Here is a 144,179-nt window from a genome sequence, read left to right on the forward strand (position 1 = left end):
CATCAATCAAATGAAATAATTTTTTCTGCTACGCACGGTTTCTTCGCAGTTACCTCCTTTACACCTATGTTTTTTCTTTCCATATTCTGTGATTGTCCGTTTTAGAGAAGTCCATTCCTCTTCAGCTGTACTCCCTACTGAGCTATTTCTTATTGCTGTATCTATAACCGTAGAGAACTTCAAGCGTATATTGTCATTTTTTAGTACTTGTCACTCCTTTATGTATTGATTCTTCCTGATTAATGTCTTAAACTTCAGCCTGCTCTTCATCACTAGTATATCTGCTCCTGCGTAGGCCTTAAAATCCAGTGTCTGCTTTCGGAATCTCTGTCTGACCATGATGTAATCTAACTGAAATCTTCCCGTATCATGGGACCTTTTCCAAGTATACCTCCTCCTCTTGTGATTCTTGAACAGAGTATTCACTATTACTAGCTGAAACTCGTTACAGAACTCAATTAGTCTTCTCCAGTTTCAATCATTCTCCCAAGCCTATATTCTCCTTTAACCTTTTCTTCTACTACTTCCCCTACAACTGCATTACAGTCTCCCATACCTATCACATTTTCGTCCTCCTTTACGTACTGGATTACCCTTTGAGTATCCTCATATGCTTTCTCTACCCCTTCATCTTCAGCTTGCGACGTCGGCATATATACCTGAACAACCGCTGTCGGTGTTGATATGCTGCCGATTCTGATAAGAACAACCATATCAATCAAAAAGATTTGGCCCGTCGAAATATCGTGGATGGAAGCTAACGACGACCGGCTGCAAGCCCAAAATCTTTTTGATTATTCAGTTCGCCGGGAAAATTTTAAATTTCACATCAGACGCCTATACGGGGAGGAGATGGCCTCACACGTAATAAAAGGATGGCTGGCAGTTGTCCAGTAGAAATATCGTGGAGGGAAGCTTACGACGACCGGCTGCAAGCCCGATATCTTTTTAATTATTCAGTTCGCCGGCAAAATTTTAAATTTCACAACAACCCTATCATTGAACTGTTCACTTTAACACAGTCTCTGCCTATCTTCCTATTCATAACGAATCCTATTGCTGTTATACCATTTACTGCTTCTGTTTTAGTTATCCTTTACTCATATGACCAGATATCCTTGTCTTCTTTCCATTTCATTTCACTGACCCCTACTATATCTAGATTTAGCCTTTGCATTTGCCTTTTCAGATCTAGTTTCCCTACTATGTTCAAGTTTATGACATTCCACGCTCCGATTCGTAGAACGTTATCCTTTAGTTGATTATTCAGTCTTTTTCCCATGGTAACCTCCCTCTTGGCAGTCCCCTCCCGGATATCTGAATTGTGGGATTTTCCGGAATCTTTTGCCAATGGATAAATCGTCATGACACTTTTTAATTACAGGCCACATGTCCTGTGGATCTACATTGCGTGTCTTTGATGTACTGGTGTCCACTGCTTATGCATCCTCATCCACTGCTGATTCTTCCGCCCTAGGAACAGTTTCCCACTACTAGGACAAGAGAGGGCCCTAAACCTCTGTCCACTCTTCCGCCCCTTCTGACAACGCCGTTGGCACAACGAGGGTGACTTCCGATGCCGGAATGCCGCCAATGGTGATTATTAATCAAAATTTTAGCAGTGGCTTATTTTTTACCCGCGACCGAGGACGTTCTGATTATTAATCAAAGACGCTAACCCTAGACCACGGGTACCATTATGCCATTATCACCCTTCAAATTCGAAAGACACACAAGATTTGAGATGAATCTCAAAATAACAGAGACATCATGTGGCAAGTATTCTGAAGGAAATTTAGCTTTAAAATTTCATAAATGGAGTATTCTGAAAACGTATAGCCCTAAAAAAGCTCTCTAGAATCCAGTTTACCATTGAAGAAAAAAATTTTAACACTGCCTGCAAGCCCTATTTTTATTCCAGAGATTGACTTTATTCATGTGATAAATCGTGGGCAAAATTAATAATTAATATCAAATTCTTACTTTTGTTTTAATAGGATTTCACTGGAAAATACTCAAGCATAAGTAAACTCCAATTTCATTCAATTTATTCTCGTCGACGAGGACTAACCCACAATAACAGTTTACACACCATGTAACAGCTAATCAACCTCTAGTTACCCGTCACTAAATGACAACACAACACATAACTACTAGTGCCCAATGCACAGCGTTACACACTATGCTCTCCACACGCCAAAGCATCAGCCGAAAGTAGCTATTTCTCATGTTGCAGAACTTAAATATCCCATCTCGGCTTAAGATAGACATATTCTGAAGTAGGCCAGCTTAATTTGTGTATACACCACGTATACTAGATAACCAATCACTATACTACCTTATGTGGGCGTGGTGCACCATGTCTAACTCTGAAATAGGGGGCAGCCCTATTGAGCGCAAGAAGCTTTTTGATCCTGACACTTTTCATTTAATTAACTACAACAGTGGCAACCGATGTCAAAAGACAGCGTCGACTGCGCTTCATGGTAAATGAAAAAGCATAAGTTCTTTGCTCACAATGAATACATTTATAGGCACTTTTCACAAGGATATATAAGGTGCGTAATATTTTCACTGTCGGTAACGAAGCAGCGCATCGCTTTTATCGCGCTTGTGGCGCCGGAAAAAAAGAAGTCTGAACGAGAATCACAAATAAAATGATGCGCGACCAACACACACGCGTAAAATCTGTAATCACGTTCTGCCACAGGATTGTGAAGCCTCACTGTAAAGACACTTATATCACTTATATCACTTTAGCGCTAGCACGTGGCGTCGGTCACAGATAATACTGACTTTGCTCCGCGCCTGTTGATGGTCCACATGACCAACCTTACAAAGCCCGCTAGTTAATTGTTAATTCGTAGCGTCTGCTGTACGGACGCTTCCACAAAATTCCGCTCCTGGTCGCTGCACAAGTTCCAGAAGTGAACACTCCCCAAAACATATAATCCAAGGAACCGGCAGTAAAAGCAACTACGGAAAAAAATCAGAAATTCGCCTAAAAGAATGTGTCTACAAAGAGCCATCTCCAACTACGGCGACGACGCTGAACTAAAACATTTAATAGTAGACCTGAAGTACGACACAAAACCAACATAACTCACCACAAATTAACGGTCTCCATACTCTAATAGGTTATCTGCATATACATCAATGATCTCGCACATTATTGTAATACCCTCTTGTCAAACCGATAATTCAAACAAATTCAAGCGGAACTCACAGTGCAAAAAACTGCAGATAACGATGTGGCTACAGACACCAGCCGTTAAGTATTTATAATTTTATATAACATTGTTGAATAGCAGAGATCTTTAATGTCATAAAATTAATTAAAAAGAGTCTTGAGCGTAGCCGATGTTAACAGTGACTGAGGCCTCCACAGCGGGTCAGGCGCCATCGACGTCCTCCAGATGAGCAAAGTCTGATGATAGGCCATAATTAAAGGGTCGAAACCGGTCAGAAGTTAACATCGGCTGCGATCAAGACTGTTTTTAAATTATTTAATTAAGAATTTGTTGTCTGGCGGCCAAGGACTTCAACAACGCAACAGAAACGGGTGTCGGCAGCTTCACGGCCTGTGTGCGGACAGAACCGCTCTGCCATATTCATTAGAGCAATATCTTGAGAGAGATCGAGCAATGTGTGGCCAGTTAGCTCAGTGTATGATGTCAGTAGAGCTCCGCATCAGAATTTTTTCGTGAATATTATGGCTAGGTATTTTGCAGCCCACTGCTGGCTCATGAACGACAAGCTACAGAAAATTGCTGTAGTTACTGGCGATATGAAGATTGTGAATGGAGGGACTGAGATTAATCCGATGAGAGTTGTTGTTTCACGAAAACTTCTCAGGCGTCTGAATAACGCTAAAAGTGAATCGTGTCGCATAGGATACAGGCGTACTGCGTCTTGTACTTTTTCTCAACAGCAGTAGTCAATACCAGTAATATTTTTTTGAATTTTGGACAGGTCAGTATTATCCCATCTGTTTTTCTGAAAAATTTCATCTGATTTTATACATAATATCTTATATGTCATTCTAAAGTTTATGAAAAGGAATCACTTCATTTTCGTTGTTGCAATCGATAGCTACTAGCTCCGAATGTACAATTAAAATAGATTTTTTCTTAGAATCAATTCAAATTACGAATTATTTGGCACACTTAAAATTTCTATTATTAACTCGATACTCTAGTTCTGTTTATTATGTTTATTTCTGGATTAATTTATGAAATAATAATTGTACCTAATAGAAACTCATTTCTCAAGAAAAATTCTAAACCCTTTAGAGCACTGTTATTACCATAGACTGAGGGACACGTAAGCATGTCTCTGATGTGAACGGACGTATTTTTGGATTTTGGGCGAACAATGTAATTTCGGTTTTGTTAATGTGAAAATCAAAAACACAGTGTCATATTGTAAAATGTGACACAGTAAATTAACGTAAAAACCAAAATTATTTAGATCAATTGAACCGTGAGAACCTAAAATGTGAGAATTTCTTCTTCAAGAATCATACCCCAAGAACTGGAGCCAACTGAGCTAGAAAAACTATGTAAAAAGTTTATTGTAAATCTTACACCTCTTGAATCTTCAGAAAAGAATTTACCATAGTGGGCAGTAGCAACAACAAAGAAGGAGGGGTAGATTACACACTGGAGATATAGTTTACCCACCGTATCAGTTAAGTGTGAAAAATCCATAAGCGAAGAACTGCAGCATCTACAGTGAAATCTAAGCTCTTGCGGATGGGTTCATTCGAATGTCAAATGCGAGCACAGACGTAGAAGTGACACAAAAGGTGACTGTTATGTAATGCTTAAACTTTCAGTTTTGAGAATTGCGTATCAGTTACCATTATTAATTAAATGAGTCTTCAATAGATCCTTACAGGTCAAAAAGCAGAAATAGAAGGCTGAACTATAACAAACAGAAAATCAGCAGAAAATGTACACATTTACGGAAAGTGATCTTGATCAGCTGGAGTTATTGCTATAGCCGTATTCACAGCGACAGGGCGATGTTAATGGGAGAAAACTGTTCATCGTAGCGGAGGAAATGTTAATCCCCACGTCAAAGCGCGATCCAAGCCGAGCCTGAAGCTCTGGCCTTCATGCACGCCTGCTTCAGATAATAAAGCGTCGAATCCCTCGCTGTACTTCAAAGTAAACGTAAATTGCGTTTCTGTAGCCTTGCCCGTCCTGTTAGAAATATGACTGAGGACGGCACTTTGTCTACACATCGTCAGAGCAATAACTTCATGCTCGTCAGAAGCTAATTCAGAACACGGGAACGCTTTAATGACAGTTTCGGCGCTAATAGAACGTTCCTAAAGTGGATGGATTCCGAAGGGCTATTGCCATATGTTATCCAAATGTAGGTAATAAATGATGAACGAGCCAGCAGCTGTGATCCAATGGGAAACTACCTGTATGAAACACAGGAAATTTCGTCATGTACTGGATTAGACGAGAACATTAAAACATTCACTTCTGTGTCTGGCTACACGTAGGAGAAGAGTTCGTAAAAATCTATCTTGAACCCACAGGAAATACATTGCATGAAAGGAAAAAAAAAAATTAAAATCGAAAGTACTTCGACAGAGATCTTTCTTTTAAGCTAGAGCGTCATGACAAAAATTTCATATTTTAGTTCTTGACCTTTTTGCTTAGAAATTACTTAATATCTTTAGAAAGATACATGAAATTCCAGCGTAGTGTGGAACAGCATGCTTTTGTCGAGCCAGCACTTCGATGATGATAGTAAGAAACAAATTTTTCTTTAGATTTCATATTACAGGATATAGCTCTGTATTAGGCGAAAACTGGCTAGTAACGTAAACAGACAAATTAAAACCATACTCCTCCACCTTGGTAAAACTTCTCTACTCAGCTATAATGTGAAATTAATTTAAAGTAAATTTTAGTTATTACGAGTTTCAATGAGGAAGTTCTGCGCAGAAACCGAGAGGAAAGGAATATGTGGAAAACACTGACCAGGAGAAGGGAGAGGATGTGAGGACATCAGGGACTGACCTCCATGGCAATAGAATGAGCAGTAGAGGTCAAAATCTGTAGAAGAAGACACAGATTGGAATACATCCAGCAGATAATTGGGGACGTTGGTCGCAAGTGCTACTTTGAGATAAAGAGGTCGGCTCAGGTGAGAAGCACGTGGGTGGCAGCATCAAACCAGACAGAAGACTGATGAATCACAGGAAAAATAATGGAGTTTCTAATATTTTAGGTAATTTTCTGACAGGATTAGTCATAATGGTGGAGAATATTAGTAATACGTCATGTTACGTCAGTCGAATGGTTGTTTAACTTTTGATAAAGTAAATATATCGTCACTCATGTATTGTAACATTCGTCGAAATCCAAACTAATCTGTATACCAGTACTCTTGCAGTTTAAATCTTAAGCATGTGGTACCAACGAGGGTGATTCGAAAAGTTCTCAGAATCACCACGAGAGGTCAGTGCTGGCGAAACGAGCTGCTCAGATGATATTCATTCATTGGTCTGTTGTCTGTAAACACGTGCCACGTCAGTGCTCTTGGAAGAGAGATGTGGCGGTTACTTGGTACTGTTGTTCCCACGTAGTGATTTGTGAAGATGTCGCCTTGAGATGCAAATGAAGTTTCACCACAGATCATATGTCAGAACAATACCGGAACTACTTAGGTTACAGTTGCTTTTAGATATAGCTTAACAATGTGGTTAAGAGTCCCCTTGTTAAAACTGGCAGAGACGAATATAGCAAAGTTCTGCTAAAGTCTCTTCCCCTCCTTCTCCCTCTTTATCTCATGTGTTGCATTCCCTAACTCTTTCAGCCATAATGTAAGAGTAGGAACCTGTGCTATAAATTAAAAGTTCAAGGACTAGAAGATTAAAATATTAATTCAGGTTAATCACTAACAAAAAAAGGAAAGTGGATGACCTACCATACGTGGAAACATACACCCTAAGCTAGAAAACGACGCACCAAGAAGGAATTACCCGCGAGCAGTAGGTACACAGTGAAACAAATTACTACAATTGCAGACAAATTATATGAGTTACTCAAGAGATCGAGCTTCGCACACTGAGCCAGTCAGTAACTCATTGTCCACCTCTGGGCCTTATGCAAGCAGTTATTCCGCTTGATACTGACTGACAGAATTCTGGATATTCCCCTGAGAGTTATCGTGCCTAATTCTGTCCATTTGCCCGCATCTCGTGGTCGTGCGGTAGCGTTCTCGCTTCACACGCCCGGGTTCCCGGGTTCGATTCCCGGCGGGGTCAGGGATTTTCTCTGCCTCGTGATGGCTGGGTGTTGTGTGATGTCCTTAGGTTAGTTAGGTTTAAGTAGTTCTAAGTTCTAGGGGACTGATGACCGTAGCTGTTAAGTCCCATAGTGATCAGAGCCATTTTTTTCTGTCCATTTGGCGCGTTATATCACAAGAATCCGTCTCCATAAACGTATTCGGCTTGGAATCTCATTGCCTGCCGTAGCAGTGGTAATTACCACTTCGTAATTGGCCCCGATGACCAGCTAAGACTGTTTGGAGAATCCCTAAACAGCGTTTAGCTACCAACACGACTCTCGCCCGCCATACGACCCTCAAATCACAAGTGATGATCAGCGGTGCCATTTCTTTCATAGCAGGACGCCTTTGATTATTATCCACGACACCTTCACTGGACAGCGATACATCGACGATATTATACCCCCCCCCCCCCCCCCTCCCTGGTTTGGTTTTCTTCATGCCAAGCAATCTTGGGCTTACATTTCAGCAAGATAATGCCCAGCTGCAAATGGCGAGAGTTTCTACAGCATGGCTTCTTGCTTGGTCAGAGGTCACGGGTTTTCACCCAGTTGATATCTTTGGATTCCGGCGATCTAATGCGCGAAATGTACATAATTTGGCACAGTAATCGTGGTATTGTTAAAGGGGGATGCATCAACTTGCGTGGGCATATCAGTCAGAAACTCTCACTGCACGATATTCAGTGAAATAAGAAATTAAATCCTCAAAGGGAAACGTTGACAGAAAACAAGGAGAAAGTGACGGACTAAACAAGAGCGGCAACCGATACCGATAATCGCCTGAAGCGCTATGTCAGAACAATAATGTGCGGACCCTCTTTTCCATGCACAACTCTTACATGCCGTGTGAATAGGGAACCGATTTTCGTGGAACGGGGACTACTATAGAATCGTCAGTGAAACACTAAGGGCTTTAAAATAATATAAACAAAAAGTTACGCAAGAAATTTTTGTCAACCTTAATCAAACACAAGAAAATTACAGTACGTTGTACAAGAACAGAAGTAAAGTAAAGCGAAAAGGAAACTGGAAAGGCAGAGGGAAAGCGAAATCGTGACGGATCAGAATGAAGCCATCAGTGTGGGAAGAAATGAAGAATATATGGGTCCTTTGTGAAGTTGGGATGAGGGGAAGTACTTGGTCATTCAGTATTAAATCAGGATTGTGTGCCAGGTGTTAGTTGAACTCCAGGGTTTTAGACACACTGAGTTTTTGTCCTTTGTGCGGTAAGTGGGCGATGTGAGACTCAGGCCAGCAGCTGCGCCCCTCATTCAGCCCAAGCTCAGCAAATGTGGTGTGTGAACTCTGCAAACTCCATCTGATGATTGAGTTTCGGTTACCTATGAAACTGAATTCAGTGCATACGGGCATATAAAATTCAACATGTCGTTATTTATCAGTCACTGTCACATATTTTTTGGAGCAGCACAAGGGAGTGTAATAAGGCCATTACTGCACTCGATTTTCTATATTAATGAAGTAGCGGATTACGTCGAAAGTTCCGTGAGGCTGTTGGCTGGTTGAGAATGTTGTCTACAGGAAGACTGCAATCCCAAGAAACTGCAATAAAATGCAGGAAGAATTGGTGATGAACGACTATTGCTTCTGGGGTTGACGGTTGACTCTCAATGGAATCTTTAGCGTACCATTCATAAACAGGAGGGAGGGACCCCTAATCCCCAATTACATTGTTGGCCACAAATCACTGCAGATATTAACAATCATAACACACCTACTAGTAAGATTTCAGAGCGACCTATATTGGAGCTGTCACAAGAAAAGCAGTTGCCAGACTGGGATTCACTGAAAGAACCCAAAGGAGCTGTACTTGGCATCGATACAGAGTATGGCTTGTTAGTCTGACACTATTTCTAGATTCATCTACATCTACGTGATTACTCTGCAATTGACAATTAAGTGCCTGGCAGAGGATTCATCGAACCACCTTCAAGGTATTTCTCCACCTTCCACTCCCGGACAACGCACGGGGAAAACGAACAATTAAATATCTCCGTTCGAGTTGTGAATTCCCTTATGATGATCATTTTTACCCCACTCTGAGAAGAAAAGGGGGTGATTGAAATTTCATGAGACGATCCTACCGCAACGAAAAGCACTTTTGTATTAATGAATGCCACCCCAACTCGCGCATCATATCCGTGACACACTCTCCCATACTTCGCGTACTTTCTCCATGTCGTCCGTCTGTACTATCCAGTGTGAATCCCACACCGCATTACAACACTCCAGAAGCGGGCAGATAATCGCATTGTAAGCGTTCTCTTCAGTAGACCTCTCGCGCTTTCTAAGAGTTCTGCTAATAAATAGCAGTCTTGGGTTCGCTTTCCCCACACGACATTATCTATGTGATCGTTCTACTTTAAGTTTTTCATAATAACTGTATCCGTAAATATTTAGATGAATTTACAGCCTTTGGATTTGTGGGATTTACCGTGTAACCGAAATCTATCAGATTCATTTTAGAAATCATGTGGATGATTTCACAATTTTCGTTACTTGCAACCAAGTGCCACTTTTTGCACAACCCACATAACTTATCTAAATCTTTTTTGGTTATATTTTGATCGTCTGAAGACTTTACAAGGCCATAAATGGGAGCATCTTCTGCTAACAGTCACAGGAGGTTGGTCATATTGTCTCCAAATCGTTTGTGTAGATCAGGAAGAGCTAAAGGCCTCAGACACTAGTTTTGGGAACGGCAGATTTCACTTCTGATTTGCTGCATAACTTCTCGTATTTTACAACGGAAGGTGAACATTCTGTCAGGAAATCACGAATATAGTCGCGCACCTGAGACTATATCATACCCACATAATTTGATTAGAAGACGCTTGTAATGAATGTTGTCCAAAGCCTTCTGGAAACCTAAAAATAGGGAATCAATTTGCGATCCCCTATCGAAAGCTCTCTTCGAGAAAATAAGGACCTACTGGCGTTTCAGAAGAGATGGTTCAAATGGCTCTGAGCACTATGGGACTTAACATCTGAGGTCATCAGTCCCCTAGAACTTAGAACTACTTAAACCTAACTAACCTAAGGACATTACACACATCAATGCAGGATTCGAACCTGCGACCGTAGCAGTCTGCGCGGTTCCTGACTGAAGCGCCTAGAACCTCTCGGCCACCGCGGCCGGCTTTCAGAAGAGATATTTTCAAAATCAGTGTGGGCTGTTTGTAGTTCAAATGGTTCAAATGGCTCTGAGCACTATGGGACTCAACTGCTGAGGTCATTAGTCCCCTAGAACTTAGAACTAGTTAAACCTAACTAACCTAAGGACATCACAAACATCCATGCCCGAGGCAGGATTCGAACCTGCGACCGTAGCGGTCTTGCGGTTCCAGACTGCAGCGCCTTTAACCGCACGGCCACTTCGGCCGGCGGCTGTTTGTGAAAGAATCGTTTTCTCCGAAGTAATTCTTAACGTTCGGACACAGTATATGTATATTTATGATTAACAGAAATTGTAGAAAGCATCAAAGACGAGGGGGGTGTTTCGTCACGGGTTCATTGAAGGAGGCGTTCAACAAACTCAATTGAGCAGTTCAGCATGACGCTGAGGTTTTGGTGTTAAAACCGCTTGAGTCTCCTCTCATGTAATTCTCAGCATAAAAATATCAAAAAATGGTTCAAATGGCTCTGAGCACTATGGGACTTAACTTCTCTGGTCATCAGTCCCCTAGAACCTAGAACTACTTAAACCTAACTAACCTAAGGACATCACACACATCCATACCCGAGGCAGGATTCGAACCTGCGACCGTAGTGGTCTCGCGGTTCCTGACTGAGCGCCTATAACCGCTAGACCACCGCGGCCGGCTAAAAATATCAGACTAATGAGAACGTGTGTAGAGGCCAACAACATTCGTTTGTCAGACGAAATGATAATAACTTGCTTTGTGGAGTATGGCTGTAGTAGTAGATTAATTGTGAATAACGCCCATTGTGATTAGCTAATGATTTTCCTGCAAATGATGTATAATAAGCGAAATTAAGTAAATTGTACACATTCTGGATGCCACAAAGTACACAGCAGAGTGTCGAACAGTTTTAGTCATAAAAATTCATTGAAATACCAAATTACGTGTTCGGCAATGTCCATGTTCATGGTAATGTTTTTATTCAGTTAATTTTCGATGAACCGTAATATGCTTTGAGATTTTATTTTTCTCAAATTTGCAATTATAGGTACATTTCTTTCTTTAGGGTTACTTTGGACCTACTTTCCACGAGTAAAATTTTTCGCCTTTGAATATCTACTGTTTACTCAGTCGCCCATAATTTGTTTACACATTAAAACATTCCTCTTTCCAAACACATTTTTATTGTTTCAGTGTCTCCCAGTAAAGTCAGCTATTTCTTAAAGGAAATTCGACTAACAGTTCTCTCTTTGTTGAGAGACTTTGAGGCAATCCGTTTTATGCCTCTTCTTCAAGTACTTCTTTCTACAAATACGCTGGCCAATCTCATTACTGTGACGACCTCTCAAAAGGCTGGACAACCACCTTTTGCAGCGCAGAGCGCTGTGGGAGAGCAGGGAGAGAGTCACTGGTGAGCTTGGAGGTACCGACAGGGATGTGGTGCCAGTACTGATGTGAGCATGTGGGGCTACTATTCTGTCATTCTGCGCAACGGATTAATCTGAGATTTACCCTTTACCATGTGGCTCCTGCAAGATGCAATTTCCACCCCCCCCCCCGCCCCCCACTACTACAGAAGTCAGACAGACGCTCCTAACGTTCTAAGGAGAAATACCTGAAAAACTTTCAGCAATAAATACCTTCTGGAGTCGTCCGCTGTAAGGAAATGACACAAAAATTCACAAAATTTCTTACGTAACTAGTGGGATACTTGGGTACTGGAGTAGTGCTAGTTAGTGTAAGAAAAACAGGAAACTAACGAAATTATTATTTATTTTGCTAAAATTCTGAGAAATCACAATGGCTCTTTTAGTTATGAACTGAACGCATTATTTCCTGGTTCTTTTCGGAATGTGAGGTTACCTCTCAAGGATAGGATTCGCTAATGAAATTTCTATACAAAGTTTAAGATGGTTATTGACTTGGCAGAATGGCTGAGAGCCGCGCCAACTCAACTTGAATAATTATCCGTTAGAATGTTGCTAGGTACGGTCGAGGTTGTCGCGTGTGAAATGCAGTGAAGTGTACTGTTGTGGAGGAAATATGGGGCTCGCAAGAGCTGTAGCGCACAATACCGTAAGCTGCGATGACTGCTGTCTGCGCCGCTCGCTGCTGACAAATAAGATAACGTTCTATCTGGATTGACCGTCGCCAATCAAACTCTCCCTACACCTTTATGAAGTCAAGGACTCCTATTAGCCCCTGGTCTAACTACTGGCGTGGTACACCGGCCAGATAACCAGTCCACAGCGATACCACACAAAATTCGCTTCTAGGCGTTTAACTATAACTCTGTCCGTTCACACCGCACAATAAGTGTGGCGGCCAACACAGTGAACAACACTTAATCGAAAGGACTCAATATAGAGTTGCACTCCGATTTACTCTCGACAGAGGTGCTCTCCCAGTGAAGTACTGAGGAGATACTTGTTCCTCGCACTTTGAGTACACACACGATCTCGTTACGTGTTCTCGCTCCAAGAGCGACAAAGGACCGGCCCCTCTCCACGCCAGACGTGAAGGGGTCAATCTTTCGGTCTCTTCCATTACTCCTTCAGCTCAAGGCGTCAGAAATATCGTCCGCCAATCAGCATTGCTCTTCTATAACTGGAGAATGACGTTTCGTTTAAGGCGACCAATCCGGAAATCTGCAGCATCGGCGTTCGGCGTTTGCTGTCTCCCTGTGAAAATCTCTGAAAGTGCGTGCTATGTGTAAAGAATGCGTAGGCTGGCCGCTCCCACAAAATGTTGCGGAATTTGCTTTTAAGCCGAACATGGGGTCGTCCTTTCACTCTGGCACACGCTGTCCGCTCTACGGGCGGTCACTGGCCCATGTAGAAGGGTTGAGACCGGCCTCCTGGCGTGCAGTTGCCTCTCTCGAACTAAAAGCTCCTGTGACCATCGCGTCTGGAATGTATGTGTGTATGCCAGCCGCGAGTATTTCAACCACGGTGTGCACTAGCAATTTATTAGTTACACTCCTGGAAATGGAAAAAAGAACACATTGACACCGGTGTGTCAGACCCACCATACTTGCTCCGGACACTGCGAGAGGGCTGTACAAGCAATGATCACACGCACGGCACAGCGGACACACCAGGAACCGCGGTGTTGGCCGTCGAATGGCGCTAGCTGCGCAGCATTTGTGCACCGCCGCCGTCAGTGTCAGCCAGTTTGCCGTGGCATACGGAGCTCCATCGCAGGCTTTAACACTGGTAGCATGCCACGACAGCGTGGACGTGAACCGTATGTGCAGTTGACGGACTTTGAGCGAGAGCGTATAGTGGGCATGCGGGAGGCCGGGTGGATGTACCGCCGAATTGCTCAACACGTGGGGCGTGAGGTCTCCACAGTACATCGATGTTGTCGCCAGTGGTCGGCGGAAGGTGCACGTGCCCGTCGACCTGGGACCGGACCGCAGCGACGCACCGATGCACGCCAAGACCGTAGGATCCTACGCAGTGCCGTAGGGGACCGCACCGCCACTTCCCAGCAAATTAGGGACACTGTTGCTCCTGGGGTATCGGCGAGGACCATTCGCAACCGTCTCCATGAAGCTGGGCTACGGTCCCGCACACCGTTAGGCCGTCTTCCGCTCACGCCCCAACATCGTGCAGCCCGCCTCCAGTGGTGTCGCGACAGGCGTGAATGGAGGGACGAATGGAGACGTGTCGTCTTCAGCGATGAGAGTCGCTTCTGCCTTGGTGCCAATGATGGTCGTATGCGTGTTTGGCGCCGTGCAGGTGAGCGCCACAATCAGGACTGCATACGACCGAGGCACACAGGGCCAACACCCGGCATCATGGTGTGGGTAGCGATCTCCTACACTGGCCGTACACCACTGGTGATCGTCGAGGGGACACTGAATAGTGCACGGTACATCCAAACCGTCATCGAACCAATCGTTCTACCATTCCTAGACCGGCAAGGGAACTTGCTGTTCCAACAGGACAATGCACGTCCGCATGTATCCCGTGCCACCCAACGTGCTCTAGAAGGTGTAAGTCAACTACCCTTGCCAGCAAGATCTCCGGATCTGTCCCCCATTGAGCATGTTTGGGACTGGATGAAGCGTCGTCTCACGCGGTCTGCACGTCCAGCACGAACGCTGGTCCAACTGAGGCGCCAGGTGGAAATGGCATGGCAAGCCGTTCCACAGGACTACATCCAGCATCTCTACGATCGTCTCCATGGGAGAATAGCAGCCTGCATTGCTGCGAAAGGTGGATATACACTGTACTAGTGCCGACATTGTGCATGCTCTGTTGCCTGTGTCTATGTGCCTGTGGTTCTGTCAGTGTGATCATGTGATGTATCTGACCCCAGGAATGTGTCAATAAAGTTTCCCCTTCCTGGGACAATGAATTCACGGTGTTATTATTTCAATTTCCAGGAGTGTATTTGCATATCGTTTACATGAATTCATTCGACATTGACTTTATGTTATCGAGTTTGGGTTCGAATGAAGCGTTTTGATGTGCGAAATATGATTCTGAGGGCGGAATATGTAAGCAATGAAGGACAGTACGACGTCTTACACTGACTACAGTGACATGGCCAGCTGTGATACGTTTCCCGGTTGACCATCCATGGAGCGAATAGCCTGTTCGAGATGGTCTCACAAATTCTCAGTTGGGTTAAATCTGCTGTGTCTGGCGGCAAGGAGATAGCGGTAAACTTATCATGTTGCTGTTCGAAGCATTTTCGAGAGAAAATAAACTCCATAAAGGTGTGAACGTGGTCGACATGGATGAGGGCATCCCTGTTTTGATCCATTGTGCCTTCCAGACTGACGAGGTGACCCAGAGGATGGCATGACAACATTCCACAGACCCTGCTTGCTCTTAGACATTTAGCGCCATACACGACCATAGCCGTCTCCGATGGAGCATAAAACATTATTCATTTGGAAAGGCCACCTTTTGCTACTCAGTGGACATCTGGTTCCAGTACTGGCGTGCGAATTCCAACCTTCGTCGTCGATATAGGGCAGTTAGCATGGGTGCATGAACCAGGCGCTCTGCTGAGGATGCCTATACACAGCAACAATTCCTGAACGGTCACTGAGGAGACACGGTTGGTAGTCCTTTGCTTTGTCTGAGCAGACAGTTGTTCAACAGTCAGTCATATGTCTATTTGCCCGTATGCATCTCCGCATCCGTCATCCAAACATGTCATTTACGGCCTGTGGTACATCACAGTTGCCTTGGCGCTGGTTTTGGATAGCACCATTTTGCCACGCATGGTGCACTTTAACCATGGCGACACGCGAACGATCTACAGACTTAGGCATTTCTGAAATGCTGCTGCCCTTGTAGCAAAAGCAATGGTCGTCCCCAGAAAAATCGTTCCGTTTCCGCATTACCACAGTGGTCGCACTGTGATGGCTCCAGACACAGTTTATAATCTCTCGACTACTAGCCCTGCCACCAGCCATCTATGGGTGGTTATTGCACAATGGCATCGAACACTGGCAGTGGTCACACTAATGTGACTGGACAGTGTGTGATCCATTGAAGAAATTCCCCATCTGACAGAAGCAGTGAATCACCAGAAGGGAAGGAGCAAACGATGTGAAAGAACATTTTTCAGTGCTTATAAAATCGAATACCGTCTACGAAAACGTTAGCAGAATGATCTCACTCATCAGTACGACTTTGTGCCCCCTCTGGCCTGGAGGTATGGAGTGATTCGGATGTGCATTCTCCTGTGGCAAGGTGGTTCATCTAATGTGTAAGGTGTCTGGATTTTATGGCCCTTACATGAGCTTGATCGATAATGACAGTACAATACAGTATGTGATCCTCAGTAAATAATAAATATATTATATCAACAAAAGACAACTGCTGTAATCTCATATACCGAAAACCAACTAAACAATATCTACCAATATGGACAGGGGCTCGAATAAATAAGTTTGGCCGGCCGGAGTGGCCGAGCGGTTAAAGGCGCTAGAGTCTGGAACCGCACGACCGCTACGGTCGCAGGTTCGAATCCTGCCTCGGGCATGGGTGTGTGTGATGTCCTTAGGTTAGTTAGGTTTAAGTAGTTCTAAGTTCTAGGGGACTTATGACCACATCAGTTGAGTCCCATAGTGCTCAGAGCCATTTTTGAATAAATAAGTTAAAGTGAAACATATTTTGGAGACGAACTTAGCAGCTGGTTAATGGCATTGGAAAACCGCACTTAACAATAGAACGGCGAGCTTCAGTGCAGAAAGGGATAAGGTCAGAACAATACATTATTCCGTTTAACGTAAATATGGCCGGGACCGAGGGTATGTGACTGGACAGCTTTATCTGTGCTAGGCTGCAACCTGGCAAGAAAATAAAATTGACCTGTAACCAGACGGCGATTGGCTGAAGCCATACTGGAGTACGGTGTTGAGATTCCTATTACATAAAAACTTTTTGAGAACTAATATTTCTAGATATCTCTCTCGTGTTGCGGTGGACAGCACAAGTGTGTGCAAATAGGGGGGGGGGGGGGGGGGGGGCATTGAGAGCTTTGCTTTCTGTGAAGTGTGGATGATGTGCTTCACATGGCGACAGATAGCAATGAGGTAGTTAATTATTCCTGTGGGAATATCTGCAGGCAAAGAAATTGTGCACGTCACTCCAAACCTTAGAGAGTGTGCAATAGCAATTATTTCGTCTAGGGGAAAAGTAACGTTCTATAGAAGGCAGGAAAGTTGAGACTGAGTGAATTGAGTGAAGGCCAGCACAGACACAACGCCTTTGCAGATGTCGCTTGGTAAAATACCATCAAGCATTAGACCACACTAAATGTTGAGATTTTGCTCACCACAAATTGCATACGCTTTGACCATTGAATCTCAAAAGTTAACATACTAACCAACCCTCACATGAGAGTTGTTTCATTCGTTTAAAAAAATTTATTCTCCACCAACTCAGTGCATTGACTAGCTACGACACTGTAGATGTAAATGAGCTAATGAAGATTTTAATCATTGTTTCCTGTGATAAAAAATTTTTCACATATAGAGATAACGATTTTAATAATCGTCAATTCAGTATGTCCAAGAGTTAAATATTTTGTTATTGAGTGTTGAAAGTAACCGAATATGATTGTTGTCTATAACTTGACCCCTGAAAGCACAGTTGATAAATTATATATGTAGAATAATAAAGGGAATAGCTGTTCTATCTTCCTCAAATAGACCTCAAACTTCACTTTTCTTAATTCATGCATTCTACTTAAGTAAATGCGGCATTTCTAATGTTTTTTGTTACGATCTGCACATGATATTAACTGAACTACAAGGCAGGTTCATATTTATGACCGAGCGGGGTGGCGCAGTGGTTAGACACTGGACTCGCATTCGGGAGGACGACGGTTCAATCCCGCGTCCGGCCATCCTGATTTAGGTTTTCCGTGATTTCCCTAAATCACTCCGGGCAAATGCCGGGATGGTTCCTCTGAAAGGGCACGGCCGACTTCCTTCCCCATCCTTCCCTAATCCGATGAGACCGATGACCACGCTGTCTGGTCTCCTTCCCCAAACCAACCCACCAACTCATATTTATGTAGATTGTCTGTTTACCACCCTGGACTTGAGAAGACAGTTCTGATGTTTTCTCCATTTGTGCGCTAAGTTGTAAGGTAAATCTGCACATATTCGTCCACTCGCTGTGCAGATACAAAGTGCGGCCAATCTCACAAATGCAGCAAAATTTGTTTTGCGTTAAATCGGCGCTACTAGTAGATGTCGCCTCATCTATCAAAATTTACTGTTATGAAAAGAAACGAGAGATGAATTAGTTTTTAGGAAAGCGTCCTGATATGTACTTTTGTAAAGTGTTATAGGGACTGTCGCCTGAAGATATCTGAGCAGTTGAATTTGGTCAAAGTCAGCGAGTTTACCACTTACATTCAACTGCATATTTGCGGCTTGCAACAAAGATAACATCTAGGCCACACCTGGCCACCGCAGGATTCCAGCTATAGCCGTAAGGAAAAGCCAGTTAGCGTTCCATGTTTGGCCATCATTAATGGTACTTGTCACATGAGAAATTCAGTTCGTCGATGTTTGTTGATAGCCGGACTAAGACCAGTCTGAATCGGGGTTAGACTCAGAATGTTTGAGTCAGATGTTACAGTCGATTATTACTGTTCCGAGAGGCTGTTATCAGCTTGTCTGAAACATTTTTACGCCGGTCTGTAATAAGTCTGATCTCACCCTGTGGTGTGCAAAGCGTCAAGTGATACAATTTTATGTGAGGAAGTAGTAGTGGCTACGTTATATTGTAGTTTAGGACTGGTTTCTCGAGGTTGGTGATTTTATGCCAAAACAGTTACTGATCGAAGTTTAGCTTGAAAACAATTCGTTTGTAGGCGGTCCGTACGTCGGTTAGATTGGTGATTTCTTATTTTGTAGTGGGAGATAAGTGACGTTATTACGAGAATTCTTCAACTTGTTACTTGAATTTGAAGGTCAAGGAAACACGCACTAAAGGAAATAGTGCCTCCACGTTGTTTTGTTAGTGGTTCTGAAGATGAAAGGAAGCATGTAAGAGGTCCATGTTTAATGAATTTGTTGCTAGCGCACTCGAGCAGATGTAATTTCGATGGATTGCTCACGCGCTGCCTGCGATATGTAAGCTATAAGAGAATCTGAGACCAAAGAGCAGTGTTGACTGCAGTAGGAACTGTGTTGCTGTAGCAGTAAGTTGTTGCTTGCGAGCAGTCTGGTGTATCGTGTTGGCTGGGCCGGTCGTGGTGCAGCGATGCCGGAGCCTGATCTTTATTGTATAAGGTAAAAGCAGCCTCGCGCATATGTAGTATTGTTATATCAAGTCCCAAGTAAATGTTAAAAAAAATCTCTTAATAATAATCTTTCTCATAAAAAGTAACTTTTGACGATCATTGATTTCAATTTAAAGAATTTACTAATTTCTCCAATCCTTGGTCATCCCTATTATTGAAAAGAAAAATCAGTTGTTTCCTTTTATAAATGACAAATCTATCGGCCAGCATTGCACAGGGCTGTGCCCGAAAAATTTATTGTAAGAGCAGATATATATGCGTTATCCGGCGACCTAATTGAGGTAAGAATTTTAAATTTTTTCAGAATGATCTTTCAGGGCCATGACGCAGCACTGCTGACGTCCAAAATATACCAGTTTAAATTCACAGTCAGTTATTGAAAGGTTATATGTAAGCCACAATAATTTAATTGAGAGGTTACTCACATTGTATTATTACCAGGTTACTGCATTTATTTTTTGGGAGAATACACTAAATGAGGATATTATTCATAATAATATTATTTTTATTTTGTGGGGAGGTTACAAGCACTTAGGGAATAGTGGCTTTGCAGGATTGTGTTAGGGCATATTTTGCGACCTCAGGGTGAGCGTAAATGTATTTCAGTTAATGTTCGGAAATATGTATATAGATACACCTACTCTGTTATCTTTTAAATTAGGTGGACGTCCTACAGTTGTATGTGGCATAGTGAGAACCAATCTACGTTAGTAGGAGATACGAATGCGCGGCCTCTAATATAGTAATTTTTCCTATTAGAGCCTGAACGACAAAATCATTGTTATTGGGCGCACGCTAATTGTGTCTTCTGTCGTGTGAGTGCTGTGATTTAAATTATTTCAGTAAAAACAGTGGGTCCTAAGAAAGTCTGCGCCAAAAGTGGGATTAATTTTGTGTCTATTCTGAGGTATCAGTTTAAAAGTAGCGATGACACGCAGTTTCTTTTCCACTTACAGACATTTATGTCACTGGCCAGCACCCGTAAAATTATAGCTGACCTGTACCTGCTTATGAGAGAAAACAGGCAATAAAGTCTGGAGAGTGTGTGCCTTAAAAAGTATTAATGGTGTCCCGTGTTATATTTGCTCGATAGTTAATATACAGAGATATTTTAAAGTAAAGTTCAGTTTTATAGCAAACGAAGATTTGGCAAATATCGTAAAGTGGCAAAAAGAATCCAAAGATTATATAAAGAAAAGTCTGCAATGTTACAAAAACCAAAGCTATTAATTCCTAAGGAATTAGGAATATTAGTTCAGATTTGTTAACTTCTGTACAGGAAATTTATTTAAAAAAAATGGTTCAAATGGCTCTGAGCACTATGGGACTTAACAGCTATGGTCATCAGTCCCCTAGAACTTAGAACTACTTAAACCTAACTAACCTAAGGACATCACACAACCCCCAGTCATCACGAGGCAGAGAAAATCCCTGACCCCGCCGGCAATCGAACCCGGTTTATTTCATATTTCGTATGTTAAAAAGGAGAAATATTATCTCCAGGATTTTATTTAAAGGGGAAGATGATAAATTCTTGAAAGAAAGATAATTTATTTATTGCTGAGTGGGTGAGGAGTTTAAAACGAATAAATACTTTGGTATGTAAGTTGTGCAAGAATAATGTGCGTTGTTGCTATGTACAGAAGCTATCTCTGATTAATGTTGTCCATTAAAGAAGGAATTACATTATACCTATAAAAGTGCGACGTATGTTTTTGATATTATTTAAAGTGGAGACAAGCACACTGCAATTAGCTGGTTCTACACAGCTTACTTGTAGTTTGGAACTGGAAAGGTATATGTACGGTATTTTTGAGCACGACATTTCCAATCTTACGTATGTGAAAGAGTTGAACATTTCTGTTACGCCACTGCTTAGCGAGGTACGCTGTCGTGTAGTGGTGTAGCATTCTGGAAGAAATAATTTATGGTTTTGGCTGGTGAGGTCGAGTATCAGCGTTTCCAAGAAACGTATACTGTATTCCATAGCGATTTCCATAAACCTGAGGTCGTCTTTGGTAGTAATTATTCGTATAAACCTTATACATCGTTTGACAGATACGTTATTAATGTCATTATTGGCACATTTCGGTAGCTACCAGTCGCCCGTCAAACCATAAATAGTATATGTGGCAGTTCTGTAGTGTACATCTTCGTAGTGGTACGTAGTGTGGGCTGTATCTAGATAATTTCAACATCCTGGCAAAAGTGTCTACGTTGTGATCTGGACAGACGATATTTCCAATACAGAAGTTAAGGCCCGCTGGGTATCTTAGGCATAGTCTTACCTGTGAAATCGAGTGACTTACTTCTACAATAGAACTAACATAGCAGGTTCTTTATTGGGCACCTTGAATAAAACTAAGCTACTGTTTTCTGCTTGACGACGCTGCTCTCCTATTACGTACCACGTTGTTTCTACGAGGATGGTAGTGTCCACAAGGTGGTGCAGTATACCGAATAGTGTTTTAGATGGTTCTTGATATGCTGGGTACTGGCGCTTCGGCCCATATGACGTCTACGGTGGTACCACACATGTTCTACATGTACATGTACATCTACATCTACATGGTAGCTCCGCACTTCACACTGAAGTGCCTGGCAGAGGATACATCGAACCATTTTCATACCACTTCTCTATTATTCCACTCTTGAATGGCGTGTGGAAAAAGGAACACTTAAATCTTTCCGTTCGAGCTCTGATTTCTCTTATTTTATTACAATGAGCATTGCTCCCTACGTAGGCAGGTGTCAACAAAATATTTTCGCCTTCGGAAGAGAAAGTTGGTGACTGAAATTCCGTAAATAGATCTGGCCGCAAAGAAAATCGCCTTTGTTTCAGTGACTGCCACCCCAACTCGCGTATCATGTCAGTGACACTCTCACGAATATTGTGTGATAACACGAAACGAACTCACCTTCTTTGCACTTTTTCGATGTCCTCCGTCAATTCTACCTGGTAAGGATCCCACAGCGTGCAGCAATATTCCATCAGTGGACGGACAAGTGTAATGTAGGCTGTCCCTTTCGTGGGTTTGTCGCATCTTCTAAGTGTTCTACCAACAAAGCGCAGTCCTTGTTTCGCTTCCTCACAATAATATTTATGTGGTCTTTCCAATTTAAGTGGCTCGTAATTGTAATTCCTAGTTATTTAGTCGAATTGACAGCACGTAGATTTGTGCGATTTATCGTATCACCAAAATTTATAGGATTTCTTTTAGTACCAATGTGGATGACCTTTCACTTCTCTTTGTTGTGTCCCAATTGACACTTTTCGCACCATACAGAAATTCCCTCTAAATCATTTAGTAATGGGAATTGATCGTCCAATGCTCCATATGCACACAATTTGAGTAATAGTCGCTTGTGAGGAAGCCTTCAGGAGATCTAAGAATGTGGAATAGATCTGAGATCCCTTGTCGACAGCACTAATTACTTCATGGGAACAAAGAGCTAGCTGCGTTGCACGATATTTACTGAATAAATGTTGGTTATGTATCAGTAAGTCGTTTTTTCAAGGCGAAACTGTTGGTTATATATCAATAAGTCATTTTTTCAAGGCGATTCATAACGTTCGAGTATAGTATATGCTCCAAAATCCAACTGCAAGTTGAGGTCAGTGATATGGATCTGTAATTCAATGGGCTACTCTTATTTCCTTTCTTGAATGTTGGTGTGTCCTGGTGACCTGTGCTACTTTCCAGTCTTTAGGAACAGACCTTTCGTCAAGTGAGCCGTTGTATATGATTACTAAGAAAGGCGCTATTGCCGGCCGCGGTGGTCTCGCGGTTCTAGGCGCGCAGTCCGGAACCGTGCGACTGCTACGGTCGCAGGTTCGAATCCTGCCACGGGCATGGATGTGTGTGATGTCCTTTGGTTAGTTAGGTTTAAGTAGTTCTAAGTTCTAGGGGACTGATGACCACAGCAGTTGAGTCCCATAGTGCTCAGAGCCAAAGGCGCTATTGTGTCTGCATATTCTGAAAGGAACCTGATTGGTTTACCATCTGGACCGGAAGACTTACCTTTCTTACGTGATATATTTCGGAACACCGAAGATATCTACTTTTATGACACTCATGCTAACAGCTGTTCTGACTTCGAATTCAGCCACGCGGGATCAGCCGAGTGGTCTCAGGCGCTGCAGTCATGGACTATGCGGCTGGTCCCGGCGGAGGTTCGAGTCCTCCCTGGGGAATGAGTGTGTGTGTTTGTTCTTAGGATAATTTAGGTTAGGTAGTGTGTAAGCTTAGGGACCGATGACCTTAGCAGTTAAGTCACATAAGATTTCACACAGATTTGAACATTTTTGATTTCGAATTCTGGAATATTTACTTCGTCTTCTTTCGTGAAGGAATTACTTTAAACCGTATTTAGTAACTCCGCTTTAGTGGAACCATCATCGGCACCATTTCCATCGTTATCACGCAGTGACTGTATTGACTGTTTTTTGCCACTGGTGTACTTTACATACAACCAGAATCTCTTTGGGTTTTCTACCATATTTTGAGACAATGTTTCATAGTGGAAACTATTAAAAGCATCTCGCATTGACGTCCGCACTAAATTCGAGCTTCCGTGAAACTTAGCCAGTCTTGAGGATTTTGCGTTCTTCTGAATTTGACATTTGATATTGTTCTGACGTGTTTTGTGTACCGTGGTGGATCAGTCCCGTCTCTGTTTAACTTGTGCGGTATGAATCTATCTATTGCTGTCGATCTGTGTCTTGGAATTTGACCCATATCTGGTCTACACTCACATAATTAGCTTGGAAGGAATGGAGACTCTCTCTTAGGAAGCCATCAAGCAAATTTTTATCTGCTGTTTTAAATAGATATATTTTGCGTTTATTTTTAGTGGTTTATGTTGAGAAACACTGAAGAACAGCCTTTGTTCGTCTTAATTCCTTAATTCATTCTCTTACGTTCGTAGCTACAGTAACCTGGTCAGGATTCTGCAGAATGGTTTCCCAAGGGTCAGGAACACATCGGCAGAAACACCGGGAAGAGTTGTAGCTGCCACCAGTGTGCGCCGCCACAGATTCAACTCCTCGGTATCGATACAAAGCTCGTGTTCCATACGTTGAGCGCTAAGTCTGAGAAGTCGTTAAGATAGCGCAGCGGCCATAAAACAGAGTAAAACCGACGAGTCGGGGCGGGGCGTTCCCCTCTGGTGAGTCGCCGGGCCAGGGCTCGCCTGCGGCCTTTCCGCAAACGCTCAGAACTTTATTCATCAGTCTGAAGGAGCGTGCTCTAGTGCGCTTTTAGCGGCACCGAGACCTGCAAAGTTTCCGCGTATAATAGCCACGGTGGTTAGCCGCAGTCATCTGGCAGCCGACATAGTTTCGTGAGGCCAGCAACCACTTTGCACTTCTACATGAGACGATGAGTAGGAAAGAATCTTGTTTTGTGTGCCCTCCTACTGCGACGACAGATCGATGGAAGTAAACCTATCCCGAACTCGAAGTTTGGTCTGATCCTCACAGTGTGAAAGCGGCCACTACCTTGTAACTACAACTATGAATAAATGCCATATTCTGTCTGCAGTCTTAATGTAGTGACAATATTCGCCTCTGCATGGGATTTGACACTTTGGTGAATTACATCGTGATATGACAGCTTCTAGTGAAATATCCTGTTCTTCGTCAACATTTACATTTACATCTACATCTACATGATTACTCCGATTCAGAATTAATTACGTGGAAGAGCGTTCATCGAACCACCTTCACGCTATTTCTCTAGAGTTCCACTCTCTACATCTGCATCTACATGATTACTCTGCAATTCACATTTAAGTGCTTGGCAGAGGGTTCATCGAACCACAATCATACTGTCTCTCTACCATTCCATTCCCGAACAGCGCGCGGGAAAAACGAACACCTAAACCTTTCTGTTCGAGCTCTGATTTCTCTTATTTTATTTTGGTGATCATTCCTACCTATGTAGATTGGGCTCAACAAAATATTTTCGCATTCGGAAGAGAAAGTTGGTGACTGAAATTTCGTAAATAGATCTCGCCGCGACGAAAAACGTCTTTGTTTTAATGACTTCCATCCCAACTCGCGTATCATATCTGCCTCACTCTCTACCCTATTATCTGATAATACAAAACGAGCTGCCCTTTTTTGCACCCTTTTGATGGTCCTCCGTCAATCCCACCTGGTAAGGATCCCACACTACGCAGCAATATTCTAACAGAGGACGAACGAGTGTAGTGTAAGCTGTCTTTTTAGTGGACTTGTTGCATCTTCTAAGTGTGCTGCCAATGAAACGCAACCTTTGACTCGTCTTCCCCACAATATTATCTATGTGGTCTTTCCAACTGAAGTTGTCCGTAATTTTAACACCCAGGTACTTAGTTGAATTGACAACCTTGAGAATTGTGCTATTTGTCGAGTAATCGAATTCCAACGGATTTCTTTAGGAACTAATGTGGATCACCTCACACTTTTCGTTATTTAGCGTCAACTGCCACCTGCCACACCATACAGCAACCTTTTCTAAATCGCTTTGCAACTGATACTGGTCTTCAGATGACCTTACTAGACGGTAAATTACAGCATCATCTGCGAACAACCTAAGAGAACTGCTCAGATTGACACCCAGGCCATTTATATAGATCAGGAACAGCAGAGGTCCCAGGACGCTTCCCTGGGGAATACCTGATATCACTTTAGTTTTACTCGATGATTTGCCGTCTATTACTACGAACTGCGACCTTCCTGACAGGAAATCACGAATCCAGTTGCACAACTGAGCGCGCGGGAAAAACGAGCAGCTAATTCTTTCTGTGCGAGCTTTGATATCTCTTATTTTATCATGATGATAGTTTATCGTCAGGTAGGTAGGAGCGAAAAGAATATTTTCGCCTTCGGAGGAGCAAGCTGGTGATTGAAATTTCAAGAGAAGATTCTGCCACAACGAAAAACGCCTTTCTTTTAATGACTGCTACCCTAATTCACGCATCATGCCCGTTGCCCTCTCTCCCCTATTTCGCGATCATACACAGAAAGCTACTTTCTTTGAACTTTTTCGATGTCCTCCGCCAGTCCAATCTGTAGCAGATCCTACTCAGCACAGCAGTTCTCTAGGAGAGGGGAACAAACGTGGTGTACGCCGTCTCTTTAGTCGATCTGTTGCATGTTTTAAGTGTTCTACCGATAAATAGCAGACTGTGGTTTGCTTTACCCCCAAAATAATCTATGTGATCATTCTAAATGAAGTTATTTGTTATTGCAATGCCAAAGTATTTACTTGAATATACACTCTTTACATTTGTGTGATTTATCGTGTAACCGAAATTTATTGGATTTCTTTTTAGTCCCCATGTGGGTAACTTCACACTTCTCACTATTTACTGTCAGTTGTCACTTTTTTCACCATATAGACCTCTAATGTAAATCATTTTTCAGTTAGTTTTGATCATCTCATGACTTTACGAGACGGTAAATGACAGCATCATCTGCAAACAATCTAAGAGGGCTGCTCATATTGTCTTCTGTGTCGTTTGTGTTCTGAATCAACTTTTGAAGAGCAACAGAACAATCAAGGGTTGTGTAACATACGTTAAATCAAGATAAATTGCGACCAGATACTTCTATTATTGTAATGCAACACTTCAGCGTTAATGTATCAAACCTTTAAGACTATTTAGTACCTTACGATGCAACTGTACGCTTCATTTTCTGACACTCGACGAATGGAAAATGACTCATTTGGAAGCAAAGTCTCGAATCATTCTTCGCTGGATAAAAAAAAAAAAAAAACGACATGTAGACAGTGCAACTGCCGAAGGCAGTTTAAGAGATGTTACCCATGCTGGCGAGAGTGCACGTGAACGGGTGCGTTCACAAACTAATTTTGAAGAGGTCATGTGCGGACGAACTTCAAATATCGGAGGACTGGAAAATGAGTAAGTGAGAAAAATAATTTGTGAGAAAGTTGAGTTCAAACTCAGTTTTTATTGAGAAAGTAGACACAAGAACTCACAAATAGCATTTACGAATCTCCTTCGATAAATCGCGTTGGTGTACAGAACCATACAATTACAAAAGATGGAAAATTGCCCTGTATTTCATTAATATCCCTAATTTTGTTTAATACACTTAGTTTATTAATTAAAAATATAAATTACTATTCTTTGTTGAGTAAGTTACGTCGAATTTTATTCCCAGACTGTCTCCTAACTTGTCTTACAATTCAAAACGCAGAACCCAATAGTCATTTCAAGTCAAATCACTAATGTTGCATGAGAACTGCAACCTGTGTTCAGTACTGCACATAATTACATTTCTAATTATTGCTGTATCTCCTTTACTCTCGGTATAGAGAGGGTGTTTTGTTATTTCGACAGCCTTGGGGAATTTAGCTGGCTCGCGAAAGGGAAGTTCACTTAGAGGCAGGAATTGTCGTAAAGCGATTTCCTTCTGAAATCCGTTTCCCACACAGGTAAAGCACAGTGAACGGTATACTGCCATCCCCGTCCACCAGGAGTCTCGAGGATGCCAGGCAGCATTCCATAAAATTGCGTTGTTCTAGACGCATAAGAAATCGTTTTAGCTAAGGTAAGATTCCGAAAGCCAGGACAAAACACTAGCCTATGAAGCTTGAAAGCATCTGTTAAACCCGGGCGGGATCTGCTGAAATATTTCTTCCAATCCCGGTAAGGGTTTCTCTCGTTGGCTAATAATAGTAATTTTTTTGGTAGTAGGGGAGTTCACGGTCATCATAAGTGCATGGCTTTTGATTGGCCATGAGTATACAGGGTGTTACAAAAAGGTACGGCCAAACTTTCAGGAAACATTCTTCACACACAAAGAAAGAAAATGTGTTATGTGGACATGTGTCCGGAAACGCTTACTTTCCATGTTAGAGCTCATTTTATTACTTCTCTTCAAAGCACATTAATCATGGAATGGAAACACACAGCAACAGAACGTACCGGCGTGACTTCAAACACTTTTTTTACAGGAAATGTTCAAAATGTCCTCCGTTAGCGAAGATACATGCATCCACCCTCCGTTGCATGGAATCCCTGACGCGCTGATGCAGCCCTGGAGAATGGCATATTGTATCACAGCCGTCCACAATACGAGCACGAAGAGTCTCTACATTTGGTACCGGGGTTGCGTAGACAAGAGCTTTCAAATGCCCCCATAAATGAAAGTCAAGAGGGTTGAGGTCAGGAGAGCGTGGAGGCCATGGAATCGGTCCGCCTCTACCAATCCATCGGTCACCGAATCTGTTGTTGAGAAGCGTACGAACACTTCGACTCAAATGTGCAGGAGCTCCATCGTGCATGAACCACATGTTGTGTCGTACTTGTAAAGGCACATGTTCTAGCAACACAGGTAGAGTATCCCGTATGAAATCATGGCGGTGAATCGAGGAAGTACAGTACATACTGAAGAAACTAAAATGAGGTCAAACATGGAAATTAAGCGTTTCCGGACACATGGCCACATAACATCTTTTCTTTATTTGTGTGTGAGGAATGTTTCCTGGAAGTCTGGCCGTACCTTTTTGTAACACCCTGTATATAGGTAATGAGACAGATTTTCAGCCTTCTTCCCTATGCCAAGGGAGAAATACGCTCTACAGCTTAGCCATGATAGTATCTGGAAGAGTAGGAAACTTCCAGTCTTGTTTATTAAATTATTGTGTCCTGAGACTTGTAAGATCTACTGCAATTCACTTTCCATAGAGAAATGTTACGATGCTCTTGCTTCACGGATGTCTTCCAGATCGCGCTTCCTCTGAAGCAGCCGTAGAGGATACTTGCCCCAGGCTGTTGCAGAGAGCTGCAGAGGAATATGTGTCCGACTTAAAGCAGAGCACAGGGGCTGGGCAGAACGTAAAATTTTCAGCTACTACAGCAGTTATAATGTGCCCTCGCACAGCTTAGAAGTGGTGAGCATTTGACGTCGTTGCAGACAACGAGAAGAGGTGAGAGTAAATTAATTTAATTTGCATCAGTGACTGATTTCGTAGACTTACTCTCCACAGACAGTTATATGGACCCATCATATTGTTAGGCGAGAGTAATGATGTTTGTTTACGGTGTTTCATGGATATTTCCTTAAATCAGTAACCTCTGTCCCAATCATTGGATGTACTCACGACAAAACTTTATATCGTTCTTTCATGTACCTTCCCACATGTGCCAAGGCTGTAGTTCATACTTGCTGTACATTGACCAGTTGTTTAAAATTGTGTATTCTTCATCCAGTGAGTAAATCATTTTTTATGTCTGTAGAAAATAAACGAGTGTGTGATAGCTTCCTTTCATTGTTAGGAGGATCACTCCATTAATATTTCTGCGTGAAGTGTGGCACCCATACTTTCGTACCTAATTGGGCCACTCCTTGTAACTTTCACTTAATAATTACCAGTTGACTGATTTTGTTTCCATTAAATCAGAATGGTTTATGGGGAGCTCCCATGCCTGTAGTTCCCTGGAGTAATATCTATAGCATTTTACAGATGTGCTAAAGAGGTGAACCACCACCTTGAAAATGGATTTGGTGACTCCTGTCAAAGATTTATTTTCGAAATCCTATGTTCCTCTTATTTTTGCAAGTCTTTTTATAGTTCATTACGTAAGATTGCGTACCTACAATTTGAATCACTTGTTCATCGATCATGTGTGATCAGAAACGTGTATACAGTCACTACAACAATAAAAAAAGTCTCAAGCAATTATGTTAAAGGTAAGTTGCATGATCTGTACTTAGTTATTCTTCTCTTACATCAAGAAGGCAGGTGAGTACAGTAAGGTGTAATTTGGGTTTCCATGTTCTACTTTTGGGGGAACAGTTTTATGTGTTTGTGTTTTTGGTAGGCTTTTTTTATTGTGTTTCATATGCGTGTTTTGGTTATTAATTTCGTAATTATGGGAATGTGTATTATTTGTATCAGTATTTGCGTGTGGTAAGGCTAACCCGTGCTCATGCATGCAGTGCGGAAAATATGAGTGAAACTGAAATGGAGCCAGTGTGTCCGTCTACCATTACAGTGAATTTACTATAGAAGTCGAGCACAATGGTTCACAACGTGTTGGAATTAGGGATAGTCATAACAGTACTTTGCACAAATCAGTAGCGATAGATGAATCAGATAACATACACGTTAGTTGGGGAGAGTCTGAAATTGAGTTTTTCAGTGAGGAGAGCGTGACGCTTTCACAGGAAGTGAAAAACCTCGCGGTCATTGGGTGTGAGGAAGTGACCAAGAGTGTTACCAGTCACGCGATGTCTACGCCATAATTGGCGTCATTTGATCTTCAATTCTTTTAATAGAGATAACCTTTGGAAAACATGCACCACTATGGGATAATCGACCAGTGTCACAAAATTTAGACGAGCGTTACGAACAGTCAGTAGAGCAACAGAAAAAATGAGATTCTAAAAGGGCGGTAGAGCAGCACAAGATGGCAGAATCATTACAAAAAGTGGAAGGAAATTTCGTGGCACTCGTGTTGATCAATAAACAACAAGACGAGAAGAACGATGCAGAGTTCAAAAAGATAGAGGAACATTTCAAGAATCATAGAGAACATTTGGAGAAGACAGAAAAGCAGCTAACAGATCAATTACAAGGGCTTCACTAAAAGACTAGAAATGGCCAAAAGGGTCGAGGAAGAAATCAAGTGATCCAAAGATACGGTGAAGCAAATAATTGACAAACAAGTTAGTGCTGGTCTTAGTAAGCTGGATGCATTATATCTAAAAGTGATAGGCATGAGAGACGAATTGCGCAAGGATTTAGGTGTTATTAAACAATGGAAGAATGTAGTCTGAATGATGTAATGCAAGTGAAGAAACAAACATAACCATTGTCATTACTGAGTGATCCATGTGAACTTCGTAAATCTGGGAGCAATGCGGCGTTGTTTCGATTTAAGAGAATACAAACAGACATAAAACGTCATAATCAAGAAGATCCAGCAGAATTGTTGAAGGAGAAAGAATGTAATAGTGGTTCTAGTCTCAACCTGGCACAGTTTTAATCTGGCGGGAAGTTTCTTTACGTGTAACATACACTCCTGGAAATGGAAAAAAGAACACATTGACACCGGTGTGTCAGACCCACCATACTTGCTCCGGACACTGCGAGAGGGCTGTACAAGCAATGATCACACGCACGGCACAGCGGACACACCAGGAACCGCGGTGTTGGCCGTCGAATGGCGCTAGCTGCGCAGCATTTGTGCACCGCCGCCGTCAGTGTCAGCCAGTTTGCCGTGGCATACGGAGCTCCATCGCAGTCTTTAACACTGGTAGCATGCCGCGACAGCGTGGACGTGAACCGTATGTGCAGTTGACGGACTTTGAGCGAGGGCGTATAGTGGGCATGCGGGAGGCCGGGTGGACGTACCGCCGAATTGCTCAACACGTGGGGCATGAGGTCTCCACAGTACATCGATGTTGTCGCCAGTGGTCGGCGGAAGGTGCACGTGCCCGTCGACCTGGGACCGGACCGCAGCGACGCACGGATGCACGCCAAGACCGTAGGATCCTACGCAGTGCCGTAGGGGACCGCACCGCCACTTCCCAGCAAATTAGGGACACTGTTGCTCCTGGGGTATCGGCGAGGACCATTCGCAACCGTCTCCATGAAGCTGGGCTACGGTCCCGCACACCGTTAGGCCGTCTTCCGCTCACGCCCCAACATCGTGCAGCCCACCTCCAGTGGTGTCGCGACAGGCGTGAATGGAGGGACAAATGGAGACGTGTCGTCTTCAGCGATGAGAGTCGCTTCTGCCTTGGTGCCAATGATGGTCGTATGCGTGTTTGGCGCCGTGCAGGTGAGCGCCACAATCAGGACTGCATACGACCGAGGCACACAGGGCCAACACCCGGCATCATGGTGTGGGTAGCGATCTCCTACACTGGCCGTACACCACTGGTGATCGTCGAGGGGACACTGAATAGTGCACGGTACATCCAAACCAACCCATCGTTCTACCATTCCTAGACCGGCAAGGGAACTTGCTGTTCCAACAGGACAATGCACGTCCGCACGTATCCCGTGCCACCCAACGTGCTCTAGAAGGTGTAAGTCAACTACCCTGGCCAGCAAGATCTCCGGATCTGTCCCCCATTGAGCATGTTTGGGACAGGATGAAGCGTCGTCTCACGCGGTCTGCACGTCCAGCACGAACGCTGGTCCAACTGAGGCGCCAGGTGGAAATGGCATGGCAAGCCGTTCCACAGGACTACATCCAGCATCTCTACGATCGTCTCCATGGGAGAATAGCAGCCTGCATTGCTGCGAAAGGTGGATATACACTGTACTAGTGCCGACATTGTGCATGCTCTGTTGCCTGTGTCTATGTGCCTGTGGTTCTGTCAGTGTGATCATGTGATGTATCTGACCCCAGGAATGTGTCAATAAAGTTTCCCCTTCCTGGGACAATGAATTCACGGTGTTCTTATTTCAATTTCCAGGAGTGTATTTCCTTTCAGCCAATTAGTTGTTTTTATAGACAAGGACATTTGATGTTATGGATATCATGTAAGGTCTACTTCTTTGCCTAACGTATCTTTGAAACGCTATCTAAAGGCAAAAAGTCAGTATGGTCGATGTTATGAGCGTGAGGAGACCGGGCTGACCATCGACGCAGCTGCCAGGAGAGTGTGAGGTGTCCTTGACACACTGGTGCCGAACGAGGGCGAGTGTCCCGTTGAGGTGCACCCGCCAAGGAGTGCCGCCACCCTCACACCAGCTAGGCTCTCCGCTTCACGGCATTTACCTGCTGCTGCCTGTGGCTCCTGCCACACAGGACTAGAGCGGTCTGTCCCACACACATACCAGAGGACTAGTTTCTGCTGCCGGCCAGCACACGTCCATTCACCAGGGCCACGACGACAACAGATTACTGTTGGCTTATCTGGCTTAGGGCATTCAGGATGATGACCAATGGTCTGATCAAGAAGCTACACTTCGAAGGTCAACATATCGTCATCGTTATTGCTGCGCGGGATTAGCCGAGCGGTCTGGGGCGCTGCTGTCATGAACTGTGCGGTTGGTCCTGGTGGAGGTTCGAGTCCTCCCTCGGGCATGGGTGTGTGCGTTTGTCCTTAGGATCAATTAGGTTAAGTAGTGTGTAAGCTTAGGGACTCATGACCTTAGCAGTCAAGTCCCATAAGCATTCACAAACAAACATTTTCGTTACTTGTGTGTGTCAACACTACTATGCCATTCATTTCAGTATCGCGTTGTTTGTGAGTCAGGTACACGAAATATTAGTGTTGCTCACTAAAGCTACCTGGTCACATGATGGAGTAGGATGATAGACACTGTATGTTGTACAAGAGTGAATCAGTTGTTGTTCTAGAGCTAGTTACCTACATGAATAATTATGATAAAGGTGTGTCACACGTTATGCCATGGAACTATTGATTTCAACCTATAAATCGTACCATGACTCTATGAGAAGAACTACACTAAAACTAGATATACATTCTCTCTTCCACTTACATGGACAGGACAGTTCCTGTGATGAAACATGTGTTTGCTGAGAACAGTGAAGTGTATTAATTTTTTTTCTATTTTTACTTACACATTTTCAGGGACAAAACAGCTAATTTTATTTGTTGTCAGAAAACTCCCTGTGTGCCCATTTAGATGTATCACTTAATGAAACGCACATATACACACCATCAGTAATGTTACATCTTGGATATATTAGTAAGCTTATGGTCTTGTTTTATTAATGATTACCATAATCCTGTTTTGTCTGATACTGTCATGTCTAATGTCACAATTACGACATTTTTTTTACACATACGTACGGACTTGAATATGTTTACAAACTGACACAAGAGTCATTATATTAGTATTTTTCTGATGTTATAAGGTCAATGATGTATCTTTGTATATGCATATGGAAAGGTAGCAATGATTACATGTTTTAATGATTTACAAACTTGTACTTGCATCTGATCATACAGCAACATTTGTTGTACAATTTTATCTTCTTATGTGTTGAAAGTCAATTATACGTGAGTTTATGTATGTCAGTGTGCTTATATGTGTAAATTTGTATTTGTTATAAACCTAAAAGAATTAATAATTTACTAATGGGATACAGTAATGGTGAATGTGTAATAAGTAATTGTCAAACTGACTTTAAATATGTGTCTAATTTAACACAAGCTATCTATGTGAATGTGAGGTCCATAAGTCATTGCTTTCCTCGTAGATAATGTAAAAACTATTACTAAGTATGACTGGTATCTTCTCTGTTGTGTTTTCCTGTACTTAACGTTATTCCAGATAAATCTACCCTTATGCCAACTTACGTGAATGACTGCAAAAAGGCTTGTAAGTACGTTTGTACATGTAGTTCCATTTTTGTTACCATGGAACCTGGTTAAGGTTTTCCTAGCCTTGTTACAGGTTTGAAACTCATCAATCGAAGATCATGCTAAACAAAAATAAAAAATAGAACATACAACCCAACTTAAATATCTTTGATGTGCTTATGCTAAATGCTAATCTGAGCACAACTACATCAGCATCCACTTTGAAAACTATAAAAAGGAGTTATTATGTGGCAGATTATTTCCAGACTTTCCTGCAAGCAGTTCTATAGTTTAATACACTGATCACAACAGCCATTCAAGACAAATCAGTAACTTTCATGGAGGTATATTCTGCCTATGCAGTTAATTGAAGGCAGTTTGTATATTGCCATCCGCATTTCTCTTCTTTTATTTGTGAAGCTCCTTCAGTGGTTGTAATACATGTTTCCTCTTATACATGTAATAAATATACTATGTAGTAGCTACAATATTTTACTGTATTACAATCTGAGATATGACAAACACAAATAACTGATAACACAAGTAAATGACATACACATACCACAAACAACAGAATTCATCTTTTCCGACATAGAAAACATGTACTCCTCAATACCCACTGCAAACATAATAAAACTAATTGAAGGAAACCTACTGATACACAGAAAACTTCCTGCAGACTATATTAATGAAATAACCAAAACTTTCAAAGCAATCACATCCCAAAATTACCTCCAGTGTGAAAAGAAATTTTACTTACAAGAGGATTGGCTTTCAGTGGCATCCCCAATATCAGGAACACTGGCAAACGTATTCATCAAAGATACAAAATTGTGTACTGGTATACATATGTGGATGACACAATCTTTTCGGTAGATGAACCAACAAACTTTACAAAGAAATATACAATACACGTAAAAACACTCAGTTCACCAGGAAAAAAGAAAAAAGCAAATACATATCTTGGATATTACAGTAAAGAGAGACAAGAATAAATACACATCTGACATCTTCATAGACCCAACAGCCAGAGACAATATTATACATACTTCATCCAACCAGTCACAAAATCAAACATTAATGGCCATTCGACGCATGTCACAGAGAGTAAATAATATACCACCCGGCAAAGAAAACCATGAAAAAGAACTACATAGACTACAACTCATAGTCACAAACAATGCTTACAACAACCATATAGTACATAAACTCGACCAAAAAATTAAAACAACTAAAGAAAAATGAAAACAAGCAGAGAACACAAACACCAATAAACCCCATAGACTCTACAGCACACAAAGAAACACAAAAACACAAAACAGTAACACTCATGACGCCACTAACAGAAAAACATCGTGCCTTTTAACACACAAACACAAAGAAATACACAAGAAGCAAATATATTAAATAAACAGGAATTACACAATGCCTACAAAACAGGAAACATTCTCCAGTCACACTTATAAACAACAGACTAACCAGACAGATACCAAGGAGTAGGTATATACTAGATACAGTGCCAAGAATGTCAATCAGTATATCTGGGGATGATAGGTACGAACTTCAAAGCTAGATATAAAGAACATATAAGAAGTTCGAAATATGAGGATAGCTGTTCTACCTTCGCCAAACACATGGACATGAACCTCCAACGTAGAACAATAAATGAGAATTATTACAGTTATTAAAGCGAATAATTAAAACAAAAAGTTCCTGACATTGCTAGAAAACTTTCACACAGAAAGACCACTTTCAATGAAAAAGGAGGTACTTAGTGACCAAATCCATATAAGAAATATATCTATGATCTACTTAGCCACTAAAACAATAACAAACAGAGATCTGAAACACGATCAGAATAAACAACTAATGAATCTTCTCTCTCCAGTTCTCTCTCTGTGTCTCTCTCTCACACAAACATACACACACGCACACACACACACACACACACACACACACACACACAAAATATTAGCAAAAAAAATCACACTCTGAGGAAGGACAATCTATTTATACACTGCCAAATACACACACACACACACACACACACACACACACACACACACACATACACAAATTCATTTAATTAAAGAAAAGGAAAAGAGAAACATCACACTATCACAAATAATGACACAGTTGCACACACACACACACACACACACACACACACACACACACACACACACTCACAAAACAAGTGGGAATATTAAACTACACACGCAACACAAACAAAAGACGAAAAATAAACACACCACAGCTGTTGACAATATCACATATCGAAAACACACACATGTTGAACACAAAATGTAAAGTGCAAGTTATGTACGAAATTTGTTGAAACAAGTGTGGCAGAAAGAAGACCAGAAATCGGCCAAACGGTGCGTGGAGACTAATGAACACATGTCCAGTACCACAGACATGGTGTAACAGTACTGCAAACCGCAAGTAACACCACATCACGAAATTGGTGCTACAAAAACTGTAAACACGAGAAAAACATCATAAAATATAACTTAGTAACATATTGTAACTACAACATAATACATTTATTGTATGTATAAAAAGAAACATGTATTACAGGTCACCGAAGATGCTTTTCAAATAGAAGAAGCGAAACGCCCATGGCAATAAACAAACTGCCCTCAGTCAGTTGCATAGACGGAACATAGCTCCATGAATTTTGAAACAACTAGGGAACGACGGAAAGAGGAAAAATGGCAAATCTGTAACGTTATGTGAAAACTACAAGCTATTTTCACTCCTGCCCATGCTTGTATTTCTAATTGTTTCTGTATCTTCTATCCTCTTATTATAATGAGGGAGCCTTGGTGCTTTTATCTGACACATAGAAAGGAAGCTCACTTAGGGAGAGAATAGATGTTAAGTTATTTTCTGGTGAACACAGACTTCCATGCTGGCACAGAACACTAGACGACCGTCTTTCATCCCAGCCCAGCAGGAATCTCGAGGAGGCTCGGTAACGTAGCATAAAAAAATGGCTCTTAGCACTAAGGGACTTAACTTTTGAGGTCATCAGTCCCCCAGAACTTAGAACTACTTAAACCTAACTAACCTAAGGACATGACACACATCCATGCCCTAGGCAGGATTCGAACCTGCGATCGTAGCGGTCGCGCAGCTCCAGACTGTAGCGCCTAGAACCGATCGGCCACTCCGGCCTGCGGTAACGTGGCATAGAACTACATTGTTCTTGAAGCGCAAGGATTTTAGTTAAAACAAAAATCTGAAAGGCCGGAGACAACATGAGACTACAAAGCGTTAGGTCAGGTGTTAATCCCAAGCGCAGGCTGCTGGAATGTTTGTTCACATTCTAGTAAGGAGTTCTCCGGTTGGCTCATAGTAATTATTTCTTTAGCAACGGAAAGAGTCCATTCGGGCATGGCTTTTGGTTGGCCCTGACTAAAGATCTGTCTTATAGTGAGAGAGATTCTGTCCCCTCTTCCCCACAATGTGGGAGGAACAAATGATAGTGGTTAGCCACAACAAAATTAGCAAGTTGAAGAAAGGGTTAGACTCGTTTATCAAATTTCTGTTGATAGTAACTCACAAGGTCTGTTGTAACTGGGCGTCAAGATTCAAATGCTGGCAGAACCAGCTAAGTTTTGTAAACAAAAGTTAGAACACATTTGCTTGAGGGAGGCCGTTGAGAATACATTTGGATCGAGGCAGCCATAGAAGATACCTGCTGCAGCCCACCGGAGACATCAGCATAAGAAGAGGTCGCCAACTTAGAGCTGAGTACAGAGGCTAAGCAGAACTTAGAATTTTCAGCCACTACGGCAGCTGTCTTCTGGCCTCGCACAGCTTAAGAGTGATAAACACACCCGGTCATCGCCGCTACTGGGAAGAGATGAGTGCGAAGACAGTTAACCTGCATCAAGATTTCAGACATCTTACTTTCACAGACGGCTATGTGCACCCATAATGTGCTTATGCGAGAGTACTAGTGCCCGTCAATGCTTTTCTGAGTTTTTTTGTTTAGTCACTAACGTTTTTCGCAATCGCAGTTCGTGTTTCTCATATAATTTTATACCGTTCTTTTATGTAACCATCCACCCATGCCAATGCTACCGTTCTTGTTTACAGTCCCTTGCCCACTTGTTAATTGTCTGTATTCTTGATCCAGTGGCTGAATCATTTTTGTTGGCCAGTGGGAATGAACCAGACTGTTATAGTATAGCATTATTTCCATTAGTTTCCTTATATGGTTTGACGGATATCTTCATCAATATGTGTGTGTGCGGTGTGGTACCAGTCTAAGGCCCCTCATTATATTTTTCACTTAATAACCCCTTATTCATTGTGTGACCTTGTTTCCTTTATATTTACATGATGTCGAGTCCCCCATCCGTGCTTGACATCGGAGATAGCAAAGGTTGCAAAATAGCGCTTCAGTTGTAAAGTTATTTTATTATCACACGACCGGTTTTGGGCTCTCATATGCCCATCTTCAGGTGTTACGTCTACCGCGGCGCTCGGAGGTCACTGCATATTTCTGTGTCTGAACACAAGCTAATTACGAAACACTGGGAATTTATGGAACACACACACACACACACACACACACAAACACACACACTCGTACCTTTGTTATATCATAAAATTGTTTAAATGGAAGGGTAGGGCTCAGTATGCCGTAAATGTTCGAAGGCGAAATTAAATGCTTACAATGGTGTTGCACTGTTGCTGGAGCCTTCATCGGCTGTAGGAATTTATTGAAATACTCGTCGTGTTGGTAACCATACAAGACATCACTTTGTCTTTAGGAAAGAATTATAACAGGCTTCTTCTAATACGTCGCCAGATCCGTTCTTCAGCACACCACAACATATATCTTGTGACACCAAGCTGCAGGAGATTATTATTGGGTAAGTGATAATACCAGTTTTCTTCCCAGTGTCTCTTCTTCGGCTGCTACAACTCTTTTTCTCAAAGTTTTGAGAAGACGTCATCCTTGAGGCGAAGTAGATTTGGGAGTGCCTTGTGACATCATTCAAATTATATGGCACCCAAGAGTTTAAAGGAATAATTCTGGATCTGTACAATAGTTGCGATGGTTGGAATGATTTTGGAAATATTCTTCCCTCACGTTTTCCTCCTTGATGGCACTTCGCTGCTGCATCCAAATGATTCACCGGGAGCAAGTGGAGCGGTGGTCGAAGTCGTTACTCCTTTGCTAGCATGACATGAGTGCCTGCAATTTGTTCCACAATATTATTTAGAGCTGCGTAGAGAGACGTGCCGTTGCAGTCACTATTTACTGTTCATCGTGTGACTCATAGGAACAGTCGGGCCTCTTGGGCGCCTCATTATCCTAGATGCTGCGGGCGGGTGGCCCCCTTTGTCGTACCGCTTTCCGGTACGTTCCACGCATTTGTCGTTGTAGAATAAATTTCTTTATTTCCGTCTCTGGCCACAAACCTGTTAGGTCCTAATATTACATGTTTTGGTCAGCAGTGACAATCTTCAGATCTGTTGCAACAACGCGTCCTAATATAATGGAGCCACAGCGGCTTCGTCAAAATATAAACACAAAATCAGCTCAGTATCTTTTCACAATATCACTACGGCCTCATTACATTAAGACATATTCTTAAAACAAATCTGATGATGGTCATTGCTGATCTAAACCGGTAGTTTGAGGAGCTAGCAGCATATCTATGCAGACTAACAAAACCTCTCTGTGTTACATGTTATAAACAATGTCCCAAACATGTAACTATACACCTGTGACAAATCTGTAGAATGCCTATTAATAAAAATCCTACCATAAATAAGACTTATCTTTATCAAAAAGAAATTAATTTACAGGACTGTGACCTTTTACAGGTGGTTTATCACATAAACAAAGAATTATAATAAAACTCTGTCAAACAAGACAGAAAATAATCTATAATACTTATAAGCACTTCATGTGGCCAAAACTACATTCTTAAATACTAACTTTATTATTACACAGACGAAGAAGGTTTTATAAAAATAATGATTGAATTACTTATACTTTTATTTTCTGTCCTGAGTCCTATAATTCGTATACGTCAGATAAAGTATGGGCATTGGGGCGAGAGACAAGTAGGTTGTAATTACAAGTTCTATTTGTAGCGGCACTACTTCATGCAACTTAATGCTACCTAAAACCACTCATCTAATTCTCTAAATTAGGCTGCACGATCTGTCAGATAACAGATGCTTGTAACACCTTCTCATTAGTACTGTCTTCTTCTGTTAATCCGTGGTCCTTTTTTGTATCAATGTTCCTCCTATTCATATTCACTCTCTTTCTCATGTTATTCTCCTGAGATCCTTCGTCTGAAAAATCTTTCTTTCATTATTCCTTATTTGTGAACAACATTATAAACGGAAATAAATGAGTAAAAACACAGCACAAATCATCATCTTGTGGTGCAGTTCTTCTTGTTGTCTCCGTGCTTGCTAAGAAAATGGGATGAGAAGTTCCGCCTTATGCAAGACACCTTTTTTCTCTTGTTTCACCCATACATGTTTCAGCACTTTTGTGCTATCATCAGTGGGTTCATTTTTATTTTAACTGTAAATTTGTTGTTATCATATTAACATTTTCGTCGTTTACAACATTATGTAAAAGTTGCATTTATAACTTAATTGGCATTGGCGAAAAATAACATACCTTACATTATATTATTGTCCTCTTATTTTGGTAGCTGTTATGCTACACAATATACAACATGTCATCTGCAAACAGCAAATCATAATTTATTTTCTATTTGCTATGTATTTACGAATGGAAATAAGACTATCATGTTTTCTTTCTGTAACTTACAGTTTTGAGGTTGTGGTATGTTTTCCTGTTTTGTTGGCGAAGTAAATGGGCTTACTTCTTTGCCTGTGTTCGTGTGGTAATGCAGTTTTTCGAATACTCAAAACATAAGCAGAGTTTTCGCTGCCATTACGTGTTGTTGTGGCTGTGTGGCGTTCATTTGTTTCGCAGCGTGTTCTGCTAGCTGAGGCGCGCGAGTTTGAATTGTATTTGGTGTTAGTTGTGTGTGGTTTATGTGGGTTTGCTTGTGTGTGATGAGTACTGGGGCAGAGAGAGAGAGAGAGAGAGAGAGAGAGAGAGAGAGAGAGAGAGAGATTGTGTGTGTGTGTGTGTGTGTGTGAGAGAGAGAGAGAGAGAGAGAGAGAGAGAGAGACTGAAAGAATGAAATAAAGAAAGAAAGAAAAGAGAGAGGATTTGTGTGTGTGTGTGTGTGTGTGTGTGTGTGTGTGTGTGTGTTTTGCTTGTATAGTTCTTCTATTGTGGCGAAGAGAGTTTTGTTGCACAGTGATGTGTATTCATTGAGTACTTTCTTTCCTTGGGCTATTGATTTTTGGATGTGGTAGTTTTCTTCTATAGTTAATTTTTGGTATAGGCTGCTGCTAGTTTTTAGGATGTGAAGGTCAGTTTCAATGTTTGTTGGGTGGTGGTTGTGTGCTACCAGGTGGTCTGCAAATGTTGAGTGTGTGCTATTGCTTTTCAGTGCTCTGAGGTGTTCATTATATCTGGTTTTGAAGGTCCTGCATGTTTGGCCCACATATACAGATTGACAGCAGTTGCAGGTAAGTTGGTAGATGCCAGACTGGCTGTATTTGTCAGTGTTGGAGGTAATTCTTCCAAGTCTGCTCTGTATTGTGTTGTTGGTTCTGTATGCTATGTTGAGTCCTTGTTTCTTTAGTATATTACCCACCCTGTGTGTGGCTTTGTTGTTGTAAGTCATTATGTGCCATTTGTTGCTTACTGTCTGCCGATTTGTTGTGTGATGAGTTGTGTTTGTATGTGTGTGTGTTTCATGGTTATGTGCTGTTTGTTTTTGTATTTTGTGGTTTATTTTGTCTACTCTCTTTGCATCATATCCATTCTCCTGTGCAATTTGTTTTATTGTGTTCAGTTCTTGTGTGTAGTCATGCCTATTCATGGGTATTTTGTTCAGCCTGTGAAGTAAATATCTGAAGCTGGCTTCTTTGTGGGTTATGGGGTGATTGGATTGGTTATGAATAATGGTGCTGGTGAGTGTGGGTTTTCTGTAGATTGTGAATTCATGTTTGTTGTTTCTCTTGTGTATAGTGAGATCTAAGAAATTAAGTTTTTCATCTGTTTGTGTTTCTATGGTGAATTGTATTTGTGGGTGGATGGAGTTTATGTTATCATGAAGTTCTTTTATGCGGGACAGTGGTTCATCTATTAAGCAAATTATGTCATCTACGTATCTGTACCAATATATTATTTTGTACTGTTTTGGTATTACTATTTTGTCAAAGATTTGTTTTTCTATCTGGTTGAGGAAAATGTCAGCTAGGAGGCCACTGATTGGGGATCCCATGGGTAGTCCATCTTGTTGAAGGTAAAATCTGTTGTTGAATGTGAAGTAGTTCTGCTCTGTGATGAGCCTAAGTATGGCTAATATTTCTTGTATGTGTGTTGTGGGTATGTTTCTTTGCAATTGGAGGTTTCTTTCTATTATGTTGATGGTTTCTTCTGTTGGGATGTGTGTGTACATTGAAATTATATCAAATGAAACCAATGTTGCTGTGTTTGGTATGTTTTCATTTTTTATTTTTTCTATTAAGTCACTTGAGTTCTTTAGACTTCTGTTGTCAGTGTATTTGTATATTGTCTGTAGCAGAGTGTGTGTGTGTTTGGCTAAGTGGTATGTTGGTGCTTTGGTGAAGTTGATTAATGGACGTATGGGTATTCCGGGTTTGTGAACTTTAGGCAATGATTTTAGGGTGGGGGCCTTGGGATTTTTCTGTATCATTTTTTTAATCTGTGTTTCTGTGAAAATTGTTTCTATGTTTCTCAGGGTCTTCTGTAACTTACTTTGGTATCGGTTTGTTGGGTCACTTGTCAATTCTGTGATGTTGTTGCTTTGGATGAAGTCTAATGTTTTGTTAATGTATTCCTGTTTGTTTATGACTACTATTGAATTACCTTTGTCACATTTTGTGATGATGGCATTTACTTGTGTTAATTTATTTTGTAGTTTTATGTAGGTTTTTTCTTCGGGAGTCCTAGTGTTTTCTTTTATGGTGGTTTTGTTCTCTTTGATTATATTTCTTATTTCCTCAGCAACTAGTTCTCTTGTTAGGTTTGCATTAAATTCAGGTGTGTTTAGTGTTTCTTGTTGCTTTATGATGTTTTCAGTTTCTGTTATGATATTTTCTATTGTCCTATGTGACACCATTGTGTTAATGTTATGTTTGGGACCCTTTTCGAGTAGGCTGCTTTCTTGTTCAGATATTTTTTGTCTGTTAGATTAATCACTCTTTTGTGAAGGTTGTGTTGGCTGTATTGGTGGTGGGATTGGTGGGTGTTTGTGTGATTTAGCATTTTTCTGAGTTTCTTTTGTTGGATTGTCTGTTTTCTGCCTATTATGGTCTCAGTGTATGTTCTAATCCTGTATATTAGTTCGTCAAAAAATGGTGGGTATGTTATGTGATTAGCTAATTCTAAATGCAATCTGTATAATTCAATATTCAGAGTCTGCTTTTTGGAATGCAAAGACCGGATTTCTTGCTTTATCCACATGATTTCTGCCTTACGTTTTGTCTGCTGTGCTGCTGGTGACATGTTGTTTACAGTTATTTTTACATAGTTAGGTACAATTTTATATGCCAAACATAGTTTATTGAACTTAATGTTGAGTATGGTTTTATGAAGTCTGATGGTTGTGTTCTGATATTTGTTGAAGAGCTGCGATGGGAATACCTGGCTTGGTGTAGAAATAATCATCTTGTGGTGCAGTTCTTCTTGTTGTCTCCGTGCTTGCTAAGAAAATGGGATGAGAAATTCCGCCTTATGCAAGACACCTTTTTTCTCTTGTTTCACCCATACATGTTTCAGCACTTTTGTGCTATCATCAGTGGGTTCATTTTTATTTTAACTGTAAATTTGTTGTTATCATATTAACATTTTCGTCGTTTACAACATTATGTAAAAGTTGCATTTATAACTTAATTGGCATTGGCGAAAAATAACATACCTTACATTATATTATTGTCCTCTTATTTTGGTAGCTGTTATGCTACACAATATACAACATGTCATCTGCAAACAGCAAATCATAATTTATTTTCTATTTGCTATGTATTTACGAATGGAAATAAGACTATCATGTTTTCTTTCTGTAACTTACAGTTTTGAGGTTGTGGTATGTTTTCCTGTTTTGTTGGCGAAGTAAATGGGCTTACTTCTTTGCCTGTGTTCGTGTGGTAATGCAGTTTTTCGAATACTCAAAACATAAGCAGAGTTTTCGCTGCCATTACGTGTTGTTGTGGCTGTGTGGCGTTCATTTGTTTCGCAGCGTGTTCTGCTAGCTGAGGCGCGCGAGTTTGAATTGTATTTGGTGTTAGTTGTGTATGGTTTATGTGGGTTTGCTTGTGTGTGATGAGTACTGGGGCAGAGAGAGAGAGAGAGAGAGAGAGAGAGAGAGAGAGAGAGAGAGATTGTGTGTGTGTGTGTGTGTGTGTGTGTGTGTGAGAGAGAGAGAGAGAGAGAGACTGAAAGAATGAAATAAAGAAAGAAAGAAAAGAGAGAGGATTTGTGTGTGTGTGTGTGTGTGTGTGTGTGTGTGTGTGTGTGTTTTACTTGTATAGTTCTTCTATTGTGGCGAAGAGAGTTTTGTTGCACAGTGATGTGTATTCATTGAGTACTTTCTTTCCTTGGGCTATTGATTTTTGGATAGAAAAACAAATCTTTGACAAAATAGTAATACCAAAACAGTACAAAATAATATATTGGTACAGATACGTAGATGACATAATTTGCTTAATAGATGAACCACTGTCCCGCATAAAAGAACTTCATGATAACATAAACTCCATCCACCCACAAATACAATTCACCATAGAAACACAAACAGATGAAAAACTTAATTTCTTAGATCTCACTATACACAAGAGAAACAACAAACATGAATTCACAATCTACAGAAAACCCACACTCACCAGCACCATTATTCATAACCAATCCAATCACCCCATAACCCACAAAGAAGCCAGCTTCAGATATTTACTTCACAGGCTGAACAAAATACCCATGAATAGGCATGACTACACACAAGAACTGAACACAATAAAACAAATTGCACAGGAGAATGGATATGATGCAAAGAGAGTAGACAAAATAAACCACAAAATACAAAAACAAACAGCACATAACCATGAAACACACACACATACAAACACAACTCATCACACAACAAATCGGCAGACAGTAAGCAACAAATGGCACATAATGACTTACAACAACAAAGCCACACACAGGGTGGGTAATATACTAAAGAAACAAGGACTCAACATAGCATACAGAACCAACAACACAATACAGAGCAGACTTGGAAGAATTACCTCCAACACTGACAAATACAGCCAGTCTGGCATCTACCAACTTACCTGCAACTGCTGTCAATCTGTATATGTGGGCCAAACATGCAGGACCTTCAAAACCAGATATAATGAACACCTCAGAGCACTGAAAAACAATAGCACACACTCAACATTTGCAGACCACCTGGTAGCACACAACCACCACCCAACAAACATTGAAACTGACCTTCACATCCTAAAAACTAGCAGCAGCCTATACCAAAAATTAACTATAGAAGAAAACTACCACATCCAAAAATCAATAGCCCAAGGAAAGAAAGTACTCAATGAATACACATCACTGTGCAACAAAACTCTCTTCGCCACAATAGAAGAACTATACAAGTAAAACACACACACACACACACACACACACACACACACACAAATCCTCTCTCTTTTCTTTCTTTCTTTATTTCATTCTTTCAGTCTCTCTCTCTCTCTCTCTCTCTCTCTCTCTCTCTCTCTCACACACACACACACACACACAATCTCTCTCTCTCTCTCTCTCTCTCTGCCCCAGTACTCATCACACACAAGCAAACCCACATAAACCACACACAACTAACACCAAATACAATTCAAACTCGCGCGCCTCAGCTAGCAGAACACGCTGCGAAACAAATGAACGCCACACAGCCACAACAACACGTAATGGCAGCGAAAACTCTGCTTATGTTTTGAGTATTCGAAAAACTGCATTACCACACGAACACAGGCAAAGAAGTAAGCCCATTTACTTCGCCAACAAAACAGGAAAACATACCACAACCTCAAAACTGTAAGTTACAGAAAGAAAACATGATAGTCTTATTTCCATTCGTAAATACATAGCAAATAGAAAATAAATTATGATTTGCTGTTTGCAGATGACAAGTTGTATATTGTGTAGCATAACAGCTACCAAAATAAGAGGACAATAATATAATGTAAGGTATGTTATTTTTCGCCAATGCCAATTAAGTTATAAATGCAACTTTTACATAATGTTGTAAACGACGAAAATGTTAATATGATAACAACAAATTTACAGTTAAAATAAAAATGAACCCACTGATGATAGCACAAAAGTGCTGAAACATGTATGGGTGAAACAAGAGAAAAAAGGTGTCTTGCATAAGGCGGAACTTCTCATCCCACAGCACAAATCGCTACATCCTTAGGTTCAAGATAAGATTAAAAATTTTGTATCACTGCCCTCACTTCAATTTTGTTCTGGCGTTTGATATTTATGACGTTAATGAATTTTACGTCTCCTTTTTATGTACTGTTTTGTAGACTTTCCTTCTTGCTTTTCTTATGAATTTATTTTTGTCTATAATTTCCACACTCACTTATTATCCTTCTAAATTATTTTAGGATAACCCCATAGCTTGTTTCATTTCCTGTACAAGTTATAATTTGTAGTTTTACTTACTGGTATTCAGGAAATCAAATTTTGCTTATCTGTCACACGTACGTCACCTAAAATATTTTTAAAATGGCTGTCGCACCATGACTGAAAGTCATCATTTTCCGGGATGCTAAATTTCACTTTACAGAATGCTAGTAAACCTCGCTACATGCCGCCTTACCTCAATACAAATCTCACATTTTTATCGTATACTTTACTTCCTTATCATACAGAAACAACGGACTACACTTTCCTTGTGTACCCCAAGACATTAATTCTTCTACTACACTTAGACGCGAGGACAAGTAAAGAGACACACAAAACATACAGACACACGAAAACAAATACAAACCATATTACATGGCAGCCAGCCAACTTCTGCTTTTCCCGTTGTTCTACTATTGAAACATAGTTCCCCATTGTTGCATTAATCAAAGAATGGTTTAATATGACTCTGTGAGGGACGCCACTTGATTTCTTGTTCTTCAGTGATTCCACTTGAAAAGCATTGGCGTGCATGGTTTCCTGACTTCCGAATGGACCATTGTAAATCGAGAAGGCCTTATGGCACAGTGACTTCCGCTTTTTCGAGGTGCAGCGTGATTTGGCAAGAACCTTTTGTCCGACATAGAAGTGTCTCAGTTTCACTGCCCTGTACACCAATAGTTTCCCTTTTGCTGCCGCTGTTTTGATATTACTCGGCGCGACATCGACTATTGCTCCACACTGGGTCCGATTACGCAGTGGGGGTTCCACTAACTGCCTTAACCTGTCCTTAGGTTATCTATTTCTTAATATTGGAATTAGTGGGAACTTGATTGTGCCATTCTGGAAATAGATAGAAAAATGTACCACTCAATGTAATGCTTTTCACAATACACCGTTCGCGCATTGCCTAGATTTTTCATAACCCGTCCGCGGGATTCGACGTGGGATTAAATAAGAAAATCAGGACAGATTTAACCATATGTCTCTCCAAAGAGGCTAGCCATCTCCCAGGGCAGAGCTACAGACTCTTGTCAGTAATTATACTTTCTATATATCTGTAGTTGTTATGTCGGAAATGTCCATATGTATATATACAAGTCGACGATGGCCAACGGCCTCTTCAGTGCGGATGCACACTGGGCTCGAATTCGTACGGAAATCGACGTAATGCTGCGAGTAATGAGGATAATGTGAAAAGTGCACTACGCTTTTAGTGTGTGGATAAGTTGAGAATTTGGATCTGACGAGAGTGTGCTAGGGTAGACCGTGCACTTTGCAACGACCCTTATACCTCGATGGCTTAGTAGTGAGCAGAGCATCTGCCTAGTAAGCACAAGGCCTGGGTTCGAGTACTGGTCCGGCACAGACATTCGACTTTCCCAATTGATTTACATCAATCCCCACTCGCCACCAATGCCTGTAACTACTTTTTTTCTTAATTATACTTGCAGTACCTCTTATTTGGGCCCAAAAGTCCTTGTAGAGTACCTCGGATACACTCACTACTGTAGTTTTTCGCAACAGTGATAATGTCACGAATTTAGATGCTAGTTCTATAGTTACGAAAACATAGCAGTCCTTGGAATAGGACCTAGGAGGTCTGCGGCCCCTAACTGTTTCAATTTACACGGGATGATCGGATAAAGAGGTGCCTGATAGTTTTGATTGTCGTGTATCGGCTTTTGGCAAGTCTTGCAAATGGAAAAAACCTTCCTCATACATCTCTCCGCATTTTCAAAGTGGCACACTGTTTTTAATTTTAACCAACACTTTCGCAGAGCAAAATACACACAACTCAAATGAGTGTACCATACGAGTTTGTTTACCAGGTGTTCAGGTATGCAGAAGGCCCATAAGGAGTCGTCCATGTTCCTTCTGCAGAAAAAAATTTTTTTCATATTAAATCAATTGTCGAATCATCACCTGACTTTCGTCTTTCAACTATTCCTTCAGTAATCATAAGATGGATCTTGGTCCTCTTCTTTTGCTATGTCCCACATAGAGGCTGTTATATAATTTTCAAATGCCACTATCTGCAGATAGAAGATACTGAAATTGTTTTCTTCCAGATCCTTCTCACCGTATGTATCAATCAACCAGTGGATCTGAATAAGGCGTCAGCCATTATATTCGTTGAGCCTGGTATACACGTTGTGGTAAAGTCGTACTGTTGTAGGTACAGTAGCCATCTCCCTAGTGTACTGTGGAATAGTTTTGATGTCAACAGAAACTGAAGTGGTTTTTGGTCAGTATAAACCATTGTTTTGTATTTCAAATAGAAAATAAAGAAGTTTTTTGGACGCCCAGATTACCGAAAGCCCTTTCAGCTCCATGACTGACTAATTCGTTTCAGGTTTAGACAACACCCGGTTCCCTCGATACCTCCTTTCGATACCGCCTTCGGTCTCACACTCTTGAAAAATCAGAACACCTGATTCCTTTCTAGCTGAGCCGGTAGCCGTACAGAAACCTTGCTGAGTTCAGAGCGCGGCAGAAGTGGCGCAATCAGCAAGGCTGCTTTGAAAGGGTGGAATTCTCTTTTTGCTACTTCGTACCATACACAAGGTATTTTCTTCGCAGTTAGCACACATAGAAAGGGAGAAACGAGGCTATTTACGTGACTGAATTTTTTGAACAGTTGATTAACTGTAGAAATCGTTTCGGCTGTTTCCTAAAGATTGGGAGAGTGTTCAATGGGTTCTACTTTCCTTGGATCAGGTGAGACTCCTTTCTCTGAACTTAGTTGCCCCTGAAAGTTGACCTGCGATCTGACGAAACACGATTTTACTGTGATACTGTGTTCTTTAAAATGTACTTGACAAACCATTTAGGACACTGCTGTGTTCAACCCACCTTTCGGCGATCATGATGTTAAAGACGTATGTTTTGATTCGCTGTTTTCAGTTTTCGTCTAGGATTGTATACAGACTGCCAGTAAACGTTGCTGATCAGACGTTTACACTAAAGTGTAACCTTTTACACTGGTAGAATCGTCTGAAGGCTAGGAATGCTGCATACTGATGACAATACGGGTGGAGTTCAATCTGTAGCAAACTAGAGCGCAGGCGATAGAAGAAAAGACTGACTCACTTTGAAACTTCCCTGTAGGTTTCCTAGCTTTTTATGTCTCTGGGGCAACGATGGTATTCTTTTGGTTATAATCTAGTGCAAGCCGAAAAATCTTTAATGGACTACTATAAGATGACGAAGTGTGCTCAGTTAAGCTGTAATTTCAGTTAGTAAAGTCACGAAACGTGCACTGTAATAGCATCAATAGTAGCTACGATCTCCTACTAAGGTTTCGAAACTAACTGATATTAAAATTCTACAAGCTTTCTTTCCAGACATGTGATATAAAAGGTAATTATCTTATTCTCTTCTCTATTGTTTCTTTACACTCTATTTCATGGTGGTTGTACTAAATGCTGTTTCATATTAAAGTTTCTCACCTGTATCCTTAAGAACGTATATTACAATTACTACAGCATAGAGTACGAACAATAAAAATAGCCAATTTTTTGTCAACCATTACATCTATATTATTTGTTTTGTACAAAAAGCACACTACAAATGCATCATTTTCTAAGCATACTGAGTTCCTGATGTAGCCTTTGAGCCTCTGACTTGTTTATTCTACCACTGGTCGTAGTATCTCAGTAAAAGACTGAGCAGTGCTCCGTGAGTTTTATTTTGTGCATCAACTACAGCATGAGTGCAGTGGTTAGTTGTCCCGTTACATGTGCTCTCGTAATGTTGTGTCTAATCTACAATGTGAGGCAAGAAGTAAATTAGAACAGTTGTACTGTGGAGGCTTCACGTGCGGGAAGAGGAGTGTAAGTGCGTAGAATGGTATTTCAAGAAGATAACTTGCATTGAAGTACGCAGTATATATTACATGCAACCATATCAATGAGTAGCCAAAAACTGAGCACGTACCACGTCGACCAAGAGCAACAAAGGCAAAATCTAAAACTTTGGTACGTTACTTATGGAAAAGGGTGCAAATAAATACCTTTAGCTAATATGAACAATACAAAGGATAAAAGTAGTTAGTGTTTATCATTGAACTAACATTTTCCTGTTAATCCTTTCACTTTACGCAGCTTCACTTGTGATGTGAATCAGCTTTGTTCGTTCAAATAATAAAAAATATGTAGTACCGCTTTACAGTAGTAGAAAGAGTGCGCCGTTTCAACGAGACTACCTTAACATGTTTTCTGCAAACTGGTCCTTATACCAGTAAACAAGCGTAGTAATTAGTGTTATGTTGAAAGTAGCCGCGAAACAGAGTTTTCCATTGCGTTTCTGTTGTTATAATAAAAGTGGTTATTCTACTGTTTGTTAAACCTCATATGTGTAATAATGGACGCACACCAATGATATGCCTGCTAATGGTTTTTGGGCATCTTAGAATTAGTGTACATACAAGTGTTATTTACTGTATGACAGTTTCTTTTCCTTATGCAAGACCTGTGCAATGCTTTTAAGTATTACAACGAAATTCAATCACTTCTGGTGCCTCACATTCTTAGCGTTGCCTGTAAATACCACTGGCAGTAGTTCACTAAATTCATGATGCACAGGAAGAACTTTGAAATATTAACTTTATCTTAAATGACGCAGTACTGGCTTTACTGCTGACTACAGTAACTATTCTCTTGTGCTTTAAGGCAACATTACAGCCTCCCAAGTTAGTCAGAATCTATGTCTGTGTACGCAGGATTTGCGTTATCTTTCAAAATTAAAAGTCAGTTTCTACAATCAGTATCTTACTTAGTCAAGCTTTCAAGTCAAAGACTTTCAGAATGTCATGAGCATCAATAAACTTTCAGGTGGATGGTTTAGTAGTAAGAATTGGCTTCTGCCTTACCTGTGTGTACTGTCCCCCCCTCCCCCCACAAAAATACTAAAGAAGAAACGGTAAAAGCAAGCAGCAGTTCGTCGTGTTTATCAACGACCAATCTGCAGTGAGTTATAGTGTATATGTACAACACACAAGTCTCATGTATTTAACTCTCTTCATAACAAGAAGTTAGCATTTATTTTCTTTTATAAAAGAAATTGGCTTCTTCGAGACTACTTCGTAAAGGCAACATCAATTGAAACAGATGAGAGTAATAACTCCAATGCACAACACTAGTTGCTTATCGGTGATTTGCAGAAATTACGTTCAGTATCAAAGTGAACAACAGAAATCGAGTAGAGACTATTAGTTTCTCGGAGAGAAGACTTTTCATAATTAACGCAAGTCTTGTTAGAATTTTCACCTCTTCAATAGACGAAAATAATTCTTAAATTGTGTTGTTGATTTGTGGGTATTCGTTTAATACGACACATCGATAGGCGCATTACAAACTACCCGTGATATAAGTCCAGAATCTTGTTACAGTGGTTTGATCATGATATTGAACTTACGTTGATATCTTGCAATCCAAACTGGCTTGATCTAAACGGGACGGAATGCATTTGGGCCGCCATCGGGGCAACAAATCGCCTGAAAAACCACCGGCGTCACCCATGCTTAGATTTGGTTTGTTTGGGGGAAGAGACCAAACAGCGAGGTCATCGGTCTCAACGGATTAGGGAAGGATGGGGAAGGAAGTCGGCCGTGCCCTTTCAAAGGAACCATTCCAGCATTTGCCTGGAGCGATTTAGGGAAATCACGGAAAACCTAAATCAGGATGGCCGGACGCGGGATTGAACCGTCGTCCTCCCGAATGCGAGTCCAGTGTGTTACCACTGCGCCACCTCGCTCGCTCCCATGCTTAGACGTCCGGTGCCGCGTAGTCACTCCAGCTACCTGTCGAATGCACGTCAGGCAAAACTGCTCATTAATTTAGCCATCTCAGTTTTCATCTAAGTTCCACAAAATATTCAAAGAACTGTGACTGACGCCGAACAACAGGGAAGTAACGTGCATCGAGATTAAAAATGGAGAATTGATAATGGCTAGGCATTAGCCGAAATCCGGATTTGCGTAATAAAACATGCATAAAAAGGACGACTGATTACTGCACTCTATCATTTATAAATTACATAACAGTCACTGAGTGCCCCCACTTTTGTAATGGAAGGTAACCTGATAAACCTTGTGGAATTTAACTTATTTTCCTGTGGCTGACTACGCTATTTAAACTATAGTTGAGTTTCGTGGCACCGCTTTTCCGTTGAGCTCCATAAGGAATTTATTTGTCTGTTACGATAATCAGCTAGTTCTACAGCTGCATTTACACCAATACTCCGCAAGCCACCTGACGGTGTCTGGGGGAGGGTACTTTTGACGCCACCAACGTATCCCGCCATCGTTGTCCCATTCGCAGATGTCGCACGGGAACGATGACTGCCAGTAACCTCCTTTATCAGCTCGAGTGTTCTCGTCGTGGTCGTTTCGCGTGGCGTTTCAGGGCGGAGGTAATATGTTGTCCCGTTCTTCTCGGAGAGAACTAACTCCGAATTTTGGTGGTAAACGTAACCGTGATGCGCAATGCCTCTCTTGTAGCGTTTGCCAATTGAGTTTGTGAGCATTTATGTAACACTCTCACGCCAAGTAAACGATCCCGTGACGAAACGCGCCTCTCTATGATGGACCTCACCTTTCTATCAGTCCTGCTTGATAAGGGTTTCAGTTTGGGTTACAGTACTCAAGAATTGGCGACTAAGCACTTTGTAAGCCACGTTTATAGCGAATTAATTGCAATTTCTTAAGATTCTTCATACTAATCTGTCTGGCACCTGCTTTTCCTACTATTTGCTTTACGTGATCATTCCACTTAAGATCTTTCGCGATAGATACTCGTAGACATATTGCGCTGAATACTATTTCCAGAAATTTGTCATCTATAGTGTAGGGGCACAGTAGCGGATTTCTTTTCCTATTTATGCGCAATATGTTAGATTTATTTGCCAGAGCCTGCACCATTCAGCAATCCTTCGTTACTGTCTTCTGGCGTTGCTACCTTCTTATAGACAACCGCGTAATCTGCAAACACTCTTAAGAGCTTCCGACGAATTATAGTATATTGTAAACAGTAATGGCCCTAAACACTTCCTTGGCAGGGGACTTATGACCTCTGAAGTTGAGTCCCATAGTGCTCAGAGCCATCTGAACTTCCCTGGCGTACATCGAAATTACGTGTTGAATACTGTCTGCAAGGAAATCTTGAATCCAGTTGCAAATCTGGTCATATACTCGGTGTGCTCGTATTTTTTTTTTCCGATGAGCGACAGTGCGGAACAATTTGAGAGGTGTTGCTGTCGCAACACGGCATGAATCTAAGCGCCGATGTCTACAGTGCTGTGGATCTCTTAAAGGAAGAGAGCGAGCTGATTTTCTCAATTCTCTTTTTACAGAACGCATTTTCAATTTTGTAAAGGACATTTTCGTTCTCCAAAGACGTCATAATACATGAGCAGGGAACATGTCACATAATTCTACAGAAGGACGTTTCATAATCTGTCCGTTCTATGACCGTACGGAGAAACAGGAATGGAGATTTTTCTAATCGCTAGGTACCCTTCGTTGCTCCAGCACCCAGCGATAATCAGCTGCTAGAAGCGGAACATTTTCTTTCTCATAATCTCTATAGAACCTTACAGGTATCTCATCCGGTTCTGATACCTTTCGACTATAATGCTACTGCAGTTGTTCATTTATTCCGCGATAAGTTACCGCAATACCTACAGTTTCTCAGTTCGTACGATGATGGACAGGAGAGAACGTAATTACGATATTCCGCAGTGAAACCATTTCGACACATCGAATTGATTTTTCCACTCTCCTCCCCGTCACTTTCTGTTTCGGTCCCATTACGGACAATGAGTGACTGAATAGATGATTTCGAACACTCATCGAAATCGTCTAGTCCTCGAGACATTGGTGTGCTATGTAGTTAACACGTCAATACTACCCCTTTACTTCTCTGCATTGGCGGCCACTCACATTGCGCTTTATTTCGAATATTTTCAGGTCCATCATTAAATAGTCCGGTTCGTTTATGAGCCACTGATTTACGTATTGCCTCGCTTCCGCAAACACTGCACATTTGATGGTTATTATCTATCTGCTCTTGTATCGCGTAACTGGGAAACGAATCAGTGCCCGAATTTCACAACAAGCAGGCATTTCGGTAAAAGTGCCTGTCTCTACGCGTATCCCAACACAATGGCGTCTGTGGCTATTCAGAGGCTAGCTTTGATTGTTCCGTGCTCAAAATGACAGCTGGACTGCAGTGTCGCTAGATTTCTAAATGGATTAAGTCCTTTACGGGTCTGAATTTCGATTGACGTATCACCTTCTATCTTTTTCTTTTTTTCTTCCATGACTTCTTTAACTCTCCGGAGACTTGTGACGTCATTTGATGTGGACATTATTTTAGAAAACACAATCATACGTGTGCGTCGTGGTAAGTGGACAAAGTTTTAAAAGAATCAATAAAATATGTAAAGTAATGTATTACATAACTGGATGAAATTTTCCACCCTGTACGCCTGTCTCAGCTGTCGCCACTCACTTTAAAAGATCCGTAGTTCCTCCTTAACTTTGAAAATTATATTTTTGTTTGATGACATTCCGTCCTCGTCGTGGAACCTTTAATGTTTGGGTAACAGAGGCCAACCCCCCCCCCCCCCCCCCCCCCCGCCCGGCGGAGATATAGGAAACGAGAAGATTATATTATATGAACGTGCTGGACACTTAGAATATTCTGCGTAATGATGTAAGATAATTCATTTGGTTACAACTGAAATAACATATTGAAATTTCGCTCCATAATTATTGTGTTCGTAATTTGCAAATTGTAACGCTGACTCTCATGATGCGACACTTCAGAATTCCACGTATAGTGTTAAACGCAACGGCACAAAGGTATTCCGCTGAAAAGAACTGCGTATTGATTAACTTTATTCTTCTAAGATTTTGTTCTCTCTGTGAAGGATATGTTGTCGCCTCTGTAAAAATACTGAGTGGTGGAATTAAGCTTTTGCTTGTCTAAGTTGTCCATTTCGTTGTTTCACTGACAATACTGGTAGTTCTAGGAACACGTGACTAGCAAGTTTGTGAAAATCATGAAAGTCAGTTAATGTGTTACGAGATCCGATGATTAGAGCACAGACCTGTCGAAACAGTTAATCAATAAATTTATTTACAATCGATCTTGCCTTACCTAATGCTTCAGAGCAATGCAGACCTAACTTCTAGGAATTTTCATTAAAACTTGTGTTATTGCTTTCCCAGGTAAAAACATGAAGAAATGAAGATTTCTACGTGGAATACGTAGTGTGTCCCATACAATAGTGACACTCACAAGCATTTTCTATTTCTGTGTGTTTCTGTGTGAAGCCTGATGACTGACAGCTTCTGGAGGCATTCATAGAAATATTGACGTAAGAGAATAATTCAAGATGAAATGTATGTTACTTGTCCATAGGTCAAATGTTCAATTGTAACTCCATCTAGTGACGGAAAGTAATCATTCTGTGTAAAAGAATTAGTCACGAACAGGGATACTAAGAACTAATATCACAAGTAACAGAAAAGTTCAAAAAAGTAGTTCAAAGTAGCGCTCATGCATTAAACTTACATTATATACTGAATAATGTAAGTACTCGACACTGCATTTAAGTGAGTGCTGAGTTCTTACTGTAAGCGAAAATAATTAATTATTTACGTTCTATCATACACTTGAAAGCGCTAACGTGTATGTTTAATTTTCACGGCTTGTAAATAAAAAGAATTGGTGTAAAAAGCGTTAACTGATTTAATTTTATTTTTAGCGTGTAATTTGTGTTTTAATGCATGATAAGTGTGAATATTGCCTACGAAAGTCAAAGGGGAGTAGCATATGTAGATTATCGGTTAGAGTTTCATTCGGATGACTGTTTCTGGGAACTAAATAGAAAACTCAGAGAGTCTGTCCCGTGGAAACATGGCTATGCAAGAAAAGACTATAGAATCACAGAGTAGAAGATCTGCGCCATTAAGGCTGAATTACAACACGCGAAATTTTAACTAGGCTGGCTGAAGAAGGGAAACGAACTTGGGAATTGTGTAATGGTAGCAAGCAATTAGCCAAAGAGTAACAACTCCTCGGCATCTCCACGTACATTGGAGATTACAGTAACGAACAAATCTAACTTCTTAACTGAAGTAGGAGGGGAAAAGTCTCGTCCATCTGTGGGCCACAGAAGACTTCCAGCAACGAAATTACACGTATGTCGGTACCAAAAGAGCGTAGGGAGGAAGGAGTCTTGTTACTAGGTATCAGACACGTGAGAGGTGTAGGCAAGGTGGTAGCAGTTCACAAGTGATAGCCTTTTCGAGGCGACAGTGACCGTAGGAAATTTTTGCAAAGATTTTGGCTCAGGAAATCAAGTTGTTGTAGTAGATAGAACTAGGTAAAGCCTGGCTAAGGAAAAAAAAATTACAGCATTAGGGCAGACCTGAATGAAACAGGAAATAGGAGTAGAAACTAAACACAAAAATATGAGTTTCATCAAGATCCTCCATTACCGTAACCAGTCCTGGGTCGACACTGCTCTTAGCTGTGTGAACGTCGAGTTGAGCAGCCTGCTGCTGACTAAAATGAAAACTCATGTGAGTGCAGAGTCTGTGGCTACAGATGGGAGATGGGAATGCACTAGACACAGCCTATATCTAAATAAGAGTGGGAGAGAAAATGTGTCAGGAAGCCACCAGCACATAATGCCTGATCTCTTTCGTTACTGATGTCAGGGAGGTATCTTCTTTAGGTTAAATTCTGAGATCAGGCATCCTGTTTCAAAGAAGTAAAAATGCTTAAGAATGCACAGAAAAATAAGGTTAGCGTATTTCACCTAAGTATTAGAGTATTGAGTAATAAGGTAAAAGAGCTTCTTCTCTGTTCGGAGAGAGAGAGCTCTGAAATGATGTTTGTCCGCAGCTCGTGGTCGTGCGGAAGCGTTATCGCTTCCTGCGCCCGGGTTCCCGGGTTCGATTCCTGACGGGGTCAGGGATTTTCTCTGCCTCGTGATGACTGGGTGTTGTGTGATGTCCTTAGGTTAGTTAGGTTTAAGTAGTTCTAAGTTCTAGGGGACTGATGACCATAGACGTTAAGTCCCACAGTGCTCAGAGCCATATTTTTATTTTTTTTATTTTTTTTTGAAATGATGTTTACATTCCCCGCTGACCAGTTGCAGCTGTAGCGGCGCATCGAAAGCTAAGTACTAATTAATTGTTTGTGTATAGTGGTTTATTTAGGAACTTTAGTAGTCTTCAGCCGGTGTTCTTGGTGTTTTCTGGAGAAATAATTTCCGAAGAAATTTTTGGAAACTGCTTTCAGTTTCGTTACTGTGTCATTAGACGTTTGATTTTCTTTCTGTGTTAGTCTTTTGTTATATTCTCAATTGTTGTTGATTAATACTGTCAATAATAGTAGTTACTTCCCTTGTAGAGCAAGTTTGTGATTATTGTAGTCAGTTTTTTAACATCTTCTTATTGTAGTAGCGGGACTTGGATAAAGTAGTTTTCTTGTTTCAATAACTGTAAAATTCTACCATGAGTGAGAAGTGTGGGCTTTGCCGTAGGTTCGTGAGTAGTGGATTGCAGTGTGAGACTTGTTCGAAGTATTTTCACTGGGGGGGGGGGGATGCAGTGGGGAAGCCAGTGGGCATTCTGGTGAGATCCTTTCCAGGAAGTGCCGCTTATGAAGCAAGAGTAAGTTGATAGAGGAGTTGGAGCGTAAGATCTGTGCCCTTCAGGTTCAGTTGAAAAACGCAGAGGAGGAGCTAGATAGGATGAGGAGGGAGAAGGGGGTTGGGGAATGGGAGCTGGCTGTTGGCAAGAGATCTGCTAGGAGAAGGAGATTTTCAGACAGTTTTACTATTGGTGTTTGCAATAGATATCACCAACTGTCAGAGTCTAGTGGAGAGGAATCTCTAGTAGCTGTAGATGTAGGAACTATGCAACAGACCTCAGCAGTTACGGTGGCTAGGACAGTTGCAAAGTCTAAGAGAAAGAAGAAGGTTCTTCTGTTAGGTAGTTCTCATGGTAGAGGTGTAGGCCAACAGATGCAGGAAGTGTTGGGGAGTAAGTACCAGGTCTCCAGCATTGTGAAGCCTAATGCAGGATTTGCTCAGGTGACTGTTAACATAGGGGGGTTATGTAGGGATTTTACTAAAGAGGATCAGGTAGTGATTGTGGGTGGAGCTGGTTTTAGTATTGACAGGGATGGGCAGTATGACATAGATGGTGACCTGGAAAATATAGCCACTCAGACTGGCAACACGAATGTGCGTTTCGTGGAACTGTTTTAGCGTCACGATCGGCCTCATCTTAATACAGCCGCCAGGCGTAATAACATGAGACTTGGGTGTGCGCTGACGACAGAAGGTATGAGTCACATTTCAGTGGTGTCGGTGGAGTCTATCAGCAGGACGGATTTCACTATACATGGCCTGCACCTCAACAGGTATGGAAAGGGGAGGTTGGCAAAGCTTATAGGTGACAGCATACGTGGGGGTGGTGGGATCACTCATGGGAGAATTCCTGTAGTAGTGGGTGTTAGAGCAGTACCTTTTTTAGATTGAAGTCAGCTGATAGGTATTCCTGGTTAAGGGAAGTCTCTCTAACAAAGAAACCACTTTCGACAAAGCTTAGGTACTCGATTAATGAGGGAAATAGTATATTTCATGAAAAGTTATTAGAGATAAAGTTAGTGAACTACTTATAGGTGTTGACTCTGAAATTATTGGTATATCTGAACACTTCTTAAATAAGGAGATAATTCAATGGCTTCCTTTACCAGGATACAGGTTGTCTGGCAGCTTTTCTAGGAGCTCTTTGCGGTGTGGGGGAGTAGCCATGTATGTGAAAAGCGGTATCCCATTCGAGTCAATTGATGTTTCAAAATACTACACTGAAAAGGTGTTTGAATGTTGTGCAGGTGTGGTTAAATTTCGTGGAGCTGAACTTCTAACTGTTGTTATTTATAGATCCCCAGACTCCGATTTCACAACATTTTTGCTAAAGCTAGAGGAGGTTCCTGGTTCTCTTTATAGGAAATATAAAAAGTTAGTTATATGTGGTGACTTCAGTATTAATTGTATAAGTGATTGTGCAAGGAAAATTCATATAATCTTATGCAAACCGTATTCTTTCCAATGAGAGTGCAAGGGAACAGTAGAACAACCATAGACAACATTTTTGTTCATTCCTCATTACTATAAGGACATTCTGTTAGCAAAAAGGGGAATGGCCTTTCAGATCATGATGCACAAATTTTAACTCTAAAATATTTTTGTGCTGCAACACATGTTAAATATAGATATCAACTTTTTAGGAAAGCTGATCCAGTTGCTGTAGAGACCTTTGTAAACCTTATCAAGGAACAAGAGTGGCAAGATGTTTATAGTGCTGATACAGTAGACGATAAATATAATGCTTTCCTCAAGACTTTTCTCGTGCTCTTTGAAAGTTGCTTTCCGTTAGAACGTTCAAAACAGGGTACTAGCACAAACAGGCAGCCTGGGTGGCTGACTAGAGGGATAAGAATATCCTGTAGAACCGAGTGGAAATTATTTAAAAACGTTAGAAATAGTCGAAATCTAAATGCATCAGCCCATTACAAACAGTTTTGCAAGGTGCTTAAAAAAGTTATTAGGAAGGCAAAAAGTATGTGGTATGCAGATAGAATAGCTAAGTCTCAGGATAAAACGAAAACCATACGGTCAGTCGTAAGATATAGAATCAGTGCGTAGTGGGAATGTCTGTGTTACTGATAACTCGCATATATGTATAGTATTTAATAATCACGTTCTGAATATAGCAGGTGAACTAAATACAAACCTAGTCCCAACAGGGAATCATATAGCGCTCGTAGAAAAAAGTGCTCCGTGACTGTTACCTGAAATGCTCCTACATGATACTGACAAGAGGGAGATTGACTTAATAATTAAATCACTAAAGACCAAGAACTCTCATGGATATGGCGGGGTATCTAGCAGAACACTGAAGTATTTTTCTATGGACGTTAGCCCAGTACTTAGCCATATCTGTAACTTTTCCTTTAGGAGTGGTCGGTTTCCTGACCGATTAAAGCACTCGGTAGTGAAGCCACTTTATAAAAAGGGAGACAGGGATAATGTTGACAATTATAGGCCTATTTCTATGCCATCGGTGTTTGCTAAAGTTATCGAGAGGGTTGTATATACAAGGTTACTGGAGCATTTAGATTCACATAATTTGCTGTCAAATGTACAGTTTGATTTTAGAAATGGTTTAACAGCTGAAAATGCTATATTCTCTTTTCTCTGTGAGTTTTCTGATGGATTAAATAAAAGGTAGCGAACGCTAGGCGTTTTCTTTGATTTAACGAAGGCTTTTGACTTTGTTGACCACAAAATATTACTGCAGAATTTGGACCATTATGGAGTAAGGGGAGTAGCTTACAATTGGTTCGGCTCTTACTTTAAGAACAGAAAGCACAAGGTAATTCTCCGCAATATTGAGAGTGGTAATGATGTTCAGTCCCAATGGGGCACTGTTAAGTGGGGCGTTCCTCAATGGTCGGTGCTGGGGCCACTGCTGTTTCTTATTTATATAAATGATATGCCTTCTAGTATTACAGGTGATTCAAAAATATTTCTGTTTGCTGATGACACCAGCTTGGTAGTGGAGGATCTTGTGTGTAATATTGAAACAGTATCAAATAATGTAGTTCATGAATTAAGTTTGTGGCTTGTGGAAAATAATTTGATGCTAAATCACAGTTTCTAACTCACAATTCAACAAGAACAGATATTTTGATCTGACAGAATGGGCATATTATAAGCGAGACGGAACAGTTCAAGTTCCTAGGCGTTCGGATAGATAGTAATCTGTTGTGGAAAGCCCATGTTCAGAATCTTGTTCAGAAACTAAATGCTGCTTTATTTACCATTAGAACAGTATCTGAAGTAAGTGACAGTTCAACACGAAAAGTAGTCTACTTCGCATATTTTCCTACGCTTATGCCATATGGTATTATTTTTTGGGGTAATTCTTCTAATTCAAAAAGGGTACTTTTGGCTCAAAAACGGGCTGTTCGAGCTACGTGTGGTGTAAGTTCGAGAACCTCTTGTCGATCCCTGTTCAATAGTCTGGGAATTCTGACATTGTCCTCACAGTATCTATTTTCTTTAATGTCGTTTGTTGTTAGCAATATTAGCTTATTCCCAAGAGTTAGCAGTTTTCACTCAGTTAATACTAGGCAGAAATCAAATCTGCATGTGGAATGTACTTCCTTGACTCTTGTGCAGAATGGAGTGCAGTATTCTGCTGCATCCATTTTCAATAAGCTACTACAAGAACTCAAAAATCTTAGCAGTAGCCCAAACACTTTTAAGTCCAAACTGAAGAGTTTCCTCATTGCTCACTCCTTCTATGCTGTCGAGGAGCTCCTGGAGGAGCTGAAAAATTAAGCAAATTTCAGTGTTACATTGTTGATTTTCTTTATTTAAACTTACGAATTGTCGCCTGAATATGTTACTTATTTTTCATTTTATTTGTTTCTACTACCGTGTTATAATTTCTTGTATTGACTCGTTCCATGACCATGGAGACTTCTTAATTTGGTCCCACAGAGCAATAAATAATTAAATAAATAAATAATAAATAGACATGCTGTTTCTAACTGAGCACCAAATAACACAGGGTTCGATAAGTTCCTTGTGAAAGATTACAATCTAGCAGCACAACTGATAAGGAAAAGGAAGAGGTGTTACATATAATAAGAGACAATACAAGTTCAAAAACATAGAGAGAGAGCGATTTTGTAGTGATTAGTACACAGAAGTGTGTGATTGTGAATTAATACCGAAAAATAATTTACCTTTAATTGTAACTGTGTATAGATCCACACTGGGAAATTCCGAAATATTTGTGAGGTAGCTGGATTTAGTACTATTTCTGTGTCATTCTGCAGCTAGCAGTTAACAATCTGTGGTAACTTCAACGTGGATTTTCTGATGGATTCTGAAAGGAAAAATGAATTGGAAACCTTATTTGGATCCCTCAATTCGATCTCAGTGATTAACTTTCCACTCATCTACATCTACATCTATACTCCGCAAGCCACCTGACGGTGTGTGGCGGAGAGTACCTTGAGTACCTCTATTAGATCTCCCTTCTATTCCAGTCTCGTATTGTTAGTGGAAAGAAAGATTATCGGTATGCCACTGAGTGGGCTCTAATCTCTCTGATTTTATCAAATGTTCAAATATGTGTGAAATGTTATGGGACTTAACTGCTAAGGTCATCAGTCCCTAACCTTACACACTACTTAACCTAAATTATCCTAAGGACAAACACACACACCCATGCCCGAGGTAGGACTCGAACCTCCGCCGGGATCGGCCGCACAGTCCATGACTGCAGCACCCCAGATCACTCGGCTAATCCCGCGGGGCTCTGATTTTGTCCTCATGGTCTCTTCGCGAGATATAATAGGAGGGAGCAATATAATGCTTGACTGCTCGGTGAAGGTATACTCTCGAAACTTCAACAAAAGCCCGTACCGACCTACTGAGCGTCTCTCTTGCAGAGTCTTCCACGTGAGTCTACCTATCATCTCCGCAACGCTTTCGCGATTACTAAATGATCCTGTAACGAAGCGCACTGCTCTCCATTGAATCTTCTCTATCTCTTCTATCAACCCTATCTGGTACGGATCCCACACAAGTGAGCAGTATTCAAGCAGTGGGCGAAAAAGTGTAGTGTAACCTACTTCCTTTGTTTTCGGACTGCATTTCCTTAGGATTCTGCCAATGAATCTTAGTCTGGCATCTGCTTTACCGACGATTAGCTTTATATGGTCATTCCATATTAGAGATTGTTGTTGTGGTTTTCAGTCCAGAGTCTGGTTTCATCCAGCTCTCCATGCTACTCTATCCTGTGCAAGTTTATTCATCTCCCAGTACTTACTGCAACCTACATCCTTTTGAATCTGCTTAGTGTATTCATATCTTGGTCTCCCTCTGCGACTTTTACCCTCCACGCTATCTTCCGATACCAAATTGGTGATCCCTTGATGCCTCAGAACATGTCCTACCAACCGATCCCTTCTTCTAGTCTAGTTGTGCCACAAATTTCTCTTCTCTCAAATTCTGTTCAATACCTCCTAATTAGTTATGGCCTGCCGCTGTGGCCGAGGAGTTCTAGGCGCTTCAGTCCGGAACCGCTATGCTGATACAGTCGCTGGTTCGAATAGTGCCTCCGGCACGGATGTGTGAGCTATCCTTAAAGTAGTTATGTTTAAATAGTTTTAAGTCTACGGGACTGATGACCTTAGATGTTAAGTCCCATACTGCTTAGAGCTATTTGAACAATTAGTTATGTGATCTACCCATCTAATTTTCAGCAGTCTTCTGTAGCACCACATTCCTAAAGCTTCGATTCTGTTCTTGTCCCAATTATATATCGTCCATGTTTCACTTCCATACATGGCTACACTCCATACAAATACTTTCAGAAACGACTTCCTGACCCTTAAATCTATACTCGATGTTGACAAATTTGACTTCTTTAGAAAGGCTTTCCTAGCTATTGCCAGTCTACATTTTATATCCTCTCTACTTCGACCATCATCTGTTATTTTGAAATTTCCTGGCAGATTAAAACTGTGTGCCGAGCCAGACTCCAACTCGGGAACTTTGCCTTTCGCAGGAAAGTGCTCTAGCAAATTAGCTACCCATGCACGATTCACGACCCACCCTCACAGCTTCAATTCTGCCAGTAACTCGTCTCCTACCTTACAAACTTCACAGAAGCTCTTCTACGAAACTTGCAGAACTAGCACACCTGAAAGAAAGGATACTGCGGAGACATGGCTTAGCCACAGCCTGCGGGATGTTTCCGGAATGAGATCTGCAGCGGAGTGTACGCTGATAAGAAACTTCCTGGCTGATTAAAACTGTGTGCCGGGCCGAGACCCGATCTCGGGACCTTTGCTTTTCGCAGGCAAATGGTCTACCAACACAGCTACCCAAGCACGATTCACGACCCACCCTCACAGCTTCAGCTCTGCCAGTACCTCGTCTCCTACCTTCCAAACTTCACAGAAGACCTTCTAACTGCTGCCTGTGATAGAATTACAGTATCATCGGCTAACCTCAAAGATTTTATATCTTCTGCTTTGATTTTAATTCCTACTCCGAATTTGTCTATTCCTTCCTTTACTGCTTGGTCAATATACAGATTGAATAACATCGGGAATAATATGTCTCACTCTCTTCATAATCACCGCTTCCCTTTCATGCTTAGCCATTTTGCATTCCTGTCGATCTCATTTTTGAGACCTTTTTGATGGCTTGATTTACTGCATTTTTATATTTTCTCCTTTCATCAATGAAATTCAATACTTCATCTGTTACCCAAGGATTTCTACTAGTCCTCGTCTTTTTACCTACTTCGTCTTCTGCTGCCTTCACTATTTCATCCACCAAAGCTATCCATTCTTCTTCTACTGTATTTCTGTCCCCAATTCCCGTCAATCGTCCCCTAATGCTCTCTCTGAACCTCTCTACAACCTCGGGTTCTTTTTGCAGTTTCTTCAGTTCCAAGCGATAGTTCATAACAAACAGATTGTGGTCAGAGTCCACATCTGCCCCTGGAAAAGTCTTACAATTTAAAACCTGGTTCCTAAATCTCTGTCTGACCATTAGATAATCTATCTGAAACCTTGCAGTATCTCCAGGCCTCTTCTATGTATACAACCTTCTTTCTTGAACTAACTAAGTGTTAGCTACCATTCAGTTATGCTGTGTGCAAAATTCTAACAGGCGGTTTCCCCTTTCGTTCCTTACCCCCTTCACTATTTACATACTACGTTTCCTTTTCTCCTTTTTCCTACTACCGAAGTCACTCATGGCTATTAAATTTTCGTCTCGCTTCACTTTCTGAATAATTGTTTTTTTATCTCATCATATATTTCATCAATCTCTTCTTCATCTGTGGAGCTAGTTGGCATATAAACTTGTACTACTGTGTTAGGCGTTGGCTTCGTGTCTATCTTGGAGACAATAATGTGTTAACTATGCTGTTTGTAGTAACTTACTTGCACTCCATTTTTTTATTCGTTATGAAACCTATTCCTTTATTTCCCCTATTTGATTTTGTATATACGTCCATGTATTCACCTGAGCAGACGTCTTGTTTCTCCTGCCACCGAACTTCACTAATTCCCACTATATATAACTTTAACCTATCCATTTCCCTTTTTAAATTTTCTAACCTACCTGCTCGATTAAGGGATGTGACATGGCACGCTCCGATACGTAGAACGCCACTTTTCTTTCTCTTGTTAACGACGTCCTCCTGAGTAGTCCCCTCCCGGAGATCCGAATGGGGGACTATTTTACCTCCGGAATATTTTACCCAAGAGGACGCTATCATTATTTAATCATACAGTAAAGCTGCAGGCCGTCGGGAAAAATTAGGGCTGTAATTTCCCCTGGCTTTAAGCTGTTTGCAGTACCAGCACAGCAAGGCCGTTTTTATTAGTGTTACAAGGCCAGATCTGTCAATTATCGAGACTGTTGCCCCTGCCACTATCGAAACGGCTGCTGCCTCTCCTCAGGAACCACACGTTTGTCTGGCCTCTCAACAGTTACCCCTTCATTGTGGTTGCACCTCTGGTACAGATATCTGTACCACTGAGGCACTCACACCTCCCCACCAATGGCAAGGTCCATGGTTAATGGGGTGTCCATTATGGGTGGATAAAGGCAGTAGAACTCTAACTGATAAATTGTTTGTACAGTTCAAAGTAAGAAAATAACTGTTTAACCAGTAACAAATGCTCTCTCTGATAATCATGATGGAATAAATAACATCGTACCCTACTGTATGGATACTCGTCTGTGGAGGTTAGGTACAATAATTAATGACTCCACGACAAACGTTTTAAAGAATAGTTTGCAAGAGATGACCTGGGATGAAAATTATTGTCAACCAAAGACTAATATAAATTTGATCCATTCATTATTTAAAAAGAAATTTCCACAAAAACTAGTCAGAAAAGACATTTGACAATCATATAAAAACCATGGATAACAAGATGGATTAGAGTATCTTGTGAAAGGAAAAGCGAAATGCATCTGTTGGCAAAAAGAAGTAGAGACCCTGAATTCGTTGCACACTACAAAAGGTACACAAAATTACTATGAAAACTTAATAAAATCAAAACAAATTGTTTTTTAAATATAGGAGAAATCATAGGGGCAAACAGTTCAAGACATAGTTCACAGCAATACATTGATGAAGCACGGCTCATAGAATTCAAACAACTGAATGTATAAGCAATTTGTTCATCTGAAATTAAGAAAATTATACATCCTCTCAAAAATAATGTTTCATCTGGTTTTTATAGTGTTTTATAAATATTTGTTTCCATTTAAAGAGCCTTGTCTTATCTGAAACATGTAATGCATCATTAATACATTTTTCCAGACAGACTGAAATATGCCATTGTCAGTCCTCTCCATAAGGAACATAAAAAGAGAGAAATTCATACAAATCGACCTGTTTCGCTGTTGACTTCATTTTCCAAAATTTTTGAGAATGTGATGTATTCTACGATAGTAACTCAACTGGAGAACAATAATATACTCAGCAAAACACAGTTTGGTTTTCAGAAGAGTAAGAATGCCAGTTAGATGTTCAGTCACAAAATTTTACAGGAATTAAAAAACAATACAGCGGCGTTTGTTATTTTTTGTAACCTACCTTAGGCATTACACATTGTGATTCACAATATTCTCCTACACAAACTGAAGCCTTATGGGACTGATGATATAGTCAACCAGTGGATGATGCCATATCTAACTAAATGAATGCAGAAATTGTGCTTAGTAATTCAATCAATGTAGTTCAGCGACATTATTCTGACTGAGGAGAATTCAGTCAGGGCTCAGCCTTGGGTCCACTATTGTTCCTCATTTATGTAAATGATCTTCCATCTCATATGCAACAAGCAGAGTTAGTTTGTATTGTAATCAACCCAGTCATACATGTAGAAACAGAAGAAATAGTAAAATGTTTTAAATTATATCATTGTCTGGTTTTCTGTGAATGGCCTCTCCCTCAATTTTGAAAAGACACAACATATTCAGTTCTGCACATCTATGGCTTAAATACCAATGACAAGTAGAGCACATAGTGAGAAAATAATAAATAGGGCAGAAACTCAAAAATTCTTAGGTTTTCATGTTGATGAGAATTCGAACTGGAAGAAGGACATTCTGTAACTCCTGAAAAAAATTAGGTCTGATACATTCGCACTTAGAATCACGAAATATTGCATATTTTAGTTCAGTAATGTCGTATGGAATAATGTTTTTGGGTAAACCATCTTTTTAAAAAAAGTTCATTGTTCAAAAATATGCTGTAAGAGTAGTATATGGTTCACACCCATTGTTATCTTGTAGTCATCTGCTCAAGGAGTTAGGTATTCTAATTACTTCTCCGCAACATATTTATTTCCTCATGGAGTTTGCTGTAAACAGCCCACTGCAGTTCAAAAGGAATAATGATGGATGTAATTACAATTCAAGAAATAAAAATGACATTCATTACCCAACATTATGCTTCTCCTTAGCAGAAAAAAGGGTGCACAACGCTGCATCTGCATTTTTAATAACTTACATAAAATGTGTGACAGATAGAAAACTAAAATTTGTCAACAAACTAAAAAAGGTTCTCGTTGACAGCTCCTTCTACTCTGTGCCAGAATTTTTGTTACTGTAACATGTAAAAGGTGGTGTGATGGAATAAATAACTCACATAAGTAAATATTATAAACATAAGTCTCTGTAAATGTGCAGCATACTGCCATACTTAAAAATAAACAATTTTAGGTGCGATGTGTATGTAAAATGACTCACTCCACATCATTACTATAAATCATGCAAGTGATTCATGAAATATGAAACTAAATAATGAACTAACTATCTGATGTAGGCTGATGGAAAACTTCCTTAGGTTTTAACTAATATCAACCGATGTAGCTTTACTGGTTACTGCTTAATCACCATCTGTTAACTTTTCATTCTGATCACAAATCAGCTACAAAACATCCTTTGTAGATGAGTAATGTATTTCTGAGCCATACTGGACAATGTTTCCAAGGGAACTAGTGCCTTATGTAGGCAATAGTGGGTTCACATTTTAGGTCAGTGGACCATGCAGGCATCAGCGAGAGCCCATATTGCCCCACACGTTTGAGTTGTGCACACACACACAGATAAATCCGTGACACTAATCGTAAATTGGTCCCTGCTGCTGATGCCAACACATCATGTCACTGGATGTGAAACCTAATTCTGTTTTCATCTTCTTATTTCACCGTGCTTGTACCATACAAGGTTGATTACTTGTGAAAGTCAAACATGAAAATAAATCTGTTAACATCCACCACTTGGCAACTGTCAAGGAAGACTGCACTAGAGTATGTTGGCCAGTCACTTGCAGGTTAGCTGAGTCAGGACATCTGAAAGTACCGAAGGCTGACGGAAGATTAAAATTTAAACAGAAGACAGGAAAGATAAACCGAAAAGGGGCAATAAACTAAATACCAACATTTAACATAATATTCATCATATAACCAGGTAAACACTACATTTTGACATACAGAATGAACTGCAAAGGGATTCTAATAAGTGGACTCCGAGAAATGAAAAGCATTGATCAGGAGTCAACAGTATCACCAGGATATAGAATTTATAAGGAAATACCAGGAAACGGAGTAATGAAGCAATGTCCACAATTCCGAATGGGATTTGTGGTCGGTCTCAAAATAATTAAGACCACAGTAGAATGTAAATCACAAAATACCAGGCTGTCAACACTAAATATAAAAGCTGCAAACAAAATGTACAAAATAATAAATCCCAGTGCCCTAACTAATGACAAAAATATTAAGGAAGAACACAAGGAAGATGAGGATTAACTTTAAATCAGAAGACAACAAACATAAATGAAGGGCCATGCTAAAGTCTTAATCAGACATACTAATGTACAGTTAGGAAGGAAAAGAGATATAGATACATAGTCGGGATATGGCCTGCACAAAGAAGAACACACAGGAATGGCATGAAACTATGGAATTCTGCAGAAACCATGACATGATCTCAAAGTCAGCATACTTCAAGAGAAGACCAAATAGGCTCAAAAGTTGGAACCATCTAAACTGGGAAAAAGGAGAATGGCAACTGAATCACGTCTGTATGGACAAAAATTACCAAACGGAAATCTACAATTTCAAACTTATGAGAGGGACAAATACTGGATCGGATCATTGCATGATAAAAAAGGTAAATTTACCTCGTTTCCAAAGTAAAAAATCCACTGCAAAAGAAGAGGACATAGGAACCCCCAAAACCTGATAATTAATACAGGATGCAAAGAACAAACAACGAATTTAAAAATAAAAGATAATCTAGATGCAATAGTTGAAAGAAGTACCTTAACATATAGCCCTAATAAACCCAAGGGAAAGACTCAAATGGTGGAACAATAAGGGCGAAAAACTGTGGTATATGGGCACTAAGCATGGTTTAAGTATCAGAGTGATAAAACAGAAGAATCACACTTGGCACACAGAGAAAAAAGGAAGATAACCCAAAAAATAATAATTGTTAAACACTATATATCAAAAACACCTGTTTATAACGATGGAAACAAATACAGAGAACTCAAAATCAACGTATTACTATAGAATATTCAGCAGATAACTACACAGATATGATTCTCCAACATTATTGTTAAAGGACAAAAATAATAAGCCAGTCTACTGCAGTAGAAAAATATAAGAACTCTAGCAGAAATGTTCAATAAATTACTAAATTGCAAAGTTTCCACAGATCTACTTCAAGGAAATACAGAAAATAGCAACCCACCTGTAATCCATAATGTTTAAAAATCTTTGGAAGAGCTCAATAACTACAAAGGAAGGGGATAAGATCAAACATTTGAAGAAATTTGGAAATATGCAGCAGAACCAATGAAGATATCATCACACTAAAGCATAGTGAAAACTATGGAACAAATAAGAAATACCAGGACATTGAAGTACATCAATAATCCATACTTTCCATAAGCAAGGAGACAAATCAAATCCAGAGAAGTATAGCGGAGTTTCCCGTTTGGATATCTCATGTAAAGTATTCTCAAAATTTCTTTTCAGTCGTTGTAAAGACTAAAATGAACTGGAACTAGGAGGATACCAAGGAGGAGTTAGACCATTGAGAAGCTCCCCAGGACAGAAAATCGTTCTGAAACGGAAATTGGATTACTACAGAACAAGGCAAAAGCAACGAGTTGTAACCTTTGTACACTTTAAAGAAGCTGAATATTGTATCCCCAGGAGGCAATAAGGAATTTAGATGTCCATCCCGTATTATTAAAAATGTTAAACTTATTTGTAAAAAAAATAAAATCTAAAGTGAAGTACATAGGAGAAATTTCTGAGGCATTTACTATTATAAACAGGATAAAGAAAGGGAGCTGGTTTACCGCCATTACTTTCCAACAGTGCGTTAAAGTAATCAAATAACAAGCCTAATAAACAGAGGTCAAAAATGAGACTCGAGATACTATTCGAAAAGACTGGGATAAAGGTATCACATCAACTACAGCTGGGGCCATGGGCGATGGCGGTCGAGTTTAGATCGTTCTGCGCGTCTGACGTGATGTCATCCTCCGACAGTAAATAAACGTTCAGTAGTTTTCTAAGGGATATGATGTGAACGTCTTGGCCAATGCGAGTGTTAAACATAATTGTGGCAGTTATCCGGTGAATATTTGGAAGGTGGGAGACGAGGTACTGGCAGAAGTAAGGCTGTGAGTACCGGGCGTGAGTCGTGCTTCGGTAGCTCAGTTGGTAATGCACTTGCCCGCGAAAGGCAAAGGTCCCGAGTTCGAGTCTCGGTCGTGCACACAGTTTTAATCTGCCAGGAAGTTTCTATTATTAATCAGTTTGTAGCAATTTGTCATGGCTGATGGTGGTGGTAAGGGAGAAATTCTCAATAAGCAAGCGAGAGACATAATTCACAGAATACACACTATCCTCAGACTCGAAGAACCTATCACAGATGTTGCCAGATCACAGGCATGCACAGCGGAAGCGAATGGCGACAGCTTGAGAACTGTTCAGTGGATTTCAACTGAAGGAAGTTTATCTGTCCAGACAAGCGGAAGCCCAGTTTCCATGTCCCCAGGGAATCATCACGGTTGTGAGAAGCCTGTCACGAATTTAGACGATTTTGATAAAGATGTTCTAAGAGTGAGTTATGTTAAATGTGTACAAGACACGTGAATTTCCTACTGTTACGTTGAAAATGCGTAAAAATATAAATTTTAAAGGCAGTGCTAAGTCGGTGCGGAGAATACTGAAAGACATTGTGCTCAAATATGTAAATAGAAATGATGGACTAAAATTTTTGATGGAACGTTGTGATATCGCTGATTCAAGGGAACAGTTTTTAAAAAGTATTCTTAGAACAAGAAAATCTGGCAATCAGAACATTTTTTACTTGGGCGAAACATGTTGGAAAATCAGTGATGCTTCTGGTGGTTTTAAGGTATCAGATGGTATAGAGGGATGAATAATTGCGCTTCACGCTGCTTCTGCTCCAGGTTCATTCCAGAAAGGAAATTAATGTTCCAGGCAAAAAGGGCCAACTCAGGTGGTTCTCATTCCGAAATGAACTCAGAGACGTTTAGGACACAGCTCTCCCTTACTCGCCTGCGAACTCAGCGACTGTCGCGGACAATGCGAGTTACCACTCAGTTGCTGTTGGTAAGGCTCCCAGAACAAGTACAGAAAAGCCGATACCATGCTGTGGCTCGCAAGTAATAGATTCCGCACACGGCCAGTCAATCTCGGGCTGAACTGTTAAACTGTGTAGGACTTTATAAGTCTCGTGTAAAAGTGTGTGAAGTCGATTGTATTGCCCAAGAATATGGACATGCAGTTTTGCGTTTGCCATCATTTCGTTGCCAGCACAATCCGATTGAGCTGGTATGGGCACAAGTGAAAGGGCAGGTCACAGAACGAAACATGACTTTTAAAACTGCTGACATTGTGAAACTTTTGCACGAAGCACTTGACAGCATAACATTTTCAGCATGGGCTAACATCCTGAACTCCTACAGGGGATATATTCTGTCTTTTGCAACTGTAATATAAAACTGATTTACCTGATTATTTACAATATTACCTGTCGTAGTTTTGTGCATCGGTGCGGTTTTAAGATGATATTTGTCTTGACTGATCTGTATATTAGCAAATAATTGCTGTTTTTGTGTGACAGACACATTCAAATAAGTTCGTTTTTTGGTGTATTCCATTTCGCTAACACTGAATAATTTTAGTCTCTATCTTTTTACGAGTCCACAACTGACTTTGTATTTTATCAACTTTGTGTCTGGTACAAATAGAACGTTTGTCGCAGATGCAAGAGACGGAAAATTTTGCAGTATTAAATACAATATTTTTGTAGTATTAAAATTATTTCATTCAAAATGTAATATAAGATATAATTTGAGGTAGACTGTGTCCATGTTGGAAGTAGTTAAGCAGTGCAATTGAGAGCAACTTTTTGATGTTTTACGAAAATAGTTATCTCTAAAGTCTAATATTGTCACTGACACAAGCATTCGTACTTCCCTGTACGTAGATCCTCAGGACGAAACATCGCAAGTTGCTATGCCAGACGCCATTGCATATCTCATTCCTTTCGATCCGGCTACCTCACAGTGGTAGTCATGTGGTAGTGGGAGCTTAACTCTGACAAATCGCAACAAACTGAATAAATAAAAAAAAAAAAAAGGCCCTCTGCGTACTGGCGGCGAGCTGAATTGGGAGCGGTGGGAGAGGACTTGGCGTGGTGTTGTATACGTTCTGACGTAGGAAAAGCCTCTCCACCACCAATCAAAACAAAGAAGAGGAAACGCACATTTTCGAAAGAATATCTACATTTAAATTACATTTTTAAGTTTCTTTATAAAGAAATTTGAAATTAGTGTAAATTATTTCTGTTCATGGTCCACTCAAAAAAAGATTATACATATATTATTACTTTAAAAATTGTTTTATTAAAAAGTATATTCGCCATTAATATGTGCGGTGAAATAATGATATATGCACAATTCATATAGGTAGAGGGCCCTTTTTACTGTTACCAATCAGGTTTCTCTAAAAATGCGATATAAGGTTTTAACAGTTTAAAATTTACTTTAGTTACGACAGCGAACAAATAGTTCTGTACTTACAAGTTACTCTGTAACTGCAATATATGATATGTTGGCATTTAATACGTCCCTAAATTTCTTATTGTAAACTAAGATATTTCTATCACTAACTGTATCTCTCTTGTTTATTATATTTTTTTAAATTTTGTCTAGCAGATATGAAGATGGGCAGCTAGCCTGAAACCGGTCATTGCAAATAAAAAATAGCGATCCAAGACTGAAATGCCACATTTTTTTTATTTAATGAACGGACGCGGAACTCTCATTAAGACAATAATATCTAGTTTTGATAAAATTTCACCAAATAGCTTTCTCCGCTGCCCGCTACCCCTTAAACACAAGCTTACGAACTGTTTGGCTTCTACATCTCTATGCGCGTACCGCAACTGCTGTTTGCAACTGGCAAAGCTGCAATACTCGTCTGCGCCAGTACGCTGCGCGGACCTGCGCGACCTGCCGTCGTTCATGGACTCAATTATAGTAATGAATAATACAAGAGTAAAAGAAAGGGTATTTAAAAATACTAATATAGTTTCGATGGCTATGAGGAACTATAATACACAACTTGGACGGAAAACTGCATGGTATGAAAGAAGTAATAAAACGATAAAAGCTAGGAAATGAACATGGTCTATATGCAACGAAAGTATCTGTCAATCAAAATAAATTACAACATTACAAGACAGTGGTTTTAGTAGAGGTAACATACAGAAGTAAAACTCTTTCCAGAGTTACCTAGAAAAACAGATGGGCAATGGCGGATATTACTAAAGGGATCATGTACAGTGGATTGAAACCCATTACACGTAATATATGGGAAAAAGGGTGTCTTTTTTTTGGTCAAATTATGAGGACACCAAAAAACAGATTACCAGGAAAAATTATACAGAAACTCTTGAACATGAAGCAACAAGTTGGATGAATAAAGGAAATGTTGGAAGATATAACAGAGCTGCCATCAACCTTGTAAAATGACGAAAACAAAATAAAAATTTAAAGAACCAGAAAAACATAAAGATAAGATTTAACCCCAAAACAGACAGATGACAAACAAAGAAAGGTATTTACAGTTGAGGAACGACAAAAAAGATCAGAACGAATGAAAAGATACTGGACAATTCGGAAAGAAAACCTAATGAAGAATATTACCAGAGAATTATTGACTGAAGTGTTCCAGTGAGGCATTAAAAGCAGAAGAAGAAGGAAGGGTTTATAACAACATGTTTCTCAGCAAACTTCGAAATAACATCACACATTCAATTTAAAATTGGTAAAAGTTCGCTTCTCATCCCCTGTCTGAAATACGAGAAGCAGAAGATGAGGGTGACATTATCAATTTTTTCCTGTTACTGTCTAATAAAAATTCAAATGAGATGAAATGGCCAAAACAAATCTTGCTATGTGGACAGTAACTCACCAGGACGCAGCAACAGAGTACAATTAAAAAAAAAAGTATAGGATTTATAGGTGGCCAAACTCTTCTCTTCCTTTGGCGATTTTCTTAGCAGATACAATTCATGTATAAGTACTTAATAAAATGCAGTGACGAGAATGTTAGTATAAATCTGACATTTTCATATCCTCATTGCCGTAATACACTTGAGAAAAAATTTAAGCACTTACATGTATTCACTTTTACATGATGGTGACAATCGTCGACTTTTAACAGAAAATGTGTTTAAGCTTTCGATATATTCTCTTTCCTGAAGTCTCATTACACATATGAAGTGTGGAAGGAATATTAGCATAGCGCTTCTTTTATAAATATTTATCATACGTTTCTTGATTATATGACATATTCCACATTCTGAGCGATCTCCTCACCATGGGTGTATGGAACGGAAAGCATATCTACAGGCTGTTCGGAAATTCCTGTCACAGACACCTATGACTTGTAGAGGGATATGGGTACATAATATTTTGAATGGGAACACATGTTCGGAAACGTACGGTCTCCGTTCTACGACGGTTTCTATTCAGATGTTTAACTCGTCCACTTCTTCCTGAAGAATTGAATTAGGTGCTACACAGTACAATAATTACGTAACATTTCGAAAATAAACGTAACTAAACACCCATTTATCATTTAAGCACATGTGTTTGTATTAACAATTACACAATACGTCTTTACATTATTCGAACTCAGTATACTGTACGCATAGAACAGTCCTGATGCATTGTGATACACACTCTCCATCCCACACCCAGCAACCCAATGCAGCGGCCAGAACTCGTACCAGCAGATCTAGGAGTCCCGTAAGTTAACCATTGCATACGTTAAGTGACATTATGTGGCCGTCTGACGTAGTACACGTTATGCTGTCCACCCTGTTGCATTCCAGGACAAGCGACTCTGACGCTTTCCTCTTTCCCTCAGCAAACGTGGACGCGTTATATATCTGAACTGAAGCTGTTGTAGAACGGAAACGGTACGTTTCCGGACGTAGATTCCTGCACTGTCCTCTACAGCTCTCAGAAGTTTGTAACAGGAATTTCCGAACACTCTGTAAGCGTATTGTCATATCGCTGGTCTGGTTGTGGAATATCTTTGCAGGCAGCCGCGTGTAGAGAGTCGAGCATGGGACACGGAACTGTTACGTTGTGTAGTGTGTAGCTCTGCATGTAAGAGGCATTGTTAGTATGGAAGTTGAAGTGTTGCTACAAGTGCTATTATAGTAAAATGAATATATATGGAAATGGTTCAGAGGAAAGTGCGTCAAGAAGTAATTGAAAATGAGCAGTGCCGTCAATAGCATATTTATGTATCCTCTCGTTGCGTGTCGCACAACATCAATCATCCGCGCCGTGTTCGGTCTCCCGGAATGAATTATTGTGAATCAGCAAAAATTGGTTGCCATAAAAGAGTGCAGTCAAGTGCCAGTGTCTTGTAGCGGGCATGAGAACGTGCGTTCGATCATCGCGTTCCGCATCATCAACTATCAGCCGCGCCGCGACGGTTACGCGCACGCTCGTACAACTGAGAACTGTGAACTGTACATTTAACCTTGTGAACAGTCTTATATCATTACTAGTGTCAAGGAAGAGTGATACCAAATATCCGTGTATGCGTGACGAGCGTACGAACTTTCGTTCGATCATTCGGTCCCGCATCATCAACAATCATCCGCGCCGTGTTCGGCACGTGTACGGTCGTCCAAAAGGACAGATAATCATCAACATTGTTAACAGGGATAAACATTTACGACATGTAGTGTAAACAGTGCAACCTGTGATTTCCATATCGTCTCAGAATATAGATGTTGATACCAGACGTAGGACAGTGTTGTGCTTGACATTGAGTGGCTCCCCTAAACCCCCTTGCATATTTCGATGGATAATTTCGGGCAAGCCAGCAGCAGTGTGGAGCAGGACAATACGACCGCCGCGGGATTATCAGGTACGTGGTGTGGACAGGGCGCACTGTCGAAACGAAAAGTCAGTTTAAAGTACCCCACCCATTTGTACTCGGGCGTGTTACAACCCTGTATTTATATGTCCAATAGTTTGATCTTGACCCACATACGTACTGTCGGATTTCTTCTTAATGGACTGTGTTTTGTACGAGTACACTCGTAATATATTTCTTGATAGACTATGATAAATAAACATGTCATGTATTGTACGCAATATGAATATTTTTAATATAAATGCTGATTAGTACCGATTATATTTTTACCATTTCGTTGCACCGTTTGTTTTATGCAATATTAATTTGTAACAGTCTTTTTTAATCTGTTAACCAGCTGCTGAAGTTGGACATAATGCACGAAACAAGGTTGGCAGGACTATAAATAAATATTTATATTCCGCACCTTCAACCGCTGTCATTATATCAAGAAAGATCCTCATTCAACGTAAAAAAAACTACTGAAAAGCAGCATGCACTTCCGCGTCCCTTCCTCAGATGTTTTCATTTTTCATCTCTCGCAGCTCTGTGACACGGGCGGCACTCGGTGGGGCTGGCAGAGCGGCTCTGCTCTCCACGCACCTGAAACAATGTGCGGAGGAGCGGCGCAGCGGCGGCCGCGCCGACAGCCGAGCGCCGCCGGCACCCCGTGACGTCACGGAGAGTGGCGCCGACGCCGGCGGCGGTCCCGCGGCAGTCGGACGCCGCGCGCCGCGACGCCTGCATCAGCGCCGGGCCGGTGCGCGCGTCTCCACGCCTCAGGTAACGCAGGCCGCGCGCGCTCCGCAAAACACTCCTCTGACGGCTGTCCTGTGCTCTCTCCAGCTAGTGCTTTGATCGATGGGCTATTATTAATGAGTGTTTGTCCAAACTGTCACCACGTAATGCAACTTTCGTGTAATTTCATTTCGTTTCATACGTTTTCCTGTTCCCTACTGGGCATGGTTTTGGATTTTACTGGCTCTTTTCCCGCTGGTGTACCCCATATCCATTGTCTGTCGCTAATCCTGGTTGGTGTGAGAATTAATTGCTGAAAATATCGATTACCTTGCTATTCATCAGATAAAATAGAGATTTTTTTAATCGTCTACAATCCTCCATTATTCTGGAACATTTTTAATCGGTTACCACCCTGCGGCTTTCTGTCTGCTCGTGATTGGTTCGTTAGTGGTTCATTTTTAATGAAGGAGAGAATCAGTTCTGTTGAATAGGTCGGAGAAGCCTCGCTGACGTCTTATTTACCGTAAGTCATTGCTCGACGTTTATGACTACTGTAAAGTGTTTTTTACGAAGAAATGTTTTCACTCAGAAATTTGAGAACACTGCTTACCGAATTACAGCAGTTTCAAACATGCAGAGTACAGTAGGTTGGCTGTTCCAATTTATGCGCTAGGTATGTTTTTGTGAGTGTATTAGTGCCTGTTGATTGGTTAAACACAGATACCTACGGAGTAAAACTGCAAATGACGCAGCTCGCTAATGATTTAATTGCTTGTGTAGTTAATGAAGTTTGTGGTCATTAGTTTCGACTGGCAACGAAGCATATATCTACAGAGTATGACGGTTACACATGAAGGGCTTATTTCAATAGTGGTACACGTCCATTTTTGTTCATTTTGAGATACAGAGTCCGAAAGTTGAAAGAGCGCTGAAAAATCTGCAGGTGAGATACCAGAAATATTCAAGCACGTGGCTTCTTGCTAGAGATGAACTTTTATTTCTGTTTGTTTGGATAATTTATTTCAGAAGCTTTATAGGCAGAAAAGTGGAGGTAATGGACTTGTACCACTATTGAAATAAACCCTTCGTATGTGAACACAAGATGAGAAAGCAAACTGGCAATATAGAATAAAAAATAACCTACTCTTCGGACATGGACACTTGCTAATTCACACGTTATAAAATAGTTCTATCTTGAAAGATACCGAGAGAGGAGAAAAACCTTGTACAATGTTTCCTCTATAGAACAGTACCTACTGCACAGGAAGCATTTGTCAGTTTCCCCCTCAAACAGGCCAGCCATTGTCAGCTACTTCACCTTTACAACAGTTACAGTACAGCCACGAACATGCCCGTTAATTATTTTTTGACTAGCTCCCATGTTAGACATAACATGGTCTCGTGCATAGCATGCGTGTGTGTGTGTGTGTGTGTGTGTGTGTGTGTGTGTGTGTGTGTGTCTGTGTGTGTGTGTGGGGGGGGGGGGTAACTTCTTTAAAGGTTCACTTGCGTGCTGATTCAAGTGAAACTACGGCAGTGATATTACAAGTTTGGTAACATATATTATGACGAATGCTCTTCAGAATACACCGTGATGATAGCAGCTTCCCACAATTCCTTCCGCCGTTGCTGGTAACTTACGAACATGTTTCAGTTCCAAGTTTTGTTTCTGCTTCGATGTTGTCATCCCCTATAACACAGCACAACAAAATTTTTCCTGTTTGCTCCGCCTACCCAGTATCTGGTTACTGTCCTAGGCGGTCGCTAATCCCAGCATATAACTCATAGAAGGTCTCTCATAGTTTCGATTAAGGTGACACTGATGACAGTTATAAAATTTATATCACATTTTCCGGCGATGAGTGGCTCTCTCGTTTGACCACAACAATCTTTGTTATTTATCACCATATCGTCTTTATGTAGGAAGCCACAATGTGGTGGCCAAGGGATGCAAATACTTGGCGTCATCTTCAGTCTGTGAAATCAAAACTAAACCAAACGAAGCCGTACACCTGAACCTCAGCGTGTTGTAGTTTCGTAAGACATCCCCGAAGCAGGACTTTGGTTTTACCTAGCGCGGTACCTGATGGCGCGGGAAGTGAGTTCTGAAACACGATTTCTGTGTTACAAGGTAGGCCATTATCACAGATGGGAGCGAAAATCCTTGAGTGTTTATATTAAATATCCAACAGGCGCGCTAGAGTAAAGTAAACTGCCTATCGTAAAGAGTGCCCGAACGGGAACTGGTGTACCCTCTGAATAAACAGCACAACAGTTGTTAAGAAATTTGGACGGCTGAAACAAAAAGTTCCACTTCTGAAACACAGGCACTTTTAGCAAATGCATCATAATCACACCAATAGTTGATGGCAAAACAGTAGCAGTTCACCTAGTGTCTGGGCACACTGTTTGCGAAAGCGTAGAGAATAAAAGGTGGAAGTACTTTCACGAAGCAATATACTGGCGCAAAAGTGGGGTAGACACACAGCCTAGCTGTGGTAAACAATTAGATCTTATAACTTGGCTCCGAAGCCCCATAAATCCGAGAAAAAGATAAAACAAAATAATCGTTTAAAGAACAGTAGGTAGGGTAAGGCCTTGTTAGCAAGACCACTAAAAGAAAAGAAGATGACGAAGTAACTATCATTAATTCTAAAATCAATTAATAATTGGGTAGTCTAAACGTCAAGTCGGAAAAAGAACCAAAATTAAAAAGAAGTACGTTCGGTTATGTGCCATAAAGATCAATAGATAGAACGAATTAACTTTTTAGTTCTTTGAAGGAATTTAGTCCACACATATGACATGGACAAGACATACGAGTATGGCTACTCAAAAAGACTATTTACTCGGAATGTTCACACCCGCATAACAGTTATTATGCGAGCCTTGATAGCAGTAGACCGTACTGAAAAGAAAATTGTTTTCATGTTTCGTGTGCCTCTGGGGAAACACGCAGCTGAGTAGAGCTAATGTTTTATCAGTAGTTCACTGGATACCTCGGTAACTGTGGCGTCCCTGAATTATAAGAACCACAAGTTAATATTTGGTTCAATCGCACCGTCTTAATGTACGAGCAAATGTCCAAACCTTACGTGGTTTTGATGCAGTCACGGTGATATATTTCTAGAGGCTATTTTTTCTAATCACTCAGTGTGATATGTTAAAGATACACACAAATGTAACATTAGAGAGAACTCGAAAAGCATTACCCTTTGCAGATCTGAATCCGTCTGACACGTATGACTTCTAAATTTCACATTCACCATTTCTTTTTTTAGTTAAAAGGTAATATTCCGATTGTTTAATCCAATGGCTGTTCGACCACGTTCATAAACTTGCGACCGAACCGCCGAATCCTTCCATCAGTAAATGGGGTGTTCTCAACTGACTCGGTTGTTTTAACCCCCTCCACTGACGGAATGACCCACTTCCTACTTCCGTATATATAAAGCCAATACGGACTTGTAGCTGTCACGCCTTTGCGCTTACTGCTACGTATTTTAAGCGTAAATAGCTCAGTCCTAATGGTAAGAGGTAGTAGTGAATTCGCGTTGTTAATCTTTGCATACAGCACAGCTGCCACAAGCTCAGCTCACTTGTACTCCACTCCTACCCTCGCCATTGCACCACATTAACTAGGTGCTACGTGGACCTTGCTAAATTTACTTGCATATACAATTTTGACCGTTACTCGCCAGTATTTACCTAATGATTAGTACACTCCTAACCGGACTATTTCACAAAGAGCTGTGATGATTGAACGGGTTCGATCCACGGCCTACAGTGCCCTACAGTTCACACGGTAACACTGCCTACCTGACCCACTTAACTTGGTAGTGAGCTTATGTATCCAATCACCACTGCTAGCAGCAGTGGATAATCCTATCAGCACGACGAGAGCAGCAGACTTACCGTCGAATCCTCCTGAAAATACTTATAACTACGGTCGCCAGCTCTGAAGGAGCAAAAGAATAAATCAATTTTTTGGCTCGTTTCAAAGTGAAACGGCTTGAGTCGAATTTAAACTTAATTCTGAATATTACTATTTCTGATCATTCTAGGTGATACTACAAAGCAAATACTCTCTCAATTTCTGTGAGTTGGCTTGGTAATTACTACCAAGACAATTTATGCAACTTAAGTTAACAAAATTCTATCCTTCACTTTTTTAATGATTTTGGATATTACTCTTTGGACAATTGATATAGAATTAGTTAAGTGACTTTACTTGAAAGGTTACTCAGAAAAATTTAAGTAACTATAAATAGGCGACTCATTCTGGTGTGACCATTGCTCTTTTCAGCATTCTTATACGCTAAAGTATTCTACAACCAAAAGAATTGTAAATGAAAGAGGCGATGGTGGCCTCAGTCTGATTTCACTATTCTATGTTTGAGGTTACTACACTTTACAATGAACAACATGCGTCGTAATTTTACTCATTACTATATTCTGCACTTGCATAAAAGATAACTGGTATTCTCCTTTTACATGTATACAAAGTTCGACTTAACAATTGCAAGCAGTCTTGCCTTGGGTAGACGTGTCGGTGCTGGTGGTGAGACACATGTGGCTAACGCAGCTCTTCACGTCTCATGCCCTTAATGGCGGCTGGAACTACGAGCTGTAGCACTCGTATAAGCTACTGCACGTCCGCCATAAAATCTGGGCGCAGTAACTCTTACAATCAGCCCCAGTGGCATAGAGGCGGCTTCAACCACCATTCGTCGCGTTGTACGCCACAAACGGCGACGATATTCGCCTCTTCGCCGTTGCACAATCGCTTTTGCGTGAGCACAGTTACGCACGTCCGATCACGTCAACACTCCACAGGCCATTTCATTGTTCAGTCCCTGTGTCTCAGCTACCCCTAGCTACGCTTGTATCACCAAGAGTGGGAGCGTTCCCCTACCACCTTTTTACCGAAATCATTTAGTATTTAAGAATATTTATATTTATTACCCTGGAGTTCATACCAGTCATAATGATTTACTACTAGTGCTTTATAACATTAAATCATACAGTAATAATTTATAATTACCAAGAAAAAGAATACATTTGACTGTGAGAGCTTAGTGCATTGTCTGACAGGTAGCGCTAATTCCCAGTTTCGCCAATAGATGGCATCAGGGTGCACTCCCTGGCAGTCTCAAACCAGCGCGCCCGTTTCCGACGCGCGGGCTCCAAATTACTGTCCGCCCACCATCATTTCAGTTCCGTTACAAACTCTTAGTACGAAAGGAATACTGACACACTTACCCTGACACAATGTAATTAGCACTAATGGCGAAAATGTAACGTAAATCGGTGCCCTCTGAAAAAGAAACATAAATGAACGTCTGAAACACAGAAGTAACATCATATTTTAACTCATCACTTTCAGTTTCCAAATTAATAGTGGCCTCAAACTTAGTCTTGCCATTGTAATAAATCAACAGATCATACATATTTCAGCCATTTACGCAAGACTGAACGATTACATATTACAGCCACAACTACTGCTTCAAAATGCTGCCAATTTATTCTCGTCTCAGTTACTATTCGCCTAAGCTGATTTATGGTAATAATCTATAAGAAAACTGATTAACCGCCTGAATTTAAAACTTTACCTAAACAATTAGAAAATTAGTGTGCCACTACTGCATAACCGCTATCAAGAACAATTGAAAAACCGGAGAAATTTGAGTACCCTCCATGCATCTCAGATTCCTTCCCTGAATAAATCAAAATGTGAATATAGTGCTATGCTATGATATAAAAAATGAGTTCCTTCTTACAGTCTCATATTTATTTTCTTCTACACTCTGTTATTCTAGTAAGTCGATAAAATAAATGTTTTTGTCTTTATCAACACATGTAACAAAACAAATGTAATGGCATAAATGACACTTCCAATAATCATTGTTACTGCATTGCTCGCAACAGAGTTGCGTGAAATATAGGCGACGAGTTGTGTAGTATTTTGTGTGAATCGTTAGCCTGTAGAGAAAGAAAATAAGGTCCATAACAGAAGCCAGCCTGTCGAAAACACTGCTATCTTTATGGGGCGATATTTGGAATTCAGTTCCTGTCAAATCGTCATGTTTCTCTTTCGCCTTACTGGAACGCAGCCATTAAATCGAAATTGCATTTCTGATTTGGCAAGAAGCAATTTACAGCATTTGGTCCTTGCTATTTCCACATACTTCAACTTTTCGATAGGAAACGTTCCTTGAACTATGGTTGGGCACATTTATCGTCTTTTAGAGGCCTAATTCACACAGATATATATCTAGATTCTTCAGAGGAGATATTTTACAGAAAAAAGGGGATAGAAAACAAACTTCCATCGCATCGATGTCTTTAGAGACGGAGTGCATGATAAGTTTGACGTAGGTGTGAGGAAGAATCAGTCAGCGATTTGTGTGGAAACGCTACTGGTCCCAAATAAAAAAAAAGCAAGGAAGCCACCAAATTTCTGCACAGTTTCAGCCAGCATGAACGTAGATATATTTTGATCATTGGTGACATAAGGCTTTAGGAGTTTCGTGACAATTTAAGACAGTTAATGACATATTGTGTTTCGATTGTACTGAACTTTTGTGTCCACTTTATGACGTGGTTTTTTCTGCGATCTTGAAGTTTGCTGTACGAACCACATTTTAAACTAACACAGCTACAGTCCACGTATCAATGGTGCATGAAATACCACACAGCGTATCACACATGCTACCGGCGCATGTCACCACAAACTATTTCGGTTGTATTTTCTCAGTAGCATTAGAAATGCTATTCTGTCTTAGTCTCGGATGTCACGAACTAACGCCAGATGACATCAGCTCAGAACACTTTAGTGAAATTGACATATCAATACGAAAATGCTAAATCACTACCACCAGCCAAAAATTTGAGAAATCTACTTTACACACTTTAAATTTCTCTTAAAGTTCTTTGAAAACCGTGAATAAATTATGATAAAGACTTGTCATGTTTATATATTATTTTAAATTGAAGATCTTAGAGGACACGTGACAGATGGAAACTGAATAATCTCGTGCCGGTGTACAACAAACTACAGAAGCATCCGCAGCTTATGTGAAAGAAAATACGAGAAAGCTGCCACAAAACTGGCATTCTTTTCCAAACGTAAGTGACCGAATGAACCAAAGTATGAATCATGACATTATGCTACCCTCGTTAAAATCAACAATCCTACAATGAGGAATTGGTTTCATACTTGTGTTTTGTCATTAAAAGTTGAAAAAAAAATTAAAAAAATATATCAAACGTGCAATGTTGAGTAACCAGCGTCCAATATGCTAGTTATATGAATCAGAATGTTGCAACTTGGAACAATGCGAACCTCTATGGTGAAATTCTGAGATCCATACCAAAACGAAAATAAAAAATATTTTTAATAATATCTGAACAAACAAACATTAGTAACGATCTTGCTGCAGTGCTAAATTTACGAAGTTTACTCCCAATGGAGGAATTTGTCTGTCATTAGCTGCCTTAGGTTTGAAGATAGAACCTTTTGGTGACAGACGAAAACTTGTGCCAGACCCGGACTTGAACCCGGCTCTCCCGCTTTACGCGGTCGCTTCTTTTTTTGTATCTCATTTTGTTCATTACCGTTCGTTGCATCCTTTGAGGGTGGACGTCCTATGACACCCGTTCTACTTCATCATTGAGCCATTCACGCAGTTTTTTTTGTTATAGAGGGCAGCTAACCCTCCGACGGAACGCGCTGACCTACGGTTGCGGCTACCCTAGCACACTTCCAGAATCGATCCAAACTGCCATATGTCACATTGCCTACGACTCCATCACACGCACCTTATTCGGACATTCTTAAAAATAAGTATTACAAACGTCGACAGCCAAAATGACGATGAAAGTACTGACGTTGAATACGTTTGTCTCTTGGAAACCCTGTGGCGGGAACCCAACCAAAGTTGCCAGCGATGGGGTCGCACACAGCGTGACTTACGGAAGTATGGTTCAGTCCTGAATTATGCTCCGATAGCCAAAATGGATAAGGCGACCTCTTGCAAGAAGTGGTAAATGCAAGTTTCACACCATCTACATCTACATCTACACCCATACTCCGCAAGCCACCTGACGATGTGTGGCGAAGGGTACCTTGAGTACCTCTATCGGTTCTCCCTTCTATTCCAGTCTCGTATTGTTCGTGGAAGGACTGATTGTCGGTATGCCTCTGTGTGGGCTCTAATCTATCTGATTTTATCCTCATGATCTCTTCGCGAGATATAATAGGAGGGAGCAATATACTGCTTGACTCCTCAGTGAAGGTATGTTCTCGAAACTTCAACAAAAGCCCGTACCGAGCTACTGAGCGTCTCTCTTGCAGGGTCCTCCACTGGAGTTTATCTATCATCTCCGTAAATCTTTCGCGATTACTAAATGATCCTGTAATGAAACGCTCTGCTCTCCGTTGGATCTTCTCTATCTCTTCTATCAACCCTATCTGGTACGGATCCCACACCGGTGAGCAGTATTCAAACAGTGGGCGAACAAGTGTACTGTAACCTACTTCCTTTGTTTTCTGTCTGCATTTCCTTAGGATTCTTCCAATGAGTCTCAGTCTGGCATCTGCTTTACGGACGAATAATTTTATTTGCTCATTACATTTTAAATCACTCCCAATGCCTACTCCCAGATAATTTCCGGAATTAATGCTTCCACTTGCTGACCTGCTATATTGTAGCCAAATGATAAACGATCGTTCTTTCTATGTAATCGCAGCACATTACACTTGTCTACATTGAGATTCAATTACCATTCCCTGCAACATGCGTCAGTTCGTTGCAGATCCTCCTGCATTTCAGTAAAATTTTCCATTGTCACAACCTCTCGATATACTACAGCATCATCCGCAAAAAAGCCTCAGTGAACTTCCGTTGTCACCCACAAAGTCATTTATGTATATTGTGAATAGCAACAGTCCTACGACACTCCCCGGCGGCACACCTGAAATCATACTTCGGAAGACTTCTCTCCATTGAGAATGACATGCTGCGTTCTGTTATCTAGGAACTCTTCAGTCCAATCACACAATGGTCTGACAGTCCATATGTTCTTCCTTTGTTCATTAAACGACTGTGGGGAAGTGTATCAAACGCCTTGCGGAAGTCAAGAAACACGGCATCTACCTGTGAACCCGTGTTTATGATCCAATGAGTCTCGTGGACGAACAGCGCGAGCTGGGTTCCACACGACCGTCTTTTTCGAAACCCATGCTGATTCCTACAGAGTAGATTTCTTGTCTCCAGAAAAGTCATTATGCTCGAACATAATATGTGTTCCAAAATTCTACAGCTGATCGACGTTAGAGATATAGGTCTATAGCTCTGCACATCTGTTCGACGTCCCTTCTAGAAAACGGGGATGACCTGTGCATTTTTCCAATCTTTTGGAACGTGAGGCTCTTCCAGAGACCTATAGTACGCCGCTGCAAGGAGGGGGGCAAGTTCCTCTGCGTACTCCGTGTAAAATCGAACTGGTGTCCCAACAGGTCCGGCGGCCTTTCCTCTTTTGAGCGATTTTAATTGATTTTCTATCCCTTTGCCAGCTACTTCGGTTTAGAGATGGAACCACAGTGCAGTCTTTCTCTGTGAAACAGATTTGGGAAAAGACATTTACTATTTCGGACTTTAGTCTGTCATCCTCTTTTTCCATACCATTTTGGTCACTGAGTGTCTGCACTTTTTGTTGCCCGCATCTCGTGGTCGTGCGGTAGCGTTCTCGCTTCCCACGCCCGGGTTCCCGGGTTCGATTCCCGGCGGGGTCAGGGATTTTCTCTGCCTCGTGATGGCTGGGTGTTGTGTGCTGTCCTTAGGTTAGTTAGGTTTAAGTAGTTCTAAGTTCTAGGGGACTTATGACCACAGCAGTTGAGTCCCATAGTGCTCAGAGCCATTTGAACCATTTTTTTTTTGACTTTTTGTTTTGATCCACCTACCGCTTTGACATAACACCAGAATTTCTTAGGATTTGCTGCCGAGTCAGTACATAGAACTTTACTTTCGTATTCATTGAACGCCTCTCGCATAGCCCTCCTCACACTACGTTTCGCTTCGTGTGATTTTTGTTTGTCTGCAAGGCTTTGTCTATGTTTATGTTTGCTGTGAAGCCCCCTTTGCTCCCGTAGCAGTTTTCTAACTCGGTTGTTGTACCACGATGGCTCTTTTCCATCTTTTACGATCTTGCTTGGCTCATTCTCATCTAATGCGTATTCTACGATGGTTTTGAACTTTGTCCACTGATCCTCAACACTATCTGTACTTGAGATAAAACTTTTGTGTTGAGCCGTCAGGTACTCTGAAATCTTTTTTTGTCACTTTTGCTAAACAAAAAAATCTTCCTACCTTTTTTAATACTTATATTGACGGCTGAAATCACGGATGCTGTAACCGCTTTATGAGCGTTGATTCCCTGTTCTGCGTTAACTGTTTCAAATAGTTCGGATCTGTTTGTCACCAGAAGGTCTAGTATGTTATAGCTACGAGTCGATTCTCTGTTTAACTGGTCAAGGTAGTTTTCAGATAATGCACATAAAAAAATTTTACTAGATTCTTTGTCCGTGCCACCTGTTACAAACGTTTGAGTCTCCCAGTCTAAATCTGGTAAATTAAAATCTCCACCCAAAACTGTAACATGGTCGGGAAATCTACTCGAAATATTTTCCAAATTTTCCTTCAGGTGTTTTGCCAAAAAGCTGCTGAGCCAGGGGCCTGTAGAGACATTTGCCGCCCGCGGTGGTCTCGTGGTTCTAGGCGCGCAGTCCGGAACCGTGCGACTGCTACGGTCGCAGGTTCGAATCCTGCCTCGGGCATGGATGTGTGTGATGTCCTTCGGTTAGTTGGGTTTAAGTAGTTCTAAGTTCTAGGGGACTAATGACCACAGCAGTTGAGTCCCATAGTGCTCAGAGCCATTTGAACCATTTTTAGAGACATTCAATTACTATGTTTGAGCCTGCTTTAACTGTGACTTTCACCCAAATTATTTCGTGTTTCGGATCTCCGTGAATTTCCTTCGATACTATTGTACTCTTCATCGCTGTAAAGACGCCTCCCCCTTCACTGTCCAGCCCGTCTCTGCGGTATACATTCCAATTTGAGTTTAGAATTTCATTACTGTTTACATTCGGTTTCAACTAACTTTCCGTCCCTAGTACTATGTGGGCATTGTGACCGTTTATTAATGGGAGCAGTTCTGGGGCCTTTCTATAGACGCTCCTGTAGTTTACTATTAGTACATTAATATTGCTATTCCCTGTTGCATTTTGCCTACTCCTACCTTGCCGCGTCTCAGGAGGCGTCTTGTCGGGCCTAGGGAGGGAATTCTCTAACGTAAAAAACCCACATGTGCACTCCACACGTACTCCGCTACCCTTGTAGCCGCTTCCTGCTTATACTGGACGCCTGACCTATTCGCGGGGACCCTACATTTCTCCCGCCGATAGCGGAGGTCGAGGAATTTGCACCCCAGATTTCCGCAGAATCGTCTGAGACTCTGGTTTAAGCCTTCCACTTGGCTCCAAATCAGAGGACCGCGATCGGTTCTGGGAACGACACTACAAATAGTTAGCTCAGATTCCACCTCGCGAGCGAGCCTTTCTGCCTTCACTAACTCCGCCAACCGCCTGTATGAACTGAGGATGACCTATGAACGCAGACGGCAGGAGTCACAGGTGCCGACATGAGTAACAATTTGCAGTTGGGTGCACCCAGTGCTCTCTATCGCCGCCGGCAGGGCCTTCCCTACATCTCGGATGAGACCCCCCGGCAAGCAGACAGAGTGAACACTGGCCTTCTTCCCCGACCTTTCCGCTATTTCCCTAAGGGGCTCCATCACCCGCCTAACGCTGGAGCTCCCAATAACTAATAAACCCCTCCCCCCGTGTGCCTGCTCGGACCTTGCTGAAGGTCACAGGCAGAGCGGGCGATGCCACACGACCAGCCTACACATTGACCCACCGCATATTGTGACGCAAACGCCGTAAAATCCGCCACTCTCCTTGGGGAGAGGGTGTCTCGCGAAGATGTCTCGACAGCAGGGACAGTGGGTGAAGCATGTAACACCTTGGGTGTACCATGCCACGCACCAGACTCCCCACCGCCGCCACACTCCGAGGCAGCAGCGTGAAGACGGCTGACCGCTGCCATCAGCACTTTCAGCCGGTCGCGAACAGTGGCCAGCTCCTCCTGCGTCCGTACACAGCCGTCACGCATTCTATTTATCCTAAGAAATCAACAATTTACTGTAGAGAGTTAAGTAATCAACTTACAACTAGACTGCTAATTCACTAAAGGCGGCCGATAGCTGACGAAACTGTGGTGACTAGACACATCTTGTTGGAATCAATGAAAATAAGCACTAACTCTCTCTGGACTGTATTCAAAACAAACACGAAATCTATGGAACACTATTACTAGTACTCGAAAATTAAAGCTTCCTAAAAGCAAAAACACACGGAAAAAGAAGTGACAAGTAAGTAAAGCACAGTTGATACTTAAATTTACGTAGCTTGCTGCACAGGAGATGTGAAGCAGATGGCAGTTTTGCAAGTTTAGTAATGGGACATACTGTAGCGTTTAACACTACCACTTACTTCACTGCAATTCTCTAACAATATATATTAAAAGAAGGGAATTTGCTATGTCAGCTCTTCGTCATTCAAGGCTAAACTGGTAGTACTCTCTACTCAGGTTACAGACAAATGAGATAAAGCAATGTATCACCAGAATTCCATAGTGGTAAAATGCTCCGTAACTGGAATGTTTTACATTTCCAAAAACCTGCTGCGGGCCGAATTATGATGATTATGTGAAACATGAAAGACATTTAATATCAAAATGGTGATATCTTGAGTCCAGATAAGCAATAAACAACTTGGAGAACGATCTGTTTCTACTGGCTACTACAGTTCAGGCTGGATTGCAAAGCCAGTCAAAATCAATTATTACAAACAATCTTAGGGGACCTGGAATCAACAAAGAGCTTCTATCATTTCTATAGATTTACTTTGCCCTATTCTGAGAATGCCGTAGTGGCCAGATTGTGGGACAGTTCACTAAACAAGATGAGAGTTGGAGTGTTGCAACGTTTTAATGTTTAATGAATTTCAAGTGTGTGGAAATGGTACGTAATGCTCAGCTGTCGTAATATATAGGCCTAGTTGCTCACAGGAGTGCAAGGATACACGACACTACAAATGTTCTTGTTCAGACTGTTCAGACTTCTTACACGTAAGTCTAATCAGGAAACTTCATACGATTCTAACTGCTTTTACGGTTTACAGGTAAAACGATGTCTCTGTTGCTTGTGGCTCTGCAAATAAAACGTATTTAACGTGAAATACTTTTAAGACAATTTTTTTTGTTACGTTATAAGATTATTTCTTGTTTATATACATTAACGTTCCATAAATAGCTGTAAAGTGCGTGATGGAAGATACTTTTCATTTTACAGAATGTACATAAAATCCGGAAACACTTTTATTTATTGCCCAAGAACTAGACATTGTACAGATTTCATACATATTGCATTTTGAAGAGAAAATCTAAAAGATTTTCTTACAATCATTCGATATGCGAACCATGAGTGACGCAGCAGATATCAGTACGGTAATCGAATTCTTGCCGTACCCGTCCCAGCATGGCATCGTCGACTGTAGCAGTCGCCTCCCGTATTCTCTCCGGGAGCTCTGCTATATAACGTGGTAGAGATGGTACATTCACCAGATCTTTAATGTGTCCCCACAGAAAAAAGATACACGGGTTGAGGTCCGGTGATCGGGGAGGCCATTTCATGAAACAGCTCACTCCGCACCTGAACTCGCCATGTTTGCGACTAGCACTGACTATCAGTAAATTATCAAACTACGCTGTGGCGGTATGCATGAAAAAAAAATAACTTTCAGGGTTTCTCTTCAAAATTACATATCTATGATATCTGTACAATGTTTGGTACTTGTGCAATAAGTAATTGAAATTGTTCCCGGACTTTATGCACACTCTGTATTACATTGAGGTATCTTCCCTCGCCACTTATGGAGAAAGCATGATAACAATGACTCTTCAGTTGCTTCTGAGCGAAGTGTTAACTGCCTGATTTTATGTGCATGATCTCTGTTGGGCATATATATGTGGCTGAAGAATATACATACTCTCCGTTGCAAAAGACAGTTTTTGAAGTTCTCTAAGGAAGTTCGTTCAAAATGTATGTCCTGCTTCCTCAAGTGCTTGGGGGGCGACGGGTTGCTAAAAATCTGTACGACTTTTAAATACCACTGCCTTACAAGAGCCTGAAAATCATTCTTTCGGACAGTCAGAAAACGGTGGGGAACATAATCCCCAGTCTAAAATTCCACAACCCAGCTCGCCAAAACTGAAATAAAGTATTCTAACTCTCTGTTTATAATCCAGAGTAGTCAGGAGCTGTTACGATAAAGAAAAGTCTAATGTCATTTAACAAATCAGTATATCCGGTAAAAGTTCAAACGCCCAATTAATATTTTTGCAATCCAATAATATTTTCCTATCGCAATAAGCACTCGACACTGTTCAGAGATGACTTCTACTCGAAGTTCCAAATTTGGTTTCTTAGTACTGCCTTTGTTTTTTAAGTACAGTTAGTTACTCGCATTAAAATGTTGGATAATCTACGCCACTTGATACTCGGTTTGCTACAACGTTGCGGGCGGCACAAAAATAAAGTCATTGAAACTGAAACACAGTCTTTCCAGTGAATTTAATCCATATAAGCTTTGCCACAAAATATCGGTGCAATTAATTCGATCTAAAAACATATAAATAAGTCATCTTCAAACCCATCCGAAGCTTACCGTACACGGATGCGGACCGAGCGGAAAATTCTGAAGTGTAGTCAGGTAAATCATCACAGATGACCAACGGCGACCTGATGACTTTCTTATATCACTACGGTGGACCTTTTATACCGTCGGTTCCGCTCTAAACGGAAAACACCTGTAGTAAGAACGCCGCTTTTAGCAGTGCCCACATGGCACACTTTTTGACTACAAAGTGTCTCATCTGTAGATAACTGGAGATCAACGATTAACGTAGAAAATACTGCACTCTAAGCAAGTTGTATAAAACATTCAGTCAGAGAACTCTTAAATTCCGGCTTCCAGAATTATGGTAATGGACCTTGTTGTAGATTGTGATCTTTTAACTGTCTCTTCTTTTACCTTCTGTACCGCTGTAAAATTCGTGGTAGTCTGGTAATTTGTTTCAGGTGCAACATTTGAAACGGTACAGTAGTTACCGCTCTATAAGCAGCAGGTTTCGCTGCTCGCTCGCACCGGGAAATAGAAACAGAGGCGGCTCCGCAGCCAATTTTATTACACGAAGCGGCCGGCCGCGGGTGCAGTGCAGCAGAACCCATGTGGACGGGTGGAAATAAATGTGTCAGGCTTTATAATACGTATTTATATGTGTCGTGTATTATGCATTTCTTGTACGTGAATGTGAATCTGCACATGTACTTTCCTAATCCTCCTCACACCTTTCCGTAAAGCGTGGCCAAATCTTTGTTGGGAAGTAGTTCTGTAGTATAGTAGTGCCAACCTTACTCCTGGGTAGGGGATCAGAGAGACAGCACAGGCAGGTAAAAGTCAAAGACATTCCAGTGTGACAAGATTTGGGGTGGAGAGGTTGGTCACGGCCAAGTGGTTCGACCACCCCCTCCACCGGGGCCCAGGAAGACCTCCGGGTGCCCGCCATATTCGAGGAGTGTTACAGAAGACGGGCAAGTGAACAGACGTGCCCTCAGTGCGTCTGTCTCAATGTTCACGCATGGAAGAGAGGTAAATGAATATTTGTAATAATTCTTTTATTTGCAGCTTCGGATTGTGTAAGGAAATGAATGATCTCGTTAATTTAGGAAATTTGACCCCCTGTGTTAATGTACCTGGTCCCCAGTTTACCTGTTATCCTCCTCACGTAGTGAATGTCCTATGTAAAATATTGGGAGACTTTGGTGGTATACATTTGGCCAACGCAATTCCGTCTTGCCCGTAGAAATGTGTGTGCAGATTAGTATATAATATACCCGAGATATATGTTGTAAAACTGTAATATCTGTAAACTGGAACAATTGCTACAATCGCTGTAAGATCGAGTGATGATATTTCAAATATATACGTAATCAATTGTCATCAATCTTTAACATACCTTAAAAATCACATAGGAGTTCAGTTAAAGGAATTCATTTAAAAATAGAGGATATAGAATGCAGGGACCCACACATCAGCGTGTGAGCCCTCCAGCCCCTTGCATAGTACCGTACAGAAAGGACACGCTCTCTAGGTAGCGCTCTCAAACTCCCCTCCCCAATAATCCGTTGCGCAATTTTTCATTCAGGGCTTGACGACATCAAATTTCATCTGGCGTCGTAGGCAAGGAGGTTAGACGGTAAACTTTCGCATTACTTCACAGAAACATGGTCATTTCATTTAATCATTTTAACCTGTTTGTGAAGGCCTGTTAATACACCATGATTTTACCAACTGTAGTACAGAAATAAATTTTTACCTAATAACGCGGAAAAGAAAAGAGGTATTTTGAAAGAAGGAACTAAAGTATATTTGTTTATAAAACATATACACTCCTGGAAATTGAAATAAGAACACCGTGAATTCATTGTCCCAGGAAGGGGAAACTTTATTCACACATTCCTGGGGTCAAATACATCACATGATCACACTGACAGAACCACAGGCACATAGACACAGGCAACAGAGCATGCACAATGTCGTCTCTAGTACAGTGTATATCCACCTTTCGCAGCAATTCAGGTTGCTATTCTCCCATGGAGACGATCGTAGAGATGCTGGATGTAGTCCTGTGGAACGGCTTGCCATGCCATTTCCACCTGGCGCCTCAGTTGGACCAGCGTTCGTGCTGGACGTGCAGACCGCGTGAGACGACGCTTCATCCAGTCCCAAACATGCTCAATGGGGGACAGATCCGGAGATCTTGCTGGCCAGGGTAGTTGACTTACACCTTCTAGAGCACGTTGGGTGGCACGGGATACATGCGGACGTGCATTGTCCTGTTGGAACAGCAAGTTCCCTTGCCGGTCTAGGAATGGTAGAACGATGGCTTCGATGACGGTTTGGATGTACCGTGCACTATTCAGTGTCCCCTCGACGATCACCAGTGGTGTACGGCCAGTGTAGGAGATCGCTCCCCACACCATGATGCCGGGTGTTGGCCCTGTGTGCCTCGGTCGTATGCAGTCCTGATTGTGGCGCTCACCTGCACGGCGCCAAACACGCATACGACCATCATTGGCACCAAGGCAGAAGCGACTCTCACCGCTGAAGACGACACGTCTCCATTCGTCCCTCCATTCACGCCTGTCCCGACACCACTGGAGGCGGGCTGCACGATGTTGGGGCGTGAGCGGAAGACGGCCTAACGGTGTGCGGGACCGTAGCCCAGCTTCATGGAGAGGTTGCGAATGGTCCTCGCCGATACCCCAGGAGCAACAGTGTCCCTAATTTGCTGGGAAGTGGCGGTGCGGTCCCCTACGGCACTGCGTAGGATCCTACGGTCTTGGCGTGCATCCGTGCGTCGCTGCGGTCCGGTCCCAGGTCGACGGGCACGTGCACCTTCCGCCGACCACTGGCGACAACATCGATGTACTGTGGAGACCTCACGCCCCACGTGTTGAGCAATTCGACGGTACGTCCACCCGGCCTCCCGCATGCCCACTATACACCCTCGCTCAAAGTCCGTCAACTGCACATACGGTTCACGTCCACGCTGTCGCGGCATGCTACCAGTGTTAAAGTCTGCGATGGAGCTCCGTATGCCACGGCAAACTGGCTGACACTGACGGCGGCGGTGCACAAATGCTGCGCAGCTAGCGCCATTCGACGGCCAACACCGCGGTTCCTGGTGTGTCCGCTGTGCCGTGCGTGTGATCATTGCTTGTACAGCCCTCTCGCAGTGTCCGGAGCAAGTATGGTGGGCCTGACACACCGGTGTCAATGTGTTCTTTTTTCCATTTCCAGGAGTGTACTAACCAAAATTTACAGCTTTCTATCATTAATATTTCGCGGTTCTGAAACTTCGTAAATGCTGATTTTTCTGGAAACTAATTAGTGGATCACCCTGAAACTCAATGTATGTGACACTGGTATAGTTTTATATCATTTGCGAAAGCACTGTGACATTAATGAAACATTTAATTTCACTTTACACTGTTGTGCAATAATTCTTTGTCTCAGTGTCTGTCCACCCATGAAGCCCGGCCGCCTTGAGCTTGCCCGAGTGACGGGGAAGTCCCGTTCTCACTCGCTTAGCACCGTTGGCAAGTAGCATCAGCGTTTGCTGTCCAACAAGTTTGTAGGCGGTTTCAACGATTCTATTAGACTCACTGTCCAGTAAAACAGGCCTGTGACCAATCACACCGACCTTCTTGGCGAACGCTTGATGTATCCAGTAAGCCTGGTCTGATACGGGGTTCCACAGATTTGAAATTTTCTTGTACACCCCTTGTAGGGTCACTGGAGGAAAATATAGTCGCTTGATGTTCGGCCACTCACCTTGACTTACGTTTTTCGAGTAAGCGCATCTTGAGAATATCTGCAGGAATGTTACAAAAGATATGAGTAACACGGCTGTTTTAAAGTAGTTTAGAAACAACAAACGGACAGAAGTGCAACAGAAAATGAATTACACTAAGCATGAGCTATACTCTGAAATAGGTAGTTTTTAAATAATGTCGTACCGTATGTATGAAGCTCATTACCTCTTGACGCACTCAAGTCATGTTCTTCTAAATTTTTGTCAGTTTGTTATAAGTTAACTATCTCAAGATGCGTTTAATCGGAACGTGTAAATACGGCTGAGTTGGTAAACACCAAACAGCTAAATTTCTCTAGAACAATCATAGCAGTAGTGCATAAATAAAAAAAATTGCAAACTTATGAAATGGTCGCATGCTTCTTTATGTGACTTCATGTCACATGTTAAATCCATCTATTTGACCAATATTCGAGCATCTGTTCGGTCTGTGTTGTAGACTTATCGTAGTTTCGCGCTGACCTGGCAATGAACTGTAGCCGGTCATTTGTTTAACCTGGCTCGCGGCCTATGTGATCGGTCACTTTACACAAGGTGTTCGGAAATTCCCGTTGCAAACTGGTAAGACTTGCTGAATGGAGTGAGCACATAATATTTTTAATCAGAAACAATGACCGGAACCGCACTGTTTCCGTTGTACGGTTGCTTGAATTCAGTTGTGTATCACACTAGAAATAGACACGAAGTGGGATGGAGAGTGTGTACCAGAACATGTTTCGTAGGTACAATGTCTGTGCCGGCCGGAGTGGCCGTGCGGTTCTAGGCGCTACAGTCTGGAGCCGAACGACCGCTACGGTCGCAGGTTCGAATCCTGCCTCGGGCATGGATGTGTGTGATGTCCTTAGGTTAGTTAGGTTTAATTAGTTCTAAGTTCTAGGCGACTATTGACTTCAGAAGTTAAGTCGCATAGTGCTCAGAGCCATTTGAACCATTTTTGAACAATGTCTGTAACAACATTGGTGGTGTTTGCCACATGGAGCCGCAGTTGTAATACATCAGTATTGTTCTCAACGTACAATACGTAGAGTTCTTTTTTATCATTTTTTTGAGTAATGTAAACACATAATGTTTACGTGTAATGTAAGCAAGTGCGCGTAATTGATAAATTGATGTTTCGTTATGTTTCCTTTCGAAACGTTACCTAGCAACTGTACCGTGTTACGCCTAATTCAATTCCTCAAGCAGAGCTGGGTGAGTTACGTATCTGAATTGAAACGGTACGTTTCCGGACATCCTTTTTTACTCGAAATATTATGTACCCACTCACCTGCCAGCCGGGATGGCCTTGCGTTTCTAGGCGCTACAGTCTGGAACCGCGCGACCGCTACGGTCGCAGGTTCGAATCCTGCCCCGGGAATGGATGTGTGTGATGTCCTTACGTTAGTTAGGTTTAAGTAGTTCTAAGTTCTAGGCGACTGATGATCTCAGAAGTTAAGTCCCATAGTGCTCAGAGTCATTTGAACCATTTGAACCCACTCACCTCTACAAGTCCTATGAGATTGTAGGGAGAATTTCAGGACAGCCGTAGAGTATACCATGCCATTGCGTTTTGTTAAATGCCCCACTTTTGATTTCTCTACATTTAGTGCTAGTTCCCAGTCAACCATTCTGTGTAGAGGACCTAACTTCCAGGAAAAGGGTTCAGCACCAAAATGTAATTTCTACCTAACTTACGTAGATGCAGGATTGTGTAAAAATTTATATGAAGGTACTGTGTTAAATCGGAATTCGGAAAGTAAAATGTTCGTATGATATTCCTACAGTACACTAACGACGTTGCTGCTGGGAAGCACATAAATGTTACACGAGAGCAGGAACATCGTCGTTGTTCCCTTCATCGTACAGGCACGTGGATGTTTCATTGCTCTGGTAATTCGGAAAGCTGACGTCAATTATCTCGTTTGCAGCCGGTCGCGCTCGCACTGACAACAGACACCGCCCGCTGCACATTTCATGGCGGTGTGGCGCTGGAGTTGCGTCACGGTCAACATGCAGGTAAACACGGAGCGGCCGTGTGTGCTCTCGGATCGGCAGTCCAGCGCCGCCGTCGATTGTCTGCCACCACCCGTGACCTGCTGGCTTGCTGACCAGAGAGGATGAATAGGAGCAAGACACATGACGTTTCCATTACGCATGTTTCTTTCCTTCAATCTCATGTATAACAGGAAAACTAAAATAACTGCAACTATAGTTTGTTCATATTCATTCTAAGTTGAGGATACGTGTAGTAAAGAAATAATTTATCGTTTCTTCACATTTGAAAGAACATAGTCATACATTTAGTGGAGTACCTATATGCAGTTATTCACACAACAGTGCAGAAAATATATTTCACCGTAAATTTAAGGCCGGCCGGCGTGGCCCAGCGGTTCTAGGTGCTACAGTCTAGAACCGCGCGACCGCTACGGTCGCAGGTTCAAATCCTGCCTCGGGCATGGATGTGTGTGATGTCATTAGGTTAGTTAAGTTTAAGTAGTCTATGTCCTATGGGACTGATGACCTCAGAAGTTAAGTACCGTAGTGCTCAGAGCCATTTTGTAAATTTAATTTCTCTAATAACAAAACTGATATATCTTGAAATTCCGACAACGGGAACAATTTAAAGTCCTTGTACACGTTTTGAGACAGTCATATACACTCCTTGAAATGGAAAAAAAGAACACATTGACACCGGTGTGTCAGACCCACCATACTTGCTCCGGACACTGCGAGAGGGCTGTACAAGCAATGATCACACGCACGGCACAGCGGACACACCAGGAACCGCGGTGTTGGCCGTCGAATGGCGCTAGCTGCGCAGCATTTGTGCACCGCCGCCGTCAGTGTCAGCCAGTTTGCCGTGGCATACGGAGCTCCATCGCAGTCTTTAACACTGGTAGCATGCCGCGACAGCGTGGACGTGAACCGTATGTGCAGTTGACGGACTTTGAGCGAGGGCGTATAGTGGGCATGCGGGAGGCCGGGTGGACGTACCGCCGAATTGCTCAACACGTGGGGCGTGAGGTCTCCACAGTACATCGATGTTGTCGCCAGTGGTCGGCGGAAGGTGCACGTGCCCGTCGACCTGGGACCGGACCGCAGCGACGCACGGATGCACGCCAAGACCGTAGGATCCTACGCAGTGCCGTAGGGGACCGCACCGCCACTTCCCAGCAAATTAGGGACACTGTTGCTCCTGGGGTATCGGCGAGGACCATTCGCAACCTCTCCATGAAGCTGGGATACGGTCCCGCACACCGTTAGGCCGTCTTCCGGTCACGCCCCAACATCGTGCAGCCCGCCTCCAGTGGTGTCGCGACAGGCGTGAATGGAGGGACGAATGGAGACGTGTCGTCTTCAGCGATGAGAGTCGCTTCTGCCTTGGTGCCAATGATGGTCGTATGCGTGTTTGGCGCCGTGCAGGTGAGCGCCACAATCATGACTGCATACGACCGAGGCACACAGGGCCAACACCCGGCATCGTGGTGTGGGGAGCGATCTCCTACACTGGCCGTACACCACTGGTGATCGTCGAGGGGACACTGAATAGTGCACGGTACATCCAAACCGTCATCGAACCCATCGTTCTACCATTCCTAGACCGGCAAAGGAACTTGCTGTTCCAACAGGACAATTCACGTCCGCATGTATCCCGTGCCACCCAACGTGCTCTAGAAGGTGTAAGTCAACTACCCTGGCCAGCAAGATCTCCGGATCTGTCCCCCATTGAGCATGTTTGGGACTGGATGAAGCGTCGTCTCACGCGGTCTGCACGTCCAGCACGAACGCTGGTCCAACTGAGGCGCCAGGTGGAAATGGCATGGCAAGCCGTTCCACAGGACTACATCCAGCATCTCTACGATCGTCTCCATGGGAGAATAGCAGCCTGCATTGCTGCGAATGGTGGATATACACTGTACTAGTGCCGACATTGTGCATACTCTGTTGCGTGTGTCTATGTGCCTGTGGTTCTGTCAGTGTGATCATGTGATGTATCTGACCCCAGGAATGTGTCAATAAAGTTTCCCCTTCCTGGGACAATGAACTCACGGTGTTCTTATTTCAATTTCCTGGAGTGTATATTGCCGTGTGGCGAGGGCCTCCCGTAGGGTAGACCGTTCGCCTGGTGCAAGTCTTTCGAGCTGACGCCACTTCGGCGACTTGCGTGTCGATATGGATGAAATGACGATGGTAAGGACAACACAACACCCAGTCCCTGAGAGGAGAAAATCTCCGACCCAGCCGGGAATCGAACCCGGACCGTTAGGTATAGCATTCCTTCGCTCTGACCACTCAGCTCCCAGGGCCGGACTTTTGAGACAGTGGCGACTTGGTTAAGTGGACAGCTGCCAGCCTTTTATCCATTTTTACATTTTTAAGGACTTCGTTGCAGGAAATGATGAAAAATTACCGATTTCGATATCAAATTGTTGCCGTTGTAGGTGAGGAATACACCAAATTAACGCGTTAATAAATGGGATGTAATATAGAGAAGTTAGACTCTGTATCTCTGTTCATGGGCTCTCAGCTGCTGTCAAAGACGGTAAGCGGTTTCCCTCCAACCGCGTGGGGGGGGGGGGGGGGGAGGGCACGTGGAGCAGGAGAGGCACCACGCGACTGTCTGTACTTTAACAAATCAGTTCATATAACTTTGTCAAAATGACCAGGAAAAGGATTTAGGATTCACACTCATAACAGTGGAAGTTCATAACAATAACAAAATAAATTTTCTTACATGTGAAATTTCATCATTTTTTTTCACTTACTTTTGGCTGCATTTGTTGCTGTAGGTACACTTTACCTCATAAGTAAGAGAGATTCTTCGATGAATGTTGCACAGTATACAAAACATATTTACAGGTGTATGAAACTCTAGAATTTTTCAAATCTATCAAAAAATATGGTAAAAATGGAGATAATTAACTATCAAAATTAGATTTCTCTTATTTATCTGCAAATAAATAAATAAAATTTGAAACGGGAAATGAAAGACTCGCTCTTGATGTAATGGCCAGTCAGTGAAGTGAAATAGAAAATATGTAAGACTTTCTTCTACAAAAATACGGGGTAATATCTAAAACAGCAGAGAGTGGTGTAAATGGAGTAGGACTCAGTATGAATCGGAAAAAGAGACAGAGAGTGAGTTACTGTCTGATAAGATTGTTCCCTTCTGAACTGACTGCAAACCAGTGCCAACAACAATAGTTCACATATACAAGGCAACGACACAAGCAGAAGGAGAACCGATAGAAATGTTATTCTAGAAGTCATTGGGGACTGCTACGTGGTAGTAGGGAAGGAGATACGCAAAGAGTTAAAAGAGGATACGAGATGGGCAATAGGAATGAGAAAGCTTAAAGGCCAATTGAGTACTCCTATAAATTTTAGCTATTAATGCACTATTCAACAACGACGTGAAGATATAGTTGGAAAAGTCATGAAGAACGGGAACAGTCCAGCTGAAATCGATCATAATCAGAGAGAGAATTCGAAAACGGAGACTGGATTGGAGACGTACCCAGGAGCAGATATGAACACGGATTTCAAATTAGTAAAGATGTAGAGTAACCTGAAATTTAAGAAAATCGTCGAGAATAATCAATGTGGAAAGAACTGGGATCTGAAGTACTGACGAATGATGAGACGTGTCTGAAGTTAAATGAAGCTGTAGATGCTGTGACAATGTATAGCATAGAAGGCAATTCAGTTCAGGAGAAATGGACACCACATAACAATCACCGAAGCTGCACATATGAATATAGGTACAACGAAGCGAACTGCTAGGAAACCTAGGGTGACAGACGAAATTCTTCAAATAATTGACAGGCGAAGAAAGTACAAAAATGTTAATGGTCAGACAGTAATACAACAATATAAATCGCTGACGAATGAAGTAATTAGAATGTGCATGGAACAGAAGGTGAAACACCTGTAGGAAAACTATGAGGAAATCGAGAAAGATATGGTCATCTGGGGGATTGACTCATCATATTCAAAGATTAAAACAACTAAGTTAAAAGCAATGGTGGTAAGACTAACAGTGTAATGAGAATTCCGCTGTTAAACGCAGAAGAGAGAGCATTGGGTGGAAAGAGTACATTAAAGACCTCTGTGACGGTGACCGGGGGGAGGGGAGAGAAGACTTGTATGAAGACGTGAAAGAAGAAGACATGGGAATCGAAATAGAGGATCTGGTATTAAAGTTTAACGGAGTTATGGAAGAGTTGCGATCAAATAGGGCAGCAGAGACAGATAACGTTCATTCGGCATTTCTAAAAGCACTGGGGGAAGTTAAAACCACATGACTATTGAAGTTGCTGTGCAGAATCTATGAGAGAGGAGATACACCATCAGACTTCCGGGATAATATCATCTACAAAATCCCGAAGATAGCAGGGGCAATAAGTGCTCAATTAGCTTAATAACTCTTAAATCCAAGTTGCTCATAAAAATACAGAACATTTAAAAGAAAATTTAAAATCAGTTTGGCTTGCTGGAACCAGGTATCTGAAAGACATTTCTCACTTTGCTACTGGCATTGGAAGCAAGACTGAAGAAGAGTCAAGACATGACCATAGGATGTATCGACCTGGAAAAACCGTTCCATGGAGTAAAAGGGTGCAGATCGAAATTCTGAGAAAAACTGGTGTAGACTAGAGAGAGAGACGGGTAATACACAATATTTACCAGAACCAAAGAGAACAATAAGAATGGAAGACCAAGAACGAAGAATCGATGCAGTTTTTCGCTTCTACTGTTCAGTCTGTTCATCGAAGAAACAATTACGGAAGGAAATCAATGGTCAACAGTGATAATGAAAATTCAGACTGCAAGGGTATGAATGACCAGATTCGCTGATATCATTGCTGTCCTCATGGAAGGGAAGAAGAATTATACGACATATTGAAAAGAATGAATATTCTGATGAGAACATTATGGATTGAGAGTAATCCGTAGAAACACGCAAGAAAGAAGGAGTAACATAAATGAGATTAAATCTAAACTTAACATCAAATTGATGACAGTGAAGTCGACAAAGTTACGGAATTTCGATACCAAATAACACATTATGCAGTGAAAAGGACACGAAAAGTAGACTTTGACAGGTAATGAGGGCAGCCCTGGGCGAGAGATATATACTAGTACCAATTATAGACGTTACTTTGAGGAACAAATATCTGAGAATGTACGTTTGGGACACGGCATTCTATGAAAGTGAATCATGAAGCAAGGGAAAACAACGAAAGAAGCGTTTGAAGTAATGGTATAGAAGGATGTTGACACATGGGTGGACTGCAAACACAAGGAATAAAGAGTTTTTCCACATACTTGGAGAACGAAGGAACATATGGAGAACAAAATCGTGTCACAAAGGCACCCAGGTGGGAGGTGAACACAGTGAGTAAGTCATGTAGTTTACACTTCGCTGATTCTGTCGCAGAGGAAAGAACTGCAATGCAGAGCAAAGTAGAAACCTGTATTCCTTCATTTACTAACCTAATTTCACGCTTATCGGCGTTAGCCACCATCAGAATCCTTGATCAGATAAAAGTCAGAGGATTACATTGTTCCATGGTTGACCTGCAACGAACGTGCTCACTCTGACGACTGCCTTTTCGTCTCTGGCGTGTAATGAGCCACCCGCATCTCGTTTATAGTCAGAACAGAGCTCAGAATGTCCTCAGTTTCCAATCCAAGTCTCTCAATAAATTGCCGGGCGATACTGACCCGATTTTTCTGGTGCTTTTCTGTCAGCTATTTTAGTGTTTATCTTGAGGACAGTTTTCGGCATCTCAGCGTTTCTATGAGTGTCTTGTATATGAGAGTTGTAGAAACATCGCAAAAAATTTCATCCACTGTCAGTAGGTGGTCTTCAAGAACAGTCTCCTCGATCTTTTGCACCAACTGATTTGTAAAAATGGAAGGTCTTCCACTCCTCTGTTCGTCACGAACATTTGTTCTGTCTCCTCTTAACTCCCAAAACTTTCTAAAACACTTGTCCTGTTAATAATACATTCGCCTTAAACCTTTTCGACTCGCGAAAAAGTTTCTCCAGGTGTGTTACCTCCGCGATTAGGAATCGGAGCACAGCACGTGGCTCGCAGTTGTCGGCGGGATTTCTTACCGACATCTCTCACGCAGCTGAACAATGCAAACTAGGTTTACGCAGTAACGTGTTCCTGCCATGCTCGCTCTGGTCATGGGATTTCCCCCCTCTGTCATAACCAGTTATCGGCGCAGTACAGTTACTTTCTGAACATGCCTCGTAGTTACATACCTTGTGGGTGATTAAGCCGTCTTGTATTTCGAAACAGTTTTTGGAAAAACCTTAGTTTTCCGGAGTAATTTTTATAATTTCAGAAAAATACGTGATGCTAACGCTATCATTTCTAAGTATACTAAACTACTATCACAGGCCTGGCCAGAGGCGGAAGTATGAAAAATATTCAGAAGTGCGAGGGGCATTCAATAAGTAATAAAAGGCTTGTTTTATTTCTCAGCCTATTTCGATTGAAAAAATGCAGAACTTGTTGTGAGATGTCGTGGAACTTTGCCGCTTTGCGCTATAGCTTCATTAAGTACAGATAGGTAGGCGCTATACGTAGCATTCAAAATGGCATCCTTAACGGAAGTGCATTCCAAGCTGAGAATTGTGATTGAGTTTCTTTTTTCGCCGATATTCATACTGTAGCCGCTTCTGGCATGGCTACGGAGACCTGGCAGTGAACGAAAGCACGGTGAGTCGTTGAACTGGGCACCTACCTTCGCCGCAACAATGTCTCACAAACTTGCCCAGTCTCCCATGTGCCGGCCGGCCGCACGCATCTGTTACTCCTGCAGTGTCGGAACTTCCAACAACTCTCATTTGAGGTGATCGACGGACCACAGTCAAATACCTTACTGCTCAGCTGGACTTCTCTGTTGGCAGTGTTGACACACTGATGCAGTAGTCGAGGTCCTCAAAGGTGTGTGCCTGCTAGGTCCCTTGCCACCCAACAGCAGACCATAAAGGGCAACGGAGGACCGTCTGTGCGGAATTGCTTGCGCATCGCGAGGCTAATGGTGACAATTATTGCCGAACATCGTCACAGGCGATGGAACATGAGTTCATTACTTCGAACCGAAAAGAAAACGGCAATCCATGGAGCGGCAGCACGCCACCTCCTCTCCAAAGAAAAAGTTCAAAGCCGCGCCCTCAGCCGATAAGATCATGACGACTTCTCAACGAAGTCGCAGTACATGGATGATGGGGAGGTTGGTGATGAGACAAGGCGTTGGATCCGACGTCGGCCAATAGAGTGGTATCATGCGGACGTACCAGCCTCTCCCAGTAAAATGGCGCAAGGAGATTATGTCGAGAAACACGGTTTTGTAGCCAAAATAGAGGTGAATAACTTGACGTAACGGAATCCTGAATAAAACCAAACTACTCTCAGAAAAAAATTTGATGCATTACTTATTGAATACTCCTCGTACACACTTCTCCTTTAACAAGAAAGCTGTTCGTTTAATTTTGTAGGTAGTTTCAAGGGTATATAAAAGCACTACGTCTTCAGGCCACAAGTGGCCTACCGGGACCATCCGACCGCCGTGTCATCCTCAGTGGAGGATGCGGATAGGAGGGGCGTGGGGTCAACACACCGCTCTCCCGGTCGTTATGACGGTATTCTTGTCCGAAGCCGCTACTATTCGGTCGAGTAGCTCCTCAATTGACATCACGAGGCTGAATGCACCCCGAAAAATGGCAACAGCGCATGGCGGCCTGAATGGTCACTCATCCAAGTGCCGACCACGCCCGATAGCGCTTAACTTCGGTGATCTCACGGGAACCGGTGTATCCACTGCGGCAAGGCCGTTGCCTTCAAGGGTATATGGGATGCGAAATTTAGTATGAAGAGCTGCCACCTTTCTATGGTACCACTCGAGCTGGGCGTAAAGTAAGATAGAAATGGAACATAGATGCTGATACATCACTGCATTCTCCTTCATGTCATCAGCTGTTTCATTAATTGTAGTGACCTGCATGTGCTGGTGTGCTAATCTCTAGGTATCCCATGACCAGAAGTTTACATTGATTGAGAGATTGGGCGAACTTGCTGGCGTGAGCAGCATTCGGAAACTCTCAGTATCCAAGTAGGTCAGGGAAGCACAAGCAATATTCGATGTTGAGTTATTTTGTTCGAGAATGTTGTCACGGAGACCTCAGAGATTGAGCATAGCGATCAGCCTCCATACATCAGAAACGCAATGGCTCTTAAGGTACCCCTTTTTTGCAGAAAAATAATCGTTTCACTTTGTTTTCAGTTTTGGTATTTCACATACCGGTAGTGAATGTATTAGAGCTGCAGTACGTCCTGATTAAGCAGTGAGTGGTAGGTTCTCACACTGGTTAGGAGAGGCAGTTGACCATGTGGCGCTTTCATAGCCAGTGGGATAAAGTGTGAATATAGAAATCAAAGTAAAGAGATACGTAAGGAAAGGACATTTATTCTGGCGCGAATCAGGTAATTGTTGTTAGTAAATATTTGCAATCAAAGGTTGCCTTTTGCCACTCAGACTATAGGAGGAGACTACAAGTGAAAAATACTATCTTTCACTAACTTTACAATCCCAGAAATTGTCGATATTATTAAATACATGAACATAACCGAGGATTGACGAGCTTATATGAACTATACTGATTGTGCGCTCAAGCTACAGACTTTACGCCATAGTCGGCAGTCGTCGACAGGATGAATTTCGATCTAGCCACGCAGTAGGCAACGCTCTCGTACCAGTAACAGTCAGCTTATAATCAGTGTGAACCAGTTCAGATTACGGTGTTTCTTAAGTAAACGACCCGTAATGGCATCCTGTGTAAAAATTATTTACACAAAAACTTCTTCCCGGATAACGGAAGTTAAAGTCTTCTGAGTTATTAGGCCGCGTCACATTTCTTCTAAATGATCAACGTTTCGACCCCTCTGCTGGGGTCTTCCACAGGATCTTCTAGTGTCCACTACTGATAGAACACTATCAGAGACGAGTGTCGCGTCGTCTTATGAAGGGGAGTTTTCTCGTGTTCGTGTTGCAGATGTGATAGTATTGGTTAAAATTCATATGGCAACCATTGGTGGGCCATAGCCATAAGCTAATATTCCCGCTCTGATGCAGAAGTAGGGGCGTTATTGGCTGTGGATACCATTGACGTTCCATCGGCATTGGATAGAAAGGCACTATTCCACACTCACGCTGGAGAAGGGTTATTGGTTGAAATTCCTGCTACTGCTGTTGGTTGGTCGTCATCGTTGTCTAGTTCCGAAATGGACAGAGTAAGAGAGGGGAACGTTATCCAAAATATTATTGTCCGCTGAGGTGACTTGCAGCGCGTTGTTTATGTCGCACGCACAACGCGGCCGCGTATTCACTTCCTTGATGTAAAACATGTTGCATTTTCAGAATCCAACGGCGCTGCTACGGCTCTACAACGGGACATAAAACTACGAAAGCATCTACACATGAAAGGTAGGAAGAATTTCTATGTGGTGGTTCACTAGATCGATTCAAGGTCGGAGTGGCTTGATTATCGAAAAACTCGGATGGAAAAGCTTGGCTAGTTATACACCCCGTGTACCACCATCTACGGACTCACCGGCTAGACATTTCTGGAAGTTTAGTTAGAATGGTGGGTTCTTGAAGGCTGCCGTGCAAATTAACGGCTATATGGAACAGAGCTGATACTGCCGTGTACCCAGTGGCAGCACTATACTGTTACGCCAGCTGGTGGACCCGTATGATGTTGACGACTGGAAAAAGAATGGTTCAAATGGCTCTGAGCACTATGCGACTTAACTTCTGAGGTCATCAGTCGCCTAGAACTTAGAACTAATTAAACCTAACTAACCTAAGGACATCACACACATACATGCCCGAGGCAGGATTCGAACCTGCGACCGTAGGGGTCGCTCGGTTCCAGTCTGTAGCGCCCAGAACCGCACGGCCACTCCGGACGGCTGACGACTGCAGTCAGGGAACAGTTGTTCTATTCGGAGCCTCCAAAAACTGACCTGTTCCTTTTGATACTGAACGTAGAAGCGGAACTCCTCTTAAAGGAACGTGCCATTCCTGTGTCCAGGGTTCTGGTACCGCGCGATTGCTACTTTCGCAGGTTCGAATCCTGCCTCGGGCATGGATGTGTGTGATGTCCTTTGCTTAGTTAGCTTTAAGTAGTTCTAAGTTCTAGGGGACTGAAGACCTCAGGAGTTAAGTCCCATAGTGCTCAGAGCCGTTTTTTTTTTTTTTTGTGTGTGTCCAGAGGACTCCTCTCCGTCTTACACGAAGTACAATACTATCTCATAACAATTAACAAACTTCGAAATACGATTTCTGATTGAGAAACACAATGCGTAATATTTCTGGAGATGAAGACTGTGGATTACGCTATTAACTTTATTCAATTGCGCTGAAAGGGTAAGAACGTGCCTATACATTATAAAACATAAGAAACGACGCACCAGGAAGAAATTACCTGAGTGCGACGGAAATCGGTATATACACTCCTGGAAATGGAAAAAAGAACACATTGACACCGGTGTGTCAGACCCACCATACTTGCTCCGGACACTGCGAGAGGGCTGTACAAGCAATGATCACACGCACGGCACAGCGGACACACCAGGAACCGCGGTGTTGGCCGTCGAATGGCGCTAGCTGCGCAGCATTTGTGCACCGCCGCCGTCAGTGTCAGCCAGTTTGCCGTGGCATACGGAGCTCCATCGCAGTCTTTAACACTGGTAGCATGCCGCGACAGCGTGGACGTGAACCGTATGTGCAGTTGACGGACTTTGAGCGAGGGCGTATAGTGGGCATGCGGGAGGCCGGGTGGACGTACCGCCGAATTGCTCAACACGTGGGGCGTGAGGTCTCCACAGTACATCGATGTTGTCGCCAGTGGTCGGCGGAAGGTGCACGTGCCCGTCGACCTGGGACCGGACCGCAGCGACGCACGGATGCACGCCAAGACCGTAGGATCCTACGCAGTGCCGTAGGGGACCGCACCGCCACTTCCCAGCAAATTAGGGACACTGTTGCTCCTGGGGTATCGGCGAGGACCATTCGCAACCGTCTCCATGAAGCTGGGATACGGTCCCGCACACCGTTAGGCCGTCTGCCGCTCACGCCCCAACATCGTGCAGCCCGCCTCCAGTTGTGTCGCGACAGGCGTGAATGGAGGGACGAATGGAGACGTGTCGTCTTCAGCGATGAGAGTCGCTTCTGCCTTGGTGCCAATGATGGTCGTATGCGTGTTTGGCGCCGTGCAGGTGAGCGCCACAATCAGGACTGCATACGACCGAGGCACACAGGGCCAACACCCGGCATCATGGTGTGGGGAACGATCTCCTACACTGGCCGTACACCACTGGTGATCGTCGAGGGGACACTGAATAGTGCACGGTACATCCAAACCGTCATCGAACCCATCGTTCTACCATTCCTAGACCGGCAAGGGAACTTGCTGTTCCAACAGGACAATGCACGTCCGCATGTATCCCGTGCCACCCAACATGCTCTAGAAGGTGTAAGTCAACTACCCTGGCCAGCAAGATCTCCGGATCTGTCCCCCATTGAGCATGTTTGGGACGGGATGAAGCGTCGTCTCACGCGGTCTGCACGTCCAGCACGAACGCTGGTCCAACTGAGGCGCCAGGTGGAAATGGCATGGCAAGCCGTTCCACAGGACTACATCCAGCATCTCTACGATCGTCTCCATGGGAGAATAGCAGCCTGCATTGCTGCGAAAGGTGGATATACACTGTACTAGTGTCGACATTGTGCATGCTTTGTTGCCTGTGTCTATGTGCCTGTGGTTCTGTCAGTGTGATAATGTGATGTATCTGACCCCAGGAATGTGTCAATAAAGTTTCCCCTTCCTGGGACAATGAATTCACGGTGTTCTTATTTCAATTTCCAGGAGTGTATGATATACATGTACATGTACACACAAACTGATGATTACAATTTCAAAAAATATGTAATGACGTGTTTATGAGAAAGAGCTTGACAATTACAGCACGTTAATAATGCGTGGTCCATCACTGGCTCTCATGCATGCAGTTATTCGGCTTGTTGGACGTCCGCCTGGGGGATAGTTTCCCAGATACTGTCCAGTTACATATTCAGAATTCGGAGCTGGTTGCAGTGCCCCGCTCATAACGCTCCAAACATTCTCAATTTGAGAGAAATCCGGCGATCTGGTTGGGCAAGATAGCTTTTGCCAAGCGTGAACTGAAATAGTAGAAATTATCATCATGTACGGTCGGCATTATCTTGCTGAAACGTGAATCCAGGATGGTTCGCATTAAGGGCAACCTAATCGGGCGTAGAATATCATCAACGTCCTGTTATACTGTAAGGATGCCGAAGATGACAACCAAAGAGTTCCTGTTATGAAAAGAGATGGCATCGCAGATCATCAAATATATATATATATATATATATATATATATATATATATATATATATATATATATATATACACTCCTGGAAATGGAAAAAAGAACACATTGACACCGGTGTGTCAGACCCACCATACTTGCTCCGGACACTGCGAGAGGGCTGTACAAGCAATGATCACACGCACGGCACAGCGGACACACCAGGAACCGCGGTGTTGGCCGTCGAATGGCGCTAGCTGCGCAGCATTTGTGCACCGCCGCCGTCAGTGTCAGCCAGTTTGCCGTGGCATACGGAGCTCCATCGCAGTCTTTAACACTGGTAGCATGCCGCGACAGCGTGGACGTGAACCGTATGTGCAGTTGACGGACTTTGAGCGAGGGCGTATAGTGGGCATGCGGGAGGCCGGGTGGACGTACCGCCGAATTGCTCAACACGTGGGGCGTGAGGTCTCCTCAGTACATCGATGTTGTCGCCAGTGGTCGGCGGAAGGTGCACGTGCCCGTCGACCTGGGACCGGACCGCAGCGACGCACGGATGCACGCCAAGACCGTAGGATCCTACGCAGTGCCGTAGGGGACCGCACCGCCACTTCCCAGCAAATTAGGGACACTGTTGCTCCTGGGGTATCGGCGAGGACCATTCGCAACCGTCTCCATGAAGCTGGGCTACGGTCCCGCACACCGTTAGGCCGTCTTCCGCTCACGCCCCAACATCGTGCAGCCCGCCTCCAGTGGTGTCGCGACAGGCGTAAACGGAGGGACGAATGGAGACGTGTCGTCTTCAGCGATGAGAGTCGCTTCTGCCTTGGTGCCAATGATGGTCGTATGCGTGTTTGGCGCCGTGCAGGTGAGCGCCACAATCAGGACTGCATACGACCGAGGCACACAGGGCCAACACCCGGCATCATGGTGTGGGGAGCGATCTCCTACACTGGCCGTACACCACTGGTGATCGTCGAGGGGACACTGAATAGTGCACGGTACATCCAAACCGTCATCGAACCCATCGTTCTACCATTCCTAGACCGGCAAGGGAACTTGCTGTTCCAACAGGACTATGCACGTCCGCATGTATCCCGTGCCACCCAACGTGCTCTAGAAGGTGTAAGTCAACTACCCTGGCCAGCAAGATCTCCGGATCTGTCCCCCATTGAGCATGTTTGGGACTGGATGAAGCCTCATCTCACGCGGTCTGCACGTCCAGCACGAACGCTGGTCCAACTGAGGCGCCAGGTGGAAGTGGCATGGCAAGCCGTTCCACAGGACTGCATCCAGCATCTCTACGATCGTCTCCATGGGAGAATAGCAGCCTGCATTGCTGCGAAAGGTGGATATACACTGTACTAGTGCCGACATTGTGCATGCTCTGTTGCCTGTGTCTATGTGTCTGTGGTTCTGTCAGTGTGATCATGTGATGTATCTGACCCCAGGAATGTGTCAATAAAGTTTCCCCTTCCTGGGACAATGAATTCACGGTGTTCTTATTTCAATTTCCAGGAGTGTATATATATATATATATATATATATATATATATATATATATATATATATATATATATATATCAGCATGAATTTTTCTTTTGTTAGTTGTTAGAGCATGATTATTTCTCTCAGGGATATTATCTTGTCTTATGACTTTTACTTACGTGCGTAAGTAAAGATGAAACGGGATCTTGAAGGGCCGCTGTTATTCATGGACCAACTTAAGATTTTGAACGTGATGACTACAATATAGTAGCCGTTAACTGAATTGAACGTAATTTTGTTAATTTCTATTTATTGATTGCAAAGCAAGGCTCGAGAGAACTTCGATTGTTGTCGTGGAGCGGCCAAGATAAAACTTACTGAACTCATGGAATCTGTATAATTTAAGAAAATGAACTTTAACGTAAATTAATTATCTGTTGCAATTTAGAAAGGTTCTTACAACGAAATCTCTCGCATTTACAGTTACTGTGAACACTTTGAAAAAGAAATTAATACTTCGGCGCTTAATGGCCGACCAGAGGCTGCATCGGAAGATGAGCTTCCCGCGGCGCAAAGTACTGAAAAAATGCCTATTAAAAGTAATTAGCTGCTGCGACCATTTGAAGTGACAACTATTACAAAGAAATTCATTTTGTGATAACAGTAATTAGTTTATTTTAGCAGAATACCGGATAACTTACATAAAATATGTGTAGGCGCTCAATGGCTGCCTTCCGCATCGCGAAACAAAACGGCTTCCTCGGCCGTACAATCGCGTCTCTTTACGATACATTTTTATTTTCATAGACATGTTTTGAATAAAAATTCCACTTTTAAATTATCGCTGCATATCAGTTGTTTCAAGAACATTAACTGAACCTTGTATACTAATTATATTCATAAAAAAACGTTAAGTACGGTTTACAACCGATAAAAATGTCAATATTTATGTAACGTACCGTCACACCCGCCACTTTCGGGCGCTTCTCCAAGCGCCTCTGCACTGGTCATTGGAGCTCAGTTCGAAGTGGGACCCGTTACTGAAGACAAATCCACTCCAGTCGTTGAGATGGGTCAAAGATGTGTCAGGTGACGAACCAGACAGTGCAGGATACCAGCCTGACTGTCGACCAGCATACGGCGGGATAGCCGGGCGGGGTGGTCAGCCCTGTCATTTCTTTTCGTAGCAGGATCCCTTTGCTTGTCATCCACGGCACCCTTACAGAACGACGGCACGTCAATGATATTCTACGCCCTATTTTGTTACCCTTCACGGTAAGCCATCCTGGACTTACATTTCAACAAGATAATTCCCAACCGTGCACGAAGAGGGTTTCTACTGCTTCTGCTCGTGCTTTTGAAAGCGTACGTCGGCTACGAAGAACGCCGGTTCTCTCCCCAGCTGAGACCGTTTGGAGCACAACGGACATCTCCCATAACCATCTCGGGAGTGTGACGATATAATGTTCCATTTGGGGAAAATTTGCCATGGTATCCCTCAAGAGTACATCCAAGAACTCAGTCAGTGCCAGGCCTGACAAGTGCTTGCGTAAGGGCCAGAGGTGGACCAACGCATTACTGACCTATTCAGTTGGACCAAAGCGTTACTGAATTATTTAGTTTGTGAAACACTTTCTGTTAGATAACTCATCCAATTTTTATGAAATTGTTATCTTTTGTTGATGTGTACATGTACATCACACCCACCGATTTCCACAACCTTCGGGTAATTTCTAAGTTGTGCGTCATTTTTTTTTTTTTTTTTTGGAGTGCAAGTGTATAGTACACTTGTCGTCAATTTGATCTTTTTAACATGCCATCCTGATGGCGCAACAAACACGTCAAATAGCTATCAATCATTGTTCGTTGTATTTACGCACTTACTCCTACATTGATGTAGATGATAGTGAACTATATTTTAATTCTTGTTTTCAGATCACCTCGGTTGCGTGTGACAACATAATTTTTAGTACTGCTTTATGCCTTTCGATTTCTTTATGTAGGTCTAAGGCGCTGCAGTCATTGACAGTGCGGCTGGTCCCGGCGGAGGTTCGAGTCCTCCCTTGGGCATGGGTGTGTATGTTTGTCCTTAGGATAATTTAGGTTAAGTAGTGTGTAAGCTTAGGGACTGATGACCTTAGCAGTTAAGTCCGATAAGATTTCACATACATTTGAACATTTTTTTCTTTATGTAGGTGAACTGAAAGAGATATACATGAGATATACATACCCACAAGACACTAAATTATTAGCCTAAAAGTAATAAATGTTAAGTCAGTATTTCGCGTATTGGTATACAAAAAAAATGTTACGTTACTGTAGAAAAGTAACTGTAGCGCCACGGCATCCTAAGCTACTGGACGTCAACAGTTTTGGATCTGACATTTGAGTCAGCAGTAGCAAGCAGTAGCGCCTTTCGTCAGAACTAAAAATTCTATTTTCTTTACGGCCTACTGATTATGGCCGCTAAAAGGGTTGTATGCTAAATCGTTAGGAAAATTTACATCATACGGACAGAGGAGATTACATGAAAAACCTCAGCCATCAGTGAATATATCTACAAGTTTTATGGTAACGAGGGTTCGTTAGTATGAAAGAATACTCCTAACTTGATTCCTCATCCCAAAAGCCGTCAATGGCCCATCTCGTTGTTCAGAGGAGAACCCACGGGTGATCCGACGAGAGGTGGGGTTCCGTCGAAAATCAATAGTGACAAATTTTTAAAACCTGGTCAGTAGTAACGTACAAATAATTCAGTTCAGTAAGGAGACAGTCATATACGAAAAATGGTTTTATTTAGTATTTTTTAAAAGTTCGTATGATATTACATGCAGGCAGCCAGCTTATAAATGTAGATCCGTTTAACTTGGAGAACAAAGTAGCGAGTGACAGCGCTCGTCTCTGATTTACTTCGTCAACTGGAATTGTACGTCTCTATTTCGTACTCGGAGCAACAGTACACATTTTTAATAAGCTTTCTAGCTCGAAATGATCCATGCAACCGCTCCCGCTGAAATTTTCTATCACACCTGCTGCTAACCACCCCCCCCCCAAACCCCCACCCCCTGGCTTAACTGCGCAGAATAACAGGCGCGCGGCGCGTCGGGCAATCCGGACGGCTGACGGCTGGCGGCCCGCCGCCGTTTTATTCAGGCGGCCGGACTGCCGCGGGGTGGCTGCCGGCGGCCATGAATAATTCGCCGCGGCCGCCGGACGGACCTCGGCCGCCGCCGCTGTCCCAGCCACCCCCACAACCCCCGGCCGCCCACGCCTCTGCGTCACAAGCGCGTCCACACGGAGGACCGTTCATTCCGTTAGCACGCCGCTCGCTGGCGAACAGAGACCGTCGACGCGCAAGCGGGGCGAATACAATGAGCGCCGGTAGAGACACGGGCTAAGCCGTGCGGAAGCTATCAAGAGCAATGGTGCCGCCAACTGGGCGGGAGCCACAACGAGACAAGTGACACTTGCGTGGGCCGATGTCCCACTGTAGTATTGCGTGACACTGAGGAATACTGTTGTAATCGAAAACAACGGGGTCGTTAACGGTCCACAATGGACGAAACAGCTTCGACAGTTGTATGCAAAAGCTCATCTATACTACTGGACATTAAATTTCCTACACCAAGAAGAAATGCAGATGATATTTTATAAATACAGCGTGTTACAAAAAGGTACGGCCAAACTTTCAGGAAACATTCCTCACACACAAATAAAGAAAAGATGTTATGGCGACATGTGTCCGGAAATGCTTAATTTCCATGTTAGAGCTCATTTTAGTTTCGTCAGTATGTACTGTACTTCCTCTATTCACCGCCAGTTGGCACAATTGAAGGAAGGTAATGTTGACTTCGGTGCTTGTGTTGACATGCGACTCATTGCTCTACAGTACTAGCATCAAGCACATCAGTACGTAGCATCAACAGGTTAGTGTTCATCACGAACGTGGTTTTGCTGTCAGTGCAATGTTTACAAATGCGGAGTTGGCAGATGCCCATTTGATGTGTGGATTAGCACGGGGCAATAGCCGTGGCGCGGTACGTTTGTATCGAAACAGATTTCCAGAACGAAGGTGTCCCGAGAGGAAGACGTTCGAAGCAATTGATCGACGTCTTAGGGAGCGCGGAACATTCCAGCCTATAACTCGCGACTGGGGAAGACCTAGAACAACGAGGACACCTGCAATGGACAAGGCAATTCTTCGTGCAGTTGACGATGACCCTAATGTCAGCGTCAGAGAAATTGCTGCTGTACGAGGAAACGTTGACCACGTCACTGTATGGAGAGTGCTACGGGAGAATCAGTTGCTTCCGTACCATGTACAGCGTGTGCAGGCACTATCAGCAGCTGATTGGTCTCCACGGGTACACTTCTGCGAATGGTTCATCCAACAATGTGTCAATCCTCATTTCAGTGCAAATGTTCTCTTTACGGATGAGGCTTCATTCCAACGTGATCAAATTGTAAAATTTCACAATCAACGTGTGTGGGCTGACGAGAATCCGCACGCAATTGTGCAATCACGTCATCAACACAGATTTTCTGTGAACGTTTGGGTAGGCATTGTTGGTGATGTCTTGATTGGGCCCCATGTTCTTCGACCTACTCTCAATGGAGCATGTTATCATGATTTCATACGGGATACTCTACCTGTGCTGCTAGAACATGTGCCTTTACAAGTACGACACAACGTGTGGTTCATGCATGATGGAGCTCCTGCACATTTCAGTCGAAGTGTTCGTACGCTTCTGAACAACATATTCGGTGACCGATGGATTGGTAGAGGCGGACCAATTCCGTGGCCTCCACGCTCTCCTGACCTCAACCCTTTTGACCTTCATTTATGGGGGCATTTGAAAGCTCTTGTCTACGCAACCCTGGTACCAAGTATGTGATACTCTTCGTGCTCGTATTGTGGACGGCTGTGATACAATACGCCATTCTCCAGGGCTGCATCAGCGCGTCAGGGATTCCATGCAACGGAGGGTGGATGCATGTATCCTCGCTAACGGAGGACATTTTGAACATTTCCTGTAAAAAAAGTGTTTGAAGTCACGCCGATACGTTCTGTTGCTGTGTGTTTCCATTCCATGATTAATGTGCTTTGAAGAGAAGTAATAAAAAGAGCTCTAACATGGAAAGTAAGCGTTTCCGGACACATGTCACATAACATATTTTCTTAGTTTGTGTGTGAGGTATGTTTCCTGAAAGTTTGGCCGTACCTTTTTGTAACACCCTGTATATTACACTAGTACTGACATGTGATTACATTTTCACGCAATTTGGGTTCATAGATCCTGAGAAATCAGTAAACAGAACAACCATCTCTGGCCGTAATAACGGCCTTGATACGCCTGGGCATTGAGTCAAACAGAACTTGGATGGCGTGTACAGGTACAGCTGCCCATGCAGCTTCAACACGATACCACGGATCATCAAGAGTAGAGACTGGCGTATTGTGGCGAGCCAGTTGCTCGGCCACCATTGACCATACGTTTTCAATTGGTGAGATATCTTGATAATGTGCAGGCCAGGGCAGCAGTCGAATATTATCTGCATCCAGAAAGGCACGTACAGGACCTGCAACAGGCGGTTGTGTATTATCCTGCTGAAATTTAGGGTTTCGCAGGGATTGAATGAAGGGTAGAACCACGTGTCGTAACACATATGAACTGTGACGTCCACTGATCAATGTGCCGTCAATGCGAATAAGGGGTGACCGAGACGAGTAACCAATGGCACCCCATACCATCACGCCGGGTGATACGCCAGTGTGGCGATGACGAATACACGCTTCCAATGAGCGTTCACCTTGATGTCCCAAAACACGGATGCGACCATCGTGATGCTGTAAACAGAACGTGGCTTCATCGAAAAAAACGACGGTTCTCCATACGTGCACCAGGTTCGTCGCTGAGTATAGCATCGCAGGCGCTCCTGTCTGTGATGCAGCGTCAAGGGTAACCGCAGCCATGGTCTCCGAGCTGATAGTCCATACTGCTGCTAACGTCGTCGAACTGTTCGCGCAGATGGTTGTTGTCTTGCAAACTTCCCCATCTGTTGACTCAGGGGTCGAGACGTGGCTGCACGATTCGTTAGAGCCATGCGGATAAGATGCCTGTCATCGCGACTGCTAGTGATACGAAGCCGTTGGGATCCAGCACGGCGTTCCGTATTACCATCCTGAACATACCGATTCCATATTCTGCTAACAATCATTGGATCTCTACCAACGCGAGCAGCAATGTCGCGATACGGTAAACCGCAATCGCGATAGGCTACATCCGACCTTTATCAAAGTCGGAAACGTGATGTTATGTATTTCTCCTCCTTACACGAGGGATCACAACAACGTTTCACCAGGCAACACCGGTCAACTGCTGTTTGTGAATGAGAAATGGGTTAGAAACTTTCCTTATGTCAGCACGTTGCAGGTGTCGCCACCGGCGCCAACCTTGTGTTAATGCTCTGAAAAGCTAATCATTTGTATATCGGAGTATCTTCTGCCTGTCTGTTAAATTGCGCGTCTGTAGCACATCATCTTCGTGGTGCAGCAATTTTAATGACCAGTAGTGTAGTTAGCGTCCGCTGTTGAGAGGAATCCGTACGATTGGAATGTGGCAGTGAGTCAGCGTGCATTATGAAAGAATAGTACATGCCGTTCTAAATACAATTTACTGAATGCATTTTCATCTACATTCCAGACCGTGACTTTCTTCATGAGATTCCTACCACGTAATTAACAACAGAATAAATATGTGTGTGGTATGTACCACTAAATCCTTTATAACTAGTCCATTAAGATTATTACTGTGAAAAGAGACGTTGTGCTGTTTAGCAGTCTTGGAATCCTTTTGTGAACAACAGAGCAGCATTTCAGCTAAATGCTGCAGAATGCGCTTTCTACTTGACGCGCTTACTCCTTCAGAACTACTGCAGAATGCGATTACTACTTCACGAAGATATACTTCACTTTTGTGTGTGTGTGTGTGTATGTGTGTGTGTGTGTGTGTGTGTGCGTGTGTATGCATGAGTGTGTTTTATAATATTTCATTTCCGGGTCAGAGTAATTATGAAAACAAGTTTTTTAGTGGAACTCCTGGAAGCAGCAATATTATAAGGAAGACGAGAAGTTTTGAGAAAAAAAAATTAAATTGAAATCAAGTGTGTGTTTAAAAATCTGCCAAGCTGGTTTCGTGGTCATTAATAGAGTGTAACGCTGTCAAGCACACGGCTGTAACCACGCCACAACACCTAGGCACGTCAGTCCACAACATCTCCCGAGGCGGCACAGTGCGACAGCATACTTGGTAGCTATGGGACGGCCATCGACTTGTGTCAACAACTTCAATGTAAGACGAGGAGCCACAGTCCAATATACTTTTAATTCTGTTTTACTATATGGACTTCCCAACTGTTTGTGATGGTATTTTGTCTTTTTAGTCCGTTTAATTTCATGACATAGACTTTACAACCTGATGATGAGAGCATTGTCTCTTGAAACGCGTTGTTAAAATATGTATAAGAATCGCGGTTGAAAGCTAACAGTGATAACCAGTATAACGACAACTGCTACCTCGACTCCATAATGGATTATATTACAACTATATTAGTATTCTTCATTTGTACTGAATACATCTGCATGGAAGACCATAAAACATTAAGAAGAATAAAATTAGGGAAATGTTTCGAAAAACTTGTATTAAGCAAAAGAAGCATGTAAAGAACATTGGAAAGATTCACATTTGCAATGCTAATTTTTGTCACTTAAGACTGTAAATTGGAAGTGATCCGTTCATATGTCGAAAGACGCAATATGATTGGTAACTGTATCTACGTGGGAGACAAAATGTAATGGTACACTCGAATAGAACAATCAGTTATATGCAAGAATATATCCAAAAAGAAACAAATTTTACATTAGTGGCATGAAACACGCCCGTTTTAGTATCCCCTTCGTCAATGCTAAGGCCACATTAAATCAAATTTTTTTGTTTAACTTGCGTAGAATACTGTCATAATGCCAAAAGACTACCTGATCGATGACGACGATTTTTGTATTCTTGTAGTTTACCGTACCGGCGAATTGCATATTTATTTTGCAAGGGGTAAATTTTTAATCTGTTTTGCATGTGACTGAGCAGGCATTAAAAACTGCTTGACGTAACGCCTTGTTGTAGTATCAAACCTGTGTTGAACAAACGTTGTTCTGAATCGGTATGCATCTATCACACTGTCTGGCGTCGTAAAGGACATTAGCCATTCTGCAATATGCAGTTACAATGTGCCTACTAGTAGAACAGGCGTAAGTCACTGTTCACTTGCGGAAGCGTTCAATGGGTTGTATTCGTCTTAGACTCAACAGGTACACGGCGTATTACACTAAAACAGCAATAGGTTTATTGATAATTTTCACTTATGGACCGTCTGACAGCAACTGATGTTATTCAGTTGCTGTCAGACGGTCCATAAGTGAAAATTATCAATATACCGTAGTATTACGCGCAACTGAGGAGGACAGGACCACAAAACGTTGAAGATAGCAATAGGTTTGGTATGGTGTCCAAATGAGTAGTTGATGTTTATCCACCGTGCGTTGCTTATAAGCAGCAACTTCAATAATACCTGTAGCACGTCTTGCAGATTACAAAGTCATAGTACAGTAACTGATCAAACAGTTACAGCAAGCGTGAGAGTATCTAACAATGAAAAAAACTATAACTGTGTGGCGATGTTATTCGTCTAAAAAAAAGCCATGCATAAGAGATTCTGTAAAAAACATTTTTTACAATGAGCCTCCAGATATTTCTTATGTCGAAACCAGAGAGTGTATAAACGAAAGAGTGGTAATGGGATCGCCGGCTATGGAACAAGAGTGTGCCGTCAACCGCCAAAACGTAAACATAGATAGGAGGAGCTACGTTGAATGAAAAACATGAGACGATTTTCATTGCTTGGGCGAGAAATGGAGACAATGTTCCTATTGATTCTTTTGGTTATTAACTGACTTTGATAAATCACGCCATTACTGCAGTCAGTTAAGAAAAGAAAGTAAATTTCTAATTCCGTTTCATTGCGAGATGAGCGCATATTCAATGACCAATGAAATAAATCTGTTAATATAAGCTGAGCTTGTTCCATCGTAATTGTTGCCTGTGGCTAACATAACTTTAAAACAATGTAATCAGAAACCATCCCTATTCATTTATATTAACTCAAGTCAAGCTACATTTGGACACGAAGTGTCAACTTTTAAAAAAGTTACGTACAAATAACGAAGTCTAACATAGCAGGTTCATTATTGGTTTGTAGTAACTCAGACCATTAATACAGTGCAACGCAAATTAGCACGTAAATGGCGTATGAGAGTTCTGACAACGATACTAGTGAGTTGACTGTGGTCAAAAGTAGCTCCACATCTTACGAGGTCTTACGATGTTACAAATTTTACCGTTGCGAGTTATGGTGTGGGAAGTTTGTACTTTTTTTAATGTAATTATCTGTGTTTGTTTTTGGACGTGCATTATCACAATGTGTCCTAGTAAAAATTATATTAATATTGGAGGTCATATATACACTGACTTACATGTAAATGGTTACATAGTGGTGTCCTTTGGTCTATCGCCTCGGTTAAATACTATTTTGTAGCAAAATTTTCACCGATAAGGCCAAGATCAAAGTGAAATGTTTTGTGCCTACAATCGTAGAAGTTCACTGACAGTGTGCTGGAGACGCATTCGTAATGATGACGACTGTGGCAGGCAGACTTCTGTTGCGGATACATATACGCGTAGTTCCCTGTGAGCAGTCAACAATGCAAGCCGATTTAGGGCAACGCACTCCGAAAGGCAATTGCATTGAAATGTCGTTAGTTACTAATATCTCTTCTTCTCTATTGCGCAAACATATCACTCCCTGTACATCTATATCTATTCACAGCCGTCTTGTTGTGGCAAAAGGTGTACCACAATTAATTTACCATACCTTTCCTTTCTGCGGTTCCGCAATATGAATTTGGGAGGAGGTAATATGCTGGCTGGCATCCTAGAACATACGCTCCCATTAATTTAACAGTAAGCGTTTCGGTAAAGCCACTGCAGTCTGTAGTGCTTTCTCTGTTTCCGAATGGAACAGGAAAGGAGATAACTTGTAGCAGTACGTGGTACCCTCCGCCATGCACCCTACGGTGGATTGCGGAGTACAAGTGTAAATGTAGAAACGAATTACTGACGAAATGAGTTGTTCTTTGGAATTTTTCCCCTCCATTTATCACGCCAGATTGCGTATAAGCAGTCATGAACGAATGTTTTCAAGCCGTTACATTTGTGGATGGATTACAGTTTTGTTATGAATCTTTCAACGACCTTCTTATTTGTTTACCCTACAGCTAGTTGTAAGTGGCGGTCCAATGTAGTCTCGCTGGAGAGTTGCATTCCGGTACTTATTATTGTCGCTGCTGGCAATGGATTATCGTCGATGGTGCAATCAAAGAGTAATATTTCGTTTTAGACTACGAGTCACGTGCTGTACAGTAATAAACTCCACAGAGCGCACATCAAAAATATTGAGCATTTTTTTGCAAAAAGTTAGCGCAACGAATGCTGATTCGCATAACAGTTGCCTACTAGCAAGTTTAAATAGATCGAGGAAACATACATTACATGCGATGCTCTTCCTATGCATCGTTATGCATAGCTGATCTGTCGAGGCAACGTTTAGTCTTTTATACTCATTACTACTGATTCCGTTTCAAAAAACACTCAGTTTTGTATCCTTTACTATGTGTAGAATTTTGATCTTTTGGATAAAGAATAGCTAAGGAGAAATGCAAGTTGTCTGCAAATATGCCAGATGCTTCAAACTTAAGTGTATAAATGACCACAGTTAATTTCCCATGGACGGTAGACTGGGAAAACATCTCGCGTATTCTCATATAGATATGGTGTGAAAACTATTGTGCCTCAAACGGAAGTCTAGAGTATTACGCTTACGCCTGTATGATGTACTTTAACAAACGTATTAAATAACAGAGAAAGTGCGTCTACGGAGTCACTATGTCTCTAAAGTAGATACGGGGATTACAATGAAAGAGGATGCCACCTTTGAAGAGACCCTGGGCTGGACAACTTGTCGATCATTCCGAATGAAGAAAATGACAGTAGTTTACTCCGAACATCATAAGTAATATGACGACTTTTTTATCTACAATTTCTAAACATATTATAATTTCCTTAATACTGTGTTAACACAAAAAAAGGAAGTCTTCTTCTTTTCGTTCATATTTGTAATGTCTGAATTTGTCATTTAAACATGAAATGAATTTTGAATCAACATTTACAGGCAATGCAAAAAGTTCAATTCAACGTTCAGATAAAAAGAGGGAGAAAAATTCTTGAAGGAAACGTCCAACAACAATTATCTCTGTTTTGTATTTTGGAACGCATCGTGTCCCCCCTCCTCCACCCCCACTACCACCAGCCCCTTTTTTCAGAAAATTTGAGAATTCGCGACAACTTTGAGAAAAATTCACTTTTATTTGTAGTTTTCTCTTTAATAAGGCCTTGAGCATCAATGTCTTTCTTTGAACACTGGTTCTTGATCACATTGGAGATTCTTTCAACAAATGAATTACTAGTGAGAACTGAAAACATGTATATGATATAAACCTAAGCAGTTGGTAATGGCAGTTGTCAATATGGCCTGTTGCTTAAAAAACTCTACAAAGATCTTGTTCTTTAAGCAACAATCTTGTAAGCAGACTCAACACACTGTTCTCAAAAAAGTCATCGTAATTGAACAAAGAATCAATGCAACGTGAGAAGAAAGATTGTGTGTCATTCTCCAAACTCAGACTCTGTGATTTCGGTATTTCTTCCAGGATTTCATGAACTTCCTTTCCTTAGAAGTAATCGTATTACCTGCTCTCTACCTTGCTCTCAAGGTCCGTTATTATTCTATTCGAGACCACAGAAGTAACTGAGCTACTTCAGTTTTCTAATACCAGTTCCACAAAGGGGTAAACGTTGTTGTGGTCTTCAGTCCTGCGACTGGTTCGATGCAGCTCTCCATGCTACTCTATCCTGTGCAAACTTCTTCATCTCCCAGTACCTACTGCAGCCTACATCCTTCTGAACATGCTTAGTGTATTTCTCTCTTGGTCTAACTCTACGATATTTACCTTCCACGCTTCCCTCCAATACTAAACTGGTGATCACTTGATGCCTCAGCACATGTCCTACCAACAGATCCCTTCTTCTAGTCGAGCTGTGCCACAAATTTCTCTTCTCCCCAATTCTATCCAGTATCTTCTCATTAGTTATTTGCTGTACCCATCTAATGTCCAGCACTCGAAAACTTCTCTTCCCTTGTCTAAACTATTTATCGTCCATGGTTCACTTCCTTATATCGCTACACTCCATGCAAATACTTTCGGAAACGACTTACTGACTCTTAAATCTATTCTCTATGTTAACAAATTTCTCTTCCTCAGAAACGGTTTCCTTGCCGTTGTCAGTATACGTTTTGTATCCTCTCTACTTCGACCATCATCAGTTATTTTGCTCCCCAAATATCAAAACTCATCTACTACATTAAGTGTCTCATTTCCTAATCTGATTCCCTCAACATCACCCGATTTATTTCGACTGCATTCCATTACACTCGGTTTGCTTTTGTTGATGTTCATCTTATATCCTCCTTTCAAGACACTGTCCAATTCGTTCAACTGCTCTTCCAGGCCCTTTGCTGTCACTGACAGAATTACATTGTAATCGGCAGACCTCAAAGTTTTTAATTCTTCTTCATGGATTTTAATTCCTACTCCGAATTTTTCTTTTGTTTCCTTTACTGTTTACTAAATATAGAGATTGAATAACACTGGGGATAGACTAAAACCCAATTTCACTCCCTTCACAACCACAGCTTTCCATTAATGTCCCTCGACTCTTATAACTGTCATCTGGTTTCTGTACAAATTGTAAATAGCCTTTCGCTCCCCGTATTTTACCCCTGCCAACATTAGAATTTGAAAGAGAGTATTCCAGTCAACATTGTCAAAAGCTTTCTCTGAGTCTACAAATGTTAGAAGCGTAGGTATGCCTTTCCTTAATCTTTCTTCTAAGATAAGTCGTAAGGTCAGTATTGCCTCAAGTGTTCCAACATTTCTACGGAATCCAAAGTGATCTTCCCCGAGGGCGGCTTCTACCAGTTTTTTCATTCGTGTCAATATTTTGCAGCCATGACTTATTAAACTGATAGTAATTTTCACATCTGTCAACACCTGCTTTCTTTGGGATTGGAATTATTATATTCTTCTTGAAGTCTGAGGGTATTTCGTCTGCCTGATACGTCTTGCTCACCAGATGGAAGAGTTTTGTCAGGGCTGGCTCTCCCAAGACCATCAGTAGATCTAATGGAATATTGTCTACTCCTGGGGCCTTGTTTCTACTTAGATCTCTCAGTGCTCTGTCAAACTCTTCACGCAGTATCATATCTCCCATTTCATCTTCATCTACATCCTCTTCCATTTCCATAATATTGTCCTCAAGTTCATCGCCCTTGTATAGACACGCTATATACTCCTTCCAACTTTCTGCTTTCCCTTTTTTGCTTAGGACTGTGTTTCCATCTGAGCTCTTGATATTCATACATGTGGTTCTCTTTCCTACAAACGTCTCTTTAATTTTCCTGTAGCCAGTATCTATCTTATCCCTAGTGATATATGCCTCTACATTCTTACATTTGTCCAATAGCCATCCCCGCATAGCCATTTTTCACTTCCTGTCGATCTCATTTTTGAGACGTTTATATTCCTTTTTGCCTGCTTCATTTACTGCGGTTTTACACTTTCTCCTTTCATCAATTAAATTCAATATTTCTTTTGTTACCCAAGGATTTCTTGTAGCCCTCGTCTTTTTACGTACTTTATCCTCTGCTGCCTTCACTACTTCGTCCCTCAAAGCTACCCATTCTTCTTCTACTGTATTTATTCCCCCCGTTCTTGTCAATCGTTCCCTAATGCTCGCTCTGAAACTCTCAACAAGCCCTGGTTCTTTCAGTTTATCTAGGTCCCATCTCCTTAAGTTTCCACCTTTTTGCAGTTTATTAAGTTTTAATCCACAGTTCATTACCAATAGATTGTGGTCAGAGTCAACATCTGCCCCTGGAAATGTCTTACAATTTAAAACCTGGTTCCTAAATCTCTGTCTTACCATTATATAATCTATCCGAAACTTACCTGTGTCTCCAGGCCTCTTACATGTATATAACCTTCTTTCATGATTCTTGAACCAAGTGTTAGCTATGATTAAGTTGCACTCTGTGCAAAATTCTACCAGGAGGTTTCCCCTTTCATTCCTTACCCCCATTCCATATTCACCTACTACTTTTCCTTCTCTTCCTTTCCCTACTATCGAATTCCAGTCACCCATGACCATTACATTTTCATCTCCCTTCACTGTCTGATTAATTCCTTTTATCTCATCATACATTTCATTAATCTCTTCGTCATCTCTGGAGCTAGTTGGCATATAAACTTGTATTACTGTGGTAGGCGTGGGCTTCGTGTCTATCCTTGCTACAATAATGCGTTCACTATGTTGTTTGTAGTAGCTTATCCATGCTCCTATTTATTTATTCGTTATTAAACCTACTCCTGTAGTACCTCTATTGGTTTTGTATTTATAACCCTGTTTTCACCTGTCCAAAAGTCTTGTTCCTCCTACCACTGAACTTCACTAATTCCCACTATATCTACCTTCAACCAATAAATTTCCCTTCTTAAATTTTGTAACCTATCTGCCCGATTAAGTGATCTGACATTCCATCCTCCGATACGTAGAACGCCAGTTTTATTTCTCCTGATAACGACGTCCTTCTGAGTTGACGCCGCCTGGAAATCAGGATGGGGGACTATTTTACCTCCGGAATAGTTTAACCAAGAGGACGCCATCATTATTTAACCGTGCAGTAGAGCTGCTTGCCGTCGTGAAGAATTACGGCTGCAGTTTCTCCTTGCTTGCAGCCGTTCGCAGTACCAGCACAGCAAGGCCGTTTTGGTTAATGTTACAAGGCTGGATCAGTCAATCATCCAGAGTGTTGCCTCTGCAACTACTGAAAAGGCTGCTGCCCCTCTTCAGGAACCACACGTTTGTCTGGCCTCTTAACACATACCCCTCCGTTCTGGTTGCACCTACAGTAAGGCTGTCTATATCGCTGAGGGGCGCAAGCCTCCCCAACCACGGCAAGGTCCATGGTTCTGCGACGGGTTTGGGGGAGAAGTTAAATTAGGTTGCAGAAGACGTAAATAGCATTCAGAAAGTGAATTTTCAGTTCCTTCAGCATCATACTCCCCATGTAATATCACAAAATGCCCAATAAATCTCGAAAAATCCTCCTCGCCCTTCGAAATGACTTGATGGCAGGCCAGCAATATATAACTCTGTCTGTTGCAAGATGCAGCGAGAGCCATTTTGTGCAAAAGTATAATATTCCCTTAAAATTCTGTTACCACAAACTCTGAAAATTCTCTGTGATTAGGAACTTGAAGTAAAGGAACCAAATTCACTGTAGATTTTAAGAACTAATGCTTCTACGTCATAAGAAAATGCTTTATGACAATGTTTTACAGTATTATTAATAACATGCCAGTTGCAATTAGACCTCAAAATCGATTGTTTCTCGTTTTTCAGTAAGACAAATACCGAACTGTTCTTACTATACTTGACTGGATCGTAGCCAGCACTGTATGCTTCTAATCGATCCAGATGAAAGCTATTAGGTTCTGTAATGCCATTTGTTGCTTGCAAAATGTCTTTGTGGATTTCTTTGGGTTCTCATAAATATGTAGCAAATCGTGGTATTAGCCACGGAATACGTCAAAATACTAAACCGCATAACGTAATGTTTTTATGTTTCGTTGCTTAGAGGGATCTGAGAACGTAGAAAAATTAAAGGCTTTATGAAGCTCGCCTATGACTGAATCTTGACAGTATTGGCCAAGAACATTTTCCGAGACAGCGGTTTTCTTATTTCTTCTACACTAAATTTTAGATGCGACATTTCTGCCCGGGAACAAAGAATGACGCTATTACATTTTGCAGTCCTATGACTTGTGACTAAGACCGTATTTTGCACTGTGATAAACATACGTAGCCACTGTATGTGTCATGTAATCTTCTCCAGGCGTTTGTTTCTTCACAAAGGTAGTTGTAATTGTTTTATTTTTACGCCACTACCATTGTGCCAGAATGTGCTTTTGTATCTCCTGATTGCCCACGACAGCTTCCTTCCCTTCAAATTTTCGGCAACGTGGCAAAGTAAATCACACACTTTTCTATTAAATCGTCTTTTTTCATCCATTATGTGGAAAAATGCTCATTCTCTACTCGGTGTTTGTTGAAAGCCGTAATATTTTATCTTTCTTCTACTGAACAGACGAACGTGGTGAACTGTGTTCATCAATAGAGGAAGGACGATACATATTTTCGAATATCAGTTCTTTCTAATTCTAAAGTGCTCAAAGAGGACGAGAAACGAGCTGACAGCCTAGCTACCAATAATACCTAAATTAACGGGCAAATTTATGTTTTGAATTATATATGGTGACTGGGTTGGTGGGTGGGGAGGGGGGGGGGGAGGGAATTTACACATCATTCTTACTGTTCATTCACTTGACTTGAAAACGCGGCACAAAGCTGGATAAAAGTGTGACTCGAGTCCCTTCGTCCGGGAACCTGGACAGTACTTTGAATTCTGTGAAAATCTCTCCGACAATTGGACGGATGGTAACGCAACGGTGAGATGATATTGTAGCTAGGGTTTTCGAATCGGTAGATGGCGAACAATATATTGTGGCACTGGTACCGCTTGTCAGTGAATCACACGATTTCTCACCGCCTTCTACTTCACTGCATATATCGTGTGATGGGTGGTGGAAAAGGCGGGAGCTACTGTATTTTATGGATTCTTCCCGTCGTCCAGTAGTCACTCCACGAACAGTCGTGAAATTGACTTTGTCGTAACGAGCTGTACCGCACCCAATGCTTCTCCCGATCTCTCTCTCTCTCTCTCTCTCTCTCTCTCTGTGTGTGTGTGTGTGTGTGTGTGTGTGTGTGTGTGTGTGTGTGTGTGTGTGTCTCCTTGTCTCCTCTCCCCTACGTTCCTCCCTGAAGCTTAGTTGTTCTCACAGAAATATTCCACACTGAATATTTCCAAAAGTCCAGAAAGGGAAGTGTTACACACACACACACACACACACACACACACACACACACACACAAACGTTTCACTTACGTGTGTGGCACAGATAACGAGCTGACAGGACATAAGTTAAATGTCTCTGTGACACTTTTCTTTCTGGACTTCTGGAAATGTTCAATAAAGAGGATTTATTGTAGGGTAGGCAGATCTGCTACTTGAAAAAGGGGTAAAGCAACAATTGGAGGCAAGAACCAAGATAAATAGGCCCTTCGGCTTAAACTTAGTGAAACTTCTGGGTGATAGCATTATGTGATTACAATACAATAGATCAAAGCGTACTGGAACACCAAATAAAAACGCAGGTACCAATATTCTAGAGCTGTCAGAGTGAAGGGAAAAATTGCACAGCAGCTGTAAGTCGACGTCACTGACGTTTCTTCCTGAGTATTGTTGTCTGAAAGAAGGCTGGATTCGAAGGAGCAGCTATATGGAATGTTCCGGCGTTACTCAGTGCTGAGATTTTAAGATTGAAACCAAACGAGATATTGTAATGGTTAACGCAATTAACACCTCTGGAAAAGTAGCGTACGAACGATGATAAAGAAAGATTTGTAGTAAATAATGGATGCATTGAGAATGGCTAGTTTCCAGCTGAAATCTAGATCTGCCAACACAATTTCAAAAGGACGACTGATAGCTGAAATCTATTATTTACAAGTCAATATAACAGTCGCTGCGTGCAACAGCCTCTGGATTGAGGGTAACCTGATGAAGATTTGTGGTAGTTATCCAAGTAACATTTTCACAATTATATTTCCAAGCAGTCTCCCGAGAGAATCCAGAAACTGCTATAGTGTCCACATTGGCTGAACACCGTGCTAGCTTCAGCAGTGAGTCATTTTTTACTCCAGATGTCCTTGGTGGAGGCATTTGTCGAAAGCTGCTGTGTATTATTCGAAGCGACATACCTTGAATATTGTGAAAATTTTATTCATATTTCACATGGCCTTTTGATAGGAAGAGATAAACAATTGAGAAGTTAGTTATATTGTACATATTATCTGTTTACTTCAGACAGGTTTTGCTGAGACGAAATTTATATTTTGAATCTGGGCGTTGGGATGAGTGTTTGAACCACTGTCCTCCAGGATTAGCATCTCGTGTCTTACCACTGCGGTTCCCGACCTTATAAAACACTAGAACCTAGAAAACGCTTTTTCTTTACCATTTTTTCGTAGCATAACGATGCGCGCGTTCCAAGACGGCTACGCATGAAAATGGATGAAATTTGTGCTATAGTTTTCTACTATCCCGATCTCAAAAAGCTTTGAAAATTTTCTATATACCTATATCCGTTCCCAATATACAGAGGTTCATTGTTACTCTATTCGTATACGCAAAATCCGATATGAAACGAAAACGCAGTTTATAAAGTGATGTAGCACGGAGAAAGTGTCTTCGTTATCATCAGAACGATTCCGCGAATTACATGTTGTAGTATTCAAGAATATGCAAAATCTTTTTGCACGTTAATTCCACGTTGAGGTGTAGAATCTGTTTTGTATTATTTACACTTGACATAAACTTTCAAAATTTTGCTGACCGATAAAGTTCTCTTCGAATGAAGAACAGAATCATCGGAAAAATGCTCTTATGGGATCACAAAAAGTGCGAATGTGTTCGCGTCTATTTAATATACTCTGACTGAAAAGTGGAATACAGCTGCCTCATTCTACCTTCATTAGCATCTTTAAACATTTTCCTAAAATTTTGTGCACGTGAATAAGCTTGCACTTGTTATGCAGAAGGGGTAGGAGATAATGGCAGTGGGAAAGAAACGGAAAAGTAATAAATACTGGAAGATAGTAGAAAGTGGTTGTGGTATACAAAGAGCTAAGGAGACAATGGCAGTGCTTGAGGAAGAGTGGGACACAGTGGTAATCGAAAATTGTTGACAGTGACAGAACAGTGCCAGGAAAACCGTGAAGGAGACAACGCTAGTTGGAGAAGAATAAAGAGAAGCGTGTGACAAGCGGAGAGGCAAAGGCAGAGTCTATGACAATGAGGAGGAGGAAGAGAGTGAAAGTGAGAAGAGACAGCAGCAGCGGGAATGAATGAATCAGGTGTTAGCAGTAAGAGAGAGCAAGAGAGAGGCACTGACAGTGAGAGGAGACAGTAGTAATTGGACAGAACGAAGGAGACTGTGACTGTGACACGAGAGCGCTGTGACAGAGAGAGACAAACACATGGTGACCATTGATTGAGATGAGTGAGTGAGAATGTGTAAGTGGGAGTGGATGAGTATTAGAGAGTTAGAACGATGGACTAGTGGGTGCGAGCGAATTATTGTTCAGGGTGCTTGTGGGCGTAACACACAAATCTCGCCCATTAATCAACGTATCTATTGGTAAAAAGTAATTAGAACCTTTGTGGTAGTTCTTGATGTTAGTATTCGCACACTTCACAATACGAAGAAATCGTAGTATGCTACGACCACAATGTCAACGTGTCACAGCTGTAATCGGTAAACTCATTTAAATACCTTAGTGTTACGCTTTGCAGGAATACGAAATGGAACGATAACTTAACTTTTAGTCGCAGGTAAGCTAGTGGCAGACTTCTGCTAATTGCTAGAGTACTTGGGAAATGTAGTCTACAAAGCAGACATTATAAATTTATTGAGCGTCGTGTTCCACAATATTGTGAAAGTAAGTGGGACCTATAGGAAGTAGGACTGCACAATGACAGGGACCATGTATGGTCACAGGTTTCTTTGATCAGTCTAATGGTGTCACAGACTCTTGAAGCCAGACGCAGACTATCACGAGGAAGCCTGCTCACAAAAAGTTTCAAAAACCGATCTTAAATCATGACTCTAGGTACACTCCTGGAAATTGAAATAAGAACACCGTGAATTCATTGTCCCAGGAAGGGGAAACTTTATTGACACATTCCTGGGGTCAGATACATCACATGATCACACTGACAGAACCACAGGCACATAGACACAGGCAACAGAGCATGCACAATGTCGGCACTAGTACAGTGTATATCCACCTTTCGCAGCAATGGTTCAAAAAATGGTTCAAATGGCTCTGAGCACTATGGGACTCAACATCTTAGGTCATAAGTCCCCTAGAACTTAGAACTACTTAAACCTAACTAACCTAAGGACATCACACACACCCATGCCCGAGGCAGGATTCGAACCTGCGACCGTAGCAGTCCCGCGGTTCCGGACTGCAGCGCCAGAACCGCTAGACCACCGCGGCCGGCCTTTCGCAGCAATGCAGGCTGCTATTCTCCCATGGAGACGATCGTAGAGATGCTGGATGTAGTCCTGTGGAACGGCTTGCCATGCCATTTCCACCTGGCGCCTCAGTTGGACCAGCGTTCGTGCTGGACGTGCGGACCGCGTGAGACGGCGCTTCATCCAGTCCCAAACATGCTCAATGGGGGACAGATCCGGAGATCTTGCTGGCCAGGGCAGTTGACTTACACCTTCTAGAGCACGTTGGGTGGCACGGGATACATGCGGACGTGCATTGTCCTGTTGGAACAGCAAGTTCCCTTGCCGGTCTAGGAATGGTAGAACGTTGGGTTCGATGACGGTTTGGATGTACCGTGCACTATTCAGTGTCCCCTCGACGATCACTAGTGGTGTACGGCCAGTGTAGGAGATCGCTCCCCACACCATGATGCCGGGTGTTGGCCCTGTGTGCCTCGGTCGTATGCAGTCCTGATTGTGGTCGTATGCAGTCCTGATCGCTGAAGACGACACGTCTCCATTCGTCCCTCCATTCACGCCTGTCGCGACACCACTGGAGGCGGGCTGCACGATGTTGGGGCGTGAGCGGAAGACGGCCTAACGGTGTGCGGGACCGTAGCCCAGCTTCATGGAGACGGTTGCGAATGGTCCTCGCCGATACCCCAGGAGCAACAGTGTCCCTAATTTGCTGGGAAGTGGCGGTGCGGTCCCCTACGGCACTGCGTAGGATCCTACGGTCTTGGCGTGCATCCGTGCGTCGCTGCGGTCCGGTCCCAGGTCGACGGGCACGTGCACCTTCCGCCGACCACTGGCGACAACATCGATGTACTGTGGAGACCTCACGCCCCACGCGTTGAGCAATTCCGCGGTACGTCCACCCGGCCTCCCGCATGCCCACTATACGCCCTCGCTCAAAGTCCGTCAACTGCACATACGGTTCACGTCCACGCTGTCGCGGCATGCTACCAGTGTTAAAGACTGCGATGGAGCTCCGTATGCCACGGCAAACTGGCTGACACTGACGGCGGCGGTGCACAAATGCTGCGCAGCTAGCGCCATTCGACGGCCAACACCGCGGTTCCTGGTGTGTCCGCTGTGCCGTGCGTGTGATCATTGCTTGTACAGCCCTCTCGCAGTGTCCGGAGCAAGTATGGTGGGTCTGACACACCGGTGTCAATGTGTTCTTTTTTTCCATTTCCAGGAGTGTATATACTACAACTCCCTGCACGTTGCTTCCGTATGGGCCGTGAGTACAAAATCAGATAATTTGGCAGCCGCACCAGGCATTTAAAAAATCATTCAGCTCGTGCTCCATACATGAATTTAAGATGAACAAACCATAATAACTGCTGTAATGGGAAGTATCCGCTGCAATGCACATCACAAAAATTTACAGAGAACGGATGCAAACGGTGAGTGCAGATATTTTTATATGTGGTTCCTCAATACGTGTCCACGTCAGTGTGTTGGTCGCTTTTTCTTTGCATCGAACAGTCTACTCACAAACTCGTTGCTATCATTACTACCTGATGTTTCCAGTACGGCCATCCCTGAGAGGCGAGATCAAATATGCCCGTCAGTGCACAGTAACCCTTTTGCGTTCACGATTCCACATTTCAATAGCTGACCTGCCACTCAGGGGAAACAAGCATTAACGGCTTGCTCTTATCACATGTACTTGGAAGTACTACCGAACCTAAAAACATATAACGTGTGCCTGCTATAAATTCTAGTCTGCACATGACTTAAACAATGACTCAAGGTTGCTCAGTACACCGTCCTAAGTGGTGTATAGAAATATTTGGACATACACTCGTTACATCCTATGTATATGCGTATGCAAGAGAGCAGCAGCAGGGTCAGTGACTTAATTACCCGCTGTTATGACTGATGATCAAAAAAATGTGCTATTTTTGTCATCGTACCGGAATTGTTAGGCAGAAGATTTTATTTCATCGATATTGTAGCCGACTCAATCACTTTGTTCTTTTTTAAATGATGAGCCAACTATAAACCAGTGGAGTATTGTTTCAGACATTCTTCTGTTACCTATTAGTGTTGTAGCACTACGTTATAAAGACAAAAATCATATTTAGCAGTTTTACGATTTTCGTGGCAGTGTGTGAATATCAGAGAAATAACGGGATTACGAGCAAACTGTTTACAAATCTAAGAGTAGAATCAAAGGTAAAAACTTCATTGAAATGCACTTCAAGCTATTTTCGAATGGTTCTTTCAATACACCCTAGTTCAAGAAAGATGGTTCAGATGGCTCTGAGCACTATGGGGCTTAACTTCTGAGGTCATCAGTCCCCTAGAACTTAGAAGTACTTAAACCTAACTAACCTAAGAACATCACACACATCCACGCCCGAGGCAGGATTGGAACCTGTGACCTTAGCGGGTGCGCGGTTCCAGACTGTAGCGCCTAGAACCACTCGGCCGCACCGGCCGACCAAAAAAGATGTTTAACTTCTAATGACACCGACGTCCTCAAACCAATACAATATCACTTTCACTCCCGCTGCATTTAACCTCTTAAGTGTCGCATTCAAGATAAGACGCTCCACCGTTTCCATAGCTGCCACACCTGCTGGCGGTATGACCGCTGATCCTAATCCTTGATTGCGGCATAGCAGCGCTGCGACTTGAGTCCGCAGCACGGGTGCTCCGCCTCGCGCGAAGAGCCAACCGCTCCGCGCAGCCGTGACAGCGTCCTGCTCCCGAGAACGTTGAACCCTGCTGTGCATTCAACCCCGTCCCGGCGGAGAAGCTGATGTTGTCCTTTCCAAGACAATAGCACAGTCTCCTACCAGCAGCCACGTCAGGGGACAACAGCAAACCGTGCATAAGTCTTCGCGAGAGCAGATGGAAGCAACACATACCTTAGTTCTCACTATGATGTCAGTAAATCATCAGAAATGTAATCAGAGCAGCATATCAGTCCTCGATGCTCAAACACGTCTTCATAAAAATTTGTCCTTGCATGTTCGTCATCGTCATCATTTCTATTGTATAAGACTGATGGCATTGCGAAAAGAAAAAGTGCTCTGTGCTGCTCATATCTGACCTGTCCGCCCCGATAACTGAATGGTTTGCGTGATGGACTGCCGTCATAAGGGGCCCCGGTTCGATTCCCGGCTGGGTCGGGGATTTTCTCCCCTCAGGGACTGATTGTTGTCTCATCATCATTTCATCCCCATCCGGCACGTAGGTTCCCCAATGTCGCGTCGAATGTTGTAAGACCTGCTCCAAGGCGGCCGGACATGCCCCTTAAGAGGCCTCCCGGCCAATGACCCCAAACGCTCATTTCCATATCACACCTGTTCAGGCATACCTCGGGAGCACGCCTGAAGACTTCAGTAGTACTTTCCACCCCATGACTGTGAAAACCAAGAAGAGGCAAGGGAAGAAACAGCATAATTATGACAATATCCTTGGTCTCGAGTATCACGTTTGGAAAAGTAGTCGGCTCCTTCATTATCTTGATCTGATCAATGTGTGCAGCAGCGTAACATTCTACTGAGTGGATGGGTATTGGTGCTCGGGGCTGTACGTCGCCACTGCACGACAACACCTGATACCTGAGGCACGTATTAATAAAACGCAACTACGTTCCTTTCAGTGCTGTTTCTTTGCAAAACAAAATTATTTTCACGCCATAGTTTTAACAATTTCGACAAAGTTGACATTATTTAATTTTTTATTGATTTGCGAAAACCGAAAAGATAAATGCCATCAGGTCTTCTCTTTAAACCAATCTGATCACTTTACATGGTATTTAAAATGACACTCATTACGACAGGAAATTTGTAAGTTACATCTAACGCAGTAAGGTTACATTTTTTATTTTCTTTATAATTTTTTTTAAATAATTACTTATTCTTTTAAATATTGAAATTGCAACGAAATTGCCACCACCATAGGTAATGATTGATATTTTTTAGCTAGGTTTCTCTACCGGGATTGTCTGTTGGCGAGTGTAATTTTGGGACGTGATTTACGCCTAAAAGCTATCGGACTTAGTTTTGCAAAAGGTGAAATTTTAGATCTACGTTCTATTTTGAAAGTAAACCAATCTTATTCCACTGGTTGGTGCCGTTAATATGCGGTCATTTACCAACAGACATCTCCACACAAAGTATGCCACATTTACTTATAAAATTCATTAAAAAAGCTGAGGAAAAGAGGTACGTTTAGTGGTAATGATAAACACAATGAAATTAAATAATTATTATTACGCAAAATTACAGAAAACAGAATCTGTATGTAATACAGATTACTGCGACCGTACCGGACAACGTCTGAACAGGAAGAGAAAGAACAAATGGTTGCCGGTCCGATTCATTTTAAATTACACAGATTATCTTATTACAGAGATGTTTTATTGCAATCGCAGTGTCTATTAAGCAGCGATAAAATCGTCTCAGAGCTACTACGCGAAAACACACAGTCACGAAATCCGCTATAACTTGCGAAAATATTTCACAGCCCCCTAAATTTTTAAAAGTTTCCGAAATTGTAAAAAGTTTTAAAAATTTACATCGCTTCATCAAGTTTTAGTCTTAGGATTGCACTGTTCTTTTCATCATTTCATTCGTCTGAGCTGAAGCCTACTTTAGCTTTGTCAGGAATGTAATTTGCCTTGAAATTACATCATCGTTAGAAAAATGACATTAAGTTAGTATTTTTTAGGAATCACCGTATGGGTTTTCGTTAGAGAAATACGTATTTTTTTAAAAAACAGTTTGCAGAAAGAACCCAGTTGAAAATTATTCATTCTTGCACCTCAGGACGATCTGCGTTGTCTGCAATGGGGCAAGAAGAATGCGGAGTTATGGAACACTTGTGCTCGACAGGATCCAGTCAGCTCAGGATACGAGGTTACGTGGAACATTCGTAGATTGGGGCCAGTAACATAATTTTTAATACACACTCCCTAAACAGAATTTTATTATTAGGTAGTTGTAATCACTTGCAACATTAATTTACATCAGTTTGTTCGGTGATAACTGTGGGTTACATAGTATACATGTTTGTGTTGTGATGCAAAAGATCTAATGTATGGTTTTTTGTCATGCACTTTACTGTCAGTTGAGATCAACACCGTTACTGCACAAACACGCTCATGTTAGTTTCGGTTTCCGCACATTCATTAATGTCCGCAGAATACCGTACATTAAACATGTTTGCAATGTATTTATCGAAGTTTTTGTTACTTAAGCGCTTAGCTTCGTGTCGTCGTGTAACAGTTTCACGTGACGTCACATTCATAAAGTTCCAGCGCTACAGCCTGTTCCACAGATTATGTGCGATGCTCACCGTTGAGTTCCAAGTAACAACACTTCACTGTGTTCCACTTCAGCCGATCATTACATCACTTCAGTGCTGTTGTCTGGGTAAAATAAATACATGCACTTTGCACTAATGTCGAATGGCCGGCACTCTTAGTGGCAAGTGAATTTGGCCGCGATTTTTATGGCGGCGGTTTTTTAATTTAATTTTTAATTTTATTTATTTTTTAAAGTATTATTTATTTTCTTAAATATTGAAATTGGAATGCAATTACCACAATCGTAGGTAAGTATTAATAGTTTTAGCTAGGTTTCTTTACCGGGATTTTCTGTTGGCGAGTATCATTCAGGAACGTGATTTACACCTAAAAGCTATCGGACTTCGTTTTGAAGAAGGTGAAATTTTAGATCCAGGCTCTATTTTGGAGGCAAACCAATCGTATTTCACTTATAGTTGCCATTAATATGCGCTCATACACCAACAGACATCCCCACACAAAGGAAGCCACATTTACTTGTCAAATTCATGAAAAAGCTGAGGAAAAAAGGTATGATAAGTCGTAATGATAAACAAAATGAAATTAAATAATTATTGTTATGCAAAATGAGTACAAAAAAACGCACTACGTAATACAGATTATTGTGACCGTACGGGACAATGCCTGAATAGGAAGAGAGAGAGAACAGAAGGTTGCCGGTTCAGTTCATTTCATATTACACAGATCATCTTATTACAGAGATGTTTTATTGTAGTCGTAGAGTCTATTAAGCAGCGATAAAATCATCTCAATGCTACTGCGCGAAATCATACAGTCACGAAACCCGCTAACACTTCGGGAAACATTACAGCAGTAAGCAACATTTGGAAATAATTATCACAAAAATAGTGCAGAAAAATGCAGCTAATTTTCTTCCATGTCAAGTAAAAGACTGGAGACATATTACAGGCTTCTGGGTTTTAACTACGAGCACTAGCAGCAATAAATATACAGAAGCGCCAAAGTAACCGGTATAGGCATGCGTATTCAAATAAAGATATATGTAAAAAGGCAGAATATTGCGCTGTGATCGGCAGCGTCTGTATAAGACAAGAAGTGTCTGGCGCAGTTGTTAGATCGGTTAGTGCTGCTACAATGACAGATTGTCAGGATTTAAGTGAGCTTGAACGTGCTATTCTGGTCGGCGCACGAGCGTTGGGACACAGCGTCTCCAATGTATCGATGAAGCGGGGATTTTCCCGGACGACCATTTCACGAGAGTACCCTGAATATCAGGGATACGGTAAAACATCAAATCTCCGACATCGCTGCTGCCGGAAAAGCATCCTGCCAGAACGGTTCATCGTGCGAACCATTCAACGAAACGTCATTGATATGGGCTTTTTGTCCGCAGCTCGTGGTCGTGCGGTAGCGTTCTCGCTTCCCGCGCCCGGGTTCCCTGGTTCGATTCCCGGCGGGGTCAGGGATTTTCTCTGCCTCGTGATGACTGGGTGTTGTGTGCTGTCCTTAGGTTAGTTAGGTTTAAGTAGTTCTAAGTTCTAGGGGACTGATGACCATAGATGTTAAGTCCCATAGTGCTCGGAGCCATTTGAACCATTCGATATGGGCTTTAGAAGCCGAAGGCCTACGACACAAAGCTTTACGCCTCGCCTGAAATCGTAAACACTGTTTATGACTGGATACATGTTGCCTGGCCGGATGAGTCTTATTTCAAATTGTGTCGATCGGAATGGCGTGTACGGGTATGGAGACAACCCATGAATCCACGGACCCTGCATATCAGCAGGGGTCCGTTCACGCTGGGGGATGTTCTGTTTAGTGCAATCGCTCACGAACCACGCAGGAGGGAAATGGGTACAAAGTAATATTGAATACGAAAACCTGATAAGCGCAAAAAAGTGGATAATCAAACGGTCGCTCGACCACTAGGGCAATGAATATACAAAATGTAAAGAAAATTATGCAAATAATCACTGGCGTAGCGGCACATGCTTGTCACGCTTCCCCACAACACAACAGTTCACGAGAAAATTAATGAATCAGAAAGCACTGAGTTCACAGTTACCTATTCTGAAATAATAAATTTTGTAAGCAAAGTTAAATGACGCTGCCTGTCAAATAATTGACTGACTGTAACTGAAACTTGGTTACCTAAAAAATGACTTTCAGTAACCACAGCGTAACGTAATACAAAATTTGGAAAAAGGAAGCAGTTTACTTTTAATTATTGAAAGATTGAATTGAATTTACTTCAAGCAAACGAGCAACTGATTTTACTTTTAATACAACAACAATAAAATACATAGTAAGCCAGCAGAAGTCACTTGCTAAGCTAAATAAAGAATAAATGAAATCGTGCACTCTTTTAATTTGTGATTCATTTTTAGTTACTAGTTTTGCCAGCGAAATTTTACGTCAGTAAGTGAATGACGTTAATACTTAAAACTGCAAGCTACTTAAGCAAGCTACTTAAGCAATGAAGAATGAACAGTTAGTGAGGCAGAGGTAATTAGCATGACGACAATGCATTATTTCCGTTAGTTTCATAATCATTAAGAGATTGCGTTTCTCATTATGAGAGTTCATGTGTTTCATGCAAGCGTCGAGATACAACGTAAATGTTTTCAAAGCTTTACAGTGGTTTTGATGAAAAGAAAAACATCCCGTTACCGCGTATTTACAAAAGACGCCGCAGCGTTCTGAGAGCCCACAGCTGCTCAGTCCAGACAATGGCATTGTTGACTGCACCACAGCGGTATGTTTCATCCCTATTTGTTGGCCCATATTTATATCACAGTGAATAACTCAACACTGTCCATAATCACATTCATATACAGACCTGAAACTCACACAGTGTCTGAGTGCAATGCTATTCATTTACATAATCAAGGAATAACAGAATTTTCACCACAAATTATTTACAAAATTGAAAATGATACATGTGCCAGAGCGACGTTTATAAATTTATCGCTATACTTTTCTGCAAATTCATTGATGACCGTCTGGCCCTAGAAATAATTTTGGCATAAATTTAGAAAATTACAATAATAACTAAATTTTTACTTGAAATTCGTTCCTGATTAATCAGTTCTTGAGTGATTCAATTTCAAGTAAACAACGTTACGTACACCCAACAGTTTGGCCGAGTTAGGAGAAGCTAAGCTGTAAGCGTTACTATGAGGTGTACTGACAATCTTAAATTATCCTTTTCATATGAATTTAAATTTTCAAATCTCATTATCAATCTCGCTCGATTTGTCGTTCGCTGTAACGAGAAAGATGTCCCCAAGTGCAAAACTTAGCAAACTGCGCTTTCGCGTCATGACACCGCATTCACGCCTGTAATTTTTTTTTAACCTCTCGTAAGCGATCTGTCTTCATCTCATTATTAATACCAACTCGCAGAGGGAAATCAGTTATCTCTTCCACCAAACTCTTAGAGCTGTAGATTCGTGCCTCAAACCATTCATAACCTTTCCAAAATCCTTTTTACACTGCCAAAAAAGCTTGTACACCTACTAAATATCGTGTAGAGCTTCCGTGACCACGCAGAAGAGCAGCAACAAGACCTGGCGGGACTCGATAATGTCTGAAGTAGAGCTGGAGGGAATTGTTACCGTGAATCCTGCAGGGCTGTTCATATATCTGTATGAGCAAGAGGTGCTGGAGATATCTTCTGAACAGCATGTTGCAAGTCATCTCAGATATCCTCAATAATGTTCATGTGTGGGGAGTTTGGTGCTAAGCGGAAGTGTTTAAACTCAGAAGAGTGTTCCTGGAGCCACTCTGAAGCAATTCTGGGCTTGTGGGGTATGCCCAAGTCCGTCGTAGTGCACAATGGGCATGAATGGATGCAGGTGATGCTTACGTATGTGTCACCTATTACAGTCATATCTGGACGTAACAGGCGTCCCATGTCACTCCAACTGCACACGCCCCACACCATTACAGAACCTGCACCAGCTGGAACGGTGACATGCAGGGTCCATCGATTCAGTGACATAGGTGAAATTATGTTCTTCAGTAGACAAGGTGTGAGGAAAAAATTATTAAAAAAAATCATTTATTCCAAAGAACACAATTTTTATTGCAAAAAGTGTATGTCGTTGTTCTGCTAGATTGAACATCATAATTTTTTCGTATGAAGTGTAGCATTTCAGTTGCGCTACGTGACATATAATTTATTGGAACAATTGTTAAATTTGTTGAAACAGAGTTCAATACCAGAGTTTTAACAGATGGTTTGTGCATAACCTATATATTTAGGGATTTTGCATGTAATTCTCTTTTTAGTCCATATTAATCAGTGAACTACTTGGTGCTGACGAAAATGTTTTGGTGGTACTTTTTCTAAGAGGCCTTTGTGTTTGAATATCCTCTTCCGCCTGAAATCGATGACTTTTTTTGCATCCAGGTGGCTTTTTTTTCCACACATTTGTCACGTCAAGACAATGATAAAATATATATACATGTCTTCTTTTGTTCGTCAAAGATATTTGATATCTCCCCACAATACTGTTTGTCACCTCCACCACACCCATGTGCCGAATATGTTCTCCAATGCTCAATAGCCTCACAATGGAATTGTAGTTTTTCTGACATTTGTCATAGTTTTGCTCCTTTGATATAGGCATTTCTCCTGCAAATGTTCATGACGGATTTGCTATTCTACTATCGCTCCTGCTAACCACAGAAACGTCTGCTGCATTAATGTCAGCTAGATTACAAAATACCTATGTTTCTTTTATCCCTTCCGAAATGATATCAGTTGTTAGTAATAGAACGCGGCTAACGATCTCCTCTTAGTGCAGGTACTTCAAAAAAGGAACTTGTAACCTCCCCGGAGAATTTTGAGAAGAATATATTTAAGTGAGAATGGACATCGTGCTAAGTGTAACCTCCCCATAATTATTATTAAATAATATGAATTGAATGAAAATGTAATTAGAGCCAAATGTTGGCTTCCTACAGTAATAAAACTCAATGATAATAAAAATGTGAAAAAATGTTAAGTCCCCACAAAATTAACGTTAAGATCAACCTGATAAATTTTATAAGGTCATCTGCGCTGACCTTAGGCCCTGTGCAATAATCAACCTGATAAATTAAATCTGGGAGGAAAACCAAAGGAAATATTGTTTCAATTGTAATGATTATTTTCTTAAAAAATTGCTTTGG

Source organism: Schistocerca nitens, chromosome 8 (genome assembly GCF_023898315.1).
Source record: "Schistocerca nitens isolate TAMUIC-IGC-003100 chromosome 8, iqSchNite1.1, whole genome shotgun sequence".
Classification (NCBI taxonomy): Eukaryota; Metazoa; Arthropoda; class Insecta; order Orthoptera; family Acrididae; genus Schistocerca; species Schistocerca nitens.